Source organism: Panthera onca, chromosome D1 (assembly GCF_046562875.1).
Source record: "Panthera onca isolate mPanOnc1 chromosome D1, mPanOnc1 haplotype 2, whole genome shotgun sequence".
Lineage (NCBI taxonomy): Eukaryota > Metazoa > Chordata > Mammalia > Carnivora > Felidae > Panthera > Panthera onca.
In genome coordinates, this window is record NC_138348.1 from 43,072,091 (window position 1) to 43,216,269 (window position 144,179).

General features: G+C 42.8%; 2 long non-coding RNA genes across 2 annotated transcripts; one reads left to right on the forward strand and one right to left on the reverse strand.

Moving 5' to 3' along the window:
- Positions 1-17,993: 17,993 nt before the first annotated feature.
- On the forward strand, positions 17,994-96,683 carry LOC132661499 (uncharacterized). The gene is made up of 4 exons (XR_013550397.1): positions 17,994-18,064; positions 81,468-81,615; positions 95,742-95,941; positions 96,319-96,683. It is a non-coding gene; the product is annotated as an uncharacterized LOC132661499 (long non-coding RNA).
- LOC144613088 (uncharacterized) lies at positions 63,233-67,538 on the reverse strand. The gene is made up of 2 exons (XR_013550396.1): positions 67,321-67,538; positions 63,233-63,601 (listed from the first exon to the last, which is right to left on the reverse strand). It is a non-coding gene; the product is annotated as an uncharacterized LOC144613088 (long non-coding RNA).
- Positions 96,684-144,179: the final 47,496 nt, after the last annotated feature.

The window sequence follows — 144,179 nt, forward strand, 5'->3', positions numbered from 1 at the left end:
TAGTTTTGGTAAGGGTTTGGGGAAACAGGTACTATTATGCAGTCCTGGTAGAAGAGAATATCAATATAAAACGTGAAGATGTGCATAGCTCTTTACCCAAAAAGGGAACTTATAAGACTCTACTGCAAACAAAACCAAACCAAACCAAACAAAAAAAATACAAGTATGCAAAGCCCTATGTTCAAGAATGCTTGTGGAAATGGTGTCTGTGATAGTGAAAAATGAACCCACAGGCATGCCCATCTGGAGGATGGTTAAGTAAATTATGAGACATCTAATCCATGGGATTCAAGCCAGAGATGACAAGAATGAGGTAGATGAAAGATCTTCAAAACATATTTTTAAGTAAACAAAACAAATTGCAGAATAGTGTAATGCCAGGTAAAAACAAAACAAAAGCACACAATACAGCAAAACCATTATTTTTCTATATGCACACATGTGTGTCTAGATCCCTATTGAGACTATGGAAGGACACAGATCAAAGTGGTTACCTTGGGGGTGGGAGAAGAGTTGGGCAGGAGGAAGGATGGCTAAAGGGGGCTTCTTTTTATCTGTGTAGTCTTAGCTTTTACAATAAGAATGTGTACATGTATTCTTTAATTTAAAAGTAACTGAAAAGCTTGGGTATTTTTGGAACACACAATTATCATGAGTGGAAATAACATAATCAGAGTAATCTTGGGAATTCAAAGTCCATCCTCCAAGAAAAAGAGAACATACGAGGAAAGAAGAAAGTCCAGGGGCTCCTTGGTGGCTCAGTTGGTTAAGCTTCCAACTCTTGGTTTTAGCTCAGGTCATGATCTCACAATCATGGGATCGAGCTCTGCATTGTTGTTGGCTCTGTGCAGACGCATGGAGCCTGCTTGGGATTCTCTGTCTTTCCTCTCTCTACTCCTCTCCCACTTGTGCGCTCTCTCTCTCTCTCTCTCAAAATAAAGAAAGAAGAAAGTCCAATAGACAAACAAAAATAGAGGAAAATCTACTCCCCCACTTCTCTGACATTGTCTCCTTAAAGAAAAATCTGAAACAGTTTGGAAACGTCATAGATCCTAATAGTCTGTGGGCACCATAGCTTGGGATCAGTTAGAGCCTCAGTAAATAATGGTGAGATCAGATGAGTGTTTAAATCCCTTTCTGATCTATAATATCTGCAAGGCTGTCATTTCTGATTAACTGCGGTTAAAATATTAGAATATTTCTGTACTGGTTAGTAAATAGCAACTGTCACATGGACCAGACTCCTCCCCAACCACCCCCTGCACCTGACACTGTGACCTCCCCCTGGACCTGCACCTCCCACGAATCAGCAAGAAAAAAGGAAATGTCTGTCATACCAGGAGCCCAGGACCTTGCTTGACAGGCCAGCATCAGTTCTGATTGGCCAGTGCCAGGCTGTTGTAGTGGTATATGTATATGCGTATAGATATAAAGTTTTAGGTAATTCAGGATGTTTGATGCATGACATGAGGTGATAAGGAAGCCAACCTATGTAGAACATTAAAAGCAGGTACAGCATTAGTGTTAATGATAACACCTCTTTCCCTCTCCCTTAGGTCATGATAGTAATGGGAGGAATAGAATTGGATGGAGATTAGAGGAGTTCTTGAAATATTGGGGCCTATGAAATTTTGAAAAAGTGTCCCCTCTGGTTGACTTGGCTTACACATGTCAAGTTGTAGATTCCATGCTCTTAACAACCCATCTTAAGATTTCTTTTTGTGAATCAGGGGCGCCTGGGTGGCTCAGTCGGTTGGGCATCCGACTTCGGCTCAGGTCATGATCTCGTCCGTGAGTTTGAGTCCCGCATCGGGCTCTGGGCTGACAGCTCAGAGCCTGGAGCCTGTTTCGGATTCTGTGTCTCCCTCTCTCTCTGACCCTCTCCTGCTCATGCTCTGTCTCTCTCTGTCTCAAAAATAAATAAAAACGTTAAAAATTTTTTTTAAAGATTTCTTTTTGTGAATCAGTATAGATAGAATGGCAGTACAGCATAGGAGTGCTGTCTGAATGGGCATTGAGTGCCTTGGGAACAAAGACAACAGTATGGATCAGGGAAGGCTTCCTGGAGGAGGTGATGGCTGTGCCTACCTGGCCTTTGGAAGACAAATAAGAAATAACCAGCTGAAGAGAAGGAAGGGTAGGTATTTCAGGCAATGAGAAAGGTGACCAGAAAAGAAGGAGGAAGAGGAGGAGGAGGAGAAAAACAGAAGGAGGAGAAGGAAAGGAGGAGGAGGAGTGGGAGGGGGAGGAGGGACAGGCGGAGGAGGGGGAGAAGGAGAAGAAGCAGCAGCCTTGAAAGCGAAGTTTAACAAGGCTGGAGAAAAGAGTGTGGACAATGGGCTAGGAGGAAGCTGGCACAGAGGCCAGGACAGATGTAGGAGGAGACCGTGGTGACATAACTAATCCAGGGAGAAATGTGCCTTGCAGGGTCTAAGCAAAAGTGCCACACTTCCCACCTTTTCTATACTGCCTGAAAGTATCTTTCTTTAGTCTTAATTCTTGATTCTCCTTCTCCAAAATCAAACTCTGTGCCTTGCCACCTCTAGCCCCAGGAAACAGATTGACTTTTGCACAAAAGCACTAGCAGAATGGGAATTTTTTTAAGTTTATTTATTTTTGAGAGAGAGAGACAGAGAGAGGGAATGGGGGAAGGGCAGAGAGAGAGGGAGAGAGAATCCCAAGCAGGATTCTGTCAGCCCTGCTGACGGCACAGAACTCGAACCCAGGAACCATGAGACAAGTCAAAACCAAGAGTTGGATGCTTAACCGACTGAGCCACTCAGGCGCCCCAGCAGAATGGGAATCTGCAGCAGCTGTATTTGAGCTTCTCTGGCAAAGATATAAACCATGGCTTCAAGATGACCCACTTTGGATCACAGGCTCTTGGTCCTTGACACCAATGGATAGACAGGAGTCACCTGAGTTAGTCACCACAGGTGAATAACCTGTGGACTGTGGAACTCTAGGTCTGGAAGTGCTGGTCTCAGGGAAGAGAGAGCCCCTGCCCCCACCTCAGGGTCAGAGTCCTGAAGGCCACCCTGTCACCTTCACCTCCTCCGCTCTCTCCTCCCAATGAAGGTACTGGGATGGGCGGGACTCACCAGGTTCTCAGGAGGCCTGTGGGTTGTGGTTCATGTCTTCTAAGCAGAGTTTGGTGGCGAGAAGTCTGATTTCGTGTCTGCTGGCTACTTTAACGGTTTCTGACGTGGGTACCATGGACACGATGTCTGCATCCTCTGAGCCTCAGATTCCTCATCTGCAGTATGAGGAAAACAATAACCATACAGAGTCCTAACCAGTGAAGCCCCCATCACTTCCTGTTACAAAGGAATGGACCAGTGGAAGTCAACATTCTCACCCAAACCGCCAGTCCCCTGGCAGGGAGCTTAGGAGAGGGTGAAGCAAAGAGCAGGTTTCTTCCTAACATCTTGAGGGAGAGAGAGAATGGCTTCCACTACAGGTGTTAAGATTAAAGACCATTCTTGAAGGAGGGAGGACCCGGAGACCTATACTTAGAATGAACGGTAAATTATGACAAGCAGATATGGGAGTAGTAAAGGTGCACACAGAGAGGTCATCCTGGCGCTGTCACCAACTAGCTGTGTGACCTTGGGCACGTTGCTTAGCATCTCTGGGACTCGGTGTTCTCATCTATAAAATGAGGGGGGATGATATTATCAACTTAATTTTTGTTGGGTTGAATCTGCATTATTATAAGGATTAAATAAGTTAATACAGGTAAAGTTACCAGATCACTGTTAACTCGATTGCTTTAATTCTTATGATGCTTCCATGGCCCTGGTGGTTGAATCCTCTGTTTTATCTTTGGGGTAAAAATCATCACTAGTTACCCTGACAGTGAGTGGGAGTGGTCATTGGGAGGAACAGTAGTTCTGGGCACAATCTACTTTTCAGAGAAAATATAATAGATTGTTGCCATAATAGCATTTGGAGAGAAATTCCTGTCCCAAGTGGGGCCAGTGATTTACTCTGTGGTTATGAGTATATAATGTTACTAATGTAGTGTGTGTGACCCTAGCTCTTCTAAACTTTCATTGTCGGTGGATTTCAGCAATCCCCGGCCTCTCCTAAACGTCTGGAGTGGGGTGAGAGTCGGGGGGTGGGGGCTATCTCTCTTTCCCCCCTGCTGCAGCCCCTCCCTGTAGCACTCTAATGAAATGGCAGCCCTTGGGTGGAAATTCTGAGCTCTCAGGGCCCTCACCCATGGGAGGCTGGCTCAGCCTGCCTGCTTCTTTACTGAATGCAAGACGAGGCAAGAGGCCAAGGCGATTTCCTCTCTTTTACTGCATCATAAAAAAGCATCTCATTCTGCATGTGACACCTCTTGAGTGCTCATGCCCAGGCCATGATTAACAGATAATCTCATAAAGGCCTGTGGTCCAGCTGCCAAGACCCACCTGGGGAGAAAGCAAAGGCCTACAACAGAGACCCTTCCTATAGCCTCAAAGACTTGTTTCCTTAAAGTTACTCTTTTCCCATCTGGGGATAATCTAGGCTCTCCTGCCCCTTGCTGGCTTGGCTCCCTGGCTGCCATTTTGCTCTTTCAAAGGGAAGCTTGCTGCCAAACACCCAGACCCTTCCAAAGAGAGGACGTTATTCTCTGACTAAATTAGAGAAGTATTGAGCTGGAGACTTTGGGAATTGTCCAGTAGCGAAACCCTTTCATTGTAGTGATAGGACAAATGAGGCTCAGAGACATCAAGTGATTACCCCAGGGTCAAACCACAAAGGAATGGTAGAAGTGGACTTGGAATCCAGATCTCCTGACACTCATTTGAAATAGCCATTGTCTGCATTCCCACGGACCATAACCCAGTACTGTGTCCTGACTGAGTGTTTATTGTGTCTGAGCCATCCAAGAATGGCCTGCTGAGATGGGGCCTGAGCTCCCAGACTGGACTTGGAGCCATCTCAGGAAATCACCGGTGCTCCTTTTTGCCTGTTCAGCTCAGCAAGGACACCCAGGAGGGGACAAGGGGATTCATGACTGGCTGGTGGCAGAGCCCCCCAGCGGGAGCCTGACTCTCTGTTAGATCCCAGTGACCAGCACAGGCCGCTCCTCTTTCAGCCTACAAGGACCACGGTGCAGAGGAAATAGCATGGGTGTGGGTGTGGAACAGACCTGAGCTCCATTCCTGACACTGCTGCCTTCTAGCTGTGTGACGTTTGGCCATACAATTTGCTCTGAATTACGTTTCAAAAATAAGAGTAAAAATTGCTAGCGCCACAGGCTGTTGTGAGGGTTAAAAGGGATTCTTCGCAGATATGCTGAGTATGGAGCCTGACTGTATGTACTCAGTGTGCAGTTCTTGCCATTATTATTGCCATCCCTCCTACTAGACAACATCAGGCAAGTCACAACCTATGTGAACTTCAAGTTCTTCATTTTCTCTAAAATAATGAGACTATTCCTACCCTACAGACTTAACCAAAAGTTTATGGCAAAGCACCTAGTGGGTTCTCCAGTCAGCTTTAATTTCCTTCCTTCCATCTGGCAAGTCCACAGGGGAGTTCTGGTAGACAGAAAGAAAGGTATGTTAACTCAAGGTTAAGGCTTGAGTTCTGTTATTTCCACCACGGGTGCTAAACATCTATACCTGTATCTCTATCTGATGTGTCTCTATCTGTCTCTGTATTTCTGTGTCTATCTCCATGACATATGTGCTTCTAGTTTTTCTCTTACTTTTTTAAAACAAAGGGAAGTCATTCAATTGTATTTGAAAAAAGAAAAAAGAAAAATATGTTCATGCTCCTTATAAACAATTAATATAATAGAGAAAAGTTTAGGGGGCACCTGGGTGCCTCAGTTGGTCAAGGATCTGACTCTTGGTTTCCAATGAGGTCATGATCTCACAGTTCGTGAGATCGAGCCCCACATTGAGCTTTGTGCTGACAGCGCAGCACCTGCTTGGGATTCTTTCTCTCCCTCTCTCTTTCTGCCCCTCCCCTGCTGTCTTTCTCTCTCTCTCAAAATAAATTAATAAACTTAAAAAAAATTTAAATAGAGAAAAGTTTAGAAATGAAAATAGTAAAATAACCTAAATAATAATACTCTTAACATATTGAGAATAAGCAAACATCATCACTGTTGTCTTTGTATTTGTATACATAGATAGAAAAATAAATATCTAAAAAAACTTTAATAAAAATGAAATCATAACTCTAAATACTATTGTAAAATATGAAGTATTCCCTTTAACTTTCCTGGAATTTAACAGAAGAAAATATACCAAAGAAAACTGTAGATTATTGAATACATGCTTCTTTACCATAGGGTAGTATTTCATGAAAAATCCTTTCAAGGTCGATGGAAGTGATTATAGAAAGCATCAAGAGATGGCAGTCATCATGTCTTCTGAAACCATGTTTCAATGTTAATAGCAATAACGTTTGGGCTGTGGAAGATAAAGACATTAACACCCTCACACGTTCTCAGCTCCCCTCTCCACAAAATTTGGATTTTGTTAGTTATATGATTATTTGTACATTGTTCAGACTTACAGCTCTGTCTGCTCTCTAACTAGAATAGTTCCCGTATTTCATGCAACCGTTCAATTCCAGCTCCCATGACTTACCTTGTAGGTAGGGTAAGTGGGGTAGGGGCAGCTAAACCGCAAAAGAGTAAAACATACGGTGTATTAGGAAATCATACATGCTATAGAACAAAAGCAATAAGTAAAGCAGACAAAGGGAGGTGCAGAATACTGGAGTAGAGTGGAGTGGGCACATATTGCCATAGTAAATAAGGCAGTTAGGGCGAGCTTCATTGAAGATAGTGTTTATTACCACTATAAATATTAACTAGACCTACTGCTTACCACTAGTGCACCTTCATGATGTTTCTGTCCCTAAGTTATTTTTTTCTTTATTTCTTAATTGCCTGAATGTCACTGTCACATAGTTTTGTTCAAGAAGGGGGCCATATTACTGATTTCTCAGCTTCGAGAAAGTCTATTGCTTTTTATATTTAACAACACTCTTGTGCGGTTGTAACACCTGGGGTACATTTTCTCTCTCTTATTGTGAACACTGTCTTTTGGCCTTAAATGTTGCTGTGGAGAAAGCTGAGGCCAGCTTGATTTTAACCCCTTGAAATGATTTGCTTTTGCTGATTAAATGTTTGAAGTGTCATTTTTTTAAAACTTACATACCTCTATTTTGAGTTGTCTGTATTAAATTTTCCTGGAACGTGGTGTATCTTTCAATTTGCTTTTGCAAGTTTTTAATTTATTTAGATAATTTAAAAAATTTTACCTTTGGGTTTGGAAACTTATTCTTTTTATTTACTAGGCTTTAAAAAAATCTATTAGTTTCCCTGTACTTGTTTTTAATACCGTTGTTTTAATCTACATTTACTGTGATTATCTCAAGCTCCTATCCATCTAATTCATTTTTAGTGAAATATACCTGTTACTTGCTCTAATTTTTTTTTACATTTATTTATTTTTGAGAGAGAGAGACAGAGACAAAGCACAAGCGGGGTAGGGGCAGAGAGAGGGAGACACAGAATCCGAAGCAGGCTCCAGGCTCTGAGCTGTCAGCACAGAGCCCGACGTGGGGCTCGAACTCACGAACGGTGAGATCATGACCTGAGCCAAAGTCAGACATCCAACCGACTGAGCCTCCCTGATGCCCCACTTGCTCTCATTTTTATATTAGTTCTGTAGTGATGTGGTTTGTGTCCTCAGTTTGTTTCTCTAGATCCTCCATCTCCTAATTTGTCTTCAACCTCATTATCTTGTCTCTCAGAGCTTCTGTTCCTGAATTTATACTCTTACTAAGATGTTCTATAACCTGAAAGGCTATGAAGATTTCCTGTTGTTCTTTTGTTATGTTTTCTCCTAGGTTGCTTCTTTATCTCTCTCCCCTCCTCTTTCCTCCCTTCCTTCCTGTCTCCCTCCTTCTCTCCTTCCCTTTCTCCTTCCTTTCTTTCCTCCTTCCCTCCTCCCCCTCCTTCTCTCTCTCCCTTCCTCCTAGCCCCCTTCTTCCCTTGTTTCCTCCCTCCGTCCCTTGCTCCTCCCCTTTCTCCCTCCCTCCTTTCTCCCTCCCACCCTCCTCCACCTCACTTTCTTCTTTCACAATGTTTGCATAGCTCTTTCATAAATAAGTGAGAAGTTCTTATGATGCTGTTTCAACTCACCAACATAACATTTGTAGAAGCTCATTATAAAGTGTCTGATTCCACATCCCTGCCTTAGAAAGTACCGCCTGGGGAATACATTTGAATCTATGTTTGTTGCCTAAGACTCTCTGGAAGACACTTAGGGCCTGCACTTCTGACTGTTTCCCCTGCATCCAGTATGGCGGTATGGTGGACTGAGGCAGTGAATTTCGACAGGAGACTCTGAGGGGCATCCTGACTGGCTGGTGGGCTGGGACATGGACCAGTGAGGCTAATGCTACGACTAGAAGCTGTAGGAACCAGAAGAAACTGACTTGAGGGAGCCAGAATCCAACTTTTAGTATCCAAATTGAAAACTTGGAATCAGTATCTACAGTGGCTGAGAGAGCTTATGTTCTGAAGGGAAGCTGGCATTTAGTCCAGGCTCTGTAGCTTCATGGTTTTATAATCTGGCTCCTCTGCCTTCCCATCTGCACAAGGGTGGTAATGATGGTATCTTTCTCATAGAATCGTTGTGAGGATTAGATGAGGCAATGAATCAACACTTCCCTCAGTGTGGGCAGCTTTCATAAATGCTAGCATTTTCTATCATTATAATAGTGAGACACAAAGGACACAGACTTCTGACAGGCATCGATACCACAGAATATCTGATCAGAAGGCAGCACTTAGCAGCGAAAATATGATCGAAAGTGGCACAATGTTTGGTGTCAGGAACAGCACGTAAGGCCTGTGATTAATCGCTCACAATGAGACCCCAGGCTGTGGCTGGGAGGCCTTGGGGCTCACACTCCTTCCTCCAGGATGCTGGCAAGAGGTGAGGGGAAAGGAGGGAAGCATGAGAGCCAGACAGGGTGGCTTGCCACAGTCCAGTGGCTCCCAAAATGTGGAGTAGTCTGGGGAGACTAGTGGCATCAGCATCACCTGGGAATTTGTTAGAAATGTGAATTCACAGGGGCGCCTGGGTGGCTCAGTCGGTTGAGCGTCCGACTTTGGCTCAGATCGTGATCTCGCAGTTGACAAGTTCAAGCTCCATGTCAGGCTGTGTGCTGACAGCTCAGAGCCTGGAGCCTACTTCGGATTCTGTGTCTCCCTCTCTCTCTGCCCCTCCCCCACTCATGCTCTGTTTCTCTCTGTCTCAGAAATAAAATAAACATTAAAAAAAAAGAAGTTGGGGCACCTGGGTAGCTTAGTCGGTTGGGCGTCCGACTTCGGCTCAGGTCATGATCTCACAGTCTGTGAGTTCAAGCCCCACATCAGGCTCTGTGCTGACAGCTCAGAGCCTGGAGCCTGCTTTGGATTCTGTGTCTCCCTCTCTCTCTGCCCCTCCCCCACTCATGCTCTGTCTCAAAAATAAATAAAACATTAAAAAAAGAAAAGAAATGTAAATTCACAGCTCTGGCTCCACACCTAGTGCATCAGAAACTCCGGAATGGAGACCTGGACATTTGTGCTTGAACTAGTCCTCCCAGTGATTCAGAGGTACTCTTAGGTTTGAGAACCATTCTGACTTCTACTATTGTGCTAGTGTTTGGAGAATGAATGGCCAGGATGGGAAGGCAGTGACCCTAGAGTGCCATGGCCAACGTCTTGGAAACTTGAAGTAGGCTGTGACTTTGTGGGCAGAATTAGACTGAGTTGTGCTTGTTAACAACCAATGAGCATTTTAATAGACATATCATCAGCCTGCATACTTATTCCTCTAAGTATATGTCATTTGTGTATCCTCTACATACATGTGGATACTGCTATGCTTAACCTATTCTTTAGTGAACCATAATTTTGATTATAAAATGGTAAAACATAGAGAAACACTTGAGTCTCATAGTTATGGTAAAACTCTGGAGCTTACGTTAAACCAGAGTATCATCTGCCATCTGGTGGCAGCATACCCCACCGACAGGTTCCACAGCAATACCACAAATGAAAGATCTCTGGGAGCTAGGAATTGGGGAAGGGGGAGTACATCTTGGGTCTGAAGAAATTAGAGGAAGATTCCTCCTCATGTCAGCTTATTTATGATGGTTCCCTCTCAGAGAAGTGAGGTGGAATACGGATGTTAGCAGCAGACAGAACTGGGCTAGAGCAACTTTTGGAAAGTTACTTAACATCTTCGAGCCTCAGTTTCCTCATTTTTAAATGGAGGTAAGAGTAAAATAATGCTTCAATTTCAAGATTATCGTGGGGGTCAAATGAGGGAATTGGTTGAAAACAGCTGGACACGTTTGGAAAACTGTTAAGAGCTGCCCAGATGTGAGTTGTTTATTATTTATGTCTGAAATTTGGTCTTTAATTGTGGAATGTAATGTTCTCTGTTGGAAGAATTCTAGATATTAGCAAACAGGTGGAGAAGGTATTTTGGTGTTTGGGTTTGTCTTGAAAAAAAATTTTTGAAGGACTTAGGGCCAAGAGATTCTGCCCTGAGATTACCCCAACTATGATTTAGGAAGGAAAGGGGAATGATCAACTCTACGCCCCAGCAAAGTGGTGGGGCAGGAAGTTGAAGAGCCCCTGGCCATAAGCCATTCAGGTGCCTTTTGTCCTTGTGTCATCTGGACTTGGGAGAAGGAAGGATGGAAAGGAAGACAGAAGGCTGGGTAGAAGTTTGCAGAGACAAAGGTGGGAATGAGGAAAAGACGGAGAAAGATAAAGACAAAAAGAAGACAGGAAGGGAGTCAGCAACCAAGAGAATAAGAGATAGAAGAAAGAGTCCTTGGGGGAAACCAAGTTAAAAGAAGCTTCAACTAGAGGGAAGAGAAAAGGACATGCGCCCTGGTGCTGTTGCCCTAGAGGGTTCCAGGCCTTTCCAACTGGCAGTACTTTTTTATGAGTCCACTTTTGCCACTGAGACACTTGTTTCTTCAGGGACCTTGTGTTTTTGTACACGTGAAGTGTTTGGATCCAGTGTGCTTAGTGAAAGAGAAGAGTCCTACATCGCTGGAAAAAGAGACCAGATGTCTTTGAAATCATCTAAATTGTCTCTATTTAAAAAAAAAAAAAAAAAAAGAAGTTACTCTTTCCATTGCTGCCAGATCTGAAAGTCCAATTTGCCAGGATAATATATCCGGTGTGGATAAAGATTTCCAAAGTTGAAGTGTTTGTTGCTTAGCAACCTGGAGGCATGAAGGGGCCATTTAGGCTCTGCCATTGAACCCTTTGGGAGACCAGGCTTTACTCAGCAGCAGGCATGGGCTGAGAAGGAACCAGGGCTCACTCGGGCCTTGAGCCCACACTGTCCCTCCTCTTGTAGGTTTCTCCCCAGGTACTTGAGGGTAATAAAGTGTAAACAGAGGAGGAAGGGGAAGCAGAAAGAGGCAGAGAGAAAGGGAGCCGCCTAAAGAAAAAGGTCCCAGGCATTGAGTGAGTCTAAAAGAAAATACCAATTGTGCCTATGACTTGATCGTTGGCTTTCGGCACACATCCAAATATCTACTACTCCAGTGCTGTGGAACAAGAATACTTTTGTACTTTGAAAATGCTATTTTTACTACTAACTGTAAAGAGAAACTATGTACATTATTATTGTTATTGTTATTATTATTATTGCTGTTTTCCTGGTCTCAAGTTTCAGTGGAAACCTGCCTACCTACTCATCTGTGCTCTACATGAGGGGTGGGCACTGCAGTAGTTCCTCCAAATCCATTGCCCCTTCTCCTGGTAATTACTCTGGTGTTTGGTCCAGTTTGCACCCTGCCTCTACACAGTTCTAGCAACAGCAAAGAGGTGACTCTATACATAGGGCCTGTGGCCCAGACCGAAGCTGGTGTGCTCAATCTCGTCTTCTGGCCATAGTTATTTCTTCGGGGACAGGACTGTGACCCCATTCTGACTACAGAGCTACAAGAAGAGAAGTTTGCTGGGGGTTCCCAGCAGAGCTCTTCCTCAGGCATCTGGGGAAATTTCTGGGGGTAACCCTGTTTTTTTCTCTCTGGATACTTGCAGCCATTTGGGGGACCATAAGAGGGAGACAACCTTAAGATGAGTCTGATTCTGGGAAGGGCAGGGTGAAGGGAGAGAAAATAATGAACAATGAAAAAATCCTTGATGGTACACGCTACTGAATCAAACTGTTCCTGAAGCCCAACTTGATCTTCAGTCTCCAATTATATAAGCCAATAATTGTCCTTTATTGTTTAAGCCAGTTTGAATTGGGTTTTCTGCTACTTAGAATCCAACATTTTTTATTGATGCAGTAACCTTTATTGAGCACCTATTCTATGCCTGTCACTCCATAAAATGCTCTTATATGTGTTATTGTCGCCTAATCCCCATGGTAACCTGGCAGGAAAGGTATAACATCCCTATTTTTCAGCTGAAGAAAAACCCCAGTTCTAATACTGCAGTGGTTTGTAGTAGAGCTGGGATTTTGATCCAATGTCTGACTTCAGAGCTCTCAGGCTCATCCCCAGGCTCAGATTCTCTGCTGGCAGGCGAGAAGATCTGCTCTCAACAGAATGGGGAGGGAGAGCAGTAAGGGAAGTCAGAAGTGAGTCCGGAGCTGACAGCATTGACAAAGGCCAAGACAAAGGCCCGAAGTAGAATCTGCAGTGGGTTCAGATGATCTGGCTGGTTCAGGGTCCTCGTGTGGTAAGCCACCCTCTGACAGCACGTGGCCCCCTCTCTGGCCAGGCCACAGCTTGCTTTAAATACCAGCACCCTGGACACCACGAGGAATAAAGACTTAATGACAACTACTCATCCCTATAAACATTTGCAAAGGCTTGTGAAATTTTATTTTATGTAACTTGTGTTTCCTAATTTAATGGCTTCCTTTCGGTGTCCCTCTTCCAAGTTAAGACATATCAGCAAACTGCTGGAATGATGAGACCATGGGGACATGATGGCACTAGTTAACTTTCAGAGTATTTACTCCATGCCAGCCACTCTTCTGAGAGCCTTCCACGTGCAGTTTGCAGGTTAATAGTTAGTGCATTGTCACCCCTCTGTTGTGAGTGTGGACATGGAGGCTCAGAGAGGTTAGATCCCTTCCCAAGGTCACACAGCTACATCCTGTGCTCTCAACCACTACCCTATATTGCCTTTTCATGCAGACAGAATGAGGAAAACCTCTCACCAAGGTTCTTGGCAAACAGGATATAATAAGTCTAGTGACAGATCGAGCATGCTTGACTTTAAGCACCAGAATAACCCTATTTGGTATGGAAATGAACCAAGTGTAGCTATAAAGTTGTGAGACTGATCTTTTAAAAACACACACACTTTATCATGCATATGACTGCCACACTTTTAGAAGTTATCCCTTACCCCATACTCTCACTTTTGAAAGAAAGAAAACCAGAAAAAAGATTCATATAAATAGCTTTGAAAAAGAAAAATGATGAGAACAGACCAGCACTGCCAGGCATGCAATATACTACAAGGCAGTATTAATTAAAACAGCATATGGTCCTGCGGATGAAAATAGACAAATAGATGAGTGGGAAAGGACAGAAAACCCCTCCACACTATTATTTGGTATACAGTAGAAGTAGTATTCCCTATGTGGAGGTTGGGCAGAATGTGGCACCCAGAAACATACTGATTTGGATTCTTTCCTCCTATCCTATACCACATTAAATTCTGGCTAGATTAAAAAATAAGATGTAAAAAGTAAGTCCACAAAATATCTAAGAGAAAATTTAAGTTCATGATTAGGAAAGGCTGTCCTAAATATTGCACCAACAACCAAAACCATGAACAAATTTGTAGATTTAACTGTATAAAAATTAAATATTTCTGTATAGCAAATATACCACAAAATATACAAAAGACAAAGGTTCCTAGCCTTGACACACAAAGAACTCTTATAAAATCAGCAAGATAAAATGGAAAACATAGCAATGTCAAAAAAAAAAATCAGGTCGGGGCACCTGGGTGGATCGGCTGGTTGAGTATCTGACTCTTGATCTCAGCTCAGGTCATGATCTCACAGTTCATGAGTTTGAGCCCCGCATTGAGGTCTGCGTTGATAGTGCAGAACCTACTTGGGATTCTCTCTCTCTCCCTCTCTCTCTGACCCTCCCCAGCTCATTCTCTCTCTCTCTCTCTCTCTCTCTCTCTCTCTCTCTCTCACTTTCTCTCTCTCTCCCAAAATAAATTTAACTTTAAAGAAATGTCAAGTTGCTTTAACAAATTGTTAGTGGAAGCATAAACTCACACATGATGAAATACAGTCGTGCAACATACATCAAAGACCTTAAACATTTGACTCAGCAATTCTCCTCCCAGAAATTTATCTTAAGAGAATGACTGACATATACACAGAGACATTTGTGTGAAAGATAGTCATCACAATGTCATTCACGATAATTTTAAAAGGTGAAATTAAGCTAACTGTCTGAAGAGAGAATAGGTTAAATAAATGAGGGGGTCTATCCATTCAAAGAGCATTTAACAGTGATTAATGAAGATGGTATACATGTATATTAACTGGCATCGAAACATGTTTTTGATCTGCTGTTAAGTGGAAAAAGGAACTTATAAGTATGTATCAAAATATTGTACTTGTGTATAGATATAACCCTCTTCCTCTAAGAATCCCTAGTAAACTATCTATCTAATTATATACACACACACACACACATATATACACACACATATACATGTATATATATGTATATATGTGTGTGTATATATATATATATATATATAATATCTATGTTTTCTAATATTTTCTAAAATATACATTTCTAGGTAATAAACTTACATGCATTAGCAAATTGTTTTGTATATATAAAATATCGCATAATAAAAAGCAAATACTGAGGGTGTGCTTATAGTAACACGACTGTTTCTTCCCTTTTTGTGGCCTGAGTGACTTTTGAATTGGCCCAGTAGGTTGCAAGGAAAAGCATGGGCTTTGAGAACCTCAATGACTTGGTTTGAAATTTCAGTTATCCTATACTGGTTGTAAGATTATGGGCACACTTCTTAACCTTCTTGAGACTCAGGATTCTCATCTTCAAAATAAGAATACTATCTACTTTGCATGATTATTATATGCCATACATGCAAATACTTAAGCCCCTAGCTCGGTGACTGGTGCCTAGAAGAGTGTTAGTAAATTGCAACAACTATTATTCTCCTTTAATTAACACTCAGCTCGAATGCCTCTCTGGATATCTTCAACTACCTTAGGCAGCTGGTTCTCTACTCACCATTTTTTCATAGCTCTTTGTGGGCACCTGCTATTGCTTACTCTGCATTGACCCACTAGATGTGAGCTCCTGGAAGCCAAAGATCAAATGGGCCCATCTCTGGATCTAGGGGCACATAAATATTTGTTGAATGGATAAAGGAGTAAATGAATAACAACTAAGATCAATGACAGCAAGGCTGAAATAAGTAAACATTTCCCTAAGAGAACAACTTTTGAGGGCTACACTCAACGGTATATATATTATGGTTCATGTTTTAAAATGTTTTTTATTTATTTAGAGAGAAAGAGCATGCATGTGAGCAGGGGAGAGAAGGAGAGAGAGAGAGAGAGAGAGAGAGAGAGAGACAAAAGAGAGAATCCCACGTAGGCTCTATGTCCTAGAGCCTGACGCGGGGCTGGATCTCACCACCACGAGATCACAACCTGAGCCGATATCAAGAGTTGGCTGCTTAACCGAGTAAGCCACCAAGGTGCCCCCATTTTCTTAAAAACTACCTGAATGTTATTTGGAATCCCACCTCATGGGAAATGGGACTCTAAGATAAAATATATAATACATCAGATATATTATACCAGTAGCAAATGCAAATATTTATTGAGTACTTAACTGTGGGCCTGGCACTATGCTAGGCACTATTTATTTATTTATTTATTTATTTATTTATTTATTCATCTCAAAAGATAAACAGTGAAGAAACTAATGATTAGAGAGTATAAGTCACTTGCATCCAGTATCTAGAGTGGCAGAACAAGGGTTTGAACCCACGTCTTTCTGTCTGGTTTTGATTCTTAACCTATGCTCTTAACCATGACTCTCCCCGGCGTGGCATTTCAAAGGCTTTATTGAGGAGAATGTTGAAAATCTTGTAACCACTGGATCCGTGGGCCTAAAGGGCTCTGGAGAGATGCCCCCACCATGGATGGTGAGGAAGAGGAAGGGTGTTGTGATAAGAGGAGATAACCAAAAAGAATGAGAGAAGGGGAGGATGATGGGGACAAACAAGATGGGGTGCCAGACAGATTGGGGGGAAAAACCCTCTGTTGACCACCATGGCTTGCCATGTTGGGAGGCAGCATTTTTAATACTTGGGCAAAATTTTGAAGTGGGCCATACTAATGGCATAACCGAGGCAGGGATGATGGGTATGCAAGTGAAATTTTGTTTTGTTTTACAGTTTTAAAAGAACAACCATTATTAAAATAAGAATATTGATTTGTGTGTTAAATTAAAGCACATTGACTGTCTAGGAAAACATTGGCAGTAGGAAGAGGTCTTTTACCTCCCTTCCCCACAAGCCTTAACCTTCCCCCCACCCCCCACCCCCAGCCTTTTTGGGTGTTCTATTTCTGCTAATCCTTGCTAAGAAGTAACTGGTGAGCAAGAGGTTAGCTGGTGGGGTCTCAAGGTGCGACCTTTCCCAGGGGCATTTGCATGTTAATAGAGGATACTGGGAACTCAGGAACAGCCTCCAGGTCTCAAATGAAAGAAGTCCTGAAGGTGGATGAGAGGCGTGGGCATGGCCCCCAGGGCCCCCTGCTGTGTAGGCCACGTTGATTCGGCCTGTGTGGATGGCCGCTGCTCTGGGCTTCTCTCCAGCTGCTTTTACAAAGAAGTGGTTTGGAGAAGAACAAAGAGATTGTGTTTATCCCCAGGCAAGTGTTCCCTTGCCAGAGCTATGTGCACAGTGCCCAGCTCAGAGTCTGCACCCAGACTCTGCTTTGCTTAATGGTTATTCGTTGAATGAATGAAGAAAGCTCTTTCCTCTTCCTCCCTCCACCCCCTCACACCTTCAGCCCTGTTGTCCATAAGCCCTTGAAGCCCAAGACTGAGGGCCCAAGACCGGGGCAACTTCTTTCTAGTGATAAGAACATAGCCAAGAAGAAATTCCTACCATTTGCATTTTATTATTTTTTCCTCCTTATAACTGGAAAACCTCAAAACTTGTGCTGAATTGCATGACCTCACTGACCACGTTTCATGTTCCTCGTTGAACTGCGGTTAAAACAATCTCCTTCTTAACTACGGCCAAACTGCAGAAAAGAAAATTCCTACGTGGACGTGTTCTCAGGCACAGGCACATTTCAGGGTCCTAGGGAAGGAAAGGGGCGGGGGACGGGGAGGGAGCCGTGAGGACAAGACTACTTTTCTGTTTGGCTGAATTCATCAAAAATGTCCAAACCCCATACCGAACATTCATCACTAATTAAATCCTAGCACCATAATTCAGAGAAAACAATTACAGCATTTAGAATTTTTAAAGGAACTATTATTGCTGCCTTGGCCCTTTTAAAAATTATGCTCCCCAAAGGACAAAATGTGATCCATTAATATGTATGTATTATTACTTTTTTTGTGAGGGAAGATTGCTGATGCCTGTGAATATGGAAGCATTTATCGGTTGCCGACAGCCGCTCAGTTGACTTGCAGTTTTAAGTGCAGTATTTTCTAGAATCTAAAAGGCTATAACATTAATTACCTTTTTGCCTTTAGCTGGTGGCCTGCTAGTTTCTGTCCCGTGTTCTCGTCTCTTACCTTGTCACACTGGCAACCTGCTTTTGGAGTGAAGGGGTCGTTCAGACCCCAGAGTCAAACGATTGCTGCGAGAGATCGCACAATAATCCATTCAGTTGAGGGTGGTTCCTCCCAGTTACCCTTGGTGCCCAGATGAGTTCTTGGTTTTTTTCATTTTTCAGGTGAGGCCCCTCTGCGTGGAATCCTATGCTCGCCCCTGAGTGAAAGGCATTCTGAATTTCGAAGTCAGGTCTGTGACTCTTCTACAGCGAGTATGCCCCTGCTAAACTGGGATCTGATTTTGTTTCTGTTTCATTTTATCCTTCTTTGTCTTGATAATTTAACAGAGTTATAGAGAACCGAGTTAAGCCGAGTCTGGCACCAAGGATCACGGTTGGCCTCTATGGAGCTGTAGTGCTTACTTGTGCATGTGCACGCGTGTGTGTGTGCGGGCACAGAGTACACATATGTATGTATATATATATATATATATATATATATATATAAAAGCACGACTCAGAAACTTCCATTCGGCTCCCTGATCAGTCTATTGTCACATGCATTTGGCATTCATTATCCATGAGCCTCCGGCGCCTCTGGTCCTGTGCCCTGGCTAACAGTGATTTGGTTTATAGAGATCATATGGCAGGGAAACAGACCTTGAAAGACAGAGCTCTGAGAAGCACACTTGATGAATTTCCTATGATTTGAGTCTGGGTTTATTCTTCCCTGTGGCGGGGCAGACACCCCAGAGCACACGCGGCCAGCCTGGGAGCGCAGCGAGGAGTGGAGGCTATGACAATACGCACACTGTTTTTTTCTTCACACGTCTCGGGTTGCATTTCCTATCTGGGAAAAAAAGAAAAGGGAGCCTTGTAAGGGATCCAGAATCTGGGCAGGAAACCACACAGAGTGAAGGTTGCCATTGTCATTAGCAATTAATGTAACCACCAGGGCTGGAAGGAGAAAGCCCTGCCAAGGCTTTCTTGGGGGAGGGGAGGGGGCGCAGAGGCTGTTGGAGGGGAGGGGGCCCCTTCCCCCGTTCACCGGCTACCGGCTACCAGCTACCGTTGGATCCGTTGGTCCGAGGAAGGAGCAGGACATCTTCCCCAGCATTCACAAGAGATAATACGGTGCTAGAAGTTTTTATTTTAAAACAAGGTGTCTAGGACTTGATAAGTTAGTTATAAAATGCCACTGCCACCCATTTTTAGTTTCTGTGGCTCCAGGTCTGATTCCTTAGTCCCTTTGATAGGCTATTTTTTTCTTCTCTTTCAGTCTGTTGAGACTCATTTTTTTTTTAACAGTATTTACTGAGTGCCTGCTCTGTGCCAAGTACTTGGGGTGCTGAGCATGAAGTTGATGCTAATCTGCAACATGTGTTGAGTATATGTGTACCAGGCATGGTGCTGGGTATTTTCTACTCATGACCTCATCCAGGCATCACTGCAACTCTCTGAGCTAGGTTTTCTTCTTACCCCAATTTACAGATGGCATAGTTGAGGCCCAGAGAAATTAATTTACTCTCTCCAGGTCATAAAACAAATGCATGGCCTAACTGGAATTTGAGCCCAGGCAAATTTGTCCCTTCAAACCTATGCTCCCAATACTTGTTTTATGCCCTCAAAGAGCCCATAGTCAGGGGGAGTTTCCAGCAAGTTAATCAATGATTAAATGACAAGATGAGGTGGGCTGTGACAAGGATAAGTTTAGAGTCTTCAGGTGTCCAGAGAATAGACACCTAATCTACCCTGGGGAGGCACTCAGGGAAGGCTGCCTACAGGAGGTGAGTTTGACATTCCTCCTGCCTTCTCTTGTGCCTCAGTAGTATGTTGGCCAAACTAGTCAGTCTGGAAGTGGACATTAATGTAGTAGTATCTCTGCCCAGCTTCCTATACAGGCGTCAGAATGTTCTGTAGCTCTGTCTAGTCACCAAAGATGTCTGCTTCCTGTGTCCTACGCAATGAAGTCCCAATTGGGACTGCCAGTATTTCTCCTACACTTGAAATGGATACCAATCTCTCTCCTATTCCTCCTCCCCCTTCCCTGTTTTGTCTCTCTGCTTCTTCATCCCTCCCCTTTCTGCCCCCACCCTCTTTCTCTTTCTTTCTGGTAGTTTAAAAAACGCCACTTTTCATTAATGTGACCAAAATGTCATCAAGTAGTTTAATGCTCTTTAATGTCCTTGTATCGTTTACGTTTTGCGAACAGTGTGGAAATGAATCCCATCTGTGGGTTCAAGAACATCAAAAAAGTTGGACAGGCTATTTAGACGTGCTACTTCACATTGCATTAGCGTGTACAATGTCAGGGGGCCGAGCCAAGCACGGTCTGTCCCAGCCTCAGCCCGCCCCTTCCCCAGCCTGGGAGGGACAGATCGCTTACCTCCAAAACTCAGAGGCAGTCTGGGGATGGGTTCTGGAAGGCTGCCCAGAGGCCCCAGGAAAAGTGTGAAGCCTAAATAAAAGATGAGAAATGATTCAGGAAAATCTCAATCTTCCTTTCTGGTGCCAAGATGCCCTAACAATAGCTTTTTCATCTCTCGGGTGAGAGGCTGGTTATAATGCTGTTTGACTTCTTCAAAAGTGATTAACTAGTCTCTCTGTCTCTCTGTCCCTGTCTCTTTCTTTCCCCTCCCCACCCCACTCCGGCTCCCCAGGGAAGGAAGCTCTGGGGCCCACATTAAGCTGACAGTTTGCAAGAAGGTGGCTATAAACCAAAACTGACTGGAGGGTGTCAAGTTCAGGGCCAGCAGAGCTCATAAAAGTGGTGCTCTCTGGATGGCCTCGAGAGGGTCTCAAAACCTCAATCAACAGCGTTGGTGATTCCTGGATGACCCTGTTGCTGTGGCATCACCCCGGCAAAGGGCACTGATGTTGGAGTCACCCCACTTGAATTCTGGCTCCTCTGCTTTCTAAAAATATGCTCTTGAGCAAGGCAACCCCTGTGTCTGTTTCCTTTCCCGAAAACCAAGGATACCAGTTGTTTCAGCCTGCTTAGGTGAGCTAACGGCATGAAGCGCATAGACTCCTGTCTGGCCATAGTAAGTCCTCCAGCAAGGTTAATCATCAGTTGTTCATAGTATTACTTTGTTATCCTGCTCTTGCAACCTCACCCCACCTACACTGTACCCTTCAGGTGTGCTTCCAGGTAGAGTCAGCCCCTTCTTCCCTTCCAGCTGAGTTCTCATCTCACCCTCCTCTGCAAGGATCGCAGTGAGTGGGAGGGGCAGGGGACCTTGACCTTGACTCCAAAATATCCTGGCTTTTTCCCAGCTCTGTGGAAAAACCCCTCATTCGACTGCATTCCCTGGAAAGAAGGATGTGGCTTTTTATTTTCAGAAAAACAAAAACAAAAAGCAAAACAACAGAAAAACAAAAACAAAAAAAATGAACAAAACAAAAACAAAAAGCCACCCAAATGTTCTATTCCTCCCCAGATATGGGTAACAGCCGAGAGTGGATTTTGAACTGTTAATCATTATAGCTGAATGAATGATGACCCACCTCTCTAAAGGCTCTCAATCGGTAGCCAGTATTGTAAACCCCATCCCCCTTATTTTGCATTTGCTTTTATGAATGAATATTCTCTAATTTTAAATGTAAACATAAGCAAATAACCTGATTGTTATTTCACAATCTTCAAGACAAGGTCATTCTGTTTTAACTTCTAAGTTAAATAAACAAAAACATTCCTTTAATGCAATTACCAGAAAAATAATTGGCTTCTAAGTTCCTTATAGGATGTGCTTTATAAGATGTGCGCCCATCAACCTGTTGGTTATTTATGCTAAGGCAATTTGGAGAATGCCAAGGGGTGTTATAAGTGGACTTTCCTGGAGGCTTGTGAACGCAGCTTATAGCAGCCACCGCTCCAGCCTTTGGGCTGAGACTGGTGGGAAGGACACTGGGTTCTAAGAATCAGCAGGCCTGGTTCTAAGATCGGAATCATCTCTTCTTGCTGTGTGAGCTGGGACAAGTCACCCAGGCTCACCCAGCCTGGACTTTTTCGTCAGCGTAGAAGGGTTTCTGCCCGAAGGTGCTCTCAGTGTCTTGTCATTGTGACCATAACATTAGCTCATCCTTCAGGCTTCATGAAGAAGGTCTTTCCAGACCTCCTGACTGGATGACATGCTAGAGCCTTCCTTAACCCGTCTACTTTCCATCTGAACTCACGGCACTATTGTTGGCTGCTGGTATAGCACTATGGCTAACAGCACAGACCTGGGAGCCAAGCTCCGTGGGTTTGATTTCTGGCTCTGGGGCTTGCTGGCTGGTGACCCTGGATAAGTCACCCAACTTCCAAGGCTAAGAATAGTATCTATCTCAAAGGACTATTGTAAGGATTAATTGACTTAATATGCGTCAGGCACATAGCCCAGTGCCTGACACATAGAAAATGTTCTGTATGAGTACATCGACTTTTATTCTCTCCTCAGTTATTTACTGTCTCTCTTTAGTCCTTCACTGAGAGTTCTCTGAGGACAAGCACTGCGTCTGCTTCCACTGCTGTAGCTCACCCACCACTGAGCACCGTGCCGGGCACCTGGAAGATTCTGACGATTATTCTTTGGATTGTGTTGAAGTAAAATAATGTAAAAATGCTTTGTAAACCACTGTGCAAGGAATTTTTTTTTTCTTACTAGTTCCGGAAGGAGTTTATTTGATGAAAGATGTCCAGGGCTCTCTCAGAATTGCTGCTGCTGCTGTTGAATGTGACAACATTTTGATCAGTTGACTAGTCAGTTTATGAATCACACTTGTTACCAGTCTTCCCTACATTTAGTTCTTGTCTTCCTGGTTTGTGCCGAGTGGATTTGCCAGAAAAAACCTTTGGGTTTGCTAATGCATACGACTCCACCACTCCACCGATGTTTACTGAGTGTCCCTTACAGGGCGGCCCCTGGCTGGGAGAGGCTGCAGACAGGAAGCAGAGTGGGACTCATTTTCAAGCTCACAGTCTAGGAAGGGAGGCAGATGTATGAATCCAGGCCTAGCCATGCATATTACAATAAATGAACACCTGATTCAACCTGGGCCAGAGTCCTTCCTTAGGATTTTATATATGGTGACCAAGAGATGCAAGGTCTCTCTTTCCTTTGGGGTCAAAGGTTGGTTAAATAGAAGCCTGGACATGTCTGGAGACCATACTTACTCTTTCCATGTTGTCTGGGGAAAGCCCATGTGACATTGCAAAGGATGAAGACAACCCACAGAGTGAAATGGGGTGGGGAGTGAGGGAGAGCTTTGGAGATTCTTTGTCATCGCAGCAAAGCCAGACTACTCAACTCATATAGATGCCATCTCACTTAAAGGTCTTTCTGATACCACATACCATGGCCTGCAATTCCCACTCTTCGGAAAGCTTGGGAAATGAGTTAAGGGATTCCAAAGCCATGGATGTGCAGGAATCTTAAGCAGGGCTCTATTTGTATCTGTCTTGTTGTTGACATCCTAGTCCCTAATGAGGTCATTTGAACATCTGTAGCGTATCTGCCAAGAGCCAGTTAACTGGAAATGACATTAGTCACTGTTAGCACAGTGTCTCTTCCCCTTTCTCCCTTGGATCTGTGCCTTGGGGACACTCCGACACAGCTCAGAGGTTCTTAGGGGCCAGACATCAAAGGGAGGGATATAGTCACCAGCAGACCCCTGTCAAAACATTCAACATTTTACTTGTTGGTTCCCAACCTTTCTGATACTGAGGACCTCTTTCAGTAATCCTTATGTCTGAGTGTTGAAAGATCAAGTCTTCAAACATAAAGTGCTGATTAAGTCATAGTATACTTACTTGCTCACTTTCTATTAATCTGCCTTTGTATGTAGTACTGATCAGATCACACTGACAAGACAGAATTGATTTAATTTCAGACCAAAGACATTTTAGTTGGGCTAGCCGGCATTAACTATGGTAAGAGGAGTGTTCCTGGTGGGTCTTTTATTTTCTTTTTAATTTACTTTCAAAAATGATCCATTATTGTTAGACCTTTGAAATGAATGAAACAGCTCAGGAATCCCTACTTTTTAGCACCTTAAAAATATGAGATCTAAAACTCCCTTACAGTCTGTCATTAATGCTCACTTTAAGAGGTGCCTGTGGGGCATGGGACCTGAGGTATAACACTGAGTTTGCACGATCACTGCCTACCAGACCCTGGGCCAGGAGCTTTGAAGTCCTAATATCTTTTGCTTATCCCCAGGCCCTGCAGAAGAACCAGAGGAGGGTCCAGCCAGGACCAAGCTCTGGGATTCTTAATGTAGCTCTTAGCTCTTGGAGATGAAGTGCCAGTGGAGGCCAAGAGCCTCCAAATTGACCAGTACAACCAATTCACATCAAGATCCTAGTGCCCACTGCAACGAGATTCAGTACCCAGAAGGAATGAGGACATGGCTGTTCTGAGGGGAGAAGATTGGTCCCCCTCCCAGCTTTGTGTGTGTGTGTGTGTGTGTGTGCGTATGCATGTGCACTCAGGAGTTGGTTTCCTCATAAATACTGCTTTCCTAGAGGTTTTTCACTATTTCCATCAACACAAGTAACCAGGCAACTGTGCTGTGACTTAATGGAAATGTTGGAAGGGGCCATAAATCTTCATTTTGGAGATGAGGAAACTGTAACCAAGAGGGGCTCTGAAGTGCTGGAGGTCACACATCAAGTAGGGGAAAGCCAACATTTCTCCCAGAACTTCTGGTTCCAGAGACTATCTAGCTCAGTATCCTTGGCATGCAGATGGGGAAACTGAAACTCAGAGAAGGTATGCCCTTGCCCAGGGTTATGATCAGTTCATGAAAGAACCAGGGGTAGAACCCAGGCCTCCTAATTCTAATTCCAGTGCACCTAAACACTTCAGATGCCTGTTACAGATGAGTGGGAACTTGGAAATTCACTCATTTATTCATCCACTCATTCATTCCACAAACCGGCTGGCCTTTATTACCCATTAGAAGTGATGACACATTTCCCAGAGGCCCCTTCAGCCATATCTCAGTGGGTGGAATTTCACCCCATGCTGAAGCCTAACCCAAGACTTTATCTCAGTGCCTAGAACTATGTCCAACACAGAACAGGTGTTCAGTAACGTTTGTCGAATGAATAAACGAGTGATTAATGGATAAATAATTAGCTTACACCATGAGGATCCACTGCTTGTGGATGGGGATGGGCAGTTTTTTGTCGTGGAGGATGCGTATGTGAGAAAAATTGGGTTCTACTAGCTCAGGGGGAAGAGTAAATGGATGTCTACTGAGTAGATGACCAGATGTCTACTACATCAAGCTTGTCCAGTTTCTATTATTACAGAGTCACCGAACACTTTTGGATGAGCTCAGCCTGTCCCACTCTATTTTGTTCACGCAAAACAGCCAGCAGGAGGGTGTGTACTGGCTCACTGGGGCTTGGCCAGGGTGGGAACACAGGGTGTCTATTCTTTCGGTCCACAGCAAAGCCAAGAAATGAATTGTAACTTCCTGGGGCAGCAGGAACTCAGGGTTAGGCTCCATTTGTTATCTCCCCTGGTGACAGGCTGGTCCCCAGTGATGTCATCTGAGCATCTGCAGGCACCTCTGCCAGGAGCCCGCTAACTGGAAATGACATCAGCTACCAACAAAGTGACTTGGGCGCCCAGCAGACACGTCCCGCTGATCCCCTGTCTGGAGCTCATCTCCTGCCTACCTGGAAGTTTTCTGGCTGGCACTTTGGCAAACAAAGAGGCATTTGAGAGGGAATTAAGTTGACTTTAAAAGATAGCCTCAAAGTGTTTCCCAACACATTGATGCTTACATTGAATTATAGGTGCTAATAAAGCTGTCAGAGCCTTGGCGCGAGAACCAAACTCAAGCTGAAGGATCCCTGGGAAATGAGAATTCATCTGGGCCTGGAAAGTCAGTCCCTGGTCCAGCTGGAGGCTCACACACACACTACAAAGCTAAAAAAGGGCTGGAATTATCCATTTCCACCACCTTATGGATTGGCCCAACGGGCTTGCCATAGACTTGAAGCAGAAGGCAGATTTGGGGACTCCTTCATGTGCCATTGTACTCCTGGGACTGTCTTAATCCCTTCCTTTATAAAACACTCAGTGTGGCCATCACGACTGAGTGACTATCAGAATTTGCAGTTAGAAGGAGCCATGTTTAGAGTGTTGAGGAAAAGGACCTACCACAGAGCACTTCTGGGACTTGCCTAAGATCAAGGACTTTAGTGTCTGTGATTTTGTACAAACGACACACAGATAAGTCCTAGATCTATCTCACATACAACTCTACTTAACTAAGAATTTATTATATGCCAGTCCCTGTACTAAGCTCTATGCATTCATGATGCTTTGAAAGCATCCAGTAGTCCCTTGAGCAACTATGTGTGCATTCATTTCAACAAATACTTAAAAACTATGAGAATAGAGATCCTCAAACATGAGAACCTATGGCATTCTAGCCCCTGCACTGGACTCTCAGGACACAGTGGGGGGCAAGACAGACACGTACTATACCGTCACTTGGGCTCAGTGGAGTGAGCAACCACCATTAACAATTGTAAATGCAGTGAGTATTAAGGAGAAATCTGGGGTGCTGTGTGAGGATATGTTGGGTGAACCCAAGGCTGAGGTGAGAAGGCAGCCTGCCTTGAGGAGGTAAAATCGGAGCTAGGAGCCAAAGAATGAGTGGGGGTCAAGGAAGGCAAAATGTGTGCCAGAAGAGCCAGGCTGCGCTAACGCCCCTGTGTGAGTTTCCTATGGCTGCCGTAACAAATTATTGCAAACTTGGTGGCTTAAAACAGCACACATGTAGTCTCTGACAAATTCTGAAGGTCAGAAGTCCAAAATCAGTTTCACTGGGCTAACGCCAGGGTGCTGACGGGGCCGGTTCCTTCTGGAGACTCCAGGGAAGAGTCTCTCCTTGCTTCTTTCAGCTTCTGGTAGCAGCCAGCATTCCCTGGCTTATGGCTGCATTACCCCAGCCCCTGTCCCAGCGCTCACAATTGCTTTTTCCCCTTCTCTCATCAGACCTCCCTGGCTTCCCTTTTTTGCAGACATAAACTTATGATTACATCAAATCCCCGCCCCCCCCCCCCCCCCCCATATAATCCGGGACCATCTCCTCCTCATCTTAAGGAATGTAATCACTTCTGCAAAGTCCCTCTTGCCTAATAAGCTAAGATTCACAGGTTCTGGGAATTAGGATGTGAATATAGTTGGGGACCATTATTCCATCTACCACAGTCACAAAATGAGGAAAAGCCTGGGAATGCATTTAGAGAAGTAGCATAGGATAGCGATGGACATGTGCGCTCCGAGTGCTGACTCCTAGGTTTGTAACCTGGCTATAGCAGTTCCTTGCTGTTTGATATTGGCTAACTTATTAAACCTCTCTGCATCTCAATTTTCCCATCTGTGAAGTGTGGCTAACAATAAAACCTACTTTATAGGATTAGAATACCGATAAAATGAGTTATTTCAAGTAAAACATTTAGAGTAGTTCTTCATATGTTTATGTGCTTAGTAAATGTTAGTTTTTATTATTAATTATTATTAACTATCTTTATTTAGATATAATTTAAATATCACAATGTGGTATATAAATTATATATAATTATATTACATTATGTTGTATATAATTGACATATATACACACATAAATTTGATATACTTATATATGGCAAAATAATTGTCATCCTAGGTTAGCTGACACCTCGATCATGTCACATAGTTGCCATTTCTTTTTTTGTGGTGAGAACATTTAAAGTCTACACTCTTAGAAAACTTCAGGTACATAATATGGTATTAGTGACTATATTCACCACACTGTATATTAAATCCTCAGAACTTATGCATCTTGTACCTGGAAGTTGTGCTCTGACCAACATCTCCCCGTATTCCCCACACTCCAGGACCTAGTAGCCACCATTGTAGTCTCTGTTTCTATGAGTTTGAATTTTTTATATTCCATATAAAGTGATATTATACTCTGTCTTTTTCTGTCTGACTTATTTTGCTTAACATAATGCTTTCAGGGTTTTTCCATGCTGTCATAAATCTTTTTAGTGTTTATTTCAGAGAGAGAGAGAGAAAGCACGTGGCAGAGAGAGAGGGGGACAGAATGTCTGAAATAGGCTCTGTACTGACAGCAGGGAACCCGATGTTGGGCTCAAACTCAAGAACTGTGAGATCGTGACCTGAGCCGAAGTTGACGCTTAAACGACTGAGCCACTTAGTTGCCCCAATGTTGTCGTAGATTAATTGACTGTATATTCTTGGGATTATTTCTGGATTCTCTGTTTTGTTCCACTGATCTGTGTGTCTGTTCTTATGCTGCTACCACACTGTTTTGATTACTATAGTTTTGTAATATTGTTTGAAATCAGAAAGTGTGATGACTCCAGCTTTGTTCTTGCTCAAGATTGCTTTGGCTATTCAGGGTCCTTGTGGGCCCATACCAGTTTTAGGAATGTTTTTTCTATTTCTATGAAAAATGCCCTTGGAATTTTGATAGGGATTGCATTGAATCTGTAGATTGTTTTGGGTAGTATGGACATTTTAAGAATATTTGTTCTAATCCATGAGCATGGAATTTCTTTACATTTCTTATGTCTTCTTCAATTTCTTTTATCAATGTCTTATAGTTTCCAGTGTGCAGATCTTTCACCACCTTGGTTAAATTTATTCCTAAGCATTTTTTTCTTTTTAATACTATTATAGATAGGATTCTTTTCTTTTTTCTTTTTTTAATATTTATTCATTTTTTTTAATTTATATCCAAGTTAGTTAGCATATAGTGTAACAATGATTTCAGGAGTAGATTCCTTAATGCCTCTTACCCATTTAGCCCACCCCCCCTCACAAATCCTCCAGTAACCCTCTGTTTGTTCTCCATATTTAAGAGTCTCTTATGTTTTGTCCCCCTCCCTGTTTTTATATTATTTTTGCTTCCCTTCCCTTGTGTTCATCTGTTTTGTGTCTTAAAGTCCTGATATGAAGGAAGTCATATGATATTTGTCTTTTTCTGACTAATTTTGCTTAGCATAATACCCTCTAGCTCCATCGACGTAGTTGTCAATGGCAAGATTTCATTCCTTTTGATTGCCGAGTAATACTCCATTGTGTGTGTGTGTGTGTGTATGTGTATGTAATATATATATGTATGTGTGTGTGTGTGTGTGTGTGTGTGTGTGTGGATATATATATATATATATATATCCATTCTTTATCCATTCATCCATCCATGGACATTTGGGCTCTTTCCATACTTTGGCTATTGTTGATAGTGCTGCTATAAACATTGGGGTGCATGTGTCCCTTCGAAATAGCACACCTGTATCCCTTGGATAAATACCTAGTGGTGCAATGGCTGGGTCATAGGGCAGTTCTATTTTTAGTTTTTTGAAGAACCTCTGTCCTGTTTTCCAGAGTAGCTGCACTGGCTTGCATTCCCACCAGCAGTGCAAGAGATACTCTTTCTTCACAAAAATAGGATTATTTTCCTAACTTCTCTTTCTGATAGTTTGTTTTTAGCATGTAGTAATGGAACTGATTTTTATATATTAATTTGGTACCTTGCAACTTTACTGAAGTTGTTTATTAGTTCTAACAGCATTTTGGTGGAGTCTTTAGGATTTGCTATATACAGTATCGTGCCATCTGCAAATAAAGACAGTTTTACTTCTTCCTTTCTGACTTGGATGCCTTTTGTTTCTTTTTCTTGCCCAAATCTCTGGCTAGGATTTCCAGTACCATGTTGAATAAACGTGGCAAGAGTAGGCATCCTTGTCTTGTTCCTGAACCTAGAACAGAAGCTTTCAGCTTTTCACCCTTGAGTATGATGTTAACTATGGGCTTGCCATATGTGGCCTTTATTATTTTGAGGTGTATGCCCCCTATACCCAGTTTATTGAGGGTTTGTATATTTTTTTATTTAGTTTTGTCAAATGCTTTTTTCTAAATCTATTGAGATGGTCTCATGATCTTTATCCTTCATGTTGTTAACGTGCTATATCACATTTATCATTAACCATTATAATTTTATTATTAACATTTTTTTCCCAAGAAACAGAGAAACAAGGAGGACAGTATCTAGGAGGTCAGGATGGTAAGCAGGATTTAATTGTGGATGATGCAGAGACTTACTTGAAGCCCATTTGATGAATTTGGATCACCATCCTAATGATGATCAGAATCATGGAAAAGCTTTAAGGAGAGTGAGTGGCCCAATCTGATTTGTCCTTAAAAACATCATTTGGCTGCATGGTTGAGGATGCATTGAGACCAATTAGGTTGTTCAAGTGAGAGACGATGCTGGGTGTCACCAGTCACATTTACTGAGGAAGAAGCTGAGGCTCAGAAAGATGAAATTACTCATTAACATGGCCTTAAGCTAGTTTGAGCCTTTACTTGTTAAGGTCACTGAGTCAACAAAAAGGGGCACTGAAAAGCTGGTGGTGGGATTTGAGACCAGGTGTGTCTGATTACAAAGTCTGCACTCTTTGCTGAAGTACATGAACACCATAACCATGGCCATAAGAAAGACCTGCTGCTTCCAGACCCACCAGGGGCAGCTGCCTGAGGACCCGATGGGAGACCCCTGTATAGAAGAAGCTTTTTCGTGTCTGTTCCAGCTCAGCTCCTCTCACATTAGCAGAGAAATTTTTCTTTAACTGTAATAAACTGGCATCTCTATCTAAATACTCTTCCACCCTGCTCCCAGACTCACTATTGCCCTATCCTTCCAGGCTAAGTTGTCTTGATCCTTGATAGCTTGGGTTTTGTTCTGAAAGCTTACCCCTCAATGGTTACAGTGGCAGTCATAGCCATAGAGAGCATCAGTGGGTAAGGGGCATAGAGAGAGGGACAGATAATCCCAGTGTGGGGCTTGATCCCATGAACCTTGAGATCATGACCTGAGCTGAGACCAAGAGTCAGACGCTTAACTGAGCCACCCAGGTGCCCCAAAAGGGAATCTTTTTAAATTCATAAAACTAAAAATTCCAGAAAGGGATGCTTTCAGGTGTGGCTGGATCTAGGTGCTCACATTATATTGAGAATTCACCTTAAGCACTACTTTGATTTCCTTCTGAGAGTGATTCATTTCATGGCAATACATCAGTGACTCCTAGCTAACATTCCTTCCCAGTCTAAGCTTTCTTGTGTAGTAGATCCAACAAAAGTTTCAATATGAGTCTCACTGGATGTACTTGAGTCCACATGCTCATCCTTAAACCAAACACTGTGGCAAGGGGGATGAAATACGCTAATTGGCTGGGTTAGCACCATATAGTTCCTCTGGAGCTCAACGGTGTAGGATCGGTCTTACCCAAACTAGATGCACTGAAGGTTGGGGAGTGAGAATTCCCCAAAGGTAAACTTAGGTGTTATTAGCCAACAAAAGGAAATCAATGATTGGCCCATGAAAACTCAATAAATATCCACTGTTTTTATAAGTCCCAAAAGCTTTCTACCTCAGCCCACCTGATCTCTTCCATCTGAAACATCTTCCTTTGATGCTTTACCAGTGGAAATCTTCGTCTCAGAGCCAGACTCGAGAATGTCCTTCATCCCAGGGTTAGGCTCCCTCTCTCACTCTTCCCCTAGATCTTTCTATACACATTTTTCTTTAGGTTAAAGAAACTGTGCATTGCAGTTATCTGGGCTGGTCCCTTCCCACCTCTCCTGACTGGGCACGGCCCGAGCAGGGACTAAAACGTCGGCATGGAAGTTTCACTCCTGGACCAGGCACAGAAGAGATACTTACATGACATTTGCAAAATTAGTGACTGCCTCACATGCAGTCCTGATAAAAAATATTCTAAAGCTGAGTTTAAATAAGATAATTCAATGCTCCTTACCCCTTCCTCTTGGCTTTCCTGCTCCCCCATCTCCTCTCTGGTGTCCCCCCCTTCATAGAATTAGAGACTCCCCACACTGGGAGAAGCCTCAGGGAACACTCAGTGCAGACACAGGACTGGACTAGACCAGAGTCTCCTGACAACTGGTTCACTAATCTCATTCTGGCTCATTTTTTTTTTTTCTTTTTTGGAGTATTCGTTTGTCCTCCCAAACAATCTTGCAAAGAAGATATTCTTTTTTTTCTGTTTCATGATGTGACTAGTGAGGCTCAGGAAGATTAAACAGCTTGCCTTCCTCCAAGTTTCATTTTATAATCCTACCTTTTGTATTCCTCTCATTCCTCTGATCTTCTTAATATGTATGCAACCTTTATTTTAATATTATTTCCTTCGATTATGTTAAAAGTGTTTAGGCGAGCCACTGGCAACAGTTTTATAGGGAGGGAGTGTATAAGCAACTGTTGATGTAAAGAATAACGCACCCAAGGACCCATAGCCAGAGCTGACTCCCTGCTGCCAGACTGTCCCCACACACGGGGACTGAGAGTGGAGGTCCCCTGGAGGAGGGCAGGAGGATAGGGTTACACTTGGAGCCGAGAAACAATATGATTCACTTCCCATCACCCTCAGATGCGTTTTTCTTTCCCCACTAGACATGAGCTCATGGAATTCTGTTTCACGTTCCTTTCAATAGATTTTCCTTTTCCTGGAGTAAGGTTAAATGGAGCCATCACAGGGACACATTCATCAAGAGCAGCCATTGGACAGTAATAGGATAATTGTGCCGGCCCTGGTACCACAGAGATGATCACTAGCATTGCTTTAAGAATGTGCAGAGGCCGCATTTACGTTTTAGGGCAGCCCCTTTGAAAACTTTGGCAAAGGTCCTCAGCGCTGTTTTCCTTCCCGCAGTGTGATGTGAGAACACTGTTACAGTGCGTGCCTTGTTTAAGCACAAGCCAGGCACTGTGCGGCCTGGGAGGTGGATTATGTCCCAGATGATGGCGGAAAGCCTTGGCAGGGATGGATTCAGTTCCTCCAGGCTCAGTGTATATATATTATGATAATGTGTGTTGCCCACAAACTCTGTGGTTATCATGCCAATGTAAGAAGCAGCTGAATGCGAAGGAATAAAGCAAATGTTTTGATTATTCATATTCTTGATCTTGACACTCAAGGCCCTCTATATTTTGGTCCAGTCTTCTTTTCCGCTATGGACTTATACATACCTTGAATCCAGAGGACAAAGAGGCTCATTTTATGTACCAACTGTGATCGCTTAGGAGTGGTTGTCTGGGACAGTGTTGAGAAGGATTCTGAGGCCATCCTGACTCAGCAGAATGAAGCTTTGTGATTGATTAGTGAGACCTGCCATAGGTGAGGGTGATGAGTTAGCAACACACACATCTGTCACCCCCATCTCTGTCCAGCCCATTCTCTTTATTAGATAAGCTGCAATTATATACCTCCCTGCCTTTTCCCACCCTCTCATTGTTTCCTTGTGAATATCTGTTAACATTCTTCGTGGATCATTGCAAACTTTAGCAGTTTTTTTAGAAGGCTGTTACAAGTGCCCATAAGCAGGCTTGTTTTTCTTTCTTCATCATGCCAGTAGCCTTTGGTAACACTCTTAGCCAAGTTTCATTTTCTTGCTTGCGTTAGAAAGTTACGTATGTATGTACCTTATTTCTCCTGCAGGAGTATAAACTCTTTGATGGTAGAATTCAACCTTCTTTTATCTTTGTAACCCCGTGGCCAGTTACTCAAAGAAAAGCTGGAATCTGAGAATGGGTCTTAGCTCCTTTGGTCTAGTGTCCACGTTTTACAGATGGGAAAACTGAGACTAAGAGAAATTAGGGGAGTTTCCAAAGGTCGCACCGAAAATTAGAAATATTGGTTCTGACACTGAAACTCAGACTCCTGGAATGTTAGAGCTGGAAGGGTTCTCAGAGGTGCCTGGTTTAGCTTTGGCAACCAGGAAGCTCTGAGTGGAAGGACTTCACACTCTTCCTGGCTATTTCCTTATTCTGGGCTTTGATGGTCTATGTTCATTGTGATCACTCTGTGGTAAACATGAATTTATTGTGAGCCACAACAAATCATTTTTGGAAACAAGCTGGGAGCAAATAGTGAACAAATAAATTGGTCCCTTCTATTCATTCATTCCTCTGTGGAAAATTATTGACATTATTTTACATCCTAGGAATATAGTAGGGTACAAATCAGACAAAAAGCTATGCCCTTATGAAGTTTACATTCTAGATGTGTGTGTATGTGTGTGTGTGTTTGGTTCTACTTGTATTAATTCATTAAATACAACTCTTTGTGATAGTTAATATGATCATCATCCCCATTTTGCATATGAGGAAATAAAGTCCCAGAGAGTTAAGTAATTTGCCCAGCATTGCACAGCTAGAAAGTGATGAAGGTAAGATTTGAACTCAAGTGCTCTGGCTATTTACAAATAGAAAATTGAGACTCAGAGAGGGTAGACCACTAAGTCGAGGCTACACAGCTGGCCTAGGGGCACGCACAGTTGGGCTATCTGACTCTCAGATCTGGTCCTTTTCAGGCGACCAGTCTTCCTTTTTTCCCCTAAGCTGTGAGAAAGGACGGGACAGACAGAATCAATGGGTACGATGCCCTTGTAAGATGTGAGAACATACAATTTCTCTTGTAGGATAGACATGGGCCGTTTGTTTCATATACTGGTGAGATGGCAGGAGGGTGGGGAGCAGATTTCCAACACACCAAATATTACCCTAATTGGCTCAAAGGCCATGATTGTATCAAGTTCCAGAAATTATGAGTGAACCAGACAGGCCACCGCAGCTGGTCTGCAAATTATTGGCTCAAGTGTTGTAATTATTAAATGCAGCAAAGAGAGAGAGAGAAAGAGAGAGAGAGGCAGAGAGAGAGAGAAAGAAAGTGAGCACGCAAGAAGCTCAGACACTTAGTCCGGGATAATTGATCCAAAAATTATGGGTTCCAAGAAGGCCAACACTTGCTTAAATTTAGATTTGGACTCAACTCCTGTCACACGCACACAAATGACTACTGTTTCCTGGACACCCACTCAGCACACACAATCGGCCCCTCAGTTCTGCCAGCCCGCAGGAACAAAAGGGATTTTGATTCTGATTATTTTTAAACTTTAATGACAAATCCTTTCCTTCTCCACATTAAAAAATAAAGGCTGTGCGTAGTACCATTAAGGGACTGCTCGCTGCCGCTTGATTCTCGGAGGCACTTACGTTGTTTAAATTTTAATTTCCGGGTTGAAATTTTTATTGAAAACATCACTATCTTTCTAAACAACAAAAAAAAGTTTCTTGTCTTGCCACTGTACCAGTTTGTTCTTTTACCTGCTCTTACTTCTCCTCCACAGGAGGTTTTCCTCCCGGAAGCCTTCCTCTAACCCGGTGATCAAAACTGGCTATTCCTGCCCTGGACAAAAGGTTTTTCGTCTTTTTTTTTTTTTTTTTTCCTTTGGTAAATAAGAGTTTGTTTTAGGGGCTGGCTGAGGACTTGACAACTGGGGCAGTGTCTCTCCAACAATGACAGCAACTATGAGGATGGTGGTGAGGTGGTGATGATGATAGGAGACCCCACTCACTGAGCACCTCCTGTGTGCCTGGCACCGTGCTAGGCACTCCGTGTATATTGCCTCCCATATCCTTCAGCACACGGCAGGAAAGTGATTCTTACCCTGTCTTACAGAGGAGAGACAGAGTCTGAGAAATGGCTGCATGAGGGAAGGGGAGATGGAATCCCTTAGCCTCCTAGAATAATGTTCACAGTGACAACTATCAGTACAAGGTCAGATGGGGAGGACTGAGTGAGATCAAGACAGTCATGTTTTAGTAGGTGCTGGGGTAAACCAGGGAGTCTTCATGGCAAAGAGGGTATTTTGGCTAAACGTGGGAAGTGAGGTTAGGCTTTTGACATGCAGAGAAAAGTCCAGAAAATGTCCTTATTAAAGACAAGAAAACTGCGGGTGTGTTTGGGAATAAGTGGTTTGACCAATTGGGAAAATGAGGAGTGGAATTAAGGGCAAAAGATTTAAGATGTGGTGATCAGTTCTTGGAGGGCCTTGAATATCAGCCTAATGGTAATGGTCTTCTCCCTGTGGTCAGAGGAGTCATCCAAGGGTGTTCAACAAGGGAGCGACCACACTGGAATTGCAATTTTGAAAGATCACTCCAGCAAAGGGTGATTAGGAAATTGGAGGAGGTGAGGCAGGAGGCAAGGAGGCCAGAAGAATGGCTGTTGGAATAGACTTCCTAGCTCTATTCCTTATCTCGCCACGCTCTTCTTGGTGGCCGGCTTTGGGTCCCATCTCTCCACCTTGGACTCTCTGTTGCCCACTGGTCCCAGCCTGCCCTCAGATAGCTCTCTGCTGCCCCCACCTGGTCCAGGCAGCCCCTGACACAGTACACTTGCTGGCCTGGCTGGAGGATCGAACAGAGGGGCCAATATTGCTATCAAGAATGTAACTGCTGCTGTACTAGCCAAGATTCAGAACACGTGCTAATGTGCCAGGCATCGTTCATGTCCTTTACAGGTACTAAGTGTTTACCTGTCATAGTAATTCGCTGAAGTGGCTGCTGTTAATACTTTTATTTCTCAGGAAAGGAGACTGAGACATAGATCTGTCCCATCTTAAGAGTTTGCCTGGAGACTGCCCATAATTCCCGCATTAGAGTCACTTCTGTCTAGATCCTGTGGGAGGAACTGGTCAGAGCCCCACTGAGTAGAGATGCCCATGGGGTGAAATGAAGGTGTGGCTACTTTAGGGACATGACCTGGGCTGGAGAGGGCATGAAGAATTGGTAGAAGGGAGAAAGTAATCCTGTCCAGGGTCCTAGCTCAGAGAGCTGGAACCAAAGGGAGAGACAGAACTTGAGCTTGCAGGGGCAATGGAGGCAGGAGACATGGAAGACAGAAGCAGAGAAAGCCAGAAAGAAGCCTGGGGAACTCCAGAGCAAGGCTTCAGGCCCCTGCTTGTGACTGGAAAGTGGGTTTGGGGCTGGCTTTGTGACTTCATTGGTTTCTTTAAACAGACAAGGTTCTTACTGCTCAAAGTAATCTTTCTGACTTGACAATATTTTGGGGTTCAGGTTCTGACTCTTAGGAGATTCCTGTTAAGGAAAACCCGCTGGCATCTTTCAAGCTGAGGAGGGGCCCCTGAGGAGGCCAGAGACAGACAGGGCAGTTTTTAATGGGAAGATGGAGGGCATGGGCGCAGCTGGTGGTCAGCAGGAGGGAGGAGCCCAGAGAGGTGTGTGGGGAGCCAAATGCTAACTTCTCCCACTTTCCAGTTTTGCCTGGGGCCAGCCCTGGGCCAAATGATAACGCTGCTATAAAACAATCCTCAGGAAGGCCGGTTTGAGAAGGCAGAGCATACCTTTCCACAGTGAAGTACCTTCTGCCAAATTAAAGACCTCTCTGGGATCCACTGAGGTTGTGATTATATTTTGAATGCACACAAACATCAGTCTGCAGGTGGGAGGGAAAGCTGGGCATGTGGGCACATGCACACGTTCTCCGTGCCACACCATCCTTGTGTCCAGGAGGACCTCTCACATCCCCAAACACTGCTTGTCATCTGGCTGCTGGCAAAATGCAGCAGCAGCTGAGCCCTCCCAAGACAGACTAATGGAAGGATGTGAATAAGAGTGAGAAGGAGACCATTCAGGGAGTGCGACTCAGGTTATTGTTGGCAAGAAACAGAGACCATCTTCAGACAAGAGAGGTTTATTGTTAGGACGTGTGTAGACCAGAGCTGGAGCCTGCTAATGCTTCAGACCAAGACAGTCCATAAACCCACCTCTCTCCCCGTCTCTCCCCTGGGTTTCATAACTTCATAGCTTCTATCTGCTCCAGTCAGATCCCAAGGTCAAGTGGGTACATAATTGTGTCTACATGCTGCAGCCTGAGTTTTGGAGGGAGACCACATGATTGACTTACCTAATTACCATTGCTTCCACTGGAGAATGTCCTTCATGACAGCTTCATGGGGTGCTGCCCAGCCAGTGGACAAGCCACCTTGGAGGGGATATCCACCTTTGAGCCAGTTGCTGGTCACCTAACACTAAGAAGAGCTTATGGCTGCATCCCTCAGCAGAAGTGCAGACGGGTTGATTTTAGACAAGAGACCATGTAGAAGCTAGGGGTCAAGTACCACAAGAACATGCAGAAGACAGGAATCCATCTGATTCTGGTCTCTACACAGGTCATCTTAGGAGTAGGAGGAGGAATGGGGGAAAGAAGAAAACAGAAGGACATGCACAGAAACAAAAATGTATTTTCTGGAACCACAAAAGTCAGAGCTGAAACATAGCTTAAAGAGAACCTAGTCAAACATCCCTATGTTACAAATGGGGAAATTGAGCATAGGAGAAGGAAATTAACATCAAGATCATAAATCATTTCTTCTTTATATCTGGTTGGCTTCTCTCCTTCAAGCCACCCATCTAGGAGAAGCGATTTCTCAAAGCAGATGATTTAATGGGTCAGCCATTCTCTTTATGTATGAAGGACAGGTCTGTGCTGTTATTGGGATTCACTGAGAAATGTTTAGGTAAAGACCTTGTCAAGGAAGGACACTTGAAGCACATAGGATTAGGAAATAAGTGTAAAAAGATCAACCAAAAGAATGAAAGAAAAATTAAAGTTAAATTTTGATTAAATATCTGAATTAGGAATGGCTTTATAATCTTAAAACCAATATAAATACCAAAAGGGAAGATTGATATATTTGACTACATAAAAATATTATACTTCTGTATGTGAAAATTAACATAAACAAATAAAAGTGGAAAAACTGGGAAAATTGGCACAAATATCAAAGAATTAATATCTTTACTCTAGCATGGAGATTTCATAAAAACTGGTAAGAAAAACACTAAATTCTCTTTCTAAAAAAAAAGTTTATTTATTTTGAGAGAGAAAGGGTGCAAGTCGTGGAGGGACAAAGAGAGAGGGAGAGAGAGAGAATCCCAACCAGGCTCCGTACTGTCAGTGCAGAGCCCAACACAGGGCTTGAACCCACAAACTGTGAGATCATGATCTGAGCTAACGTCAGATGCTTAAACAACTGAGCCACCCGGGCAACCCCAAAACACTGCGTTCTTAATGAATAATGGAGAGAGGATATGAGCATGTGTAAGAAAGAGGAAATATATGATTGATAAACATTTGAACAAAGTATCTGCTGTACTGTTGGGAGCAATGAAAATTAAAACAGCAACCAGATGACCCCACCCGCTTTCTTCCTACCAGAATTAATAGCTACTACAAACAGTACCTGGTGCAGGTATAAAGACAATGGAACAGCCACCGTCCTGTACTGTGGAGAGTAGATCATAATACTCATTTTGGAGAATAACTTGGGAATAAGGATCTGGGAATTTGTCATTAAGGAAATAATCTAGAATTCAAAAATGTTCATTAAAGTATTATTTATCATAATGGATAATTAGGAAAGCCTGTTGTACCCACCACTGAGGAATGTTTAAGTAACACATGGTCCCTCCATATGCAAGAATACACAGCTGTGAGAATATCTCCAACAACTTGTGGAAATCCTAACGTCGTGGTGTTAAATCAAGCCAGTGTGTATGCTGTGTGAATACAGTCCTGTACAAAAAAAGAAAGAAAGAAAGAAAGAAAGAAAGAAAAAAGAAAGAAAGAAAGAAAAAAGAAACAAAAAAGGCACAGCAGAAAAGCATACATGCCAGAAGGTTTGTTTCCTGTGCTTAATGAACATTCTGGATCATTCTATTTTTATTTTTCTTCTTTTTTCTTCAATCAAAATAAACATGTATTATTCTTATAACATAAACAAAATAAATCAGAAAATAATGGGTATGGGAATGCATTTGAACTTGAGTGCAGCAAATAAAAGGAATTGACAGAGTAAGGAAAGAATCGTGTAGGGCAGTGTGCTGGGTCCCCCATGTGTCAGCCTTGCAACTGGAGGGGGGGGACTGATTCCTCCAACTCTGTGGGTGGGGCCTGATGGGTTTACGTCACTCAGTATAACCCCCCACCACCTTGTTACAGTTCGGTTTTCGTAACCCAGGCCCTAGCCAAAGAGACTGTGATTGTTGTCCTGGGGGTCCTAGCAGAGTGAAGTGAAGCAGCTTGAACTGATGTTTATGGGGTCTCCTCTCTCTGAGGAAGCACGTGAGCCCAGCTGCTACCAGTCACCACCCTGCAAACTTAAGGGAAGCCAACGTGCAAGCAAAGCCAATGCCAAGAGGAGGGTAGGACTTGGAGGGCTGCAGAGGGACAGCGCTGCCGCTCCTCTACCCCAGAGCTCTTCTATCAAGTGGACTTCAGTGCATTGCAGCGGTTTGAATGTTTTGGTTTATGTTTTATAATGTTATTTAGAACTCTAAGACTTTCTGATTCAGGGAGATATCAGAGATTGCTTCCCATGGACAGATTTTACTGGAAATAGAAAGGAATGTAAGAAAAGGTGGGGGCATGTGTCTGACTTCACCACTGGGAGAATGGAGCCTGAGAAAGGGACCTGGAAATCAAGCTAAGTCCTGGAAACATGCACTATAAGAAAGAGATAGAAGTGCCACCCCCACCGCCCTCCCACGGAAGCTCTTTAGAATGAGGATCAGCACAACCCAAACACAGCCTCATCACTTCTCATCTTACCCACCTTATCGTCCTGACGGTCCTGCCAAATCACACTAGAGGCAGAAAGAATGATGTCCCCTGAGAGAGATGTTTTTGTTCTCTCCTGACATGCTGGCCAGATGCTGGATGATCTCTGGAAGTTGGGGTGTGCTTGGCTGGTTATCTGGATGAACCCTGATGCCAGCAAACACATAGTACCTGCCCTCAAGTGCCAGTGTCCGTGCTCTGCTGGTGACTGATCCACCAAAGAGAGCCCGGTTAGGGATGAAGGTGGGGCAAGCTTAGCAAGATCTGTATAGTCCCCGACTCTGTATTTGAAACAGAAAATTCTCAGCTCTGGATTTGAGGGAAGAAATCCTCAGCTCATCTCAGCAATTCTCACTTTGAGATTAAATGCAAGTTGCTGCCCAGGTTTTGTTGAAGAGTTGAAAACACACACACACACACACACACACACACACACACACACACACACACACAAAGATGCACACACACAAGCAAAAACCAAAACGGTGGCTTTTGTATTTGATACTAGGGTTTCCAGGAGGTCTCTGTGTAATCTGTACGTCTTCTCACTGTCCTCAATCACCCAATGAACTCAACCATTCATTTAATCATGTATTCATTTAACAAAGGTTTATTGGGGAACTACTGTGAGCCATACATGATAATAAGGCTGTGGAATATAAGAATAAAATATATTTATTTAACATTTATTATATGCCAACATCATAGCTAGCACTTGCTTGTATTATCTGTTGCATATCACCCACTGAGATAAGTCTATAGCTTAGTACTATTATTTATTCCATTTTGACAGATAAGGAAAGTAAAAACTCAGTAGGTAACTTTCTCAAGACCATACAGCCTCCAAAGAGTGGAGCTAGCATTCAAACCAAGAGCTTAAACACACTTAACCTTTATGCCAAAAGGAAGACAGAAGGCACCCCGAAATAAGTTAAATTCCCATGAGATCATATGTATATGGTGCTGGGGAAGCTGAGAAGGTAGCTCTCAATTTTGTTAGGGAAGACTGGAAGAAAAATTATTATTTGAGCTGGATCTTGGCAAATATGGAGAAGAATAAGTACTGGACAGGAAGTATATTTCAACAGAGAGCAGAGCTGAACAAAGGTGGAAATGAATGAGCATGGTGTGTGGGTGCCTGGGAGCTCTCCAGGTTCAGTGTGACTGGAGAAACTAGTTCAGTGGGGCAGCAGTGAGGTTCGGGGGGTGGGGGACGGGAAGGATGATGAGAAAGACTTTGTTTGCTAAGCTAAGGAATTTGAACTTGACTTTGCACATAAGGGGAGCCAACAGAGGTTTAACTCCAGCTTGGGGATAATAGGATCAGATTTGTGTTTTAGAATATTCTTGCGGGTAACAAGTGTGCTGGAGGAGGGGCATTATAAAAGGAGAGACCAGATGTACAGCAACTTGCTGGGGAGGTCTTTGTAAACTCCAGGCAGCAAAAGAAGATCTAAGCCATTCCACCCCCACTTCACAACCATTAGAAGCTAGTCCTAATTCTCTGTTTTCCTAGAGTTATGGCTACAAATGGAAAGACAATGTAATGTAATAAACACAGCTTTGGTGTCAGACCTTCCTGCTTTCAAATCTTGACTCCGTCTCTTACCTAGTGATGTGTGACCATCAAACCTCACTTTTCTCATGTGTACTTTGGTAATAAGATTTAACTCGCAGGATATTGGATGGAGAGGGTGCAGTAATATATGTAAAGTGCCTAGCATAAAGAAATTGAATAAATTCTACTTCCATCCCCTACCCCTTCATACTAGAAATGACAGCATAGGCACGCATATTGGTTAGAAGACCTGCCACATGCTGATAATTTCCGAGATTGAATAAAACATTTAGCCTAGCCTTCTGATTTTCTTTTTTACTACATTGATTTACTAAATTGATCAATTTTAGTACTTTTGCCTACCACTCTAGTTATATTAGTCAGGATAAACTAGGATATGCTGCAGTAACAAATTAGCTCTGGAATTTCAATGGCTTAATAACATTAGAGTTTATTTTTCACTCACTTGAGATGATTAACACCAATCTATGTAGTCAACTTAGGGACCCAAGCTGACGAAGACCCCACAGTCTTTTAACTGTACAATCTGGAATGCAAGGTCTGTAAGGATCCTGCAGAGGTGGAAGAGAGCGATGGAGGACGTACACACGCTTTTAACTGCCTTACATTGGAAATGACACGTGTCACTTCCATTCATGGCCCCTTGTTCTGAACTAGCTGCATGGCCCAAGCCTAACTGTAGGAGAAGCTGGCAAATGGAAGGAGGACATGGATTTTCAGTGAACTCTAATTGCTCTGTTACACTAGTGATAGTCCTACAAATACTGTTTAAAAAAAAAAAAAAGATGTATTTTCTTCTAGTTAAAGTCTCAACTTCTCCTTGATGAATGAAGTCATTCTTCTTTGTGTTAGTTCTCATGGCAGTCATTGGCTTTAGAGTAACTCATCACAGAAATGTCTCCCATTCTCTGAGTCTTCAAATAACAGAATCAGAGGAATCTCAGAAAGAACTCACAGATCAACCTTTACCTGGAAATTGGTGCTCCCAATTGGTAAGTGACCCACTAAACCATATATTTTTTTTCTTTTGACTCTCACTGCTTTAACAAGACAGTGACAAGAAAACTTCAGTAAATGCTTAGCATGGGGTGGGCTAGAGCATAAACGGTCTGCTCATGGAAGATAGTCCCCCCTTCCCCACATAAATTATGAAGGTAAATAGGCTTTTTGCGTGTGTTTCTAAATCACTGTTTCTCCAATTTGGGGACCCAAAACATGCTGTACCAGAATCATCTATGGGATCCAAGTCCTACCCTAGATGTACTGAATCTATGAAAAAGGGCTCAGGGATCTTGAACAATGCTTAGTCTTTGACATTAAGCCCAGAAAACTTTATCTATTTGTGTATTATGGTCCATTCGTGAGCACAGCATCTCTGGGGCTGGACAGAATGAAGGTGGGATGGCTGTGTGTGATTGCAAAGACTGGCCTTGAAGAACTACCACATGCAACATACACTGAGGAGCAGATCCTTGGGTCAAGGTGGTCTTGTAGGAATGGAATCACGTAGGATCCACCCTTCCTTGAAGAATCACATTGCCCTGTGCCAGAGATGAGACAAGCTGGACATTATTTGCCATGCACCAGCAATGCCAGGGACAAGGAACTGGGCCAGGGCTTTACAGTGGTGCCATGTGGGAGGAAGAAGCTTTGCCAGCATGGCTGGCAGCTAAAGAGCAGACATGGCAGCCCTTGCTCATAATTGGCTTGTCTTATAGACCCTGTGTAGACTGTGTGAACCCTCAAGATTCTTAGAAAATTGAAGGGTAGCGTGCCCAAGGTATGATGCTGAATATCTCTGTATATGGTGGCTAGAAACTAGCCTGTTCAAAATTGAATTTGGAGAAATGAAAGAGATATGAAGGAACCTGGCCCAGAGAGTGTGGAGAAATTCATACTGATTATAACCAGAAGGGAAAGCTGAGGTCCAGACAGGCTTACCTGAGCTAAAACAGTGAAGAGCAACAGAGCCAGCTCCATACCCAAATCTCCTTACTCATAGTTCAGTGCTTTTGCTACGGAACCAAATAGCTCACAGCAAAATTTTTAAAAGTCTACAAAGTCTCAAGGTTCAATTCTAGCCTCATATTTTCTTCTCTAGTATCCCCTTCTGTTTCTTGCCTACCTTTCTCATCTTTCTTTTCTTGCATCTGATTCAAACAGACTACTCTGGACCTGGGAAGGGATAGCCCTGGGCAGGACAAGGGTAAATAATATACCTTGGGAATTTAGGGACATTTGTAGGACAAAATTGGAGTAATGACATCAGAATTGCCAAATTCATACAGATGAACTCATTTGGTATATCTGATGTCATTGCTCAAATCTGGCCCCACAGGATTCCTTAAATCACCAAGATCAAGTCTTGGTCTAATAGCAACTTTGTTTACACAGTTTATACTCCTTCTTATCAGACATAGAAAACCATGTAAATGAAGTTATATATATGAGAATGATGTGAGAAAAATCATTTAAGCACTCTGAGCTTAATTCCATTATCTGTAAAATGGACATACTCATAACTATCTCATGGGATTAATCAAAACAATGTAATATTGCGCCCCTTAGAGGGCCTGACATATGGTAGATACTTAAACAATCTTTGGTTTCCATCTCTTTCTGGCTCACTCCTGTTCATGAGAAATGCTGACACAGGAAGAATCTAGGAAACAGAAACCCCAGGACTCTTGTTGCACTCTTGCCAGCCCACCTGGGTGCTTGGCAAATGTCTCTACACTTGACATGGCTAATTCTGAAAGTCAGATGCTATGATAAAACAGTGTGGGAGGAAAAACTGTTGACCTATTTCCTGGAGAATAGAGAAAATTCTGCCAAAACAAAGATGTTTCCAGAGAGTGGGTTGGTTTTGATAAATAATTAACTTGGTTTGGTTTCATTGTGTCTGGAGGAGTAATTACAAGAGCATGTTCCTGCCCCTGGAGTTTTGTTGTCACATTTTCCACGATAAAATCTCCTTTGAAAAAACATGTTCAGAAACTTGGCTATAAAATGGTGCTCTTGTCTGAAGAATGCCATGAAAACTTTCACAGTTTATGGGCAACATTTTTAATTGGTCAAAAGATGCTCTATTGTTTCCAACTGGCCTCAAATAAACCAAGGAAAATGGAATGGTATTCCCTTGGAGGCATTTCATGGCCACCAAAGTAGAACATCCTGTCTGGTGACCTATTGAGTATATTGCTCCACTCAACAGTCATTGAGTATCCTGTCACCTTGACATATATCTTTCTCTGTGCCAGGTGCTGAGGCTGGTTGGGAGGTGGATGCAGCAGCAGCTTTCATCTGATGTTGCACTCACAGTCTAACTGAAGAGATGGCAGTTCATGGTGTAAAAGAGTGCTGAGCTCAAGATACTGATTCAGATTTAAGCTCCTCCACTAACAAAATCTGTGAAATGAGATCATTGGATTATATGGTGGATAGATTTGAATTTTTAGGCCAACACTGGTGGTAATGCCTGCTGTACTGAGTAGCATTCTGCAGTCATGTCCATGCTTGGTGGGAAAGAACGTTACCAAAGAACAAAAGAATGCTTAAATTATTCTGTATGAGATAATGAGAGGTATGGAGGGAAGGAAAAAGGAAAGAGAGACGTATGAGGGAGGATTAAAAAGATGATATAGCAGAAACCATGCTGCATGTCCCTTCTGGAACCGCTTATGACTGCATTTCCCAGCTTCCTCTACAGTTTGTGTGGGGCCACGTGACTAAGTTCTGTCCAATGAAATGTGAGCAGAAATAATGTGTGCCAGTTCTTGGCTTGGCCTCTGAAACATCCAGTATGGTTCTGCATGCTCAATTCTCCACACTCATTTCCTTGTCTCTTAATTGGATACAGAAGATTCAGAGGAGAACTCTGAGATGGAATCTCTAGAGAAAAGGAGATTCAATTCTTGGGTCACTATGTAAGACTTCCCTCTAAATATGCAACTGACTGTGTGAGTAAGAAAGTTTTTTTTTTTTCTTTAAGCCTCTGAGACACTGAGGTTGTTTGTTATAGCACATAGTTTGCCCTAATACAGACTATGGGAAACCATGTAGGGAGTGGCCAGAGGATACCCCTCATAGTGGAATGGTAAAGGTGATTTTTGGAATGGGCATGCCTAATAGCTAATTTGAAGTGATTAACTCAGCTGTGATGGAAACCCTCCTTCATTTCAGCCCCACCCCCAAATCACAAGTGCTTTGGGAGAATCAGTTTTTAGTGAAATTTCATAAAGAAGATGAATGTCAGGTCTGAGTTGATACAGAAAAGAGACCACATCCACAAGAGTAGAAACCCCAAGGCAAATATGACCAAAGTACCTAAGTCCCTTGGGGATTTGCAAGAGACTCACACAAGATATGAAATGAGATTTTGACTCATTTTTGTCTAGACTGTAAAGAGTCAGGGAGACTCCAGTTGACCTCAGGGTTACCAGGACATCAGTTTCAAAACAAACTATCAATTCAGCCAGCACTGAAGCACAGGTTTCCCTCCAGGCCTTGCCTGACTTCCAACTTGGTTCTCGTTGCCACCTTCTCCTCTGACTTTCTCTGCTTTTTTATGACCACTTAGACCACAAGAATGCCATGCTCTATGGAATCTTGTCAGTCAAGAAATCTAAAGGCCCTGCATCCTTTACTGACAGGGTTAGAGAGTCTGGCTTCATTTTTTGGATAAGTGAAATAAGATGAGATCTTTGTGGAGCACAGCAGCCTGTTTCTCATCCTTGGGGATGGAGCTGCTTATAAAACAGGATTGGGTTCTATAAAATTCTTGGGATAGATATTTGCCTATTTTCTTAAACTATATTTAGATAAGGTTGGATTGGCCGTGATTGACTCCCAATGAATCAGTGCCAAAGGACAGTGGAATGATTTTCGTTGGATCAAGTTTCTCCACAACTCTCAAATAATACATATTTTTAGATGTGAATTTCAGATTCAGAGCCTTCTCCTTTTGCCACTATTTCAGGAGTCTTGCCAGGTGGATGTGTTAACTTTCCAGGCCAGTGGCTGAAATCTGAACCATTGTTTTCATTTGGGATTGTTTGTCAGACTGCTGAAGTGTCAAGATGTATCCCCTGTGCTGTTCACAGTTTGTGTGCTCTCGGATCCAGGATGATTTAGTTATAGGTTAGAATCCAACACCTTCCTGCTCTTCCAACCCCTTCTTGGGCAGTCCAGAAATCAAGGATGATGAGAATTTTGAGAAATCAAGGTTTACTGTTTACCATTTCATCGACTTCTGGCACTGTGAGAGCACCTGATGCAAACTAGTCCGGAGAGGTGAAGTGATATGAAGAAGGTTATATAGTGAGTCTGAGTCATCAACAGAAAGTGAAAAAATGATGGTATGTTTCTGAGTACAATCTAATTTTATTAAAGTACAATGTAAAACAATACAGGTTGAACTGAAGAATAAAAAAAAGAAGAAAAGAAAGGCTTTGGAATTATAATATAAATAACATTGATGAAAGACATCCTAAAACTCCCTTCTTCCAAAATGAACAAGAATGAAAAAAAAAAAAAAATGAAGGAAATATACCCAGAACTAGAGTATTCTAGTATCATACCCTGAGTGTTGTAAAAAGTGATTTTCAGATGGGGCGCCTGGGTGGCGCAGTCGGTTAAGCGTCCGACTTCAGCCAGGTCACGATCTCGCGGTCTGTGAGTTCGAGCCCCGCGTCAGGCTCTGGGCTGATGGCTCGGAGCCTGGAGCCTGTTTCAGATTCTGTGTCTCCCTCTCTCTCTGCCCCTCCCCCGTTCATGCTCTGTCTCTCTCTGTCCCAAAAATAAATAAAAAACGTTGAAAAAAAAAAATTTAAAAAAAAAAAAAGTGATTTTCAGATGCAGAACAATTTGGACAGAATTAAAAAACAATGCCTGGCATGAAGGAAGAAAAACTATTTCAGATTTGAAGAGATTAAGTTTGAAATGCAGGTCCTTGCAGGGAAAAAGTGGGGACTACTGCCTGGGAAGAAGCTTTTTCCCATTGTTGATTTTAAAAAGCACTATGAAGCCTGGGCTGGAATTTCTGCCAGCTTTTCCTTTGACCTCTGGCAGGGCAACTGGTATGAGAGGCATGGAGAAATCATTTCTTAGGATTCCTTGTTTGGGCTGATCCAGCAACAGCAAACATAAGCTCATTAGGGTGTGGAGATCAATGCATGGCAGACTCAAATCGAAAGCAAGTGAGAAACAAGGATAACACTTTCTTATAGCCAGTCACCGTGAGAGAGGAGCAAGCCCAAGCCCAAAGCTTACCTCTCCCGGTTCCTCCACAAGACAGAGGAACTGAGTCACCAATATGGTGGTGCTATCCTCAGTCATTTCCAAAAATTACAGAAAAAAAGAGCAGAGACAAAATTCCCTAATTGTGGTTACACAAAGCCCCAGCTCCTTGTCCACACCCTTTGGGCACTTGTGTGGCTAGAGGGAAAAAAAATAAAACAAATAAATAAAAAACATCCAGTGCTCCAGCTCATATTCCAAAGAAAAGGATCACATAGTGCTCAAGGCAACAGGAAATCCACACTAACTTGGGAAAGGAACAGCTTCAGATACAATGACTCTGTTCAAAGGTGAGTGAAAAGAAATCCCTGCAATAAGAAACCACCATAAGAATTAGCAGAAATAAATCCATGAATAAATGGAACATAACATGAAAAACATAGAGTACACTTTGAAAGAAGGCATACTCAAAAAATAGAGGAACATTTTAATTACATCCACTTCACATTCTCAAGTAAAACATAGACTTTATATAATGTGAGGTATATTGATAATTTTGTAGCTGATTAAAACAGAAAGGAGCTGATACCCATAAAGAAAGGAATTGAAGTGAAAAATAATATACCATAAATTTGAATATAAAGCATTCACTTCCAAGGACCAAAACTAATATCTAAAAATATCAAGTCAGTGGTGTGGAGACAGCACTGAGAAAATAACAGGGTGAAGAACTGATCAGAAAAGGTGAAAGTATATTCACCAAGATGATAACAGAATACAGAGTACAGACCTTGCAGAGCAAAACATGATATTTGAAGAATAGAAGCACTGTAAATGAAATAGAAATGTGATTCTAAGACCTAAGAGAAGAAAACTTCAGATTTGAAGAAATAACTGATTTTCTAATCTGAAGGCCCCTGTTGCAGGAAACTTAACAGAGAACAAAAACCTCTCAAATAGAGTCTAGTGATGCTGTTAGGTTTCAAAGAAAGCTGGAAGTACCTTTTAAACTTTAAGCTACCAAGGGGGAAGAATAAATTAGGTTGCACTCAGGATGCCAGAACAGAATTGTGCAAGAAACAAAAGTCCTATAACTAGTTAAGCTGCCACCAATATAGAAAACCAACAGAAAAGTATTCTCAAATAGAAAATGTTTGGGGAAATATCTTATTCGTGTACTCTTCCTGAAAAGTCTACTTAAAGATATAACTCAGACAGCCAGGGGAAATCTGAGTATTAAAATGTTGAATTGAGCATTAAGTCTGATAAACATATAATTATATGTGAAAAATTGTTGCAATTATAGTTAGAAATGGTTTGTAAATGGTATAATTTTTAAAGAAAAATAATATTAAAATTAAAAACAAAATGATAACAGCATATTAAAAATAACATTATAATCGATTGGGTGGAAAATCCCAGAGTGTCCCAGAGTAATTACATTTCGTTCGTTATTTTGTCATGGGGAGAAGGTAGAATTGAGGACTGTTAATATATTTGGTTGTGAAAAATATAGTTTGATCTTATTTGTAAATATGGATATAAAAATCCAAAACAAGTTAAATATTACCAATTCAGTTACATTAATTTACCAAATATTCATTGAGCTATTATATTCATGTTCTAGGAATATAACAGTGACTATAACAGATAATATTCTTATCTCTCATGGATCTTACATTCTATACCATGGTCAAGAATTGTTTATGCCAAGAGGGCAAGCATGGGTTAATACTATGGCATCCTCTAATGTAATTCAGAATCTTGGAGAGGATTCTGGTTCCATATGTAAGGAGCTTGGAGGTCACCACTCCATCCTAAATAAGGAAAAAACTGAATAGATTGAAAAATCAAGAACTCTTCTAGGATTCCTAGGAGAGGTGAAGACACAGGACAAACCACTGCTCCCAAGATTGGAGAGACAGTCAGGTGAATACAGGGAGTAATGGCTTACCACAGCAGAGACTCACAGGGAAACCTCAGTGGGAAACAGGGCCAGAGAGGAAAACCTGAACTGTAACTGATGAATTAATGGGAGCTCAGCATGGACAGCTCTGAGCTTTAAAAAATCCAGGGGGAACCAATCATAAGAGACTCTGCAATTTTATGAGATTCACCTTCAGGAGCTTGACCAGGTTCCCACAGTAAATATTGGAGAAAAATCCCTTCATGCTTCTGGCAGGGGGGTGGAAAAAGGAACCAGAACATTCTGTTCTTAGCAAGACCTGCCCTCAGTAGAAACAGGTAAACTAAAGCCTAACCTATGAAGTATTATCAGTGCCTAACTGACCAGGGGAAAGGGAAAGACCCAACCCCAACCACCCTAGCAATCCTCTCCTACATAAGGAGGGAGGAAAAACTCAGAAACACTTGTGAAATTCACAGTTCAGGGGCACAGGCTCATGTAAAACTGAGCAGTAATCACAGGATTGTGATTCCCCTCCCCCCACATCTCACACTTATTACACACCTGTACATTACTGCAGGCCCATATTACCACAGTTCTTTTTACCCAGCACATCGAGTCTGGCTATTGAGAAAAAATTACAAGGCATACTAAAAGGCAAAAAAATACAATTTGAAGAGACAGAGCAGGTATCAGAAGCAGATGTGGCAGGGTTGTTGGAGTTATCAGACCAGGTATTTCCAACAACTATGATTAATATGCCAAGGGCCCTGATGGATAAAGTAGAAAGCATGTTATAACAGATGGACGATGTAAGCAGAGAGTAATCATAAGAGAGAAGCAGAAAGAAATGCTAGAGATCAAAAACATGGTAACAGAAATAAAGAATGCCTTTGTTGGGTGCATTAGTAAATTGGACACAGCTGAGGAAAGAATCTCTGTGCTTGAGTCAGAGGAAGAGGTGACTGCAGAAGAAAGTCACTATGAGATGCAGTGTTGCTGACTTTCAAGATAGAGGAAGAGCCGTAAGCCAAGCAGTGTGGGTGGCCTCAGACTACAGCCACCAGAAAGAATGCAGTCCCCCAATGCCTTGGTTTTTGCCTAGTGATACTTGTGTTGGACTTCCAGCCTATAGATCTGTAAGATAGCAAATTTGTGTAGGTTTTAAACTGCTAAATTTGTAGTAGATGGTCATGGCAGCCATAGAAAATTAGTATGTCAACCATCTCCACTATGATTATGGAATACTGTGCATATAAATATTAGAAAGGAAATGGCAATCATTGCTTCAGATCATATGGTTGTATGACTGGAAAACTCAAAGTAGTCAATAAACTATTAGGAAATCTCAAGTGTTCAGTTAAGAGGATCATTGAAAGATTTACATAAAAAGAGACAACAGCTTTCTTATATCTCAGCAATAAACAGCAAATATAATGTGATAAAAATCCCACTTATTGTAGCAGAAGACCATGAAATACATAAATCCAACAAGAAAAATGTGAGGTGTGCTTTAAGAAAATGGATATGCAATACTGAGCAACATAAAAATGTGAATAAAGGAAGGTATGTCCTTGTTGTGACATTAATAGTCTTACTGTTGTAAAGAGTCTGTTAAAAAATTAAATTTAACAAAGTCCAAAACAACTTGCCCACTCTATTGGTACTAGAAACTTGTTAAAATTACTCTAAAAGTTATCCCTGGGAGTTTAAATACACAGATTTAGGAAGAACAATACCATACAAAAAGTTTGTTTGAAAAATATAAAGCTATATTAATTAAAATAATGTGGTATTACATTAGGCTAGAAAGTTCAGTTAGCTATGATTGATTAGCTCAGAAGTAGATTTAAATAAATATGGGAATGTGTTTATATGGTAAAATGGTATTTCAGATCAGTGATAAGAAATATACACTGTTTAACAAATAGTGTTAACAGTGAAAAAAATGATCAGTAAAAACAATAAAGGTAAATTAATACTTTGTTTTATATAAAAATAATTTCAGATGGCTCTTATTTAAATTTAAAAATTAAAGTTATAAATATTAAAAATTGATATTATATTCAAATATTATTTTTTTAGGGATAGAGAGGCCATAGCACAAAACTCATAAACCATAAAGAAATAGATGCACTATGGTAAACATTTCTGTATAGAGAAAGATATATAAAGTCACGATTCAGAAATAAAATTGAAACATTCTCAATTAAGAAAAATACCATATAGGGGCACTTGAGTGGCTCAGTCAGTTAAGCGTCCGACTGTTGGTTTTGGCTCAGGTCATGATCTTGTGGTTTGTGAGTTTGAGCCCTGAGTCGGGCTCTGTGCTAGCAGTGCGTGGCCTGCCTGGGATTCTCTCTCTCCCTCTCTCTCTGCCCTCCTGCCCTCCCCTGCTTGTCCTCTCTCTCTCTCTCTCTCTCTCTCTCTCTCTTTCTGTTTCTCTCAAAAGAAATAAACTTATGGCACAAGAACAGACACATAGACCAATGGAATAGAATAGAAACCCCAGAACTAGACCCACAAACGTATGGCCATCTCATCTTTGACAAAGTAGGAAAGAACATCCAATGGAAAAAAGACAGTCTCTTTAACAAATGGTGCTGGGAGAACTGGATAGCAACATGCAGAAGGTTGAAACTAGAACACTTTCTCACACCATTCACAAAAATAAACTCAAAATGGATAAAGGACCTGAATGTGAGACAGGAAACCATCAAAACCCTAGAGGAGAAAGCAGGAAAAGACCTCTCTGACCTCAGCCATAGCAATGTCTTACTCGACACATCCCCAAAGGCAAGGGAATTAAAAGCAAAAATGAATTACTGGGACCTTATGAAGATAAAAAGCTTCTGCACAGCAAAGGAAACAACCAACAAAACTAAAAGGCAACCAACAGAATGGGAAAAGATATTTGCAAATGACATATCAGACAAAGGGCTAGTATCCAAAATCTATAAAGAGCTCACCAAACTCCACACCCGAAAAGCAAATAACCCAGTGAAGAAATGGGCAGAAAACATGAATAGACATTTCTCTAAAGAAGACATCCGGATAGCCAACAGGCACATGAAAAGATGCTCAACGTCGCTCCTCATCAGGGAAATACAAATCAAAACCACACTCAGATATCACCTCACGCCAGTCAGAGTGGCCAAAATGAACAAATCAGGAGACTGTAGATGCTGGAGAGGATGTGGAGAAACGGGAACCCTCTTGCACTGTTGGTGGGAATGCAAATTGGTGCAGCCACTCTGGAAAACAGTGTGGAGGTTCCTCAGAAAATTAAAAATAGACCTACCCTATGACCCAGGAGTAGCACTGCTAGGAATTTACCCAAGGGATACAGGAGTACTGATGCATAGGGGCACTTGTACCCCAATGTTTATAGCGGCACTCTCAACAATAGCCAAATTATGGAAAGAGCCTAAATGTCCATCAACTGATGAATGGATAAAGAAATTGTGGTTTATATACACAATGGAGTACTACAGGGCAATGAGAAAGAACGAAATATGGCCCTTTGTAGCAACGTGGATGGAACTGGAGAGTGTGATGCTAAGTGAAATAAGCCATACAGAGAAAGACAGATACCATATGTTTTCACTCTTATGTGGATCCTGAGAAACTTGACATAAACCCATGGGGAAGGGGAAGGAAAGAAAAAAAAAAGAGGTTAGAGTGGGAGAGAGCCAAAGCATGAGAGACTGTTAAAAACTGAGAACAAACTGAGGGTTGATGGGGGATGGGAGGGAGGGGAGGGTGGGTGATGGGTATTGGGGAGGGCACCTTTTGGGATGAGCACTGGGTGTTGTATGGAAACCATTTTGACAATAAATTTCATATATTGGGAAAAAAAAGAAATAAACTTAAAAAAAAAGGAAGAATATCATATAATTCAATGGTAAGTTGGGTACAAAACAGGCGGGCATTGAGGAAATAATTTGAATAGCCCATAAACATCAGAAGTATTTCAATTTAACCTCCAATAAAATAAATACATATACAATCAATTACATACTTTCATTGTTCCATATCAGATAGGGGAAGAGGGAAAATGGAGATGATATCCAGGGTTGGCAAGTATGTAGGAAAATGGGGACATTCAAGTATAAGTTGATAGGTGTCAAAGTTTATACAACCCACATGGATGATAGGATATATAACGATTTAAAACCCATATGTCCTATGATCCTTTTAATATCAACTTACTCTATAGGGATAATTTGAAAGAATTCAGCTACATAGGCATGTTTATTGAAGAGTTGAGTATAATGGTGAAATAGTAGAAACAATCCAAATATCCAGAGAAAATGAAGTATGGAAGTAAAAGTTGGTGCATCCATACAATAGCATACAGGTTAAAGCTAATCCTATGGAATTATCATTCTATCGAATGGTTTTTCAGATTCCATTTAAAACCTATGTTACCCTTAAAAACGTATATATGTCTATATAATATTGTTGGGTGAAAAACAAGCATCTGATATTGTGGAGTCTAGAAAAATGTTCGACTTAAGCCTGATGGTGGTTTCTCTGGATCATGACAGATTTTGTTGTGATTCATTTGTTTTTCAGATTTTTGTTGTCTTTTGTATACCTTTATGTAATTTTGGATTTTGCACAGTGAAGATGCACTTGCCATCTTGTAAACAAACAAAAACTCCATCAAATTTAAAAGAATGTTGGTGAACATTTAAAAAAGAAAAAAACTTCAGATACCTCATTGCAAAGCAATGATACTGTTAAAATCATTTTGTGAAGAAAACATTTCATTTACTTGGAACTATCTTAACAGGAAAAATGTTTAATTTTCTCCCAACAGAGTTCCTGTAATGCAAAGATTTTAAAGTAGAAACAATTGCTTCAAGTTATGAGTTGTACAAAGAATTGTGCTTTGAGCTGATAAGATTATTATATAATATAGAGTCATCCTTTCTTTCCCCCCACCCTAAATATTTCTACTGGTATCATGGTGGAGAGGCCATTTTCTGATGGTCCAAATGTAATCACAATGAGGACCACTAGATTTAGTGATATAAGGAGGCAAAATATTACTGAGGTGAAACAAAGCATATTTCTATTAACTTCATTTTATAGTTAGGGAAAATCATACTCAGAAGTAAAGTGACTTGAGCAGAGTCACACAGCAAGTCAATGATAGCCCTGAGACTTATTCTGAAGCCATGATTTGTAAGTTGCTCTCTGATGTGTTTCTCCTAGAGTCTGTGGAGTTGCCTCGGGGGTCTCAGGGGTGGGGAGGGGTCCATGTAGATGGGATTCAACCAGAGCATTTCTGCCTTAGCCTATTTTATATATTGGGCTTCCAGCAAAGTCTGAAAATCAATCCACCAGGTCACACTCTTCCTTCTCAGCAATTTGCCCCTTGAATATGAACCAATCCACCAGTGATCCAGTCCAAGGCACTTTCAGACTGAGGCTCAGTGTTGTCATAAGTCCACAGCCTGATTTCCTCAGAATCCAGCCTAAAGGCTTAAGCTGGTTGGCCAAGGCCAGCCGATTGAATATTCCTTTTTTCTTAGTCTTTTCAAAGTCTTGCTTGGGAGGTCCTGCCTCTGGATATGCCACAGCTCATAGACCTTTAGGGAACATGTCTTATGTGCATACGTGGGTTGCATATGTAGGTGAATGATTCTATCTAAGGTATCTGAGAACAGGATAAATGCAGGCTCTGCCCCTGGTTACTGTTCAGCTGACATTTCAGCTGAAGTCACTGATGAAGTCATAGATAATTATATCCCCCTGCCCCATGCAGTCAGCATTTTTTAAAAGGATCGTGAGAGGTCAATAGATGAAGTGCCTACTGTGTGCCAGATGGTGGGCCACCAGAGTGTTAACCGGGAGGCATGCCTCACAAGTCTTCATTCATTTGTAGCAAAGAAAATGTCAGGCTCAATACCTTTTAGAAAAAGCTTGAAAAGAAGCAAAAGTGGAGAACGAACACACTCTTTGGTTGGAAGTGCTGGAAACTCACGGCCAGCAAACAGAGTCCTTAATGCATGGTACCTCTTAGAGTTGCTTTTTTAAGGTCATGTTCAAAGGTAGAGCATGTCATTTCTCTTTCCATTTATGGCAGGGGTCCGCCAACAGTGGCCTGTGGGCCAAATCCAGCCCCTGGCCTGTTTTTGTAAATAAAATGTTATTGGAAGGAAGCCATAGCCATTCATTTATATACTGTTTATGTCTGCTTTTGTGCTACAATGACTGAGTTTAAGAATTGTGACTGAAATGTATGGCCTGCAAAGCCCAAAATATTTACTATCTATAATATTTACTATCTGCAAGACTTTATAGAAAAAGTGTGCTGACCCCTGGTTTATTGTATTTTTCAGCTCACTTCAGCACTTTTTATTGAAATCTCCCCCTTTCCCAAAGCCCAGGAATGAATATTAATTCTATCGCTGGTTTTTTAAACTTTTGGCAAGTTGGCTATTTGTACACGTAAATATTCTGGCACAGTTTCTAGCACACATGAGCCCCTATGTATATATACCATAGTGATGGAATGATTTCTTGGGTTTCACACCCTTTTTATAAGGTTTGCCTGTGGCTGTGGGGTGGGGGCGGGTGTCAGGCCGTCTCTCAGCAAATTCCAATTCAGGGGAGAAAACAGGAGAGCTGTGTGGTCCAGGGGTCTGCTTCCCTTGCCGTTACCACTCGTGGACTCATTAAGGACTAGTTAGGGCTGGGGAGCAGGTGCCCAGACAAGAATGAATCTTTGACTTTATTGTATAGAAGCTCTGAGGTCTGAAAATATTAGGTTAAAGCAGACGTCTCAGGTGTATTTCCAACGTTGCAAAAACTCTAAAATGAGGCCCCCTTTCAACAGTGAAAACCAAAGAATCGACTTTATTTCCATTTTTGCCCTGTGTTGCAAGATAGTCTTGGTAAAGTAAGGTGCCCTTTCATGGTACTCATGCTGATCCTAAAGATTGCACATTTATAATTTTCTTTCACTTGATCATGATTTTTCGTGTATACACATATTTCCCTAATTTTTCATTTCACTTTATTTTTATTTCACTGTTTGCATTTATGCTATACAGTCATTTCAAACAGTGGCAAGAAATGAGACATGAGTGCATACAAACAAATATTCAGATAAATAAATAAGCCTAGTGAAAAGTGTACACTTGCCCAAAGTAAGGTCAAGCAGCCTACAAATATGTTCAGGTTCTGCACTTTGGGAAAGAATTTCTTTGACTGTGTCCAGTAATTCTGGATATCTCATGTGAATCAGAAATTCTGATTGTCTGTTGCTGCCATTGTCGGGCTTCTTGAGGTCTTTAGGGGAAAACATGAAAAGTAGTTCTTTGCAATAAAAAGCGTGAGCACCACTCTATTAAAACACATCTTTCAGCCCCTGACCGTGGCCACATTGTGAACGTATTTTCCTTGGCACAGTCTGTGAACAGCTACTTTGCAAATGCATGCAGGTGAGTGACGGAATTCCTGGGAGGAGTGAGCCAAGGCTCATGGAGAATATTGGGAAGCTCATGGGTAATATTAAGATTTGGGGAAGAAGAGTGTGGATCTAAAAATTATACATGGAAGTGACTTTGGGAAACAGGTGTGGTATTCACAAAGATTGTGCCTAAGTGCTCCTTGGCCCTTAGCACTTTGCCCACCTTCATCTTCTGGGTTGTTGCTGTCATACCTTAGCCTAAATCGATTCCTTGTACCTTTGACGTGTCCCTCCTCCTGCCCCCTCATGACAACTTATCTACTTCTTAGAATTTTGGTCTTTGGGCCAATCTGATAAGTGATTCTTCACAAGTCATAAAGAAGTGTGTCCCGTTGGCATTAAACCAAGTCCTCTTATAGGGATCCACTCAGATGTACCTCTTGGGACACTTAGTCATTCTGACAACCAAATAAACTTGGGTGGGGTGAAAGTAAGAGTGCAAAACCAGCCATCACAAGACCTGGGTTTTATTCCTATTCAGTCATTGATTATGTGGCTTTGAGCCCATCATTGACATTCTTTAAGTATCAGGTTGCTAATCTGTAAATATTGGCTTAGGAATCCGAGATGGATGGAGTTGCTATAAGCAACAGATGTATGCATACCAAAGTACCTTATAAACCCAGAAAACCTGCATAAAAATTAGATACCAGTATTATTATAAATAATTACATCTTTAATTTTGTACATTGTGATAATCGATACAAGGCCATTGTGAAAAAGTGAAAGACAGTTAAAAATGATGTTTCAAGTGCAAGTCTGAGGGGTGTTCTATATTCTGGGAGACTGAGCAGGACTACCATTCTGCAAGGCTTTTAGCTAAATGTGGGGCTGATTATTGTATGGTTGCATTGGGTCCCAACTATTTGAACACTTTTCCCAAAGTATGAAGTGGAGCCAATGTTAAAATACACCCTCTATATGACATTTTTCAAGGCATTATCTTCAAATTATTTAATTTTCGTAATAATCTCAAAAAGACTAAATGAAAAGTCATGACATGAGGAAACTAAGACTTGCATATGGTAATTAACATTTTCTCTCCAGTATTCTTTCCAGCAAGTTCAGGATCACGTGGGTTAGCTTAGAGGCCAGTCCCTCCACGTAGTGAGTCTCCTGACCCGTCTTAGGCTTGCCAGTTCGGAAGTATCACACTCACAAATGACGCAAAGCTCAGAGTAATCTCTGAGGGTCAGATGGTGGGACCAGGAGTCAGAATAATATTAAAAGGCCAAATTAATAGTCCCAGAGTATAAGGGGTAATGTGAAAAGATGAATGCCATGTCTTTTACTTAGCTTTGAAAGATCAGTTGCTCAATAACAAGATTGAAAAAACTTGTTCACGTATGTGTGTGTTGGGGGATATCCTAAGAATTTAGATGGACAAAATCAATAGAAACTGAAGGTGTGTTGTGATTGCTAAAAAGTTAAAAGGCTGTATTTATAGAAATAGATTGCTTAAATTAAAGGAGGTGATACCACGCTGTTATCTGTATTGAGCAAACTCATATTAGCCGTATTGTATTCAGATCCAAACCACTATTATGTATAGCTGGTGGACTAGAGATCATCATCAAGGAATCAGAAATTCTACAAATTGAGGAGCAGTTCAAGTGGTTACATTTAGAAAAGGCGGAGGCAAGAATGCACTTGGTACTTTAGGGTATATGACTGATTCTCACAAGGAAGGATGTTCATTGATCAAATGGTAGAACAAAAGCCCATGAGGGAAAATGTTACAGATGCAGAATTTGGCTCATACAGAGAAGAATTTTCTTTTCCAACTTTTAAAACAATGAAGTTTACTTTTACTGAAATTGAATAATATTTTCTCATTACAGAATTTTTATAACATATGAAAACAAAACTATAAAAAAGAATTTAAAAATCAGCCATGACCTTAGCATCTAGAGATTATTGCTATTAACACCAGGGTTGACTTTGTAAGAACAGTGCAGGGGCACCTGGGTGGCTCAGTTGGTTAAGCATCCAACTTAGGCTCAAGTCATGATCCCATGGCTCGTGAGTTCTATCCCCATCAGGCTGTCTGCTGTCAGCATAGAGCCTGCTTTGGATGCTCTGTCCCCCTCTCAGTCTGCCCTTCCTCTGCTTATGCACTATCTCTCAAATAAACATTTAAAAAAAAAGAAGAACAATGTAAAGCTGAGGAGTTTTTCTTGGGGGTTATGGTAGTTTGAGCAGATAGACTAGGAAACATCTGAGGGACTATTCTACATGTTGAGATTCCATTCTTTATAATTCTATATAAAACAAGGTCAGGCTAATGCATGCTTCCCAGAAAGCTTATTTGCATCATTTCCACAGGACCGTCTATAGGTTGACCCAGGGTCAAGACAAGTGTTGAGCATTCCAGACCCTAGGTCATGATCAGTATTAGAAGAAGAGGGGAGAAGAGGGCAATTTTGTATCTTTCAAATCACACTTGGTGATAGCTAGTACCTGTCAACCTGATTATGTTATACAAACACCCAAGTTTAGAACCCTATAGCATCTTCTTGGCTTAAGGAAAAATTTCTCCCCTCCATCTTAGCATCAAAAGACTAGGAACTCCATGATGTCCCAGCCTTAGTGGACTGAGTATGGCACAGTTGGGTGTGGGTCCTGAAGTCAGAGCAGGCAAATGTCATGACCATCCAGGAAAGCACGGGAGGCCTCGGGAGAAGCTATAACTGGTGGACAACTTAACGGCCTGAACTATGACTACCAGAGGTAGCATTTAAGTGAGAGCCAGGGTGGAAAGCTAGCAGGAGCTAAAGTGGTAGCAAAAAACAATCACTCGAGGAAGATATCAGGGCAGACCAGTGAGATCCTGCAAAATGTGTTTTGCCAGCATTAGACTGGTTCCCCCTTCTCCCTCCCAATAATAGAGCTTTCTATCAGGATTCCAAATTCTAGTACTAATCTGTAAATAGCAGATATAAAGTGGGGAAATGTGATTTAGAGCAAGGATTGAAGAAAGGAGTCCTTGTGAGTGGAATTGGTTTCATATGGCATTCTAATGACACAGGAAAGTATGTGTGCGCCCTGTTGGCTTGTGTACCAAACAAGAGGCTGGCCTTTGATTAACTGAAGCTAACGCGGGTGCTGGGAGGTGGCGGGTACTGAATAGTCCCCCTGCCCCCAAGACACGCCAGCACCGACATGGAAACAGCAACAAAATCTCACTCCTCCCAATTCACACTTTTCAAACAGTAGATCAGCACACCAAATTCTAAAAGAAAAATAAAAGGGAAGACATTAGAAGAAGGGAAAGATTTAGTCTACATTTAAATTTTTTCTTCCAAGGCTTACGTAGAAATAATGACTCGGAAACGTCTTAGAGTTTCCATGGCATATTCGTGGCTTCGTTGGTCTTATTGTTGCTGTTTACTTATAAGCCACTCGGAGTCAAAGGTCCTAATAGCTGCTTCTCATTTTACTTTCATTTCCCCAGTCACTGGCGGGATTGGGATCAATAGTTAGATGCCCACTTAGAAGGGAAGGTAGTATTTACCGTGGTTCTCTGCGTCATCATGATCCACGGCCTCTTTTGAAGGCTGGGAGTGCACCCCGAGGCCTGTGATGGTGTCGGGGATACACAGAGGCACAGAATCGAAAAGCTTAGAGTCGCTGATTCAGTGGAGCTAGCAGTTTTAGAACTGTGGAGTCCTGGAATCCCAGATAGGGAAGGGCCACTGAAGGTCACGCCTCATCCACCCTGAGCCCCTTGCATGAAAAGGATTATGGTAGAAAGAGAGGGACGGCGAGTCTAGCCAAATTGCAGTAGCTAGCTCTACTGTACCAAGAGAGGTTTAATCCATTTCACTTAAATTTAATTTATGACTACTTTGGATTGGTAACATTGTTGGTAACGAAAGCTTAAAATATGACTTAGTCTTTGATTCCAAATAATATCAGATTTCTTCATCCCGCAGAGTGGTGGGTTTATTTTTTGTTGTTGTTGAGCTTTGTTTTAAGGGCTAAATCAAAACATAGCCAGTCTTTTTTTTCTTTTTTTTTTTTAATACGTATCAGCTGAGGCTTCAGAACACTTCCAGTAGACTGTAATAATGAAGAGAAACGTTTAGCAAGGTAGACTACTTAGCAAGGCATTGGAAGCCACATGCCATTATAAAGAAGCACGTCTGGTTTGGCCGAAATCCTGCCTTTGTCTCCAGAGCTATTTTGCTGTAAATTTAGAACAGAAATACCCTTTCTGGAATAAAAATGTAGCTTTGTTGGCTACAAGTGCATGTTTGCTGCCTCACAATTTTAGAATTAGACGATGGACTTATTTAGTAGACATCGGAGGGCAAAAAGCAAAAGCCCATAATTTAAAACATTCCACTCCACCACAGTCCAAGAAAAACATGGACCGGTGAACAAAACCAGCAGTATTGTAATAAGAAAACAACTAGGTGCATTTTTTCCAAAACCTAAAAACCAGGAATCTAAATGTATGAGTTACTGGCTAAAAATTCCATTTTCATGTCTCAGTTTTGAGCTGGAAAAACAAGCTAGGCCCCGTTTTAAAAAATGCACAAGTTCTGCGGCCCGAGGTGTGGACAGCAGCCTCGCATCCATCTTTATACACTCAGGGGCACTTTTCTGTTGCCTGGAGGAATCCTGTGCTAAAAGGATTTTACTTTGCAAGGATTCATAGGCCTCCAGTCAGGCCTGCAGTGACTTCTAAGGCTCCTTCCCCACAAGTTATTTGGCAGTGCCGTTAAGGTATTTTATTTTACCCCTAAACACTTTGAATATCTGTTCGAGGTCCGTGGAGTTTTCCAGGGCAAATGATGTGGTAACTTTTAGTAATGCAGGTGGGCTCACCCAGGCTGAAAGGCAGGAGGGATTGGCATTTCTTCAGGAAGAGAGCGGAGGCCTCTGTTTGGAGACAATTACAAGCGTGAATCAACCAACCTGTGGCACAAATGGTTGTGTGTGTGTGTGTGAGAGAGAGAGAGACAGAGACAGAGAGACAGAGAGAGCTGGCACAAATGTCTGAAAAAGGCTACAAGTGACTCAGAAGCTCCCAAGAACACATAAAAAAGACAACAGTCAATCTACCAGAGAGCTAAGACTTGATTCTACAACTGGTCCTGGACTGGTAGACAACAGACAAGGCTGCAGCTTGTGAAGACAGAGTTCTGGCCCTAGGACAACACGAGACATGGTAACATAAAATGATGAGAGAGACGCATGTTTTGTGAACCAGGAAGAAGAAGAAAATAACTTTTTGAGAAGAGGAACTTTTCAGAAGGAGAACTTTTCCTCGTTGGTGGTTGGTTACCCACCGGCAAGTGCCCCAGGCAGCAGCTTGCAGGTAACAGGCGTGACGCCTGAGTGAACAGGTCTATCACTGGAGCATATGTGATGTCAGAAGAAATACATGCAGTATCCGAAGGAGTACGTGTAGGGAGTTTGAGCCTACAAATTAAAAAATCAGGATATCGTAACAATCATAATTTATATTGCATCCACCCAAGAAAATCTCCTGCTTAAGAGGTTTGACAGAAGGAATGTGTGGGGACAACGGAAGTGAGGAGACTCATTGATGGGCTCTATTTACACATAGGCTGTCTCTTCTAATTCTTGCCTCCCTGCTCAGGGATCGAGTCAGGGTTATTTTTCTTCCCTTTGAATCTTTTCTTTTACCCTTTTGTGGAAGGTAAAAATGAGCAGGGCTAGTCACTTGCCATTTAAATAAGAGGGGGTTTATTACCTTTAACCAGTTGTTATGGCAAGAATGCCATACATGTCAGTGGTGGCTAAGTTCCCAGGTGTCCTGCTGGCTTTTCTGGCTCCCAGAGAATTCTTCTTCTGTCTGCACTGCCTACGTGTCTGGGGACTGGACCTCTGGAACACAGCCAGAAGAGAACCACACGCTGAGGCGCCGCTGTGGAGACGCAGGCACGTGCTTCCTGCCTCTGGCGACCCCTACCATTTTCTTCATCACTCAGTTATGGCTTCGTCAGAATTGAGTGTTGAGTGCAGAATAATGCCTCTTCCTCTGCTACTCACTGGCTGGTTCTCGCGTGGCTACACTCACTCATTTGCCTGCCTGCATGGCAGTCAAAGGGGAGGAAGACCACTACGGGTGAGAATTTAGGCAACTGATACCGTCTTGGGATACAACCTGATGATATCATAAGCATCAGGGGGACGTATCAGGGAGTTGATACAACATGTTCTCTCAAGACCTCACCAGTACGTCTTTTGTCTGAAGACCAACCGCAGCCATTTCTCTGGTTGAGAGCCAACCTATCAGGGCATAATGTGGGGCACATGCCATCCCAGGCATTAAGAAAGGTGTGTATCCAATGGAATACTACGTGGCAATGAGAAAAAATGAAATATGGCCTTTTGTAGCAACATGGATGGAACTGGAGAGTGTGATGCTAAGTGAAATAAGCCATACAGAGAAAGACAGATACCATATGGTTTCACTCTTATGTGGATCCTGAGAAACATAACAGAAACCCATGGGGGAGGGGAAGGGAAAAAATAAAAAATAAAAAAAAAAATAAAAAAAAGAGGCTAGAGTGGGAGAGAGCCAAAGCATAAGAGACTGTTAAAAACTGAGAACAAACTGAGGGTTGATGGGGGGTGGGAGGGAGGGCAGGGTGGGTGATGGGTATTGAGGAGGGCACCTTTTGGGATGAGCACTGGGTGTTGTATGGAAACCAATTTGACAGTAAATTTCATATATTAAAAAATAAAAAAATAAAAAAATAAAAAAAAGAGTACAAGTAAAAAAAAAAAAAAAAAAAAAAAGAAAGGTGTGTATCAAATATTTGAGGGCTTGAAACTATCCTGCTAAACTATTACAAACAGTGCCTTAATTTCTCTGCAGAGCTGTGAAAAGGCTTGACCACTTCCACACAGCTTTACTAAAGCTGGAGACGAGAAAAGGGAAGTGCATCCAGACCATAAACTGGAAAACAGTCATATATGGCCGACAAGCCATGGTTTGCTCACAGACCCCACCTATACCATCCTACCTCCAGACATGCCTTTTAGTGACAAAAGCCATTTCACCACTCACCTCCTAGCGCCTAGCATGAGACAGTCTATTATTTGTCAAATCTAGGTCCCCTAATGAAAGTGGGGGGGGGGGCCCTCTCCACCTGCAGAAGGGTTCCTATTAACCATATGAGGACCTCGGCCTTTGCAGGATAACTGATGACTGGTAGACCATACTCATTGCCTGAGTTTCTAAGCTTCACTATAATAGCTTTGATCATATTCATGTCAAAGACGTACCCAGAGTAGTGAAGACAGAACAGATCTTTGCTTGAGGCAAATCGCTTCTTTCTGAGTCTGAGTGAATTGGACACAGGGCTGTGGGAGCACTTGTATTCTAGGGAGGCCACAACCTATTCTACAGAGATTATTTATCTGGATGCCTTAAGAAACTAACATTTTTGCATTTCACTTGTATACCTTTACTGTAAAGAATTAAATTGTAGTGTAGGGTCTCTCCATAGAGGTATTTTATATACAAATCCCATTTACTTTTTTTCCCATGAAGAAAATCTGTTAATTATTCCCATAGAAAAGATTATGGAAGTGACGTGTTCCAATTTACATAGCTATTAAGTATCTAAACCTAGGCCTGATGTTAATAGGTATGCATAGTCTACATAAAAAATTGCTGAAAAGGTAGCAAGGGGACTGTTCATTATTACTATGACTATTAAGCCTTGGTTATTATTATATTAATATACTGCCTTTTAGACTGTAAGCTTTATGAGGGCAAAGGTCAAGGTTCACTATATCCTAAGTGCCCAGCACAGTGTCTAATACAAAATAGGCATATGAATATTTATTGAATTGATGAGGGAACAAATATTTTGTCCAGCATACCAACCAATAAATTATATATTTTTGTAGTGTTGTTAATAATTATGGCCATACGTATTTTTATAGCATTTTAACTTTTCAAAGACTTTTCTTTTTCTCATTAAAGTTTGCCTGAGCACACTTAGCACAAAGTGAAAGTTAAGGGCCCAGACACTGGGAATACACATGGGTTTCCTAACCCTGCAATAAGACGATTCATTGTGATGGAGACAAACCTCACAAAATTGCTTCTGCAGCCTCTCTTTCTGGGCCATATGTTCCAGGTTCTCTGGAACATTCCTGGTTGCTATATCTATTCCATTGTCCCCATAAGGATATTCTTACTTGTCAACCATGTGTCCTGATTTTTCATTTAGGAAATATGGTCACCATATGCATGTTATAAAACTTGAGTCCCTAGACTAACTTCACTCTCTGTGCAGGTATTGCCAAAGCTCATATCCTGTTAAATTTTCTGCATGTGTTTCAAGGAAGTGCTGATTCCAGCTCTTTGCATTGATCATGACCAGATTCATTGAGTCTATTTAAATTAATAACTTAGTTTTCCATAGAAAGATGCTTTCAATGATTCATTAGAAAAAATGCATTTTTTCAAAACACATTTAAATGATTTCTCTAATGTAATCAATGTGTGCCTTTTATTCAATCTGAGTATTTTCTGGTTTTCTACAATAAAAGGTGATGATTCTGATAGGAATCCATGAAATAAAATATGCTATGACATTATGCCAGATTTTTATTTTATACATTTTCCCAAATAACGTGGGCCAAGTCAAATGGAAATATTTTGATAAAGTTAATTATCTGATTCCAGGGATATCCTGGGTGAATTTTTGAGACAGAGCAGAGAAATCTCGGTGTGTAAAGTCAGAGCAGGCATTGTTTCCAGATTGGGTACTAATACCAACTTATTCTGTGACTGGGCAAACTCGTCCACTCCTGGGGCTCAGTGTCCTCCCTTGTAAATTAAGTGACTTGGTCTGGGTCAGTGATTTTCTTCCTGAGCCCTGTGAGCCCAAGTCCTTGGAGGTCTAAGGCTCTGCCTGGGAAAACTTCCTCCCTTCCCCTTACTTCATCCAGAGCAATTTGGTACATATCAGTTATTTATACATACCAGTCCCTGTGTAAAATACTATTTGGGAAAAAAAAAACTCTATAAAAAAATTTGATAGTCTTTTGGTGTCTAGATCTATGTTTCCACCTCGTTAAAATATTTCTGCGAGGTATATGGGGTCTACCTGGATGGAGAAGAGGCCTAGACATGTTTATAAGGGTTGGATATGATAAGAAATCTTTTAGTATAACCATCTGGAGAAAAGGAGGCAGTGGTTAAGAATATTGTCAGGCTGGAGTAGAGTAATGAGGTAATCACTGACTGACTTACAGACCTGTGAAGGGAGTACCAATGTGATCAAGGTAAAGTTTCAGCCTATGGTTATATCTCTGGTTCTAAGCATTGGTAAGAGAGAGAAATTGAGTTACTGGTCACATGATGGAAATAGACTTTCAAGTGCACCACAGATAGAGATATTTGTTGAGAGCTGGTCCTCCAGAACATGCACCACACTTTGATACGGTTTTATGCATGCAGGGATTGAATGGGTCTAATAGGGAAAGCTCCAGGAAACTGAGAGCACTCCATCACTGAGATGATCAGTCCTTGACTTCTCAAGCTCTAGGCACTAGTGTTTTTAATCAGGTCTCTCTCACTGAGGAAGTTTTGACCAAGACTGACAGAATATTTGTAGGACCAACCCCTCTATATAGTGGAGCCTGAAATTCACCTTGTTGCGCTCAGCCCCATTATTCAGTGGCCTAGAGGTCATTCAGGGTTCCATATGGCCTCTGAATTGCTGATTTACCACTATTCCTGATACACTGATCCATTCAAACTGGATTTCTTATTGCTATACTGACCTGCTGAGTAGATTTTCTTTGACAGAAACTCCAGCCTAATTCAAACTTGAGCTCACCACACCCATTTGAACATATAAAGGTCCTTTGGCATTTCCTTTAGAGCAGGGTCAGTCCTTTTTTCTTCTCTATCCTTTCAAGTATTACTGCAGAGGGTCCGATATATCTTGAGATAAGTCTGGCCGACTTATAACCATTAATCTCATGCTCGGATGCTCCGAAGGCAGCAAGATTTTGGCTGGAATCTTAAAGTTCTGCTTGTTCTAGAATTCTGTAAGTCTAGAGAAGGGCTCTTTCATGGGGCAGAACCAGGCAGGTGGAAGGGTCACTGAGAGTGCAGCTCAGTGTCAGCTCTGGCAGTTTTTCTAGGACACCAGCTGTAGTGATTCCAGAAGCCTGTCCAGCCCCCCTGGCCCCTGAGGGCCACTGTGGCTACTAGAGCCTGGAGTGAATTAAACTTTCCCTCACTTAATTCCTTTTTAGTTCTTGGCCCCACACATCGTGACTCCATGGTGCTCACTTTCTCTCTATTAGTGTATATCTACTCTTATCCCTATTGTGGCTTTTTTCCAGGAAATTTTGATCTCTCTGAGGACCTCGAAGCCATTTCCAGGAGCTGAAGCCTAATTCAGAGGATAATTGGCCTCAAAAAGGTCCCTATGTCCCCTGGAGAAGGGTAGGCCAGAATTCTAGCATCTTAGCGATAATACCACATTACTTTGCCCTCTTTGCTCCAAGATTCTGTTCCCTGAAATAAAGTTTCACCAGCAGAGCCCATGGCAAGTTAGTTGATTTTCCCCGAATGTGCCATATCAAATCTCTCTCCCCAAGGAGAAGTGGTGTGACAGCCTCATTATGTGTTCTGACCTTCAGAGGTGCACACCGCTCCCAGCCCTGTCCCCCGCCCTGACCTTTACTTCCCTTCCATCTCTGTGGTTCAGACAAGAGCTGAGTGGGACAACACGTGAGGATACAGCATTGTCTCAGTACACAAGTATGTCTTGTTCTCCAATGGCAGATCCTTAAGAATAGGGTTGATATCCCCTTCCCTGTTCTAACCATCACAGTCTGGCTGAGCTCAGCACTGAACACACACACGGTTGACTGAGTGTGTGATAGCACAAACCTGTGTGCTTGTGCTGCTTCAAGAGCACTATTATTTCATTTGACCTTTTGTGATAACCATGGAAATCAGGAAAGGCTGAATTTGACTGGGAAGTTGAGATGGCTGGTCTTTCTGTCTTCATGTATTCTAGGGCCTCTCCCTCTCCAGCTGGCCTCTCCATTTGGTTTCTCCAAGTGTGCTTTCTAGCAGGTGGCAGCTCAGGACTCCTAAAAGTGCAAACACGGTCATCATATACTCTTAAAGGCCGGGCCTAGAAGTGGCACAGCATGGCGCTGCATTGTATTCATTAAAGGGAATCACAGACCAAGCCAGCTTCATTGTGGGAGGAGACCACACCAGGTCATGAATACTGGGAGGAATGGTTCATTGGGGAGGCCATCTTATCTTTGAAGACGAGCCACCATGAACTGTCATCAACTTCTTGGATTCAAGGCTCTTACTGCTGTTTTAGTATCACAATGTCTTGGCTAGTGAGAAGAATGGCCAGGTAATTTTAAATCAACAACATAAGGCTCTCCCTCCTGAGTAATCCTAAAGTTTAGAAGGAGGAACTAATATTTCCCAAGAAGATCCTCTTAAATCAGAGTGATGCTCTATAGCCCTGAAGATAAAGATGACCTTAGGCATGTGTCCAGGTTAGCCTTTATGAAGAAGTAGGCCATATTGCCCCTTACGGATAGCATATTTTAATGCACAGCCAGAGATGAGATAATGGCAAATTAGGATCTGTGTAGGCCTTTACTTATAGCCCTCCTGTTAGCCCCAAAGCAATGACCGTTAGAGGCATATGGTATATAAAAAAAGCAGGAGCATTCCAATGACACAGGCCTTGGTTTGGTTCCTTGTATCACCACTAAATGGCTTTGGGCACTATAGTCCTTGCTTCAGAGTAGCAATTTAATAAACGTTAGATTTTCTTTTGATCAGGTACGTCTGTGCCTTAACATAAACAACAACAAACAATTAGAGAGACTACACAATGAGTCAGGTAATGTTGTGGTTGCCGGGAATATTTTTACTTGATGGCTGGAGGATGTAGGGGGTAAAGGCCAGGGAGAAGTAGAGAATTACTCATGTACCTATTTGTGGCCCTGGGAAGCCAGCTAGATGGTGAAGTCATTCACTGGATTAAGGCATACAGCAGGAGGAGACCGTTTCTCCCCTCTTGTAGGATTTCCTGATTATTATAACACCATCTCTGAAACATTAACTCTGTTCCTTTGAAATCACGTTCTAGCATAGAAGTGGATGCATCAGCATTCACTGGGTGAGGCTCACATTACACAGAAACAAAAGAAACTTCTGTTTGGAAGTCACTGAGATTTTAGGTTGTTACCATGGTCTTACCCAGTGAAAGCTGACTAATGCAGAAACTACTACCAGAAGTGAGGTGTTACCGTAACAAAACAAAATGAAACAAAAACAACCAGATTACGTGGCACTAGCTCATAGTCAAGCAGCAGGCAGGGAGGACACTATTTTTGAAGCTGGCAACAAAGTGACTCATGTTAGGCAGTGGCTCAACATTTGGTAAAACTATTTCCTGGGATAACTTCGAAGACAGATAATTTACCTAATGATGCTGTGGCTTTAGGAGAAGAGTTTGGGAAACAGAATGAGACTTGCGTGGCTTGCTTGCTCTTAGCTGCATGTGACAAGACGCTGTAAGAAAGAAATGAGTCCAGAAGTGCTTGTCCAGTTTTCAAGCAGTAATAAAAGGGAAAAGAGAGAATCAGGAACTTTCAGGACTTGTAGGATATAACTGATTCTCATCTACAACCCATAAAAGTTAAACTGAAAAATATGTTGAGCAAAAAGGCTAATTGTATTTTGGCCTCAAGGCAAAGTTCAAATCAAGGGTGTAAACTCCACACCCTTTGTTAAAACCTTTAAATGAATTAAGGCGGTGGCTCAGCAAATTATTTAAAAAAAATTTTTTTTTTAATGTTTATTTATTTTTGAGAGAGAGAGACAGAGTGCAAGCAGGGGAGGGGCAGAGAGAGGGAGACACAGAATCCGAAGCAGGCTCCAGGCTCTGAGCTGTCAGCACAGAGCCCGATGCAGGGCTCGGGCTCACAAACCGTGAGATCATGGCCTGAGCAGAAGCTGGATGCTCAACCGACTGAGCCACTCAGGTGCCCCTCAGCAAATTATTTAAATTGGACAAAATAGTTAATGGAAAGGAAACTAAGGGTTTGCGCTCTCATGAAAGCATGGCAAGTTTGAAGTACTTCTAATTAATTCTGGAAAGAGAGGCATATCTTGAACAGAATTCTGAGTATGGCTGTTGACATATAAATTTGGTTGGTGAAAATGCCAATAATGTTTTTGAGAGATTATTACTTCCAAAAGAGCTACAAGCATGAATTAAGAGACTATAACTATTATAGATACAAAATAGATTTGGGGCCTCCAAATTTCTGCCACTCAGCTCCGAAGGACAGAGTATTCTCTAGTGTCTTCTACACATGTGCCCAAAGAGGATAATGGAAAAGAAATTATCAAAGTATGGAGCAAAGAGCCATGGAGAGCAATACTGGCACCCAGGGAGCCCTGGTATCTGATCAAAGAATATTTCCTACTCCTGGGTATGGATTTATAGGATTTGTCCAGTCATATTTCAAAATTGCTATGGACCAATGACCACTTAGTACTTCTGTTTTCCCATTCTTCTTTAGAAGTGGGAGAGTTCATTGATGTTATCCTGGCCCCCTTCCACCAATTCCTGTTAGGTTAAGAAAGAAAAGATAGCTGTCTTTTGGTTGTCTCTGTATTAAGAAGAGCCCAGCCACATTTTAATCATCTTTGGTGTAGAGACAATTATGAGAACTCAGACTTTTGACTTATTGTCATTAGCCTTTTGGCCTTTCCTTTAAGGAGTAGGTCTATTTTGTGTGCAGAAGGAAGGAAAGCAAATAGTTTTGAGCAGGGTACTTATTGTGGAATCTTGTTTTATGGTTCCCAACTTCTTCTTCCTCCTTTCCAACAAGATTATATATCTCTACCTCTTGCCATGTGCTTTGCAGAGCATTCCTAGGGGGTGAGTGTAGTTCCTTACCCTTATTCCATTTAGTCATATAATTTCTGATTAATGAAATAGGAGTGAAATTGTCATGTGCCATGTGTGAACAGAAACTTTAAGAATCAATGCATGTGGCCTCTAGCTCTCTTGATCTTTTTTCTTTGTCATGATACCAATATAGAAGGTGTTTTTCCAGTCTGGTTTCTAGGATAAGGAAGCCTTTTTTTTTTTTTTTTTCTCCCCAGAATGCAGACAATCTACAGTCCACATGTAGTATGAATAAGAAATAAATATCTTTTGAGGGGTGCCTGGGTGGCTCAGTTGGTTAAGTGTCTGACTTCGGCTCAGGTCATGATCTCACAGTTCGTGAGTTTGAGCCCCATGCCGAGCTCTGTGCTGACAGCTCAGGGCCTGGAGTCTGCTTCATATCTGTGTCTCCTCCTCTCTCTGTCTTTCCCATGCTTATGCTCTGTCTCTCAATAATAAATAAACGTTAAAGAAAAAAAGAAATATCTTTTGGAAGAAGCCTCTGAAATTTGGGGATTTTTGTTATTGTAAGCTTGCTGCCATCACATAGCTGACTGATACATCTTGATATTGGACTAGTGGCCCTGTGGGGCCCAGGGTGGTCCTCTCTCAGATCTCTGGGTTACAACTCTAGAATTTCACTAGTTTTTGATAGTTTTATTAATCACAGTTTACCTCCTGCCTTTCAAAATTCAAGCAAATGAGGGATACTTTTTTTTTCTGAGGATATCATCATAATTTGACTATAAGCAATGTATTACAGTATGAGAGTACACAAAATACAAAAGGAGTAGTGTTAATGGAGTGACATAAAAACTTTATTTCACATATGTGAAATAGATATGAATAGATATGAAATAGATATGAGTCTATCTGCTAATTATATAACATTTTAGAAGTGCAAGAAAGTATAAAGAAAATATTATCCACTGTGCAATATTACTCTATTTAAATTTTTTTCTTTTTAAATAAGTCAAACTTTAAAAAAATTGCAACTATAATATAAATAATTCTACATACCCTTATCTCAGATGCCCTAAATGTTTACATCTTATCACATATATGTCATCATTCTTGGCATGTATCTTTGCCTGTCATTACCTTTTTTTTCGGAGTGAATTTAGAATGAGTTGGAGACGTGATGTCTTTTTATTCCTGAATACTTAAGGATGTATTTCCTTTAAAAAAGGATAATATCTTCCATAACAAAGGTTAATTTAGCAAAATTAGGAAATTAAACTTGGTACAATGCTATTGTCTAATCTATAGACCTCAACCAAATATCTCTAATGATCTCAACAATGTCTTTTATGACAAAAGAAAGAAACCCTGCTGTTGGATCTAATCTATGATCATGAATTACATCTACTCCTCATGCCTCTTTGGTCTCCTTGAAATTGGAAGAGTTAGTTCCTCAGTCTTTTTATTTTCTTTCTTTTATTATCTTGACACTTCTGAAGACTCCTGGTCAGTTTTGTACACCATCTCTCAAATTGGTGTGACTTTTTTCCCCCTGTGATGGAATTCAAATTATGTAGTTCTGGCATGAACATCAGAGAAGTAAAATAGTGACCTTCTCATCACATTATATCAGCCACGGGATGTAGATTTGTCCCCTTACTAAAAATGTTAAGTTAGATAACTTGACTAAGGTGGTATCTACAGGCTTCATTTTGTAAAGTTACTCTTTCCCACTTTGAAATTAATAAGGGTTTGGAGAGAAGATACTTTGAGACAAGGTAGATGTTTTGTTCCTCACTAAAATTTTACCTGATTAAGTTTTAGCATATATTAATAATTCTTACTTGACTCACTTATTATTATGGTTGTCAGATAGTGACTTTATAATTTTATGATCATTCATTTGTTGAAATTCTATAAAAATAACTTTTCTATTTTCTTCAGTTTTTTAATTAAATTGATTAATACATTTCCCCCCATACATTTTTTTAAACTTGAAATTATACTATGCTGAACTTAATTAATTTCAGTATAAGCTCATGGATTCTTTATTTTATTCTGTGGGTTATAAACCATTACTATTATTTTTTCAGATATTCAAACTGTCCTAGATTTGGCCAGTGGGATTCACATGAAACTGGTTTCTGTGCCCTTTTGACACACCCCTGTCATTTTTTTGAGCACTTACATACTGTTGGGGACAAGATGATATCTCAAGCACATCTTACATTTTCCCAGTTTCATCCCTGGAATCAGCCATTTATCTAAGGATTCCTGGTTCCTTCCAGTGGGGTATGGTATTTGGAAACCAAGATCTGGATGCTAGGTATTCCTGTTGCTACCAAGGAAGATATTATTTCAACATTTAATATTTAATTTAACATTTTGGTATTTCTTTTTGCAATTTTTTCTTGTGTGTTATTTTTAAACACTTGAAATTGAACCATGCTGAAATTTTTATTCCTGATTTTTCATTTTAACGGTATAACATGAGTATTTTATGGTTCTTCCAAACAACTTTTTAGATGATTAAATAATTTTGTAAGCAGACACTGCCAAAAATTACTTTTGCACTTGGCATCATTGGGAAATTAAGTTATTTTCAATTTACTTTTGTAATTCACAATGAGTAATAATGATTACATTTGTTTTTAAGATGCTTTCACAAGCAGTCTCTATTTTAATTATCAAAACAATCCCACAAGCTAGGCATTATGATGCCCTTTTATAGTGGAAGATTTTGAGACTATGTGGCTCAGAGATACTCCATGATCCCATGCTCATTGGAGTCAGAATGAAGCCCAGTTCCCTCTGGTTGACTTATATCGCCAATCACCAGCTTATGTGTATGCATTTGTCTTACTAACTTAAATCTAAAGCTACCTGATGGCAAAGGCTGTGTTTTAATGTCATCGTGTCCCCAAAATTTTAGTACACCACAGATACTCAATAGAAATTTATCACTTAGTTCAGAAAAGTCTGAAAAGTCTTTGGCCCAAGCAAATTTTTGGGAAGCTTTTTCACTGGAAATTACTTATTAAAGCGCATCTCCCTCCTTTTCGGACATTGGTGACCAGACATCTTATTTATGGCAATTCTTTGCAGGGGTTGTCATCAGCAAGGGAGGGAGAGAAGAGCAATCTGTTTGGATAAGGAGGGGTAAACCCAATAAATTTGCCAGCTGCATTTGCTATCTTAGCAGCAAAACAAGTCCTCCCACAACTGCCTTTAACTGTAACAGAAGATAGAGGACATGATAATAAACTATCCCATGGTAGGGATCCTTATCTGCCACAGATTATGAGCCCAGATATCACATGGGGACAAATGTGTAATTAATGATATTGTTCCAATTAGGGCCTGGCTTAGCTGAAAATTAAAAGCACAAAATCAAAATCCCTCCATCCTTAGCCACTTCCTTGCAGACTTCCGGACCAAGAGGCTTTTTGATGTTGATTGTCTCCTTGCAGCTTTCAGTTGAGGACAAGCCAAATTGCACCACTTGTGCTAATTATCCCTCTCCTGAGATTGCAGATTCCTAGTTAATGGGGAATCAGTCCAAACTCCTTACTGATTTTCCAAGGTGGTCGCTCTGTGCTGGGGACCTGGGCCAGCATAGACCTCAGCTTCCACTGGCTTGAATATTTCCTCCTGGGTCCATTTACCAGGAAAGTGAAGGACTTTAGGACTTTGAAGAAAGAGTGGGAATAATAGGTGCTCCTACAGGGAAAGATAACCCATCTCCTCCTCTGGATCACCTAACTCAGCCCATGGCTTTGCCATCTTCCTGGCTTCCTCCACCATACCCTTACATACAGGCCCCCAACATCTAAGTACATATCAATCCCTGTTGTTTGTGCTGTTTAAATGTTTCCCATGTCTTACTTCACCTGTCCTCACTGCCATTGCATTTACTTCATTGAGGCTCCAATCATTCAGGTGACAGGACGTAGAGCTGGTATTTGAACTCAGAATTCAGGTGCCAAGTCTCATACGTTTTGCAATCTGGTGTGTGTTTTATTTAGTTCACTAGTTTAATTGCAGCAAGCTAGAGCAGGATTTAAAATGGAAAATACTGAGCTGAAATATTTTTATAAGTCATGTTCTTGGTGGGAAGGCATAAGGAACAACTACCCTCCTGATTATGGTTACGGTCATATTGTTGCCATTGGTAAATTTTCTATAGGACCTCATAGCAAAGTGAGAAAGAGATTGTGCTGGTTCTTTCCACTGGCTCCACTGTAACCTCTACCAGTCCGTGCCCAGGAGGCTAACTTGTTTGCATTGCTTTGCTCAGATTCTCTTGCTCCCCAGCTGTGGTTGGGTTTGGCCTATGGAAAGCACCAGCAGGAGAATGCTACATGGGACCTGGCTCCATTTCTACCAGAGAACTTTGTATGGTTATATCCCTTTATGAAGGGTAGAGCTCCTATCAAGTGACCCTCTTTGACAGCTGTAGCTCTCTCTTTTCACTCCCCTAAACACTACCTAACTTGTTCTTTCAGACCAAGGAGTGGCCGTGGCTCCCACCGTTGCTAGCCCTGGGGTGCTGCACACTCCTTGTTAGTTTCCTTTGATCCTTCCCACACCTCTATAAATAGTTCCTTCATTAAATTCTCCTTTATTACCTGTTTGAGTGTGCCATTTCTTTGCTGCATGACCATGATTTAGGGCTTTGAGTAACTCAGACCCAGTCACAAGGAGTAGAAGTACACGGACAAAGATATGGCGTGCTTGATTCTAATCAAATTCTGAGCCCTTAATATGGAAATCAAGAGCTTCTACTAGGTAAAATTACCCTATTAACTGATGATAATAAGAGTATCAAGCTTTTACTATACTTTTATCATGCGCCCGACACTGTTCTAACCATTTAATATGTATTAACTTGTTCTATCCTCACATCTTGTAAGATAGGTACTATTTTTGTCACTATCTTCTAGATGAGGAAACTGAGATACAGAATGGTTGAAGATCTTGCTTAAGGCCTTGCACTTTAGTGTGTCAGTCAAAACTAGACAGTCTGGTTCCAAGTCCTTGATTTCTACACTAGACGTGTCCAGATGGACAGAAAGTCAGTGCCAATGGATACATAATGAGAATGCATTTAATTGCCCAAATTATACAATCATCTGAATGTAACTTTTGAAGGTAAAATCCATAATGCTTGAAAACTATTTTTAACTTTGGTATTTCTAACATAAATGCTAACACCCAGTAGTGCCAGTTTTAGAAACCTATAATTTATTTAGGCAGATGGAAATGGATATTGTGTATTGATTTGAATGTTAAACACTATTTAGACAGTGCAGTGCTATGAAAAGGACCCAGATGTGGGGTCTCCCCATTTGTTAGCTGGACCACCTTGGGTAAGTCACTTAATTCTCTTGGAAATTTGCTTCCTTGTCTCAGGTTTACTAGGTCTCTAGCCCAGCCCTCATCTGATGGACATGGTCATCCTCAACATGACTGCCATGAACACAACATCAACAACTAACATTTGCTTACTGGTGTGATTTATAATGCCCAGACATATGTGTTTATTTATCATATTTCAAAAAAGAAGACATTCTGCCTTGGGTTGAATACTTACTGGGATTAGGATCTTGTTACCTTCTCAGGAGGCCAGTCTTGAAGGGTGGCCTGACTACTTACAGGGCAGTTAAAACACCTGCAGGAAGTCCAGGTAAATAGGGTGTTATAGTTGAGAAGGAGAACAAAGAGGCTTTAACTGTTGGTGAAGTTTTAGGAGGTGAGATGTGACAGGTTGAAGGACACAAAGGATGCTTTAGGATAAAGTCTCCAGGAGACCCCCTTGAACTGAAGACCTGTTACCTGCAAGGGATTTTGTGATTGCCTGGGTCACTGTTCCCTGACTTTCTCCTCTACCCCTTCGTACTTTTGTTCAAGCCATGCAATTTGTCTAAAACGACCTCAGCCTGTCCAGTGAAACCCTTAAGGACAGATAAAACCTCTGAAGCCCCAGAAATTCAACCAGAGACTTCTCTCTCCCTCCAGAACTCTGTGTGTTCTGTTTGGACATCGTTCATGGCATTTGTGTATGTGTGCCGTTATTATTTGTGTACATACTGAATCTCCCCCACTAGGGGTGAACTCTGTGCATATGAGTGATTAGACTGGCTCTTATAATCTTTGTCAGATAGATGGCGTGGAGGTCTCCAAAGCCAGTTTCTAATGCTTAGCACACATGCATATGTGCACAAGCAGATGAACCAACTGCAAATTCATGCACACAAGTCTGGCATGAAAATACCTGCAATGGCATGTTCGTAAGTGGACCTTTGTAATCCACAAATTAGTCTTTGTTCTCAGACCTAAGACACTGGAAGCTATTTTGGCAGACAATAAAGAGCTCGGATGCCGTTTTACGCATAACACTGTATATGATTCCTTAATATTAGATCCATATTAGCTTTCAGGCCCACAGATAATGCCAGCCAATGTAAAAGGTAGTAGCCAGTTCCAAAATTATACTGTTGCCTAAAATCCTGTTAATTGCTGTTTTCACACACCCATCCTTGCTTGCCAGCCACTGCTAAGGGTGCCTGCCTCCGTGGTTAGAAACTCACCAGCATATAAATGGCCAGACACATTTTTTGATGGCAACTCCTTCCACTCTGTAGAAATACTGAAATTATTGTCAGCAAAGAAAACTCTGGAATTGTTGGGAATCTGGAAATGGGGGGCGACATTTTACCTCATCAGCAGATACCAGCCTCTGAGTTCTGTTTTTTTGGCTGCATGCTGGGGAACAGAAGCCAGCACTTGACAATCTTATATAATTGGGGGGGGGGGGGGGGGGGGAGGTGCATTGATTGTGTGTGTGACTCTTGATGGCACACCCAGCCGATACCTGGAAATTATCTGTACTTGATAAGCACCGAATTTTTGGTTAAAAGTGATCAGTCTCCTCTCATTTAAGCAATTGAATTAAAAGTTACTTTTTGTCTTCTGGAAAAGACAAAGAGGAAAAATCCATTTGTACATCTTGGAGGCGAGACGAGTTCAGAGACTAGGGCTGCTGGGACTGAACCTTTGCAGAGTTACAAGGGGAGGCCCCTCTTGCCCGGGATGGGTGGATAGACACACAGTGGAAGGAGCCCTGTGTCTGGTTGGGTAAAATCAGAAGCCCCAGGGGAGAGCAATGGGGACCCTGGGGTGGCTGGAGCAAGTTGTTCTGACTTGGTAATTGTGCACTTGTCTGTGCAGATATTGGGTTAGACTCAGATTCCCTACCAGACCATCAGCACTGGGAGGGCGGGACACTCTCATGTGACTTATCTTTATATCTTAGAACCTAGCACATGCCTGGGGTGTAGTAGGCCCACCCTGACTACTCCTGTGCTAAATGAACCTGCCTGCTAATCAAGTCCCTGGCTCAGCCTTTGCTCAGCCCTCAACATATCCCTATGGCCTCCCTTCCTCAGCCTGATCCTGGCCTCTTCTCCCCACCGATCCACAGGGGTTGGAATGCACAGGGACCCAACTTGACCTTGTCCAGCCTGGTGTTGGGAGTGGGGAGGAGCACTGCTCATTGACTTGCTAATTGCAGGCCAGGAATCAGTGTCCTCTCTGGGAGGTAACTTAGCAAGTGGCCCTTCCTCTTGAAACTTCATCTGCACCAGGAGATTTTTTTTCCTGGAGCCCTCAAATGTTCGAGGAGGGGCAGGTGTGGTGCAGGACTGCGCTTGCCAAGCCAGCTCCTCGCGTCCTGTGAAAGGAGCACAGAGGGCCTCTCCCTTCCCTCCGGCCCTCAGGTGCAGGATCAGAGGACCTGACAATCTTCTGTTTATCAGGCGGCTTTGTGCCTTTTAAGGGGGAGCTGGGTGGCATGTAAGCCGACCTCTGAAAGGCAGAAAGCTGCCAGCTGTGCACAGCTCCAGCCAAGCTGTCCCCCAGCACTGTCCTCCAGGGAGCTGTGAGCTGGTGGCTCTCCTCCAGCCCTCACAAGGACCACTGACTTGAAATGAGAAGTCCCAACCCTGAAGACTCAGCTGACATAAGGTGGCTCTTCTGCAGCTTTATGCACAGTTTCAGCCTTCCCACCTGAGCCTTTGTGATCAGCAGAAGAGAATTCTGGCCATTTGTGACTTCAAATTGAAATAATAATAGTGATTATACTACCATTTATTGAGAGCTCACACTCTGTGCCAAGCATTGAGTTAATGATTATTAACTCGTTCCTTTCAACCCGGGAGGAACACTATTATTAAGCTCGTTTTTAGGTAAGGAAAACAGGCTCAGATCACAACTTGCCCACAGCCACGACATGGCTACTAATTAGTAGAACCAGGACTTGAACCCCAGGAGTTGGATCCAGGCTACTCTACTCTAGCTCTGGTTAAGCTACTCCATTCTGCCCCTTGCATGGATCTTTTTGGCCTGGACTTTGTCTCTCCTCCTACCTACAGAAGTCAGATTTTGGCGTGTGTTATGTCTCTTGTGTGGCTCATCCCTCTTTGCAGTCTCAACATAAATGTGACATCTTCAGATTTATTTACTGTAACAAGAGTGTTCTCTCACAGTTCTGGAGATGGCACTCCCTGTGGATGTTCCAGGGGAGAGAGAGTATGTTCTCTGCTTCTCTCCTAACTCCTGGTGGCCGTGGCAACCCTTGTGTTCCTTGCCTTTTAGACAATCAGTCTGATCTTCACATGACTGTCTCCTCTGTGTGTCTGTGTGTCCTCTTCTGTCTGATCAACTCTCCTTCTGCCTTTCTGTTAGAGGGACATACATCATTAGATTTAAGGCTCCCCTGGATCATCCAGAATGATCTCATATCAAGATCCTTAATTTATCACATCTACAAAGACCCTTTACCCAAATAAAGCCATATTCACAGATTCTGGGTATTAGGACATAGATACATCTCTTTGGAGCCACCATTCAGACTACATTAGCCAATGCAAAGTGGATCCTACTGTGCCCTCCATCACATTACCCTGTTTTCTTCCCTGTGTAGCATTTTTCACTGTCTAAAGTCTCCTTATTTCTTTGTGTGTTTTCATCCATTGTGTTCTCAACCAGAGTGCTGTTGGCTTTTGAGCAGGGCAAATCTTCAACTTTGCAGAAATGAATCCTTGATTTCAGGACACTTAGCATTTTACAATCCTGGTACAACCTGAATGCCAGAGCAGGGATGAGGTGTGGAGAGAAAGTCTTCTCGACAATCACCCTGCCCCCCAGTCCACCATATCTCCCACAAACACGTGATGTCCCCACGTGGAAGGCAGTACCAGCCCGGGGTCATAACCACCAGTCTATGTGTTTATCAGACATGTCTTTTCACAGGAACAGAAGTTCCATGGGGCCAAGGACCTTATTGGGCTTGCGTACTATTGTATTCCCTGAGTCCCCAACAATGCCTGGCCTTGAGTAGGAACTCAAAATATATTCTCAGGGCACCTGGGTGGCTCAGTCCGTTTAGCGTTGGACTTCAGCTCAGGTCACGATCTCACAGTTCGTGAGTTTGAGCCCTGTGTTGGGCTCCAAGCTGACAGTGTGGAGCCTGCTTGGGATTCTCTCTCTCTCCCTCTCTCTCTGCCCCTCCCCCAATCATGTTTCTCTCTCTCTCTCTCTCTCTCTCTCTCTCTCTCTCAAAATGAACAAATTAAATTCAAAAAATATATATATATATATGTGTATATATATATATATATATATATATATATATATATACACACATATTCTGAATGCATGTAGAAGATAGGGATGCTCTTTCTGGAAATGTGTGACAGATTTTTCTCTTTAAGTTGCTCCAGCTTAAGAAGGAAGGGTCACATGATAGGTCTCAATAATAATGAAAAATAACCAGGGAAGTCTATATCCTCACTCCAGCTTCCCTCACTCCCCATCCCCCTGCCCCACTCCCCCTTCTCCTTTGCAGGCTTGTGGGGGGACTCAGACCCATTCTTTCCCACTTCTCCTGCTGTCTGCCATGTGGTTCTTCGCCGTCCCCCTGAGGTCACCTTGGGTCTCCTGTCATCCCCACAGGCTTCCTCCCCGGTCACTGCCAAAGAATTGGGGGATGAGGTCCAGACCAGTGTCTCGTGATCCTGCCATCTGGCTAAGTGGCTACCCTTCCACCCTTGCTGGTCTCCAAAGCAAGTTGCCATTTTATTTACCACCTATGTGAACACAGGTAAGTCACTTTACTTCTGTGATCCTCAGAAACCTCATCTGTAAGCCAGGAATGACTTGGTGGGATTATTAGCAACTATAGCCCCTAACAGATATAGTTATATAAAAATTCTTATTTTATTTTCCTTGTCTTTAATAAAGAAAAGAGAGACTGGAAGGGGTATAAAGAAGCTCCCATCTTTACCGGGATTACAAAGACATCCCCAGTTTGCTTTGAAGGGAGTGGCAGCCTGTGGGGTGGACGGATCTAGGCAAGGCCTACAGGTACACACTCCTGTCTGGAATCAGATTGGATTAATGCAGAAACGAGGAAGGCAGTATTGCCCAGTGGTCAGACAGAAGGGCTCCAGGGTCAGTAATCCCAAATGTGACCTTGGGCAAGGTTTATGTAAGGACAGAGAAAATAAATAACTCACCCAAGGTCATATGGCTGGACATGACAGAGCTGGGAATCAGCCTTTGCGATAGCAGAAGTCAGTGCTTTTCCTAGCACACCATCCTGCCTGCCTTCGAGAATGGCCCAGGAAAGATTGCTGTTGCAGGCCCTGGGGCTGAAAAGCAGCCAAGAATGGTTTTGCTCTGCCCAGTGGGTGACTATTTGAAGGACTGCTTCAGGTTTCCAGATACAGTGGGAAGCAGAGGCATAGATGAGAGAAATCGGTGTGCACTCCCCAGGCTACATGGGAGGCTGGTGGTGATAACCACACGTATACACACGCGTGCACATGCACCACCATGACTACCACCGTGCAGGCACCACTCCAGCCTGGGCCACCTTGAGAAGCCAGCACGGGGCTGGGCAGCCACTCACAAATCAGCAAGGCTGAGGCAGAAAGTTATGTGCAGGCAATCGAGAGGCGGTTGTACAAGGGTCATCGCCTCCATTTAGGTGTCAATTGTGTCATTTCCAGCTGTTCCTCCGCTCAACAGCTGGAGCTCAATATGCTCAGGGCTTATCTGGAGGCCCCCAGCCAGGGAACTCAATATTAAGCTGGCTTCCAGGATCTAGGAAAAGCAGCTACCCTTGCAGCAAACCACAGAGGAAAGGGCCCCTTTTTTCCATCCATTTAAGCAATGGTGGCTCTTTGGGAACAATATTGGTGCTGCCTAGAAGTGGCTGGCCTAAAGCAAACTGCAGCTGGGGAGGGGCAGATAGCTTCATACAAAGGTACAAAGTGTGCTAATCCCTTTACAGGGGCTGTTCCATTTTGTCCAGTCCTAGGATGTGGTGGCATTATTATTATTTCCATTTTACACAAAGGAGGTAAATAGTTTGCCCTACATCAGACAAAGCATAATCTGCAAAACCGATGGCTGATGGCAGATCTGTTTGGCCTAAGAACCTAGGCTAGGTATCACCTACAATCAAAACCAGTCTCCACAAAGGGCTCTGGTGCAGTTTGGAAATACACTGCCAGGTTGATCAGATTCCTCCACTTAGGAGGTGGGCCCGCAGTGGACCTGCTCCAGGAGAGGAGGGAGGAGCCCCCCTAAGCAGAGATCACAGGGGCCTGGGGGGGAGCGCTTAGCTAGGCCTCAAATGGAAACCAAGTGTGAATAGGAGGGAAACACTACTTAGGAAGGCAAGAACGTGTCTTCTCTCATGGTGTCAGCAACATCAGAGTAATTTGGAATGGAAATAGTGACTTTATCTTTTAATCCCACCTTTGGTTCTGCTTTCCCACCCTTTCCCCTTCCACAAAACCAAAATGCACCCTTTTCTTCCTCTCTCTCCTGCTACCTAATTATCTTGTTTGGGCAATAGCAAGTACCTGGGCCACACTATGGGGCCCTGAACCCATGCCAAGCCTTACTAATTAATTATAACATTCCCTTCCAGAAAGCCCAGAGACTGCCTGAGATTTCTTCTTAAAGCAGAACTCTAGGAATTTACTTGTAATAGTTGTTAGCTCATACGCTGAAACCTAATGGAATACGTGGTTACTCATTCATTCACTTGTTCCTGCATTAAATATTTGTGAAGGACCTGTGTATATTCTAATGATGTGGACCAATCGCCTCAAGTTAAAGATGGTGAAAATGGTCAGAGAGCAAAGGGACTTGACCTTTGATTGCTGATGGGGCAAATGTTGCGGGACATAGGAAGGTGGGCATTGCTGTGAGCGATGGAAGTCATGGGATTAGCCCTCTGGCATGTCATTCCTGACCACGAGACCCTCTGGGTTCATGGCTCTGGAAAGGTGAATCTGTCTGGTGACCAGAACCAGATATAAGGACATCTGAGCTGGGGAGTCTGGGTTCCACGGAGGACTCTGTCACTGATTTGGTGTGCCCCACGAGTTCTCTGGGCCTCAGCTCACTCTGGTTCATTGAACTGTCACTACACTTCCACTATGCGCCAAGCACGGGGCTGGTGAAACAGATACTTTTCAGTCTCCTGTTTCTCTTCTTTTAAAGACCAGTGGATCAGCTGGTCCCCAAGGCCACTTTAACCTCTGATATTTTCTAGCACTTGGGGAGGCCATCTTAGGAACAGGACTCCTGGTTCTGGCCAGGGAACCAAGTCATTCTGTATCCTGGCCTTTGATTGATGCTGTTGATGGGAAGGCCTGTGGGTCACAGATTGCCGGCCCGAGGGTGAATCCCATCCCCGTGTTGTTCCGTGTTCTCTTATGCTCAGGCTCGCAAGCACTGCAACATTTGCTCAGTTTTGGCTCAGGCCTTGAGTCATTATTTCTTCTTCGACCATCCAGAAGCCCCTGACTTCTAACTTCTTATTAGATCAGAAAAAGCAGAGACTGTGTACCTTCCCTGTCCTCTCCCTGACTCCAGGTCATCTAAGAGTTAGCTGCGGGGCACACCATTCCTTCCAAAGGAATTCCAGAAAGAGCAACTCAAGTATAAGGAATTTTCAGTGGTGGTAGGCTGGCAAATAAGTGTATACACCCAGACTTTAAGCAATCCTTTAATGAAATGAAGGATGATCGTGAAATGCCGTGCAATAAAAATAATAAAAAAAGCCACGTGCTATGCCTATGACCAAGCTGGAAGGAAAAAAATAAGAAAGACACTGTGCGTACACATATGTATTTGGAAGGTGTATTTAGGAAGTGTGTCCAAAGTACAATGCAGTAGGTAAGTACCATAAATGCATGAGTTTGGAACAGAACAGAAAAAAAGAACAAAATAGAGAGGCTATATATTAAGCTATCCTTAGATGGTGGAGAAAAGACATTGAATATTTTCTCCTGAGCGAGTTCAATAGGTTGGATTTGCAAGATTCTCTCGAAACTAAGTTATATGACTATGCAACATGCCTGCAACTTGGTGAGCAGTGTGCATATGCTAAGCTAGCAGGAGATCCCCGAGTAAGAAAGGCTCCGTCTAGACCCATGGGCTAATCCATTATTTTGTGCTAAAATATATCTCTGTGTTAAAATGATAGCTGTCTAGAAATATTTGTGAGTGTGTGTGTATGTATATGTGTATGTGTGTGTGTATATATCGTATTCACGCAGAATCCATATCTTTACCAGCCCTGCCCCCCTTAACAGCCCAGCACGCCTTGTGGCACTTAGTTGGGGCTCACTGCTCATTAAATGTTTCTTGAATAAACTGATTGGAATGCAATTGGATCCTTTTTCTGTCATGTAATGATTCCTCCTGTCCTCAGGGTGCCGCCTACTCAAAGGTCGTACAAATGATGCATTTAGAAGTTTCTGTTCTGGCTCCGTATGTTTTTAGTTCATCTGTGATTCCCTTACCCAAATCCCTTTTAATGTGCACGGAATGCCAGGGTCCACTGCAGTTCTTGTGTGACCTAATGAAAACAAGAGCTGACAGCTGCAAAAATCGGAAATTGTTCCCACCTGTGGCTTCGGAGTGTGAAAATTGTTGTCTTTATAATAGGATTTATTGTACAACAGTAACAATAACAATGATGTTATTAGTAATCATATAATGCCTGCTATATCTTTAGAGGCTACTGTGAGGGAGGGAGGAACTATGCTGGACATTTTTCATATATGAAAATGAAAATGAAATTACTCTTATTGCTAAAAGTAATATTAATATTATGGCATGAAGCATGGTGCTCAATTCATTATGCATGTTATCGAATCTGTGCATCTCTGTGAAATAACTGTCATTATTTCCTCGTGCAGATGGTGAAATTGAGGCTCCAGGAGGGCTGAGTTACTCTCCTTGAGTTACCCAGACAGTGAGGGGTGGAGCCAGAATTCACACTGAAGGAAAACTGTCTCAGAGGCCCGTGCACTTTCTGGTACGGACACACAGTCAGGGCAGTGGTAGAAAGCGTGGAGGGACACAAGTCGCAGCCTCTGGCGGCGAAATCACCACAGTGGCCACCACCCGGGGGCGCAGCGTGGAGTGGAGGAGGTCAGGTGAGCCAGGCATCCAGACGGGTGCAGGGAACAGTAGGGACTCAGGCAACAATGGCTTCTGCCTCTCCCTGCGAGGCAGCGACTGTGACTAATGTAATAGTGTGAAATGTCTCGATTTTCTTTCTTTTTGAGTGACCTGCAGATATTTCTAAACCAGTTTTGATGGGGATTCATTTCTAGTGGCTATAGAAACACTCATAGAAATACTCCCATTAGACTTATGTGCCTGTTAATCTCACATGTGGATCCTCACGGCAGAGGTTACTATGATAGACCAACACATAATAAAGCTGATAATAGTCAAGTGGCAAAAGCCCCAAACTTTTTAATACTGTAAGCTTTCTGTCTGAAAGATGTCATTTCTTTCAACGGCTTCAAGTTTCTTCAAGGCAGAAAACCATTGAAGCTGCAGCGTAGCTGAACATCTGTCTTATCATGTGGGCAGATATTGGGATTAAATTAACTAGAAATGAATAGAATGATGTATGACAGGGTGCAGATGTCCCAGGCACAGTGTGATAATTTCATTGCAAAACTATGTAATGAATTCCATACATTATGGAAGTACAAATGTACCACTTTAGGTAATTGTGATGAAAAGGTATAATGTGCAATGCATAAACAGAGCGTGAGCCCAGGGGCATTTCTCCTCTGCTATTTCTCTTTAGTCATTTCAGAATGACTTTATTTGGTTTAATGCAAGCCTATTATTATTATTATTAGAGCCTTATTTTTTTTGGTCAGCCCCTTCAGCATTTCTTGCCTGGTTGGTATAAGAAATATTTGGAGTACAGGAATAGAATTTGGGCGGGTCAGAGCTTTGGCCACCTGGAGAGTAATGGCCGGAGACAGGATTTACAAAAATATTTTGTTGTCAGAATTTCAGAGCAGAAGCTTACTCTCTTCTCTCTTCTGTCTCTCTCTGTTTCCCGCTCTCCCTTTTCTTTCTGGTAGGCGGGGGAAATTGTTTTGCCCTCTCCTGCTATTCCGTGCATAGGGATTCAGGGTAATATAATGGAAAGAAATCCGGTTTTAAAGCCAGAAGATTGAGTTTCTGCTTCTGACTATGCTCTTAACTGCTGTGTGAACTTGGGCAAGGCACTCCACCTCTCTGAGCTTCTATCTCTCTCCTCAATTTTAAAATGCTGCTAATAATACTATATCCCCGTTTTGCCAGGTACGAATGAGGGAACTAGAACATGAGCTCTGAGAAGAGGGAGACTGTGTCTATCTTGCTCACTGCTTTATCTCCAGTGCTTAACAAAGTGATCACACAGAACAGATAACCCAATAATTTTTTTTTTTTTTTAGTTTATTTGTTTTGAAAGAGAGATTGCAAGGGGCAGGGAGAGAGAATGAATCCCAAGCAGGTTCTGCACTGTCAGCACAGAGCCCAATGCAGGGCTCGGTCTCATGAACTGTGAGCCGAAATCCAGAGTTGGACACTGAACCGATTGAGCCCCCCAGGTGCCCTGATAAAATGTTTTTTTAAATAAGCATATCGATGATTTATATGAAAGTACCTAGCCCAATGCCTGGCATGTAGGAGACACTGAATTAATATTTCTTGAATTTCGGCTGGTTTGAAGAAGTTCATCTGCAGGGACCTTCAAACTGGGTTTTGGTAACACGTTCACTGAACGGCCCATTACACGACCAAAGTCCCTGGCCAGGTACCTGTTACAAGCCAAGCCCCAGAGAAGGGCTGAGGGTGCCTCCCGGCACAGAGGGCAGTGGAGCAAGACCAGAACCCCCTTCCTGATCAGCCCCATGCTTGCCTGCTATGCAACGCTGCCTGCCTGCCTGGGACAATGGGAGCCAAAGTCAGGGCTGGCCTGAAGCAGAAATCCCTGTGCTCCTGAAGAGAGGCGTAACTTCACTAGCATGGTTTTGATCAAGAAACAAGAGGAAGGTTTCATGCTGCAACAAATGCCTGGCCTGTGGTCCTGCTTCACAGTGAGGAGGCCACACCTCGGGTCACAGCAGGGGCCAGTCCGGGCCCTGCTTCTCTCTCCATCCCACTGCTCTGTTCACACAGCAGCCCCCTGCACCCCGCTTCCACTTAAGTCTGCTCTCTACCGATTATTTGCCTGGGGTGACATCAGTGGAAAATGTGAGGAGATGGGAGCAGAGCCGAAACCCTAGCCTTCCCTGGGAGGCCAGAAAAGCCTGTTTTCAATGCTCCGATTGGTCCCCTATTTCCCCAGCTTGTTTGTGCCATGTAATGCTTTCTGCGCATTGAAGCAGGGTGCCCGGGGTGATTTGAGGCCACCAGAGCCCAGGTCTCCCTGCCCACCAGACAGATGCTTTGCTGTCTGGCCTCTCTGCTTAGCCCAGACACCCCGAAACCAGGCCCAAGGAGGGCTGCTAGGGCAGACAATCCACGTGGTAGGCCTTCCTTCTCCCCTGGAGCCCTAAAAGCTGTGGATTGGGGGCTTGTCACTGCATCTCTTCCTTCCCCAGCTCAGATCTTCCCACCCCTCTCTTCTCCCCACGAGCTTCAGGCCTGTCTGCAGGCTCTGAATTTTCTGCCAAATTTGGATGCCTTGAAAGGAACATTGTTCCAAACAGAGACTTCGAGGAAGGTGCTAATCTTCCGCTGCTTATCAAATTTGAGCAAAAAATGTCGACATCCCACTTTTCCAAGTGCTAGCTCAGCTCTTCTGTGTTCAACTGCGAGAGGGACCAGCTGTGTGTCTAGCTGGGGATAAAGACCCTACTGGACTCCACAGCCCTCCTTGCGGGCCCCACAGGACCCAGAGGCCAGCAGGGGCTGTGGGCAGGTGGGTGGTCTCTCCATCCCCAGCAGCACAGACCCGCTCGATTCCAGGAGAGGCGTCCCATTTGTGGCTTCTGTCACTGCTACTGCTGAAACTCTCAAGGAAAAAAAAAAAAAAAAAATGCAGCCGCGAAGTTCCTGCTCTAAATATGGAGAGAGCTCTTCATTTTCTCACGATGAAAGACATATTTGGGATCATCTGGTTTTCCAAGCAGATGCCCAGTTTATCTCACTTTAAATCAACTCTTTCTGACTGGACCCTTTCCTGGATGAATTAATTGAGCGTGGCTAAAACCAAAATGCTCTCGCGATTAAGGAGCTAGGCATAGGGGCGCTGTGTCAAGGATGTCAGCTTGCGAGGAGGGTGTCGAGTTGTTTACTTCTATTCTCATAACAGAAGGAACAGGCAGGCTCAGCCCACTGGAAATAATTTTGAATAATCTCACTCTATTACTCGAAGCGAAATTGAGTCTGCTCAAGCTACCCTAGTGATCCGACATCTCAGTGAAACTGGGAAACTAATATCCAATTCACGCGGCATAAAATAAGTGACATAAGGAAAAGCAGGATGAAATCTGGAAGTTTTTAGTTTTTGATTTGTACGGCTTGTCTTCTATTAGTGGATCAGCTCACTAATGCGGCTCACACAGGGGAAGGGGTTTCATTAAGCTGCTGGTCATTAGTGGCGGTGGGCGTGTGTGTGTGTGTGTGTGTGTGTGTGTGTGTGTGTGTGTGTGGCAGCTGTTGATGCCTGACACTGATATCTGATATACATTGCCCTGCATAAATCAAATCTAAACAGAGAATTTGTCTAAGAAATGGAAGTGGAGCCCCGACTTACCAACGAAAGCTCTTCTGGCGTAGGGGGTGGATGGCCTGGAATTTAGATTTGACCCTTTAGAAAATGCTCCCAGTGTGAGGGGATCGGCTCATTAGCTTCAGTCACCCACCAGCCCTGACACGGTCTGCGCTCCCTCGTGCGTGCTCTCTGCTAAGGGAGCTGTCATCCTCCGAGCCCAGAGGAAAACCTTAACATCTCTCTTAACTCTCTCCCTCTCGGCCCTCACACCTTACCAGTAGCTAAGTAATTGGTTCTGGCTTCAAATTATGTATTGCTTCCACTCTCCCCTCTCCATGCCTGGCTAAGACTCTGACCCCATTTCTTTAGTAATCCTAATTGTTCTTTACCCTGCCGATACCCCTCCTGCTTTAAACCCTACTCTTTATGACTGTGAAGTCATCCTAGGCACAGCCCTAACATATCACCCCCTGCTCAAAAGCATCCCATGGCTCCCTGTTGTCTAGCAACTCAATCCAAGCACGCAGGCCTGTCTTTCAAAACTCTCTGCAGTGTGGCTCCAGGCACTCCTGGTCACTCATCCTGAACTGAAGCCAAGTGAAAGTCATCTGGTTCTTTATTGCACATGCCATAGTGCCCTGCCCCTGTTTCTGCGCATACAGTTTCCTCTGCATGGAGTGCCCTGCCCTGCCCTGCCTGTCTCTGATTGTTCAGATCCTACCCATCCTTCCAGATATAGCTCAGGTGCCACCTCCTCCAGGAAGACTTCCTTGATCCCCTGCTTGAAAGGCTACCCTCCTCCTCAGACCCCTCATTATTCTTTCTTCTTCCACCATGGCCCTTAGATGCCTCATTGTCTTCTTTCCCTGTGGCCCATTCTAGCCTGGATGCACTATATTGGGTCATCATTAAGTGCTAGGGCAATCAGTCAAACGCCTGAAGGAAAATCCTAGTTGTGGGGCCTTGTGCCTGCCACTTACATTCCCTGTGCCTCCGTTTCTTTTTTGTGAAACCAGCCTAGTGATAGTGTTTACCCCTCCAAGAATTCTAGGGAATGAAGGTGGGGGGTAAGTGCAGTGTGCTCGGCATGGTACTGCTTACATGGCAAAAGGTCAACAAACTTTTTTTCTTAGTCACTTTCTCCCCAGCAATAGTGCAAGCTTTGTAAGAATTGTTCAGACCCATCGTTTAACTCAGCATTTACTGAGAACCTACTGGAACCATATTTTTTGTTAGGATTTAAAAATGAATAGAGAACACTAAGATATGTTATGTGCCTTCAAGGAGCTCATGGTCAAGAGCAGAGGAGATGAACTAGTAACCAGAGCATGGCAGTGCATTTGGTGAAGGGCTCTGAGAGAAGTGAGCACAGGCTAGGCAGTGTGGTGAGGTGGCTTAGCTCTCAGTGCTGGAGTCAGGCTCCCCGGGCTCAAATCCCAGCTTGGTCACTTCCTACTGTGTGACCTTGGGCTGAGTAGTGTGTGTTAGGCTTTCTGTGCTTTGGTTTCCTCACCTATAAAATGGAGAGAGTAAAGGATACCTACCTCAGAGGGTGTAGTAAGAATACCACAGCTTGAGAGTCAAATCACACTTAGAACAGGGCCTGGCTTGTTTTAAGAGCTCAGTAATGGCTAGTTATCATCTTGGAGCTCTTTGAGACCTAATTGATGCTATGTCTTTGGGCGATTTCTTTCTTTGCCAGAATGGTGAGCTTTTATGAGGATAGAGACATCACCGTAGAAGCCACCATCAGAGGGAGCATAAGACTTTTGGGAGTGCACTTTGAAGTGGGTTTGGCCTTCCCCTCCCCATCCCCAAAGACCCTTCCCTCCTTTTGGAACAGACACACTGCAGCCTGCCTGCGTCTTGGGCACAAAGACCCCCCCTCTCTCACTGAGTGTGGTTTAGCGCATGTCTTTGGCCAGTCTTTCGCTTAATCTCTTAAAGTTTCCGAGTGCTGAGGAGTCTGCTCCTACCATCCTGGGCTTCTGTCCAGAAAGTTTCCATTCAAGGAACCCACCCCCACCCCTTCATTATGCATGGACATAGAGATCTTAGAAGATGGGAAAGGGGTGGGACTTCATCAGGCCTTTTTAACTGGGCTCAACTCTAGTACCCACTTTTGTGGCTTTGGTCATCGGTCCTTATGAAAAATAGCAACTCCTCCATGTTTCCCAAATCGTCATCTCCTTATGCCCTAGGGGGAGTTCTACTTGGTTGAGGACGGCTGGGTTTTCAGCCCTGGAACCCTTACTCTGGGTTGCGTTGGGTCCTTTCTGGTCTGAGATGACAGCTGAGGACATTCCCAGATACCACTGTCCTGGGAGACCTACCTTTTGACCAGAGCAGGGCACATCCACCTGCGACATGAGTCTGTATTCTGCCAGTCACTGAGACAACACCAGAAACAGCAAGAGCCCATAAAGCCTGGAAGAAAAGGTGAGGTAAGTGTTGGGGATGGAGTGGAGAACCCAGGTGATAACATGGAGCATTATACAAATCAATCTTTTAAATAGCAACTCCAACAAGTGGAAGGAAGTGAAGGACTTAGACGTGAAGGACCGTTTTTATTTCAGAAAAGGCAGCCGGCACAAGAGCAAGACTGGGTCCAGGGCCTGTGTGTGTGTGTGTGTATGTGTGTGCGCGCGTACGTGTGACTTGTGGGCAGAGAAAGCAAAGTTACTCTGAAGTCCGTGCACAATTGCACATCCCTTGTTTCTCTGGCTCACCTGCACTCAGGAAAATCCAAGTGTGCGTGGGTATGGATACAGAAACCACCCCGACTCCCCCACTGGTCCCCTCACAGCTCTGAGTGAAGACCCACGTGACTTGCTGGCATCCCTTGCTGGCATCCCTTGCTGGCCCATCCCTTGGGCCTTTAGGTTCTGTGGCTCCTGCCTTGGATGCTGATCCCTTCTTTGGGTTCCTCTTGCCCTCACAAAGCGGGGCCAACCCATCATATCAGTTGGAGTTAGACTGTCATCCAGATGTTGCCCCAGCTGTGATGGGAAAGGATTTCCTTCCCCAACTCATTTTTTTAGGCTTTGGGATGGAAGACTTTGCCCTTCTCATGCATACTTTTCTGACTTGAGGGTCTTGGGGCTGAGTGATCAGAAGCCCCTTGAGGGTTATCAACCAGTGTCTCATTTGAAAGCCCACTGGCCCCTGGATTCGGTCTATATCACAAAGCAATGCCTGTCTATCTGGGAAACTCTGGAGAGGCCAACATGGATTTCAACTTCCACTGGCTGCATGGGATCACTGCGGTGACCGACAGCAGCCCACCGGTCCCTGGCAGCCCCATCCAGCCCTGTGGACAGAGCACTCACCTACCTCACCGAGAAGGACCCCCACCCCCTGTGAGGCAGCGCGAGAGCCTTGGATGCATCAGGCAACCCAGCGTCAAACCCCACCTTTGACCTTCCCTAAGCAAGAGACTTTGGCCAATTATTCGAATCTTTTCAAGTCCTATTTCTATTAAATACAAAATAGAAGGGGCGCTTGGGTGGCTCAGTCGGTTAAGTAACCGACTTCGGCTTGGGTCATGATCTCACGGTTCGTGGGTTCGAGCCCTGCGTCGCACTCTGTGCTGACAGCTCAGAGCCTGGAGCCTGCTTCAGATTCTGTGTCTCCCTCTCTCTGCACCAACCCTGCTCATGCTCTGTCTCTCTCTGACTCTCAAAAAATAAATAAATGTTAATTTAAAAAAATAATAAATAAATAAATAAATAAATAAATAAATAAATAAATAATAGAAATAATATAATATCTCCCTTGCAGGATTGCTGTGGGAATTAGAGCTGACCCATGCAAAGTGAGTGGCCTGGGGTCTGGCAGGTCGTAATGGTGATGATTGTAGCTTCCATTTATTTAGTCGCTTACTAAGTGCCAGATGCTGTAATATGTTCTTTACATATTTTAGTAGAGATAATTTTTATAGGCCACACACTGATCAAATAAACATCATCCTCTGTATTTCTCTATAACTTTATTTTTATTAATTACTTACTCATTTATAAAAGTTTTTTTTCAAGCCCCCATTCTGAGTGATGGCAGACACCCACTTCTACTCATTACTGGGGCTCAAGGTGACTTTAGTATTTTCCAAGTTGCATTGAGTTCAGTGAATTCAGAATGTTTCCCTTTTTCCTCCTTTCCCTCCGTGTGGCATCTACATCCTGGAGTTGAGTAGTGTCTCAGCATGAGTGTGGGTGGAGAAAAGGCTGAGGCTTCTGGCCCAAGGTCATTCTTTTTCCAAGGATGGTGGCTGCCCAGATGTATCTCCTGGTGTTTGGTCGCTGGTATCCTTGCCTCAGGCGTGCAGACACCACTCTGTCCCAGCTGGTCCCTGGCTGCCTGGTCTCTGCCATTCTCTGGCATCTTTCTCTCCTAATTCTGAAACCATTTTATGGGGTATAGGAAAGCCCAGCTGTTTTCCAGCACCATGCTAGGGCCACTGGAGACTCATGGGCACCCAGGGCCTCTGTCTCTGGAAGAGTATTCTGATCCCTCTTTCTTTCTGGAAGCTGCCCCCCAGGGCCAGGGAGGCTGGTGTAGAGTGTAAGAGCAGCTCCTCTGAGAGTCCCACTGCTTTCTCTCAGATGCTCTCTCCCTCCTTCCACTTTTGGAGATTTTATGGGGGTGGGTGGTGGAGAGACAGGAAAAACTGGTTCCAGTTGATCACATATTCTAAGTATTTCCTGTCTTGCTTCTAAACAGAGAGCATTGACCTCAATGGCCAAGAATGTAATGTCTCTCTTCTCAGGTCCTACCATGACACCTTTCCTAAAGTGGTAGGGGCTTCAGTCTAACTGACCTGGTGAGTGAGGGTGGACATGAAAGCAAGGAATGCAAGGTGGCCTGGTACAGGGACACTCACCCTCTCCTGGCACAAATACAAATCTTACCTAATTTTTCACACAGTCTTATTATGTAGTTTCTATTATCAGCCCCATTTTACAGATGATGAGCTGAGGCTTAAACGACTTGGGTGTTGAACCTAATTCAGTCACGAGATATTTATAGAATGTCCACTAAGTGCCAAACAGTCCTCTCGGTTTGGGGGGTATACGGCAGTAATCAATACAGACAAAACCCCAGCTCTCATGGAGCTTACATCCAAGTGGGATAGTGGGGAGTAGGGAAGAAGCAGCAAGGGAAAAGATCAACAGGTAAACCATATAGTTAATCTCACCATGATAAGCTCCAGGGAGAGACATAAATCATGGAAGGGGGTTATGAAATGCCAAGGAGGATATGGCTTTGAACAGCTTGCCTTTTTGAGATGATAAGATGGGTGAAGATGATGGAGTAGACAGACAGGAGCTGGAGGCAGGGACCATGATAAATAGGTGACACATTGGAAGCCTGAGGGCACAACATCCTGACTTTGTGGCTTCCAAGACCCCTGTGGCTAACAAACCAAGAGCTGCAGGTTCAGAACCTGTGCTCGCCTCTTCCACCTCTGCCCCAGGGTAACGATTAGATTCATTATAATTCATTTGCATAGAGGTTAGCACCCCCCCCACTGTGGGGGAAAGCTGCCATGATGGCTCCCCACACACACACACAAACCTTGTAAGGTCAAAAATTCCACTTCCCAACCTGTGGGAGGAGTCCCCCAAATGACTGGAAGGAGCCTCTATTAGAAGCCACCTCATCTATTACACAAGACCCCACTCACATAAAATGAAGACCCCTGTAGCCTCAGGGCTGTTGCCACCTCTGGGCCTGCTGGTTCTCCCACCTGGAGAGTGTATGTCCTTAATTAACTGCTTTGTGCTTGGTACTTTCCTTCTGGCTATTTTGATTCAAGCCAGTTTCCTCAGGTAAATCTTTCTTGGGGGATCCGAGAACCAAGACCTCCATTCACACAATGCAGACTCCCCCACCAGTAACAAAGAATCCCATGTTGGAGGGAAGCGAATCCCAGGGAGAGGGACAAGCAGGAACAAAGGCCTTTAAGTAAGAATCTGCTTGGCTGAATTGCTAAGAAAAGGAAGGGCCAAGGGTTCTAACCCAGTTAGGCTGAATGCACCTTATGGGGCCCAAATTATGACTGCCATCATTGCTATCACTATGTCTTTGCCATCAGCCTGACATCACCAACTCTGTCTTCCATGTTAGGAATCTTGGTGGGTAGTTGGAAATACCAGATACTCACTCTTCGCTCTCCCTGTAACTAGGGATGGTTATAAGCCCCACGTGCAGAAACACCACCTGGGTTTCAAATCAGGAGTCAGCGATGCAAGGAGAGATGAAGAGGAAGAGTCTTTCGTGGCCGGCGGCCGAGGATGAGAGCATCATTCGTGGCTGAGTGGGAGCAGTGGTGGACACTGTCCAGGGCTGGTTGTGTCGTCAGCGTGAGATGCAAGGTCAGGGCGAGGTGAGCAGGACCGGTGTCTGCACTTGACCAGTTCTATGCCGTGACCTTGGGTGTTGCTTCTGGCTGCGTAGCCCTGAGCCAGGTTCCCGAGACTTGACAGCCATTCGTTGAATTAGCTATTATCCATCTGTTTTCTCCTTCAAAAGTAACATAGATTTTATTTTTAGTTCAATAAAAAAAAAAAAGGACTGATGGCAGAAACATTTTCATCCTGCCACCCTATCTCTCCAAATTTGGGGTTTGCAAGTTTTATAAGGTTTGCATGATGATAAATAAGAAATAGAAATGTTATTAAAATTGAAGTGAATTTCCTTTCGGGATGTGGAAAATAATGAAAAAGCTATTTCATCTGTTTTCTTTCCTATTTCAAAATATAGAATGGAAGATGAGGCCGCTTGCTGTTTCGACATTGTCAGGCGTGTCTCAAATGCCCTCGTGTTCTCACGTTACCCCCGCAAGGTCTCCGAGCAACCAAAAGAAATGGCTCCTGTTTCTCTCCTCTGCTTTTGTCTTCCCAGGGCAGTGAAAAGACCAACATGTCCTTGGAACATTTCACGTCACCTGAAAAACAGCCTTTTTTTTTCCTCCCTAAAAATATATTGACTAAAATAAATTAAGTACAAAAAAAAAAAAAAAAAATGAACACACTTTCTTGGTACACATTGCCCCCCAAGATTATACTTTAGATAGAGTCAAAACCCACATCTCAGGCCTTTATCTATACTATTTTTCCCCCCTTAAAATTCTTTTTTTCTTTTTAATTTTTTAATGAAAGTTAATTATGGACAACATTTGGGAGAATTAGCTTTATAAAGTCAATTATACCAAACTGAAGCACTCTGTCGTCATCTTCATTACCCCCTTCTCAGAGGCAACCGCTTGTCCCCAGGAAGCTGAGAATTTTGTTATTTACTCCCTTACTCATAGTGCTACTTTTTGAGTGTTCGTTATAGACACCATCTAAGGACTTTCCATCATGGAAGACGGAATTTATCTGTCTTTGCTCTCCCGAACCCACTTCACAGTCTTCCCATTCCCCACATCCTCATTATAATACAGCAATAGTATGGTTTTGAGAGATAAAAATCCAGTGTTTATATTATTATTCCATGTGATGATCTTCACAGGTGATGCATTTAGCCACCTGATCGTTTTTCCTTTCCTTCACAACATTTGGTTTTTCCTAGAACTAATATTTGTCATATTTTTCATGGCCTGGGATGGCATGTACGAATCAGTAATTAAATTCCAAACTCTTCGCCAAATGTCTACCTCTCCCCTCAAGACTTCACATTTATGTAAAGTTTGTCATCATTTTCTCCTCAGGAGCCTCCTGACCTTGTTCGGTCGCCTTGTGCACAGCAGTCCTCCTGGCATCTGCCTCCCCAGCATCTGTGGGGCTGTCCTCACCTCTGGCCTGGTCTGGCCTTCTTGTGAACTGTGCCCTACCTACATCATCGTCTTATTCTGATTATTCCCTCATTTTGTTGGAGTGCCTCCTCTAGTGGCTTCCGGAGAGAGTAGAATGGAAGGCAATTTGTGTGTGTGTGTGTGTGTGTGTGTGTGTGTGTGTGTGTGTGTTGATCTAAAAATGTTTTTATTTTACCTTCACACTTTATTTATTGGATCTATTTATAGTTTGGGAATAAAATTCGAGATTGGAAATTAATTTCCTTCAGAGTTTTAAAGGCATGGCTCCATTGTCTCCCATCTCCCAGATTGACATTGGTCTATAGCTTCTCTGATTCCTGAAACTGTGTGACCTGTTTTGTTTCTGCCCCCACCGCACCCCTGGAAACTTAATGGAATTTTGTCGTGGTCCTTATTCTTTGGAAATTTCACAATGTTGTGCCTTGGTATAGGTTGTTTTTTAATTTTTTTTTAATCCATTGTTCTGATGAATAATTTTAATCAGAAACTCATGCTTTTAGTCCTGGGACATTTTCTTGAAATATATTTTTGATGGTTGTATTTACCTCATTGCCTCAGCTTTCCTAGAAATTTCCTGTTATTTGGTTATAAGATCTTTAGGAATTATATTTTTATGTTATATTTTACTTTTTGGTCTTTCCTCTCTTAGCTTTGTCCACTTTCTTGGAGATCTTTTAAATTTTTCTGTTGTGTTTTTCATCTTTGTTAACATGTTTTTTATTTCCAGGATCTCTTGGGGCACCTGGGTGGCTCAGTCGGTTAAGCATCTGACTTTGGCTCAGGTCATGATCTTGCGGGTCATGAGTTCAAGCCCCATGTCGGACTCTGTGCTGACAGCTCAGAGCCTGAAGCCTGCTTCAGTCTGTGTCTCCCTCTCTCTCTGCCCCTCACCCGCTCACACTGTCTCTCTCTCTCTCTCTCTCTCTCTCTCTCAAAAATAAATAAATATTAATTTTTTTAATTTCCAAGATCTCCTTTTTGCTCCTTGAATATTTTGTTTCCATCTTCCTATGCATGGCCACAACAATAATTTTCAAAAGCTGTAAATGATAGGTATTCTTAAAAGTTTGCCTTTTCCTAGTCTCTATTTTCTCCATGTTTCCCCATTTTTTTCTTTTATCATCTGATGTTGGAACATTTCATTAAATACCTGGATTTCTGATCGTCCTCAGTTGTCTGATTGTATTTCAGGATGGGAGACTTCAAAGCTGAGTAGAGACTTGTCAACAGTGAAATTCAAGGTAGATGATGTGGGTGGGCTTTAGCTTACAGAACTCTTCATATCAGCATCTCACAGTCTGTGCTTTTTGTGTTTGTCAGATGCCCCAGAGATGATGCTGGTCTCTTTCCTGGAGTCTATATGTGCTTTATCTGCCAGCATTCAGGACTCAAGGAGGAAATAATGCTGAGGGTCAGCATTTATTAAGTGAATTTTTCTAACTCCCCTTATTTCTAGTGTGCACATTCATCTCAATTATGCTTAATGCCCTGCAGTTCAAAAACCCTTTGTTTTAGAGCAGTGGTTCTCAGACCTTACCTGGAGAGATTGTTAGAAAAACAAAAACAAAAACAAAACAGATTTAAAGTTTGTGCTGTAGGAAGTCTGGGGCCCAATAATTTGCATGTGTAAAATATCTCGGGTGATGCTGAAGCTGCTGGTGCTGGGACTCTAGGGTGAGGACCACTGCTTTAGAGAACAGAACTCCAATCATCAGCTGGGTGGGCAGGAATAGTTGCCTGGCTGGGAAGGATGGTGGGGTCTAGTTGATTGTTTACTAGACTTTCATCCAACTCCACTGGTTGTAACCCCATCTTCCTCCAGTGTTCAGAAGTTCTTAGCGGCAGTGAGTCTCTGAGCCTTTGGAGAATTCTGGGATATGAATTGGGTTGTCTCTTCACTTTTCTCACCGCTGTTTAGGATTCAGCTTTCTCAAGTTTATGGAGTCAGCTTTCGATTTGTAGCTTCCACAGTTGTGTTGTTATTGCCTTCTCTCTTGTTCTTTTTTTCTTTGTTAACTGTATGGCTTTTAAAATCCCTTTACTGTCATTTTACTGAGGGATTTCGGTAGGGATAAAAGCTCAATGAATACATCTAGTCCTATATTGTCAGCCAAAAGTCCTCACATCTGTCTTCAATCCTTTTAGTTTATCAAGTGCTACTTATCTTTCATTTATTCTATTATCAAAAACTCCAATTAGATGTATGTTGGAGCCTCTCAATCCATCCTCTGGGTCTGTTAATAGTCCTTTTTATAAATTAAAAAAACAAAACAAAACAATTTTTTTACCCTTCCTGCTGAGGTGTGATTGAATTCTTTGTTCTTAACTTCTGCTTTGTTAATTTTCATTTCAGCTGTGTCTGATTCAGTTTATTTTATTTAGTATTTTATTTCAATGACTACATTGTTCACTTCTAAGAATGTGAGTTGGTTCCTTTTCATACATACTTCACATTCATTTCCTGATTTTTTTTGCGGGGGGGTTCACTATTTCTTGCTCTTATTTCATGGAATTTATTTCTTAGTTGTTCTCTTTGAGAATTTTAAATACTCCTACTTTAATATCTTTGGCAGACTGATTTAATAAAATCAATTTTATGTGGAGAGAATACATGTTCTGATTTTTAATGTTGTTAGCTTCTTTATTAGCTTTGGATTTTTAAAATGTGTTTTATACTTCTGGTCAATAGGATCATTTTCAGGGGAGGTTTTATTTTAGGCTGTTTTTCCTTCTCTTTCTTAATGCTTCCTTCTCCCTGCAGACCGGTTCTCATGGTCACTTTTACTGGGCACCAAATCCCCAGCTAAGAATCAGGTGTGCTGTCATGTGGCAATACCTATCCCAGGGGGGACAGTGGGTTTATTGAGTGAATCACTAAGCCAGCAGCCTCCTTATTTGGGAAGCTCTGACTGTCCTCTAACGTGTCTGCCTTTGGTAGGAAGTGGGAAGCGTTTCCAGTTTTCAAAGTTTCGCAGCCTCACCCCAGCAAAGGACTCATCTTGTATTGAGCACTTTCAGCCTGGAACTGGTCACAGCCGAACAGGCCCTTGGGGCCTATCCACTAGGGGTTCACCTTTCTGCTCTGTTTCTGGTGCACAGCTGTGGTTACTTGTTTTATAGCCTGGCTCTGCTGCTTTGGATTCTTGAGTTTTATCTTTTGTGTAGTAAGACTCTTGGGTGAGAATTTAGTCTCTCCAGGCTTCGTGCTGCCCTGTGGCTGAAGATCCACTCGAGGAGAATGCCTGCCCTTTGGTGTGGGTTCGGCTTCTAGCTTTGCCCAGCAGAGCCGAGGACGGCAGAAAGGAATACTCAAGATTTCAGGTAGTACAAAAACTCCCTTTTTTTTTTCTGTTGTGCAAGATCTTAGAATAATCCCCACTGTGGGTAAGGGGCCATATACAGACATGATCTTGTTCCTTTAAAATTAATTCTGGGGCGCCTGGGTGGCTCAGTCGGTTAAGCGTCCGACTTCGGCTCAGGTCACGATCTCGCGGTCCGTGAGTTCGAGCCCCGCGTCAGGTTCTGGGCTGATGGCTCAGAGCCTGGAGCCTGTTTCCGATTCTGTGTCTCCCTCTCTCTCTGCCCCTCCCCCGTTCATGCTCTGTCTCTCTCTGTCTCAAAATAAATAAACGTTAAAAAAAAAAATTAAAAAAAAAATTAATTCTGAGGCAGGGTGTAAGTTCAATCCTGCACTTCCTGTGGTGGCTTCTTGCAAGTCTGTAACCCGTCCTTGACCTGATTTAAGAAAACCTGAGGAATAGGGTTCTGTATGGTTTTGTTCCACTTGGGATTGGGGGCGTGGGAGCTGACGCCCCTTTCCTCATTTCCCAAAAGGGGTTGTCCTTCCTTATCAAATTTAGATTGGCATTGATTTGCCCAATGTTTTCCTTTTCAACAGTCCTTATTGGGTAACTTATTGGTTTGTCCCCTTGTTTGTTGGTGACAGTCCTTATGCATGTGCCCTGGTTTTCCCAGTTAAAGCAGGCATGAGAGGCTGGAGACGGCTTCATAATAGCCACAAGAACATGTGCACTAATGTGTTTCAGTCCCCACATTTCGGCATGCCCTAATGAATTCAGCAATACCTCTGGCTTGAGTACATATGCCAGAGAAGGTCGCCTGACAGTCCACGTTACCGTTTCGTAGGCCAGTTGCTGCGGTAAAACTTGAGCAGCTTCTTCATTATCTATTTACCTGGAGAAAACTCTGTTGCAACCTATTCATGAAACCAACATAAGGCTCAGTGGCTCCCTGCTGTATAGTGGCTATGGAACCTGGTTTTGTCTTTGTGTCCGGGACTCGGGGCGAGGCAGCAGATGCAATAGGAGAACATTGTTGGAATAACCCACGATCGGCCTGGGCTTGGGCTTGAGCTGGGGTATAATGGCCAACCGTAATGACTATAACACCCTGTAGCATTTCTGTTCCTATCGGAATACCCAAATCTCAATTACGAATTGCTTGTGTGGTACAACCCTCTTGATATTCTAAAGTCCACACAGCATGCTGAGTGGGGGGAAGTATGGTTTTTGTTAATGCCTTCCAATCCCAAAGTGTCATTTCATATCCACTTCCTATTGCTTCAGTTATCCCCTTAGTAAAGCAGCTTTGGATACCATTCTCAGGAATACTTCCTTTCAATTCCTTAAAGACAGTAAACGGGAGGGATTGATGCCTAGGTTGGTGTCCAGCAGTGGTAATGACAGGGAATGCATGAAACTCCCCAGCAGCGTATCCCTCTTGTAAACATTGCTGCGTAAACGAAGGTTTATGTCCCTCTGATACAGGTATTGGCTTTAAGGGATTGGGAGGAATAGGTACAGGAAGAGGCTGTGGAAGGGAGTCATCCTCCATTATAGGAGGTGCCATAGGAGAGGTGGGTGTTAGGCTTTCTTTCTTAATTTGTTCCTTCTCTGGAGATACATGTAATGGGCATAATGCCGTAGGAACTAAATTCCAGGTCACTAAGATGGGAGCAGGAACCTTCTCTCCTTTTTCATGTTTTCTTTTAAAAAAGTTTCCCACTTGTTCCCATAGATTTAAATCAACTGCACCATGGTTGGGGAACCAGGGGCAGGCATCTCTATTGCTCATAACAACTTAAGCGATCTTTTGTGACAGTACAATGAGCCACCTTTAAAAGCTGCTGTTAAGTTTTTAAATATAATAGCTGTTCCTTTGTCATTTTTTGGCCCATGATAAAGAAAGAGAAAAGAAATACTCTCACTGAAAACTACATACGTTGGCAGCTATCCCAAGAGCACTGCTGTCCCTTACTGGGATCTGAAGTCTGGACAATTTCACTTTCTTCTCCTGAACATGTGGATTCTGCCACCTGAAAATCTTCCTCTCAAGGCTATCACTGTCACGTCAGGGTCACCAAGTGTGGCTTTAGCTTTCCCAAGAAGCAGTGTTCTGCTTTGCAATGCATTCCCTATAATCTGCTAACCCAGGAAGGATATAGCTATTTGATTTCCCACACTTTTGTCCCACCCCCTATTCCCAAGACTGGTGACTTTGGAGCCTGAAGCTGAGCATGACTAGCTCAGTCCCATCCACCCTCTCTTTTGTATCTATCTCTTGCAGACAGTTCTCTCTGTCCTCATGTCATAACTTTTACAAGAGGTGACCCCGTCCCTTAGGGGTAAGGCTTGAGGCTGTCTAATACTATCCATCACTGGATGGGCAAATCAGTCTAACTTCTGGGATTCTGCACGAGCAAGGCTGTGTTGTCGCCCACCTAAGAATACAGTGGAGCTGTTATTGGTAATAAATGTGATACTTTGATTTCCATATATCTGATTGCTAATGCCTGGCTCTCAATTGGTCCTAAACTTGGATGGGAGAGGGGAGAGAAAATTACGTATTTGCCCTCTGAAAGCCCTAATATTGCCAACATGTTTAGAGAAGAAGGATCTTATCAAACTAACTTTATTAGAACCAGTTTAATTTCCCAGTAAACTTTTATCTTAAATCCAACCTAACACTCTCTATCTTTTAGGTTACAGATTTAGTATGCTTATATTTGGTGTGTGTGTGTGTGTGTGTGTGTGTGTATTTAAATAGAATTATACATATATATAATTCTATTTCTGTTCTATTTCTATTTTCTCATTTTACTCTTTTTATTTCCTCTGATTTTCTGCTTGTTTTCCAATCCCTGTCTTTTAATGGATTGACCATGTTTTCTTTATCCTCTTGCCCCATCATGGGTTTGGAAACTTTTCATTCTGTATCTTTTCTTGTAGTCATTACCCTTAAATTTTTTTAACATGCTTGCCTTAGCACCAATCGTACTTTTCCCATTTCATATGCTTTTTGTCCTGTATTTTAGTTCTACTTTCTTCTACCTTCAAGTTAGTCATATTATTAATTCATAATAATTTGATGTTTATTTAGATTTATTCACATGGTTTCCAAGTTCATTGCTCATCATTCAGTTTTGCAACTTGGTCACCATCCACTCTTTCAATGTTCTTCAAATATAGCGTTGAGTAATTTTTTGAATGAAAATCTATTAGTGGTAATTCTCATAGTTTTCGTGTCTCCAGAAATGTCTTTGTCCTCAATATTATGATTGAAAAATGATATTTAGCCTGACATAGAATTCTAGCTTGACCGTTATTTTCCCTCAGCACTTTGAAGATATTATTCCACTATAGTGTGTTGTCTTTTGTTTCTGTTGAGAAGTCTTCTGTTAGTTAATCTATTCGTTTCTCTCATTGCTTTTGAGATCTTTCCTTTGGAGTTCCAAAGTTTCATTGTAATGTATTTCTTTGTGGTTATCTATCTACTATCTATCTACCCACCTATCTACCATCTATGTATCTAATCTCTTTCTTATGAGTAATTGTGAATCTCAAATCTTACAATTTGTGGCCTTTATTAAGTATAGAATGTTCTCTGCCATTAGCTTTTCAAATACTGCATCTCCCCCATTCTCTATATTGTCTCTTTTTGGGACTCCTAATAGACATGTGTTGGATAGTTTCATTTTTATCTTCACATCTTTCATCTTTCTTTCTTTCTTTCTTTCTTTCTTTCTTTCTTTCTTCTTTCTGCTACATTCTGAGTAATTTTCTCAGATGTACCTTTGAGGTCACCAATTCTGTCTTCCTTTCCAGGTAATGCATTCTTTAACTCATTCATTGCTGCGGGCGGGTGGGGGGGGGGGTTGTTTGTTTGTTTCAATGACTTCATTTTTTAAATTTCTATTACTATTATTTGTTCTTTGAGGCAATTAATTTGTAATCATTTTTCAACATTTATATTATCTACTTTTTGTTTTGTTTTGTTTTTGGTTTTTTGGCATCAGCCCTGCTTTTTATTTTACCCACTAACCTAACTCTTGGTAGATTTCCCCCTCATTTCATTAGTTAGGATTTGCTTTTACTGTGAGTTACAGAAATAAATAAAATAGAAGTTTCTTTTCTTCTCATATAAATGTCCTGATGTGATGTAAGCAGTCTGTGTTGCTAAGGTGACTCCACAGTTTTCCTCATGGTTCCAGGTGGAACAATAGCTGTCACATCCATGACCCAAACAGCAGGGTGGGCAAAAAAAGAAGCAGCAAAGGGCACTCATCAGCTGCCCTTTGAGGAAATTTACTGAAAGCTCCCATACACCACTTCTGCTTATAAGATATTGTCCAGAATTTAGTCATATGGCTACCCCAGCTGCCAGGGAATTTGGTAACTTTTAAGAGCTAAGCAAGAGAGTGTGGAAATTCTTGATATAACTAACAAGGCAACTCTCTACACTCAAATACTCCATAATATCGAATTATGTGCACATCTTTAGTGGGGTTAGTATGACTGTATGACTCCTATACCACTTGGATTGAAGGTTCAGTCCTCCCAAGTTTTCCAGCCTTGCTGCTGCCAGGTTCCCCAAAGTATCCCTTGTTTGGAATTTCTTTTTTTTTTTTTTTTTTTTTTTTTTGTTAACTTCTCGTGTTGGGAGGGCAGGGTCACCAAACAATATGGATAATAGAAATTTGAACTCCAAACCTGTGTGAAGCATGTCCTTATGGTTACATATTCTTAGAGAAGATTTTATTTTTTCTCAACCAAGATAGACAAGCAAACCTGTACACAGAGAATGGGTTGAGTGGATTTTTAAGTCTGTTCTTTTACCCAGAGAGTCCTGGCTTTATGCTTTCACTCAAGCATCAACTTGTGCAGGCCTTAGGCTTGGCCTTTTGTTCTCATGTAGACATAAAAATCCAAGTCTTTAGGTCACCCACCTACTTATCAAGTTGCAGGGTCAGCTCACAGGGGTGTAATTTCTCCTTTATTTTAACCCCCTTGGATTTCTCTTACTTAAAGCTCTAAGCTCATATGCATTTTATCATTTCTTTCTAGCATTTCTAGGTATTTTTTAGCAGGAGGATTTCAAATCTGAAATCTACCAGTCTAGCCTTTTACACTTCGAATTTGATTATAATAGCCAGAATGTATTTCCATTGCTTTCCATCAAGACTAACTGACAGATATAATTTGTGTGTTAGAATCTGCCCCTTTGGGCCTGGGCCTGATTCTTGTTGTTCCCTGAGGTTTAATGTTTTGCTGGCGAGTTCCAGCTAGAGGATGACAGACGGGCACTCACAGGCTCCCTACATGATTCCCCACTAGAGCAGTTCAGAAAGAGTATCTTATTCCAAGCCGACTTAGGCAGACCCCATGAACTCAGCACTCCCGTGTACAAGCTTCGTGGAGCTCCAGCTCCAGCACTCTCCTGTCTGAGGTAGCAGCTTGGGGATTCAGAAAACCCTAGCAAGAAGCACATTTGTTACTTAGGAGGGACTGACATCCAGCCTATTGATGCCAATTGCACTGAGGAATCAGAATTTGACAGCAAGGCTTTGGAGTATAGGGATGAAAGCATATTCATTCCATCAGGGTGGAACAGGACCCTCAGTGCCTACAGCTGGGATAGAACTGGACCAGGTGCTTCCCTGGCAGACCCTGCGTAGCTGTGGGGTGGTAAGAGGCACTGGGGTGGGAGGAGTACCCAGGGTGCATGGACAGAGGAGTTTGATTCATCTGCCCTTTGGTGTCTGGTCTGCTACTTACCTCTAAGTCACTTTGGGCTCACTCTGCCCTCTCTCTTAGCTCCAGGTGTTTTGTTTGCTTGTTTTTGTTTTTGTTTTTGTTTTTGTTTTTGTTTTTTTGCTAAGGAAATGAAGATAAGCTGGTCAGCCATGCCTAGTTGGCCATGTTGCAAGGGCCAGATCCCTCACAGCTGTTATATATGTGTGGGAGAGAGGTCACGTTACCATCTTCACATTACAAATGAAGAAACTGAGGCCCAGACAGATGAAGTGAGTTCTCTAAGGTCAGAGAGTCCCTGAATAGCAGAGCTGGGGCTCAGATCTGAGTCTTCCGACCCCAGAACTCACTCCTTTCCACAATGGCACCACTGTAGAAATATAAAGTAAAAGCAGGGAGAAGGGGATTCACAGTCTGTGAGCACCTCCTCTCTGCCAGCTGCTGAATGGGCAGATTCAGCGTCCATACAACAGTCTAAGGTGATAGGTTAGTTTTCTTACGCCTGTTTTATGGATGAGAAAACTAGGTATCAGAGACTTCCCATGATTTACCCAGGGTAACATAGTGATTTCAAGAGTTAGGATTTGAATCTGACATTGTCTGATTGCAAAGTCTGTGCTCTGTCTCTCTCTTCCAGTTTCTTTTTACAATACTCTCCAGATATTGGCATGCTCCCCTAAAATCCATATGCATTTAGACAAGGTTCAAATCAATTAGTTCACACTTTGCTGCTGAGGCTCCTTTGTGCCAAAGGTGATCAAGGTGCTTCCAGTTTTATGCATTCAAACCCAAAGAGGCCTCTTTCCCTACTTCTTGCATGACAGCCCAGAATTGAGAACCACGGTGCATATGGTGTTTGCAAAATGCCAGTTGTGTATGGGTGTTTAAACTTTAGTTTTGCTGCTTTTAATTTATTTATGCAAGCAAGCCGCCTTTCATGAATTTTAATCTGCGCTGCCTTAAAGAAGTGCTTTCCAAATGGGACAGCATTTGTGATCACCACTAAGCCATTCTAACTGCTTGCAGGCCTGGGGAGAGAGGCAGCGGAGAATATTAGCAAGCTCTGAGCAGTCCCTGTGTCATCCCGGGCATTGTGGCGTAAAATGCGCTTCGTGTCTAGAAGAAAAAAACCCGTGACTCGAGTCTTTGGTTATTTTTAATGCTGAGCGGCAGAACCACGGGGAATATTATGAGTTCCTAGATTTCTGACGGGAGGGATTCGCAGCGAAGTGCTTTCTTCAGGAGAGAGAGAGACACTGCTACAAGTCTTTATTCATTTATTTATCATGCTTCAGTTCCCTAAAAAAGAAAACACTTCTCCTGTGCAGGGGAAATTGCTTCAATGGATAGATTGCATTTAAATAATTTAAGTATAAAATTACTCGAACAGGCCGACTGATATTTCGAAAACGAAACAGTCACGATCACTTAAGAGCACTGGCGAAGTTCGTGATTCGGTGTATAGATGAGGTCTGAGAAGAGGCTTTTGTCTGACTTGGGGTAGAGGCTCTGTCCTGCCCCAGTGGCTGCCCTGGGGACAGGCAGTTTCTGGTCAGGTCCTGCATGGAGAGGACCAGCAAGGAGAGGCTGGGTCTTATAGATGTCACACATGTGAAAGACAGGTGAACTGCTTGCAACTTTTGGCCCACCTGTTTGGGTTTTAGCTTCCATCTAAGCAGCGAGGAGGATAGGGGAAGGCACCGGGTTGATGTCCAAGAGACTCTTATCTTGCCTGCGTAAGCCCACTGCTCAAGCTCCTGGTCCTTGATTCCCCGTCTACATGACAAGAAGATAATGCCAACCTCACAGTGCTGTCCAGGATGAAATCAGCTTCCAGAGAGGACCTGGCACGGTGCCTGGAATGGAATGGTCCATTGCATCATGTCTACAGCACATTCTGGGACGCCATTCCCACCAAGATGCCATCTGGGCCTAGAGAGAGCCTTCGCATTCTCAGGAAGACTTCATCTAGGCCAGTGATAGGCACTCTGTGTTCTGCCTATCTATGCCCAAGCAAAATATTGTTAGACTGAGGAGTTCTCCCTTTGCGTTTGCACAGAACATTTCTTTAGGTGGGTTTTATGACCCACTAAGACCCTGCAGAGCCCAGCAAAGAAACAGCTCTGTGGTCGAATGCATTTGCAAAATGCTATGCACCACGTGCCCCTCTTGGAGATTCACCATGCACCCTGGCTCTGAGAAGTCCTGTTGACAAGAAGCCTTTTTACTTTTTGCTTTTTAACTCTGCATCTATTGGTCTTATTTGGCAATGAGAACCTTCCCACCCCACCGTCCACACCAAATGCCCTATTCATATCTTTTGAAATAGGACTTAGTGAAATATACTTAAGGAACCTGCCCTTAGGTGGTTCTTCCTCCTCCCACCCAGCTCTACTGCTTTCTGTCTTATTTTTCTTTGAACCACATTTGGGGGTGTCCTCTTCTGTTTACTACTAACTAATTAATTAAGCAAATGCACTAAGTGCTGGGCTTAAGATCAAGAAAGCATCATCGGTATCGAATCATGCAGAAGCAAGATGGAACAGACACATAATAGGGAAGAGTTAATCCCTGGGCAGACTGTTACTAGTATGTGTGAGGTAAGTGCCAGTCTTAGGGGCATTGGAGGTGGAGATAAAGAGAGACACTTCATGACTGGCTGGAAGCAGCAGGTGGACACCCGGAGGAGACATCACAGCCCATTGTCTGTTGTCTGTTGTGGGCAGTGCTTGGGGGGAATTTGCCTAGGAGGTATTCTAAATTCTATGGAAGCAACACGTATGGGTATGGGTGGCGGCTTCTCAGCAGCACCAATGTTTACTTTGAAGAGAAAATGTCTGCTTTGTAGGCAAATGTTTTCAGCATGGAAATGATCATTGCAATTGCTGTGGTTGTCACAAATGTTTCATCAGAGCCGATAAAGCAGCTGAGTGTTGGCAAAATCGATGAAAACATCTTGAGAAGTGTTCGCTGCCTACTTAGCCGTCTGTGGCTCATCTGGTGTGAGGGAGGAGGGGGGCAGGCGGTGAGCTGAGGCCACACATGAGACTGGAGAGGCAGTGTGGCATGCTGGACTGGCAAGCAGGCTTTGCAGTCAGACTGCCTTCTTTGCTCCTGTAAGCTCTGTGACCTTGGGCATATTACCTAACTTCTCTGTGCCTTCATTTTCTCACTTGGAAACTGTGGATAATAATATTACTAACTTCATTGTTATTACATTGTTATAAACGTTTAAATGAATCACTATATACTTATCATTTGGTAAATATTAGCTAATATAATAATTCTTTGAGGTTCAACATCCTCACACCCATTGTCTCATCTGATAGACTTTACACAGCACGATTTAATCAACAAGTATTTATTGAGCATCTTTGATATTCCAGACCCTGCCCTTGGGGCTGGGGACCCACTGGTGACTGAGACAGGACAGGTTACTGTTTTCTCAGAGCTCTCTCTGTACTAGGGTAGATGGAATAATCAAACACATAAATAAGATACCTTCAGAGAATGACAAGTGTTATAAAGAACATAAATCAGAGTAATGGAAAGGAGATGTAGTGGAGTCACAAATTGCCCACTGTACTCAGATGGATACAGAGAAAATGTATTTTATTTAAGTTTCTAAACTTCCCTGACACTCATCATGTGCTTCCTGATGGTTAGAATGGAAAATGACTGGCTTTCTTAGCATAATCTGCAATTTTGATCTGATGCAAGAAGCTGAGGAGCCTCTAAGATTTGGCTTCTCCACCACTGACTGCACATCAAGAAGACATCTGGGTTTATGGAGAAGGGGATGTCTTATCTGGCACCTTGTGCTATTCTTGGATCAGGGGCCCCAGGTCTGTGAGGCATTCTTATACTGTCCTCCAGCTTCTCTGGTCTCTGGAGTAATGATTCTTCTGTCTGGTGGCACTCATCCCATTTGTGTCTGAGTCTGTGAAAAGTGTTTAGCCTTGTTTTCTGTTTCTCAGCTTGATCTGGACCTGGTAGCTTTCCCTGCCAAAATATCCTCATCTCAGCTCTCTTTGGCACTGGAGACCCATCTGAGGCTCTGCATCTGCCAAAACACAACCAGCCCTGGCCTTCATTCTGCATCCTCTACTGGGACTCACCACTGCCATTTTTACAATGGGCTCCATGACAGGTGCATTTACTCCCAAATCAACTGCCTTTTGAGTCCCCTTTCAGGAACTTCTGAGTCTTTTACACACCCCATGGGAACCAAGAGAAGCCTAGGAGAGCTGTAAACCAGAACCTCCTTCTACTAACTTTTCTGCAATGTCAGAATGGTGGGGGTAGGGGACCAGCTGCCAGGATATGCTCTTTCCCCAGAGTCCTGTATCTGAAATGGCAGAAAATTCCCTGTCCCCACCATGGGCTCCCCTCATGCCAATCTGGATACCTCTAAGCCACTCCCCTTTAAGGTTCAGTTCGGAGATGTTGGAGGAGGAGAAATGAAAGCCTTGGGATCAGACCTTCTCTTCCTCCCCCTCTGTCTCTATTCTTTCTCTCAAAATCCTCAGGCAGAAAAGAATAGAATTATCCATCATCCATGTCATAAACTTCTACTCTGAGGTTAAAAATGTCATGGCTGGACTCTGACATGGGAAAGAGCTATCTCTGACAGGCAAAGAGCTTACAGGCCATCACTTCCACATTTACAACAAGAAAAGCTGAGAAAAGGAAACATGAAGGACTTTTCTTAGGCCTATCAGGGAACTGAGGTAACAGAGTAAACAAACATCCCAATATCTGGAGAGACTGGTGAATCCAAAAAGATACAGGTGAGATCTACTTACCTGGAGCTGAAGTTGCTGGAACCACAAATTCATAGGAACACTGAAACAGTAAGTAATGTTGATGGATGGTCTGAGTCTGAGTATGGGTCAATATGAACATGGAAGACTGCTAGGGGCTACAGACTTAGGGGAACCACCACACATTCATGAGCTCTCTCTAGGAAAGGTTAAAGATTCAACAAGAATTCCCTGGTGGCCCTGGCAGGGAAAAGGGAAGAATAATCATTGTGAAATATGCCCAGAACGTTCTCCACAAACAAGGCTTACTTTCCAGGAGGGAAAAGATTACCAGAGCCTTATCCTGCCTTGGAGAAGGGCAAGTTGCCAATTTCAGCTCCTTCTAATTTGTTTGTCCCACCTAAAGGGGCGGGGAGCTATGCCAATGTAGGAATACTTGTGAAGACCACAACCGAGAGAGACAAGCCTACTATAGGACTCAGATTTAATCATAAGATTAGACAATCCTACCCCTTACCCATCTTAGCACCACACCAACAGGCCTCCAGCAGAATAGTAGATTTTAGCTGAAAGATTTGTTAAGACTGTCTTGAGGAAGAGTGCTTGGGGAAGCTCAAAGACAACAGAGGAGACTATTACGAGGACATGGTGCTTCATGAGGACATGAAGCCTCTCATACCTACAGCAAACATTAAACATAGCCCAAATTCTAGCTAGATTAACCCAAATCCTCATACTAAAGACCTATTTATTTCAGTTCCTACTACCCAATACAACATGTCTGGCTTTCAACAAAAAAACTACAAGCCATGCTAAAAGTCAAGAAAATACATGTTTCAAAGAGATATAGCAAACATGAAAATCAGACTGAGATATCACCCACATGTTGGAATTATCTGACAGGACATTGAAAGTAACTATGATTAATATGTTAAAAGCCTAGTAGAAAAAGCAGACAGCATGCAAAAATAGATATGAAAATGCTAAGAAAGAATCAAAAGGAAATGCTAGAAATCATGACTGTAACGAAAATAAAGATTTCCCTGGATGAGTTTATTAGTAGACCAGACACACTGACAAAATAATAATTTTGCAAATAGGTCAATAGAAATTTCTGAAAATGAAATGAAAAGAGAAAAATGAGTGAATAATAATAATCCAAGAGGTGTGACAGTTTCAAAAGGTATAACATATGTATATTGGAATACCAGAAGAAGAAAGAAGAGAGTGGAACAGGAAAAATACTTCAAGTAATAATAGCGAGAATTTTCCAAAATCAACAACAAACTGTCACAAATCCAGAAAGCTCAGAGAGTATCAATAAATATCAAAAACCTACACCTAGGCATATCATAGTCAAGCCACAACACACACACACACACATCTCCCTATCAAGGAACAAGATAAGAATGCAGCAGATTTCTCATCAGAAATCATTTAGGTAAAAAGAGAATGGAATGAAAATTAAATTAAATTTAAAAAATCTACCTTATTTCCCTTAAAATCATAAGGGAAAAGAGGGAAGAATTGGGAATATTCTGTTCAAGTATACAAATGAAACCATATAAAGTTATTTGAAGGTGCAATTAGGTTAGTTTAAAATGTATATTGGAAACTTCAGGGAAACTACTAAAATTATTTTTTAAAGAAGTATAATTGATATGCTAAGTGAAGAGATAAAGCCATATAAAATGCTATTCCAATTATATGACATTCTTAAAAACTTAAAACTACAGAGACAATAAAAAGGTCAGCGGTTTCCAGGGGTGGGGAGAGAGGGAGGATTGAATAGGTGAAGCATAGAGAATTTTTTAGGGCAGTGAATCTATTCTGTGCGATGCTATAATTGTGAGTTACAATTTGTCAAAACCCATAGAACTTTATGGTAAAAGGGTACATTTTAATTGTGCAGATTAAAAAAAATCATTTAGGAGGTCATGGGATCCCAGGATGGAATGTAGAATGTGACAAAACAATCTAACTTTTTAATATATGTGTGAAACAACTTCCTTTAAGGGGCTGGAGCCCAAAGGTGCTAGCATCAATAACCATGGAAATGAGTGGAGTCTAGAAGAACCAGAGTTAAAGGAAACTGAACATAAGCATTGTATTCTAGTTGATGAAGTTGTTTCCCATGCTGGTATGTGTTAACAGTTTTGATATTACTATGTATGTATCTGGAATTAAACAGCTGAATGGATAATGGATGGTGGGAACCAGATTTCTCACTGTTGCAGTGTGAAGTTGGAGATAAAGGCAAGAGACAAGAATGATCCATGTGGTGATTGATTAAAGTTGGAAACATCAGTAATAATTTATGTTTATGCTTCATATAGATACAGATGGTTATGTATGGAAATATTTTTATATATGTGTATATACTTAGGTTATTATACACACATGTAATACGTTGCTATATCAGCTGAAGGTGCCTAGAAACAATGACACTCCAGCAGCAACGAGCACTCCTGGTATCCAGATCTTGGTTTCTAATACCATTCTCCAGTAAAAGAAGAAATGGCTGATTCTAGAAGTTGGACAAGAAGTACAAGCATGGAACATCTTGTATTGTCATCAGTTAAGGAATTGCTAAAGAAAAAACAAACCCATAAATATACACTTGTGCGCATACACAAACATACACACACACACACACACATACACCACAGTGATAGGGATTATGTCAAAGGGACACAGGAGCCAACTGAAAGATCTCCCAATGGTCAAAACTAGAGTAGTGTGGGCAACAAGTAAATAAAGTAGTATTGGATTATAACCCAAAGTATAAAAAAGTATTTGTGATTTCATACCAATATAAATAAATGATTCAATAAACTATGTGAGCTGAGAGAATGGGTAGCCAAACCTTTAGAAGGGTGAGAGTAAAAACAGGTATAAGTGGTTCCTCAGAAAGAGGGAGCATCATGAGAAAAAGTATAGGAAAACATGAAATATATGGATGATTTTGTTTGATTGAAGAGAGAGTAAAAAGGAGAGAGGAAGGAAGTGAAAGTATATGAGCAAGAGATGGCCTTGAATGTTATTTTAGGAAGACTGAGATAAATCCTCTGGTGATGATGCACTGAAGGTTTCAGAACAGGGAGATCACATAGTTGGATTTCTTCTTGTCAATCATCATGTTGAGATTCTGAATACAAAATGGAGGGCAAGGCTGTTGTGTCAAAGGAATCAACTTTCAGGGCCCACAAATAAAGCCTGTGTTAGCCACGGTTTTCTTTCTTTCTTTTTATTTATTTATTTTTTTCCTTTCTTCCATACTTGCTTTTTGGCTGGAGTTCCTGACATTGTGGAATTCTTGGAAAGTCACCTTGCCTGACAACAGTTTACCCATGATACCTGAAATGATATTTGTTTTGCTTTATTTTATGTGTCAAAATTTACAGAGATTCATATTCAGTAACTAAGAGACAGTCATTGAGTGAGGTCTTATAGGACATTCAAAATAAGGTAAAAAAAATAAAGAAAGAAAGAATTTAATGAGATTGTTGTCCTAATCGCAAGCAAGACTAATTCTTCAACTTGGGGGGAGGAAGGGGAAAGAAACATTTTTTTTATGAGAAGGAAGAGTAACTTTTAAGCATGAGGAATGAATGGCAAAATATTCTGAAAGTTTCCTCTTTGACGAAGTTCCCTCGTCTAAAAACAATAATATCAACTAACTGCCTAAGGTTAGTGTAAGGATTAAATAAAATAATCAATACAAAGAGCTTTATTATTGTCGTTGCTGTTCTTATTGTTATTATTACTGCATCTTTCTGTGTAACTTAACCCCGTCTTCCTGTTATAATTGTATCTCTATTTTCCTTCTACCTGATATCCCCCTTTCATTGTATTGCAGTATTTCTAAAAGTTGCTTAAAATCATAATTGGAGCAGTGTTCTTTATAAGTAGATGATATAAATGTAAATAAAACAAGAATACTATTTGCCAGCCCTGTGTTAAACCCCACTGTGGAAGCCTGGAACAGATAAATCTTATATACAGGTACCATCTGGCTTAAGTGGTAACTGAGTGCAAGTGGTAATTCTGTTGAGTGTGGCTGGAGATATGCCTCTCTCACACTTTACTATAGCTCATCTCAGGGCAAGAACTCAGCTCAGGACTGGGAGCAGAAATGGCATATAGTGCAAGGCCCCTGCCTAATGCCCTCATTCAGGGCAGAGGGGAAAAGAATACCCAGCCAAGGGCCCTGCTTTCAAGCAGCGCCAGGCCAATGGCTGCTGCTGGAGAGAATTTGGGAAGAAATAAGAAGAAAAGAGAAGTCAAGTTGAAAGAGTGGAGTGTAAAAAATCTTCATAACAACAATAGCCATAAAAAGTGAATGCCATACTTCATAACTCCTTTGTGTAGGCAAGACACCTAACTCTTTGTGCACATGTTTAATCTGTGAAATGATGACTATGGTAAGGGAAGACCTGGATTACATCTTTCAGGGATTCTTTTATGTTTTTCTTTGTTGCCATGGACCCCTTTGGTAATCTGTTGACTCATTTGTTGAACCTATCTTTGTTTGCGTTCTTCAGAAGCAGATCCCAAATGCAAGTCATTTATTCGGTAGGTGTAGGAAATGCCCATGGGGAAATGGGAAAGGAAAGGCAGCCAATAAAGTAGACAACTGGAGGGGTGCCTGGGTGGCTCAGTTGGTTGAGCGACCGACTTTGGTTCAGGTCATGATCTTGCGGTCTATGAGTTCGAGCCCTGCATCGGGCTCTGTGCTGACAGCTGGGAGCCTGGAGCCTGCTTCGGATTCTGTGTCCCCTCTCTCTCTCTGCCCCTCCCCTGCTCATGCTCTGTCTCTCTCTCTGTCAAGAATAAACATTAAAAAAATTTTTTTTAAAGTAGACAACTAGAGCTTAGCCCTACAGGCTATTCTGGGACAAAGAATGTAAGACCACTTTTCATCATTTTCCCACCTGAAGGGGGAGGGAGCTGAGGTAAACTATACACTTGCTCCCGGGGCCTTAATGCCCTGGTACTTGCAGCCTTCCACACATGGGCACCAGGCAATACTGCTTTGCATGGTTGGTGGAATGGACAGATCTCAGGCCTCCAGAGGATGCGGATACTGGCAGTTGGAAGCCAGCTCGAGCACACAGAAAGAAAGGTCCAGGGGATATGCAGAGGGGCACCTTCCAACATCTGCTACAGACCGCCTTCTCAGAATAATGTTTTGAAATGCATAAAATAAAATTCATAGGATTACAAAGAAAACCAATTATATTGAAATTCAGTTCTATCCACAGATCCCTTGGGGGACCCCAGGTTAAGAAACCCTGCTAAGGTTTCTTTTCAATGTGAAATTATATGGTTTTATGACCTAAGAGCATGGATTGTGTTACTCTGCCAGGAGGTGGTTGAGTAAAGCTCTGCACAGTCTATGTAGAAACTATTTCAGAAGAAAAATGCGCTCACCCAACCTGACAATCCCCCACAGCTCAGGGACTGTGAATGATGTTGCTGGCCTCTCTTACTCCCTTTTTATATTTTACAGTGTTTGTTTTGCATTGTTTATGCTTTTGCGTTTTTAATGTGTCCTTTGTTAGCCCTGAAAGCACTCTGGGGCAGCAATTTGCCCACATCACCCTGGCAGCCAGTCTACCCTCCTCGGCTGTCCCCAGGGAGCTCCATCTTTAAAGTCATGCCTCTGAAGGGTGCCCCAGAGCCCTTCTGCCATGTAGCCACAGTGGGCCAGGGTCCACCCTGTGGCACGATGGTGCCAACAGGTGGCTGTGTGCGGGGTGCCGGAGCAGCCACCCCCCTGGGAGCTGCACACCACTGAGACACCATCCACCTCCTAATGTGCCTCCATGGCTCTGTTACTCACAGCTAAATTACAGTATTATGACTTCATTGTTGAGTCCCAATTCTCCTAATTATAGCCTAGAGATCTATTATTTGATTTGGTAACACCAAGTGCTTCTTTTCTAAATCATGTAATCTCTTGTAGCTTATTAATGTCAGGTTTGCGCACACGCAGGGACTTGGTTGTTTGCCAGGCAGAATCAAATTTTCAAATTTTCGCTGTGTTATGTTACAGGGCTTTGCTTGTTACAATCTAATTATATTGGCACTGAAATACCGAAAACCAATTTATATTAGAAAGCACTTTAACTCTTTCTTTGGAGTGAATTTACATGCGTAAGAGTCTGCCACACCATTGGTCTTTTTGTTTTTCCACTGGGAAATCCCTTCTGGAAAGGAGGTAAAAGTAACGGTCCCTTTCTATTAAAAAGTCTGCCGTTTGTGGACAAAAAGCATGAATGTGGCCATTCCCTTGTTTGAAGCATGGAGAAGGAAGGAAGCATGCCTCTTCCATTTTCCTGTGTTCTATTCCAGGCCTCCCTGCTGGGAGTGCCACTTGTCCAGGCACCCAGAAACTCTTGCTGGTAGATGTTACCTGGTGGCAGTACCATCCCCAGCTTTGGACCATTTCACCTTTCTGTGCTCTTCTTTCTTTTAGATGTATTTTCCCATGCTCTGTTTTCTACTAGGTTGCACGATGGGTCTCTTGTCCTGAAGACATTGCCCTTTGAAGACCAGGAAGGTCTTGCTGCCTAAGGAAGTTGCTTCAGCAGAGGGACCTCCTTTATTATCCTGCTTTGCCTTCTCAGAGGATCTTGTGGCTGTTGCATCTGATTGTCAGGGTATTTGTCTTGCCACTCTATCCATTTCCCCAATAATGGCCATGGCTTTCTGATCCCAGGATCACTGCTCCTTGTCAGACTGTTATCACCAGGGAATACTATCTACATTTAAATCATCCAGTATCCCACCTTTGAGAAGGAGCCCTAACTTCCTCCTAGCTTTTTTTAAGGAACTTAATTTTAGAGTAGTTTTAGGTTCACAGAAAAATTAAGAGGAAGGTACAATCTCACCCCTACACATGCATAGCTTCCCCCATCTCAATGTCACCTTCCCCACGGAGTGCTACATATGTGACCTAGCTCCAGCTTCACTTCTGTGTCATTCAGGTCTACACTCTTGCTCACTCATTAACTTCAACAATGCTGTTTTGTTTTGTTTTGTTTCTTCCTCAAATTCTCCTTTCCACTCTATCGCATTTGTACACATTCTTTCCTCTGTCTGCAAATGTTCTCGGCATTTATGCCGTCCACTCATTCTTCACATATCAGAAAAAATGTCACTTCCTTAGAGAATATTTTCTTTCCTTCTATTTAACCAGGTACCCCCCCAACAAACACCTTATTTCATTTATTCTGCCTTGTATTTATTTGTTTTCTTCATTATTATCCCTCCCCACTCTTGAGAAAGACTAAGATCCATGAGGGCAGAGATTTTGTTTTGGTCACCATTGAATTTCCACTGCCAAGTCCAGTGCCTGGCACATAGATGAAGATCAATATAGACTAAGGAATATGCTGCAGAGTGAAGGAATATGGATCCCAAGAAATTTATATTGTCTTATAATGGAGAAGAATCAATGTGTTTCAACTTTTTGGACTTAACTGGCTCTCTTTCTTCTTTCCTTGATCCAATCATGTGGACCCCCTTCATTCTCCTTGAGACTACAGGGTATGGCCAGTCCTCTGCTCCTGAACAAGAAACCAAGGAGCCATCACAGGTTGGCACAGCTGTGACTTGGTGTCTCCATCCCAACTTCTGCTCGAACCTGGTCTAATGATTCAGATCTTGTCTGAAACAAATACCTTGTCTTTTACGGTGCCTTCCCTGGACTTCCCTGGAGGTGGTTCTTACATGGTGCCCGCATGTTTCACTTGACCAGTGGCTAGTGGCAGCACAGGCCTCATCATGGCCATGTCAAGGGTCACTCTTATTTAAGAGAAGGATGAAGCGGTACAAGGTCAGGAACCCCCTTTCATGGCAATCAATCACTGAGTCACAGAAGGGTTCAGACAGATGGGAAACCAACAAGACCACCCCCTGAAGCAGGAAGAGAGGTTGGTCAGACACACACTGCCCCATGGAAGAGACCCACAGGAAACACTGATGGACTGAATTATGTACCCATTATGGCTCTGAATGAGACAGCTGTGGAGCGAATCTGTGGATTAATGTGCCTACTTAATTGCAGTTGTAACAAATCATTGATCAAATTTGTGGAACTAGCTGATCCCTTTTTGCTCCTTCTTCTAGTATGCTCTCCACAAGAGTGACAAGGTAAGGGGCTCCTGATCCACATATGAATACAAGGGAAGCCCCACCCCCTGGAATGAAGAAAACTGAGGGCCTCTTTCTCCTATTCTGTGGGTCTTCTAGAATATCCAAGATGCATTAAGGATTGGAAAGGTGCCCTCTTTTTAGAAACTTCAGCCAAAGAGCACAGAGCAAAGCAGATGTCTATGCCCGCTTTCTTGGAAGGAAAGCCTTGAAACACACTTCACAAGATTCTTCCATCATCTCTCATTTAGAGAGCCTGTGTCCCCAATGCTGTATCTTTTCCCCCTCTACCTGGAATGCTCTCCTGTTGCCACCACATTTCTGCTTGTAGGCATTTAACCCATCCTTCACAGCCTGATAAAAAAGGCATCTGCTCAAAGGAGTAGTCTCAGATCTACATGGTCAGAATCACACTCTGTCCCCACCGGCCCCGTAATCAGGTGCTTATGCTGTTCATAGATGGGTTGTTCATACATCTCAGTTTCCTTGGGACCGTCCTGCTTTATGCCTGTCATGCCAGGATTCATTAATAGCATCTTTTCACCTTCAAAACTGTCTCAATTGAACGGTAGACGGTATGGTGTGGTGGACACACCCTCTGGTGACCCCCATTGGGTCATATCTTTTTCTGACCCCTTCCCTTGAATGCAGGAAGAACTGGTGACTTGCTTCTGGCCAATAGAATGTGGCCAAGGTGACAAGATAGCCATCCTTTGGTTGTGTCACTTTTTATAAGACTGTCTTCGTGACTAAAGAGAGTGGGTCCCCTGCAGGCCTTGAAGAAACGGGCTGCTATGATGTGAACTGCCTGAGGGAAGGCCCTTAGGAACTGTGGGCAGGAACCATGGGCAGCCTCTACCTGCTGAAGGCCTTGGTCTTCTGGATGTAAGGAACTGAATTCTGCCAGCAGTCACATGGCCAGAGGAGGACCCCAAGCTCCAGCGAGGAAAATTGTGACTCCTCAATGATGGTCTCTGAGCCCTGAGCAGAGGACCCACATGAGCTGTGCCTGGACTCCTGACCCACAGATACTGTGAGGTAAGGAACAGGTGTTGGTCGAAGCCGTTAAGTTTGTGGTCATTTGTTAGCAACAGTCAAAATTGATCCATATGGCAGCCTTGTATTACTAACCAAGGGTTCAAATTGTCTTCTCTCTCTGACAGACTGGTATTTTCTTAAAGTTGGGGTGTATACCGTATTCGTACCTCTGGTTTCCTATGGGCAGAGCAGTTACTTCCTACTCTGCAGGTACCACAGCACCTAGTGTAGCAGAGTAAGCAAGGGTTCTGGCATCCTAGTGCCTGATTTGAACCCGGGGCCTACCACTAACTAGCTATGTGATTTTAAACAAGATGTTTTAACCTTCCAGGGCCTCAATATTCCCATCAAAAAAATGGAATTATAATATAGGGCTTTTCTCTGCAAGGTAAGATTTTTTTTTTTTTTTAAGTGGGCTCCATTGTGGAACTTGAAATTATGACTCTGGGATCAAGACCTGATCTGAGACCAAGAGTCAGGTGCTTAACCAACGGAGCCACCCGGTGCCCCTGTGAGGTAAGATTATAGTGAGGATAAATTGATTTAATGTCAGAAAGTGTTTTACGACCCCATGGCTCATGGTGCTGTGTAAATTTACTATCACTTGCATTCTTTGTTCTATTTCATCCTCATGTCATATCTGTTGTTATCATCCCCATTTATAGATGAAGAAACTGAGCCATTAAGTAATTTTCTCAAAATTACACAGCTCATAAGTGGCAAAGAGATTCAAACCAAATCCGTACGTGTTTTCCCCACTCTCTCCACACCTGCATCTCTCTTGTGGGTGCACATTTTTGAAAAAGAAAAACAAACGAAAACAAAGAGAACTTTTTTCAGAATTCCAGTGTATTTCCCAAGAAGCAGTACACAAACACACAGATGTCAAGTTTGGCTAAGCCCCATGTTCTGGAGTCACCTCTTTAGGCGTGGGTGGGTTTCTGGAAGCACAGGCAGACAATTTAGACAGTTTAGTGGAAGATGGTGACCCGTAAAGGAGCTCTGGGCCCATTAAGCTGACACACTACCTGACAAATGATGGGGGCTTTTAGACAATTCCAGGCTACTAAAACCTGGATATTTACATAAGTGCAGATTATCGGGATCCATAGATAATTTGCTACCTGCTCATTTTTAATGTGTTTGTGAACACTCATGAGAAGCTCATTAATTGTAAGTGTCTGTAAGCTTATTGGGTTGTAAACCAAGGTTGACAGCACAATAGGCACCGATAAAGGGAAGTGGCCCCTCTACCAGCCAGAAGGAGCAGGCATGCAAATCAGCCCTGGGGATAATTGACAAGATTGCTGGGATGCACATAAGCCCCTTATCTGAGCGAGTTTTCTGTTCCTGTCCTTAGGTAACCAGCAGAGATACAAGCCACAGTCATGAGAGTCTAACTGCATTTAACCATGGTAGGGCGACAGGGTCAGGCACCCAGGCCCAGTAATTGGGGAAATGCGTGAAGTCCATGGCCTGACAAGGCTGAAATCCATTTGTTATTCTCTGCTTGGAATGCCCTTGCTCCTTCTCTAGACTGGCAGGCTCCGACTCATCATCTTTCAAGACAGTTCCTTCTCAAAGCTTTCTTTGACTTCTCCAGGGAGAATATTTCCCTTCTGGAGCTCCGAGAGCCCCTTGTACATCTTCCGAAATAGCTCTAACCCTACAGGTATCTGCCTGCCCTTTCCTCCATGCCCAAAAGAGTGCAGAACTCAGAAGTTCTTCATGGATGCCTTCCAGATATGCTACTTGAAACCACTGGTGAGCTAAGCTAATTTTGTAAATACTATGGGGGCCATGGAGAAGGAATCACATCAGGACATACCTTGGCTTTCACCATTTAGCTTGCTTCTTCCCCCTTCAGGACCCATGGGAGGGAACTCACAGGACTCACAGGGAAGGGCTGTAGAACTGAAAGCCCTGGGAGGCCACCTCACCCTACCAGGCTTTTCAAACATATAGTTTTTTAACAAAAGTGAGTTTCTGGGGTATATTGCCTTATTAGAGACTAAAATAATATACTTTTATTGATCTTATTGTTGTTTTTTAAAGTTTATTTATTCATTTATTCATTTATTTATTTATTTATTTATTTATTTATTTAGAGAAAGGGTGCATGCAAGTAGGGGAGGGGCAGAGAAGGAGAATGCCAAGCAGACTCTGACCTTCTTGGAGCCAGATGCGGGCTCAAACTCAAACTGTGAGACCTAAGCTGAAATCAAGAGTCGGATGCTTAACTAACTGAGCCACCCAGGTGCCCCTCTATTGACCTTGTTGTATATATTCATATGTATATTATAGCAGACTTGTGATTCCAGAGAAGTAGAACATCCCTTGCACTTACTAGATACATGGTTGAATCCCTTGGCAGGATTCAATAGATAGAATACGCCACACAGATAGAAGCAGACAATGTATGATGGCTCAAATGCAATGTAATGCTACTTCTTGCTTACATGGTAATCCCATGTGGTCGACCAGGGAATAGTCAGCTCTCTTCCATGCAGCAGTTCAGGGATCCATCCTTCTTTCATATCGGGACTCATTATCTTGTAGGGCATTGTCTTTGTCTGCACCAAAATGGCAGGACCAGAAAGAGCATGGAGTGAGACATGTGGCAGATTTTATTCCTCAACCCTCAAAGTGGCCACCGTGTTACTTCCACTTAAATTCCACTGGCTAGAACTTACATAGTTATGCCCAACTACAAGGGAAGCTGGGAACCACCATTTTGCCATGTGTCCAGGAAGAAAAGGAAATGGATTTTAGCAAAGAGAAAGCAATCTGTATCACTTCCATCCAAGTTAGTTCTCTCCAGTTTCTCGCTCTTCGTACTCTGCATGGGGAACATAGATCATAACTGCACTGGGTTGCACACAGCCTCTACCACAGGCATCCCTCATATCTGAAGCATTCCTGAAGAATTCCATGTTTCTAGGTATTATTTATATTCAACTAGGTCCCACTTATTTCTATAATAATTTTGGAGCTGGGTCACCAAACAGAATACAAGTCCCATTTATGGATTTTTATATTTACACCAATCAGGTACCCCAATTTTGCCAATAGTTGATTCCTTTCACCTAAACCCTGCCATATGGTAGCCAAATATACAATTGGTTTCTCTGACCTTGTGGAAAGATTTCAACAAATTGATGTGTTAAACATAATACACAGCAAATGGCCATTTGGCTAACTCTGTGGGGCTTGACTTACCCATCTGCCACAACTACTTGGCCTTTGTTCTAGCACATAGCAAGAATCTCTACCTGCAAGAGCCTCTTGAAGGTGTTATTCCAGAGGATGCCTCTGACAAGTGACAAGCTTACTCTTTCTAAATGAAGTTTCTGGACAATGGGCCTTTTGATATGACTGTTTGGCCAAAAATTTGCCAATTTCAGTGAACAAAACTTCTGAAATGTAGGAAATGACTCATATGACCTACTCAAACTTGGAGTTCCTGGAACATGCTGGTGTCTGCTCTTAGTGACACCACAATTATGCCCAATGCAAGACTAACTCATTTAAGGCCCATTATCTGTCTTTCAACTATTGTCAACCCTGCTGGGAAATGTTAATAAACAACAGGGATGAGCTGAAGGGAAAAATTTGCTCTTTGTTTTATGTTTACTTAAGGATACTTTCAGCTGAATATTATAGACTGCCCATCTAAAAAGTGGCTTTCAAACATCCACTTACCTCACATAACAAGAAGTTAGGAGACAAGGCTTTGTGGTCAACATGTCTGCAATTTCTTGATTTTCTCCTCATGGTCACAAAGTGGCTGCTGCAATGCACTGTATCATATCTTCACGCAAAATCTAAAACAGGAAGTAAAGAACAGGTCTTTCTCTTGGAGTGTTCTGTGTCTTTATATCAGAAAGATCCTCTGCACACTCACATCAGCACACTGTTCCTTAAGTCTTATTATTTGTAGACCAATTATTTCTATATCAGTCATTCCCTTATGTAATACAAGGAGCATATTTGATTTAGAATTAGAATGATTCATGTTCTAGAAATTAATATATTGCCCCAAATTTTGTCTGTTACCTGGAAAAAAAATTGGGTGCTGCTAGAAAAAAGTAGGGATCATTTGTAGGTAAGCATTCAGTTTCTCCAGGAGTTTCTAGCTTTTTTGTTGTACTAAGCCTGATTAAGAGAGAACATTATTCCTGTTTTGACTGTTATGACTCACTGTGGACCAACTCACACTGTCCAAACACTGTGTCCACTCACAGAAAAGCTTTCATGAAACCATGCTTTAATGTAGTAATCTCACTTTCCACTAAAACATTCCTTTTTATTATTAAAACAACAACTACAACTATTGAGTGCATACTATGTGCTGAGCACTATAGCTAGGGATTTACACACATAATCTGATTATGGTCACCAAATGAGCAAGATGAGGTTGATACTGTGAAATCTTCATTTTGCAGATAAGGAACCTGAATCTTAACATGGTTCAATGCTTTTCCTTTAGTTCACACAGATAGTAAGGGGTGGAAACTAAATTTGAACCTAAGACCTTTGGCTTCAGAATCTAATTTGTTTTAACCGTTATACTCTATTGACTTTGTTTCCTATATTATGAAGTGCCCTTCATACATATACTCCTATGACTAATTCACAGATTTCAAGACTTGAAAAACTTGTCCCTACAGGGCTTTCTACAAGAATACAAAAAAATTAAAGCAATATACCTAATATGGTTTTTGGTTTCTAGGAAGCTTGGAGGCATTTTTTTTTTTTTATTCCCTTGCTATTGTTTTCTTCAGTCAGAGATTCTTTTTTTGTTTTTAATTTTTTTTAACATTTATTTATTTTTGAGAGAGAGACACACAAAGCGTGAGCAGAGGAGGGTCAGAGAAAGAGAGAGACAGAATCTGAAGCAGGCTCCAGGCTCTGAGATGTCAGCACAGAGCCTGACACGGGGCTCGAACCCACGAACTGTGAGATCATGACCTGATCCCAAGTCAGATGCCTAACCAACTGAGCCACTCAGGTGCCCCAGTCAGAGATTCTTAATAAAGTTTTCTCTCCTCTCATCCTGCTTTTATTTTTTAATACTTAATTTTGTCTTTTGCAAATCTTTTGGTTCTAATACATCCATTCTTTGATTGGAAGCCACATATTTTAGTTTAATTTTAGGTTTTTATTTTTTAAGTGATTTATTTTAAGAGAAAGTGTGCTAGCAGGGGAGGGGTGGGGAGAGAAGGAGAGAGAGAATTCCAGGCTCCACACTTTCAGCATAGAGCCTGACATGGGGCTAGAACTCATGAGCCATGAGATTGTGACCTGAGCTGAAATCAAGTCAGATGCTTAAGTGACTGAGCCACCCAGGTGCCCTTTAGAAGCCGTTTTGAGGGGTAAGCAAATCTAATGGTTGTATGATTGCATGCATGCTGGAAGTTAAGGAATGAAAAGTACAGATGTCCAGGACTTATTTTGAAATGCATCAAAAAATAGGTTAAATTCATGCATGGATGGAAGGACCGATAAATGAATAGGAAAATATGTTATAAGCAAAGGTGAAATGCTAATTGTAGAAGCTAAGTTGTGGACATATGGGTTTCACCATATAATTCTTTCCACTCTTCTGTGTTGAACATTCTCATCATAAAATGTTGGAAATACGTCAATAAGATTTTAGGTACATTTTTATAAAAGAATCTCACAGAGGCGCCTGGGTGGCCCGGTCGGTTAAGTGTCCAACATCAGCTCAGGTCATGATCTCATGAGTTCGAGCCCTGCGTCAGGCTCTGTGCTGACAGCTCAGAGCCTGGAGCCTGCTTCGGATTCTGTGTCTCCCTCTCTCTCTGCCCCTCCCCTGCTCACGCTCTGTCTCTTTGTCTCTCTGTCTCTCTGTCTCTCTCTCTCTCTCTCAAAAATAAACAAACTTTATAAAAAAATTAAAAGAATCTCACAAAAAAGCAATTCTTTCTAAGTAACAAGAGGTAAATAGAGGTCAAATAATGGGGAGTCTTATATACCAACCTGAGAAACTGGAACTTAATCCTCAAGATAATCAAGGGATGCTGGAAGATTTAAGCAGAAGACTAAAATGTAAGACAGAGCTTGTGACATGCAGGAGGAATGGGTGGGAGCAAGGTGGAGACAGAGAGACCAGTCAGAGGTTGCTGTGATAGCCCAGACTGGAGTGAATGATGGTATCTGAGCAAAGGTGGCCACAGGGATAGAAATGAATTCAAGGAAAAAACTCAAGAGAAAAATAAGGAGACTTAATACCTGAAGACTTGTGGGGATACAGGACTATCTAGTATGACTCAAGTTTCTGGCCTGGAGCGCGGGGAGTGGGGAGGCCGTTCTTCATAGGGGAGAGCCGGAAGCACAGGGAAGCCCCCATAACCTTGGAACAGGTCCATTTCTCTCTCTGGGGAGCCCACCAGCCCCACCACGGCCTGGGATCTGCTGAAACTCTGGATTTCTCCCCTGTGGATATTTTCCTTTTCTGCTTCCAAGTGGAGTGAATTCATGCTCCACTCTCCTCTACGGTCAGCGCCTGCTGAGAAAGAGCACTACAGATGGCTTCTGAAATGCTTTCCAAGCCATCTGGAGCACAGGTTGTGGGGAAGCTCCCCGCCACGGACCCAGCTCTGCCTCCCCGGTCCTTGCCTTCACACCCCTGTCTGCTGTCTCTCAGAAGCAAACCCACACTTCATTACAAAATTACAATTGTTTCCAAGGACCTCAAAGGGGGAAAATGAAATTGTTTTCTGCTTTGAGTATAGTCACAATAAAATGACTATGGGGGTGGGGGGCAATGTGCTCTTCTTGGATAAATGAGGAGCAAAAATACTCTTTTACAATTTGTCATAAAGATCGCAATAGAATTTTTCACAAGACAAATACAACCAATGATTGAGGGAAGATGAGGGCATCCATATTTGTTCTTCCTTGGACATCACACACAGTGAGTGTCATCTTTGGTCTCTCCCAAGCTGGGGAGGTGGCAAGACAGGCTTCTGGTTTGTTCTCCCAGTTACACCAGCTCCCTCCAGAGCTCGGAACCCTGGCAGCTGGCCTCTGAGGGCCCTGCAGGCTGGATGATGGGTCTTCCTCTCATGTAGTATGTTCCATGCCACTTGTGTGTACCTCTCCACCAGCTTCCTTGCTGAAATCAGTGTCTGGAGCCTGAGCCAGATTCAGCTTATTTAGATGGAGCACTGGCCACATACACTAAGCATGCACATTTTACTCTGTAAAGTAAGGAGTGACCTTCTTGTTTTCCAGATGGGAAGACCGAGACTCGAGAGGCAAAAGTGCTTGCCCCAGGTCTCCCAGCTGGTAAGTACAGATCCCCAAAGTTTTTCACCCTATTCCAAACTACCTCTTCTCCCCTTGGGATCCAGCCCTTTGCAAGACACCAGTGACTGGTAAAGTCTAGCGGAAATCATGCAGGATTCAGTGACCAAGCCCTTGAACCTTGGGAAAGTCACTCAGAGATTTTTTGCATGTTGGCATCCAAATTGGCAAAAAGGAAAGAAATCGATTTGACCTTAGAGGTTTGGATTTTGTAAGGCGTAACTGTGAGAACAATTACTTAATTGTAATAGTTAACAATGGTAATTGTTGAGGAGTATAGGCTCAAAACAAATTAGTTCCTTAATGAGGCATTTGTTAGCTTGTTCTGAGATGACATAATGCCTTAACTCTAATGAAGATGCAGAAAAAAGGATTTTAAAAACGGTGCTTAATGTATAACTCGGTGTTCTACCTCTTCTTCCGTGTGACGTGTGGGTATACTCTCTCTGTCCCCATCCTGAGCTCCAGCCTGTGCCCGAAGGCAGAAACCAGAAGTGTGTCCTTGTCTCCCATCCTGAAAACAGGATAGTTTGGTACATTTGGAAGTGCGTTGTGTGCTAGGAGAGCACTTCCAAAAGCAAGTCTCTAATGCAGAGTGGAGTTTACCTCCCAAACGATTCCGGTGAGTAAGCCTTGTTGATGCTTGACTACTGGTTGTAAAGAAAGGTTGGGGTTTCAGCACCCTGAGTTCTCAAGATGTCATTCGTGACCAGGAGTCTCCAATTTGCTGCCTTCTAGGAGCTGTGTGAAGACCCACACCAGCCTCCCAACCGGGGGTCTAGGAGGAAAGGAGGCAGCAGCTTGTACACAGCTCTGTCCCCACTTGGTCACCCTTCAGATGTTGACAAACAGCTCGCGTTGCCCTCTGACACCCTTTCTCTCCTCTCCCTACCCAGTTGAATGACGCAGCTTTGCAGCATGCTGGGGACTGCAGGAAACATGCTGCTTCCTAATGCCCAGCACTGCCCTTCCCAGGCCGGGTTTTGCACCTATAAGCTTGAGTTGATGCCAAATGACATGCCTCTTCCTTTAACGCTCTTTTAAGCCTACACATTTAAAGGCCTGGCTTGGACGCTTCATTGGCACAAAGTGTTTGGGATCTTTGACTTTCCAGTAATAAATAAATCAGAGATTAGAGTAAGAGCTGCTAAATCTCAGAAATCTGCCTCCAGTTTATCGCAAATCTCCTTATGTATTCAGATACTTTGGATATACATTAAAGTCTCTGGCCCATATTTATGATTCTGAATATTGCGTTAACTTTTTTACAAATACATCAATAATTGGCATAGGAATAGGGAGGGACCTACTTCAGCCGATGCCCCAACCATTACCCTCTCTTGGCAATAATTGCTGATACTTGTGAGGAATTAAAAGCGTCGTGGAAAATTCCACAGATTTTTCCCCTGTCTCCTGGGAACTCAGAAGCACCTGGAGAAGTAAAATGATCCTTGGCACCATCATCAGGAGACAAGGGAGGTAATAAGAGTCCTCCCCTACGAGACGGGGTTGAAGAGGTATGAGGTGCTTTGTGGATGAAGGGCAAGTTGCTCATGTGGGGTTTTATTGGGGATGTCTGGGGGCCCACTCTCCTATCAGTATCTTCTCTTGCATTTGGATTGAATTCAACAGTATGGCCTTTCCTACTTACTCAGGGCCATCAGTGAGGAGGTGAGGTAGGGGCATATGAAGGCACAAAGAGTTTGGGGTTGTGAGAGAAGAGAAGACAGAGAGCTGTGAAGAGCTTCATCACCTCCCTAGCTGGACTTCTTTTTGGAACAGTGACACCATACAAGCATCACTCACGAGGCAGGGTGCATGCAGATCAGGGAGACCAGAAGATAGAGGGAAAAAGAAACCATGCTGTAAGGAAGAGCTGAAGAGCCCAGGGCTTAAGCTCTGTTGTCATGGTCAGAGAAACCAGAACCAGAAGACACAAAAGAAGATATTCCCACGACATTTTAAAGGTGCCCCCAGTGAAGGGAGGGACAATGGAACACTGCCATTTTCTGGGCACTTACAATGAACCAGGGTCTGTATGAGGCATTTTGTGTATTTTTGATCATGAAGTTCTCACCTTGTCTCTGAAACTTTCTGTGCTGAGAGGACTGGAAGTCAGAGAAGTCACAGGACTCACCTCAGATCCCAGAGCTAGTGAAGAGCAAGAGAAGAGCTTCGATTTGAATTTCCACTTCACGCTGACCCTATTCCGGTAAGTGATCAAGCAGAGGCTGTGTGACCTCATGGTGAGGGATTGAAGAGGGACCTACATGGACCTAGGCTCACACTAGCTGCTCTCCAAGGTCCCTTCCAGCTCTGAAGCTCTGTGCACAGCCGTGGTGGCCTGGTGAAGTGTGACTGAGGGCTGAGGAGAAGGCAGAAGGGAAGCTTTGTGGGCAAGGCGTCTGTTTAGCAGAATGAAGTGAATGACAAATGGGCCTCCCCCGGGACTGATTCCCTCTCACTGTACCCAACAATAAAATGCTTCACAAAGAAACCTGACAATTTAGTTGTTAATTCAAAACATCCTTCTCCAAGCTGCCTGTAACTATAACCTAATTGCTGCAAGATGGTGGTTTACAAAAAAAAAAAGAAGAAAAAAAAGAAAGAAAGAAAGAAAGAAAAGAAAGTAAAATCACATTAAATACAAATGTGCATTTCTTCTGTAATAAACTCACTCTATTCTTGTGTTCATTTTACCCTGTTGTCTTTTATGTTACCATTAGAGTTTTAATCTGCACACTAAACATTTATTTCTATAAAAACTCTAATATAATTTCAAGAATTTAGAGGTTTCCCACTCTCTCTGTCTGTTATGAGACGCAACTCAGTGATGGATACAGCCTGGACCGTGGAGCACAGTACCTGAATTTAGTCTGGCTATTTAACTTCTCTGAACTTTGACTTTTTCATCTTGAAAATCAGATTATAATATCCACATTATAACTTTGTTGAGAGGGTCAGTAGAAGTCTAGGAGAAAGTTTTTTAAGCTCTGATAAATAATACTGATGTTTTGTTACTCTTTTCTAGTCAAAGGGCTTGGCTCATGAGGCATTGTTATGCTCCTGGGATGGGTGACAGATTTATTAATTTGTTATTCATCTGTCACCCATCCAAGCATCCATCCACCCACCCACCCACCTATCCGCCCACCTGTCCATCTGCCTAACTAGCTTTCTGTCTGTTTAACAAATGTTGATTGAGTTTCTGCCATGTACCAGATACACAATCAGGATCTAGGAATATAGGCATGAATTAGATATAGTATGATTCCTGACTCCAAAGTCTTTCTCTCCAGAGAGAGGGGAAGGCACATTTATACATAATTACATAATAAAGTAGTCATGGAATAAGACTGTACCTCTTAAACCATGGGGGAAATGTAACCATCTCAGGTTATTTTGTTTTTCTAATTGTCTATTAGAAGCAATGGAGAATATTGTGAGAATTTCAATTTTTAGTCAGTCCTGGAGTGGGAAATTGAACAAGCCTTGGATACAAAAGAGGGAGAGACTTTCTCTGGACCTGCGGGCTGGCTGAGGAATGATTCTGGTGGTGAGTGCCTCTGACTCATGGAGCAGGCCAGGTGAGCAGTACCCTTGACTTCCAGTTGTTTTCCTCTTCTTGGGCCATCAACAGGAGTGCCAGGGACAGCAACTCTGGTGGGTGCTTTGTTTCCAAACTGCTCATCTTGACAAGCAACAATTCAGAAAACTGAGAATAATCTGAGGACTCACGGTGAGCAGGTACCACTCCACAGTCATAGGGGAGGAGTAGTTCTTAGTACAGTGTTACCCTCGACCCCCACCACCCTGACACAGTGGATGCATCTTTGGGAAAACACTTGCATGTGAAAGATGAGCATAGCTGGTTGCATGGGTAAGACAACCGGAAAGGGATGGTAGGACCCAGTTCCTCCTCTGCCCCTAGATGAAAACTTGAGCTATCCCCTGAACTTCCTGGACTCTCTCTGTAATTAAAAAAAAAAGTTACCAGTTATTTAAGGTCTCAAAATATAGTCTCAATTTACAAATTAAATTGTCCAATCTCACATCACAGTGGAATTTTCTATCTAGATTTACAGTCATGACTTTTCTCCTCCTTCTACCTTGGGTTTGCTGCAGAGAGGAAGGCTGAAGTGAGAGAAGAGGGTCCAAAGGGCCACTCTTCCCTTTTCCATTCAGTGCTTTTACTCTTCTCTCCCCGCTCCTGCTTTGTATACCTCCGGGGCTGGAGCACAATGATTCAGAAGAAGGAAAAGGAGCACAAGAGTTCTGCCATGAGTGGTCCTGTTGAGTGAGGGCACACATCTGGGTTTTCCAGAATCCTCATTGCTGGAGGTCTTCATCTTCAGCACTTGCGATGATGATGCCTCCTCCCAGCTAGTTGCTTATTCCTTTTGCAGCCTCCTTGCATGTGGTGGTGCCCCAACTTTGTTTCTGCCAAGTTCTTCTCATCTATTCAGGTCCTCTTAGGTAAGACCTCAGATGGCCCCATGCAGGCTCTCTCTCACACGACCCCAAGCGTGGGCCAGCTTTCCTTTCCTCTCCAAATCTGAAGAGGTATCCCAAATGTAGCTCTCTGTCATTTGTTCCTCCATGCGAGCAGCTGCCTGGCCGTAAAGTCTGCCCCTATAGACTTATTAAACATGGCTACACCACTAAAGTCCCCCGATCCTCCACCCAGAAGATTTATATTAAGGTTTGCTAGTCATGTCTTTGAAGTTCTTCTCTTTTAACTTGAGGTAAAGCTAGAAGTACCTTCCAGTTCTCTCCCTTCAGGACGTGAGGTTCAAAATGCATAGCTTTCTCTACAAAATCTCCTTCTAAACTCCAACTCAACTAATTTCCGCTTTTGTTGTGGGTGGAAGTTAAGAGTGAAATAACCTGGCTTTTACATACCTTTTGAAAATCCTGCTCCGTGGCTTCTCACCTCACTTTGAAGTGTTGTGTATATTGTCTTTAGCTAAATTAAGAAAGAAGAACCAGGGGCACCTGGCTGGCTCAGTCAATAGAGCATGAGACTCTTGATCTCTGGGTCATGAGTTCAAGCCCCACATTCAGGGTAGAGTTTACTTAAAAAAAAGAAGAAGAAAGAAAGGAAGAAGAGCCAATTTTACCATTATTTAAGTTGCACATTCTAGAGGCTGATGACTCATATGGAACAAGTGTTCTCTTGAAGGCTTGGGTTCCTGATTTTTTGTTATCACTCTTTAAGACAGTAAAGAAGGTATGAAATGGCACCTTCTCTCCACTACAAATCCCAACCTGGAGAATCACATGATAATGTTCCTTCCCTCCATCCCTGCCAAAGTGATGCTTCAAGATATAACAAGAAATAAGATGATGACGTTGACAAAACAGCCTGATATAAATGAGTAAAGTAAATGTTAAACAGCACAGAAATGGTCATCAAAGAAAATATATTCCAGGAATAAGAGGATGTTCTTTACTCCATGACTGATTCATCTTTATACCTTCCTAAGCCCCCAACACAGGGTCTGGCACATAAGGGTTTATAAATGTAGCTAATTTTGTTCCAAATACAATGTCAGGCATTGACTTCTGAGTGATGGACAAGGTCAGTTAGCTCCACAGTCTACTCATGTGCCTGGTGGCTATTTGTTGAATGAGGCCAAATTATCTAAAAGCATCCACTCTAAGGCTCATGTCCCCCACCTATAGTTGTCACATACTGTCTTCCAGGCCCTTCCCCTCTCCTACTGAAGATTTAGAGAGTTGATCACAATCTTTCCATTCCACAATACCAGGACATTTTAATATCTACATAAGTCATCTATTAAACAGTATAGCTTCATACTTTCTGAGCCTCCTCGATTCCTTTTCAGGGCCACATCTTATCACATGGGACTGTTCCCTCAGAAAAGTCCCTCTCCTGCTTCCGAATTTGACCATAACTACCAATTCCTTCCAGCAATCTTATCCCCTGCTTCTCACTACACCTGCACAGACTGTCACTTGGTCCTGCCATTCTCTCCCCCACTTCCCAATCCATCAGGGATCCCACGGCTGATCATTGCAATTACTTTCTCAAAGGCATCCTCAGTTTCCTTGCCCTTTTGTTTTTCTGCCATATCTGCCTGAACAAACCTCAGCTCTAATTTCCTTCATATTCTACTTATTCATCTTCTATATGTGTATAGAGCTGATTGATTCTGGAGAAGAAGCAAATAACGATAAACTTTGGTACTCTACAAATTCATGGTCTTAACCTCACCTTTGGTTGATTTCATCTAGCATCTTCTTTAAAAGTCCCAATCTTCCTCAATCTGTAAGTCTCCAAGTCAGCTTCTCCCCTACCTCCACTCCCACTCTCAGCCAGTAGCATTTTCTTGTACTTTGTCAAGACTCCTCATGTGCTTGGGGCATGGACATTGGTATGTTGTAAAAGCTCCCCTGGTGACTCTGACATGCAGCCACTGTTGAGAACAAGTGATCTAAGGAAACCTGGTGAATATCTGAAACGCTGCTTAGAGAATCTGTTTCAGGCCTCTGGCTCCACATCACCTCCACTTGTTATAATCACCACCAACTCAGTATCCCATGGTCCCAGCAGCTGGGCCCATCTTGGCTCCTTTTATCTCATTTTGTTCCATTAGTATTTCATGACCTAACTGTTGACCTGGATACTGCAGTGATGGCCCCATACGATACTTGTGATAATCTCAGCTGTGCACACATAATGGCTGGCATGGGACACCATGCTTCTGTGTCCCTGTCTATCTAGGAAGGGGTATCAGACTGGAGGGACTGAACTGTAAATGCCTTTTTTTTTAAGTTTTATTTATTTATTTTTGAGAGAGAGCGAGAGAGCGAGAGCGGGTGGGGCAGAGAGAAAGGGAGACACAGACTCCAAAGCAGGCTCCAGGCTACAAACTGTCAGCTCAGAGCCCGATCTGGGGCTTGAACTCATGGACCATGAGATCATGACCTGAGCCGAAATCAGATGCTCAACCTACTGAGCCACCCAGGTGCCCCTATAAATGCCTTTTAAATGCAGAACATGACTGTGTCAGATTGGCGGTTGTCTTCTTCATAGTGCTGCCACCACGCACTTCTGAGGATGAATCTGCTTCCCTGTAGAATTTTGGGTTAGTCTGCCCATGAGAAGATGCATGGGATTTGGAAGGTGAAAATGAAGCAGTCGTTCTTCACAGGAGGTTGTGGTGGTCAGACATGGCAGGCATCCAGACCTCTTCCTAACTCTCCATGTTTGCAGTGGTTGGAGAACTCATCTGTTTCAGTTCATCAGGCTTCATTCTGGTAAGTGTTTATCTGATCCTCGGATGGTAGCCTTCTCACTTCTCCAAACTCTTCCTACATTTGTGTGGGTCCCATGTTAATCTTAATCTTTTTATTCTCATAATGTCATAGAAGCTCAATCTTTTTTTTTTTTTTTTTTTTTTTTTTTTTTTTTTTACTGAACGTTGGCTGATACCAGGGCTTAATATCCTGGACAAAGGATAGTTTCTGACAGTTCTAGGGTAGAAGGTCACACCATAAAAGGAATGCTTAAGGCAAATTGTATATTTGGAAGCCAGAAACCTATCCAACAGTGGTGTTGGTAACTACCTCATTTTTTATGTGATCCTGCTTTGAGTGCCACCTGGGGTAGGTTTGACAAGTCTGTTGTCACGCCCTTCTCCCCTTGTGCCTTTGTGTGGACTGGGGGTGCCTGAGGAGAAGGTGGTATAGCTCTCTTTGTTTATACTGGTTCTGTTCTGTCACGAGCCCAGGGAAGACAGCTGACGTGAGATCCAGAACACCTGGGTCCGCTCTTGTCCACCGCGTGTGCCTGAGCCTACCCCTTCCTCTGCCCATTCTGCAGTTTCCTCATCTGTTCGTTGGTCAAGAAAATCAGTTATCACAGAGGTGCCTCTCAGCCCTAACATTCTCCAAGTCCACGAATCCATTGGACAACAGTTGGAGTTCCTCAGCTCAGAATGTCTCACCATGCTGGGCCTGCGACAAGACCTGCCAGGGCAAGGCCAGGCCTAGAAGCTGTGAGCTTTCTCCTGGGCCTGCGGGGGCTGATTTATGGACATGACTTTGTTCTGGGACAGGATCTGACGGCAGTCAGGGAGGTGACAATACACAGGCACTAGGCAAGCAAACAACTCTGCCTGCAGGGTTAGGGCCCAGGGCGGGCTTGGCCACAGCAGCTGCTGGCAGACAGACAAATGGACAGACATGCCTCACTCCAACCTCTTGTCCCTACCCTCGCAGGGGCTCCTGCTGCCTCTCACTGTGTGATGAGTAGGTTAAGAATAAGGCTCAGCGTGCAGTTATGCTGTCTTTAGGCCTCCTGGGTTTCCTTAGGGCAGATTCTCTCACCAAGCCTCCCTTTCCCTTGTCCTGAGGCTCCAAGCCTCAATCAGACACAAATCTTGTTTGCATAAGTTCCCTGTTCCTTCAGCAGCTCTGGTTTTCCCTCTTAAGACATACCCTTTTCTACATTTTATTGTTCCCCCGCTGCCTCATTTTCTCACAGGTTCCTTTCTGGGGAGCTGGGACTCAGCCAGCCTCTTCCTGTGGCAAATAGACCAAGCATCCACAAGAAAGCCCTCTTTCCTCTTCAGTGTGTCTCTTCTTGTCATTAAAAAGAGAAAAAAAGACAATAAAATTCTCTTCCTCCTGCTTCTCTTTATAGGTTTTCTGCTTAAGAGAATTAAGAGCAATCCAAGCCAACTCCATAGTTACTTCTCTTCACACAAATCATCTTGAAAGTCTTTGTTCCTCAAGTCAAAAATGAGGATTGCTGGCTGCCAATACTGAGCTCCCAGGGTCAGCTTCTCCTTGTCACCTTCTCCACAGTGCAACCAGGGGAGAGAGAAGTTAGTGGCATTTGAGGCTGCACGTTTCTACCCAACAACCATTTTCTCCCAGGGTGAAAGGGAGCTCCATGCTTGGTTTCTGACTAAGCTTCTGTAATGGGTCTGTAGGATTGCTCTTTCTGGAAACCATCCAGACCCATAATGGATTGAGGTAGTGAGCTACCCATTTCTGGAAATGTTTGCATGGGAGACATATGATCCTCTATTGGAGAGGAAGGACACTGGATGGCTGCTGAAGTCTCCTTTTACTTGGTAGTCTCCTAAATCCCACGCCCATGTGCCACCAGTCGTATCGCAATAGCAGGTCCAACAAGGAAGGATCTGATGGGATGTAGGGCCTAGCTGCAGCCTCAGGAAGAGGTCCCCATGGCAGGCAACGGGAAACTCCAGGTCAGGATATCTATAAAATTCTCTACAGCCAAACCAGAACTTCTCAGGGCAATGGTGGGCATTGTATCAAAAGACCCACACTGTGTAATGGGTATCTTGTAGGTTCCAGTACACAAAGAAAAGTAGGATATGGTGACATTAGCTTAATGACTGCAAGACATTAAATTACATTGGAGCGTGCAATGATCTGAGAGTCAGAAGAACTTGCTTACTGTTCTCTTTCTCTGTGTGCTTTTGGGAAATTATTGTCCCTTTCTAGGTCTTGGTTTCTTCATTTGTAAAAATCCAGGATTGGTCTCTATCTCCTTTTCCCAAAGAAGTTTCCAGGGAAACTTAATCCTACTAAATAATTCACATAAAATGATTTCATGGCAAAATATGCTTGGAAACCCCATGTGAGGTCCCCCTTAGAGAATGACAATGCTGATGTGCCCATGAATGGCTCCAAAAATCCTGCAACAAAAATACCTGTATCTCTTTGTGTAAACAGTGTTTCCAGAATGTCTTTGAACATAAAAGTCTTTTTTCCCCAGTATAGGCCTTTATCACCCAAAGTGCTAATACTGCTCAGCACACACTCAGGGAAATAGTGATCTAGATCATCTCTGTGGCTCCTTAGTCTGAGGATATTCTGTGCTTTTCTAATCAGCAGGAGGATCAACAACAAAAAGCTATTTCCTTATGTGCATGAGCAAGACCCATGCTGCCTGCCTCTCTAGGTTAGCATCTCTGATTAGTGTCTGTTACAGGCTTCTGCAGACACTCTTTCTTCTGCCTGAAACACTGTCCATAATTTGTGATTGGCTAACAGCCTTCTCGTCTCCGCCTCACTTGTACTTCCACTGGGCTGCCTTCTCTGTGCCTTGGGTCTGCCTTAGGTACCCAATTGATATGTCTTTCATTTTCCAGATCATGTCTACACTGTAATAAAAGTTCCATGAAGCCCAGAGCCTTGCATGTTGTGTTCTCTATTATATCTCCAGTGTCTGTTAAAGGGTTTGACATATTGGAGCCCTGATAAATATTTACGGAACAATTAGATACAAATTAATTGACTTCTGGGATTGCTCCTTTAATTGGGACAAGGAACAAGTGATTACCACCTATGGAAGGGGGAGGAGTCTTATTTTCTTATTACACTGGGGAGGTTACAGAAAGAAAGACATCAGAGTTGTTCTACTTGGGACTGGCTGCCTCTCTTAAGAGAGAGCTTCCCATGACTGAACTTGTTTATATGAACATAAAGGAGACCATCACCAGTTAGAATTTTGAATGAAATGACTCTGACATTCCCTTTGAATGCTACGAGTCTGGGACCGAGTTCTTCCTTAATCAGTAGTCTGTGTAATTTACACATTCCTACAAATTGTGGGCTTTTATTTATTTATTTATTTTTTGGTCATATATCTTTGGTTTTGAAGAACAATGACTAAATTTAAACAATAATTAGTTTACTAGCAATCTATTATATTAATAATAGCAATCTAAAGCATTAATAAAAATGTAGTTTAAATGCTGAAGTCAAGGAACAATTAAGCTATATTATGCAGCTCTCAGTGATAATAGAGACTAATTTTTTTAAGTTTATGATCTAATGTTAATTGGAAATATATAGACTTAAACAAGCATTATATGAACACTGATTGCAACCTGGTTGCAATACAGAAGAGAGAAAAGAAAAAAATGGAAAAGAAACATATAGAAATGCCAGGCATGTAGGTAAAGAAGAGGGAAAAGGTGACTAGAGATGAAATTTGTTCGTTTTATAATTTGCTTCTGCAAAATTTTTCTCCAATTCTTTTCAACGTGCTTGTCTTCTTTGTAAAATTTTTTGAAGGTAAAAATAAGATTGGAAAGAACAGAAAATATGTTTGTTGGCTCTGCAAATGTGATTTCGACTTTTTTTTTTCCAGCTGAGGTGTTGGGGCCTTGTTCAAAGATGACTGGACTGTAAGGGTAATTCTGGCCTCACTCTCCTTTCCCAGCCATCTTGCAATGCCCTCCAGAGCAAGACGGAATGGCAGCAGTCACCCCTGACTCAGACACTTCCTCGAGTCACTGACAACTGCCAAAGACGAGGGGCTGGAAGCTAGGCTAAGATGGAAAGATGAGAGGTTTGGACTTCACCTCCCCTCATTGCCATTTGTGACTTGTGAATTATGTTGCTTTTTTTGGAGGGGGCGGTGGGCAGTTGTCCCAGGTCAGTAACCTTTTTCCTTTGTCCCAAGATAAATCCCCAAAGCAATTACCAAGAAAAAGAAAAAAACAAAGTTTCTGTTTGGCTTTTTACTGCTCTGGCCCATAAACAGCAGTCTGGGATCAAGGGCGTTGTGGGTGCGCAGGATTTAATCTCCGCCAGGTTTTTGTCCCATAAACATCCTTTCAGCTGTCCTGGCCCCAGACATCATTCCCTTTGTGCTGCTGATGCATGGTCTGCGATGGAGTGGCCTGCTACATTGCTCTCTGTGGACCCAACTACCACCAATTCTGACCCTTCAAGCCTGGAAAATCCCAGCTCATTCATGCTTGAGATATTTGGACCCAAGACAGTCCCTGACTTGACAGTTAAATATAATTCAATGGAACAGAGAGGCCTGGCATAGTGGAAAGAGCACGGCTTTGGGGAGTCAGGACAATTTAAGTCTGAATCCCAGTGTCATGCCTACAAACAATGTGACTTTGGTCAGACCAGTTACTTAACTTCTGGAAGCCCTCATCTTTCCTCTGATTCCTACTATCAGGGCTGTTTTGTGGACTGAATAAAGTATCAGATGTAAAGTGATTGGTAAAGTAAAACCGAGTTCTTATTCCCTTTGGTCGCTGGTGTCACAGACTGGAGTGCTGAAACCACACTTTCAGAAGGTTTCTGGTGAAACTAAACCCAGTCCTGAAGAAAGTAACGAAGATGATGAGGGGTCCAGATCCCAGGCCCTATGAGGAGCAGGTGAAGGAACTGAGCATTTGGTGTGGAGAAGACGAGGATCTTCACTAACTGCCTTCACATCTGGGAGTCACCCAAATCTGAAAGCAAGAGCAGATTTGGTCTTCCCCCCACCCCCCGCCCCTGTTACCAAAGTTACTGGATGTCTTCCATGTGCCAGACTCTGTGCTTATCACTGAGGATAGACTGGGGAACAAGAGGCCTCCAGACCTCCTGGAGCTTTTAATCTACTTGGAAAGACAAACATTGGATGAGTACTTTTAAGTGTGATTGGTCATCAAAAGGGGAGAGTAGTCAGTGGCACCTTGGGGTTTTATGAGTGGTCAGAATTAGGACCAGTGCGCGGGAACTACAGCGTGATTGGGTTCAGCCTAGAAGTCAGAAGAGAGGCCTGTGACTGCGGTAGTGGGCCGGTTTGTGTACTGCACAAGGTTCTAACCGAGGTGATGAGTGAGGATTGAGACCTGCGTCTTACTTTATTGTCTCTGCCTCGAAGAAGTGCTTTTTCTGATTTGCACAGAGCCATCACGTAGTCTGGTTGTGGCCCTGAACTGAGGTCACCAAAAGGTGGCCCATGACAGTATCTGGGCTACAGATACTCTTTATAGGCCAGCAAATTCTTTTTGTTTATTTGCTTGTGTGTGTGTGTTTAGTCTGAAGGAGCTGTCAGATTTTAAAGTTTGGGAGATTTTACATTAGCATCTAGATTTCTGGGATCTGTGGGAAAATTGGGAAATCTGGTAACACTGGCCCCTATGTTCCAACAAGGAGGAAATTACCTGGTGGTGAGTGATGACTGCTCCCTTTAGAGAATTAAACTGTTCCCCACCCCAATCCTATCACTCAACTACTTTCCCACCCTGGACCCTGGGCAAAAGAGTTTGCTACCTCTGCTCTTTACACATCCAGAACTGAAAGGAATGGGCTGTCCGCTGATGGAATGACGAACTCTATCCTTGCTGGTGTCCAAGCAACAACTGTAGACTCTGGGTCAGAGATGATGCAGGAGCCTTTCCTGCCTGGTAAGTTTGGGCCAAGCTTTAGGCTTTGCAGGTGCCTGAACCCCTATGGATGAAAGCCATTCCTTGGTCCCATGACACAGTCATCATGTACATGGCACCAAAGTGTATGGACCATAATGAGAGCTTCCCGTTCTGTGGTTTTTACATGACGAAGCCAAACACCTCAATGTATTCATATGGTGAATTCCTGGCATGGACCCAACATTACACTATGTGATATGGGAAGGATTACACATGAGTTTATTTTAGCTCTATTCAGTCTACTACATGGCAGAAGGACCAGCTAACTAGCTAACTAACGAACGAAATGAAACTAACTAGCTAAGTAACTACCTAACTAACATGGGCTGAATTGTGTCCTCCCCTGCTGAAAAACAATTCAGGTGTGACAGATTCCATCCCTGGTCCTGGACACAGAATATGGATTATTACCCCCCTACCTGGACCTCAGAATGTGATTATATTTGAAGGTAAGGCCTTTAAAGAGGTAATTAAGTTACAATGCAGTTGTTAGGATAGGCCCTAATCCAGTATGACTGGTACCCTTAGAAAAGAGAGCTGAGCAAACAGTGAGAGGATGACCATCCACAAGCTAATGGGAGAAACCTGAGAAGAAATGAAACCTACTGACACCTTGATCTTGAACTTCTAGTCTCCAGTGTTGTGAGAAAATAAATTTCTGTTGTTGAAGCCCCCACACTGTGGGATTTTATTATGGCAGCTGCTATAAACTGAATGTTTATGCTCACCAAAATTCATACGTTGAAACCTAATCCTCACTATGATGGTATTAGGAAGCGGGGCCTTTGGGAAACGGGTAGGTTGTAAGGATGGAGCCATCATGAGTGCAATTCGCACCATTACAAAAGAGACCCCAGAGAGTTCCCTCCCCACTTCCACCATGTGAGGACACAGCAAGAAGACAGCCCTATCTACGCACCAGGAAGCAGGCTTTCACCAGACAGTGAATCAGCTGGAGCCTCGATCATGGACCTCTGGCCTCCAGAACTGTGAGAAATAAATTTCCATTTTTTACAAGCCACCCAGTGGGTTATTTTGGTATAGGAGTCCAAAAGGAGTAAGACAGCAGCCTTAGCAAACTAATACACTAGCTAACTAACTAAATAATCACACACCCAATTTCCTTCACCCAAAGGGCTGATATTACAGGAAGAAAGGTTGAATTGTAAACATTTCCACCAATAGCCAGAGTGATGTTCTTATAGTGAGAACTGGATCACATCATTCCTCTGTTCTAAACCCCCCCTGATGGCTTCTCCCTGTACTTGGATCAAAACCAAGCACTGGCCTAAAGGTCTTAGTGTGACCTAGTCCTTGAATGTTTATACTGGTCAGTATATACTGACCAGTCAGTTTATACTGGTCAGCTTGTGCCACTCTCCTTCTTGCTTATGACACGCTGCATCCTGCCACAAGCTGCCACCAATCTCTTTCCTATCTAAGGTCTTGGTATGCTTTGCTGTTTCTACCTGTAACCCTCTTCCTCCTTTCTCATTTGACCTCACTCCTGTCACCTCTCCCAGCCAGGGCTGGTGGAGGGGAATTCAAGGAAGAAAAATGGGCATTTTTCTGAGCAACAATTGAGCACTGCAGCAAAGCAGTGGACTCAGTGCTCTGCATTCATTATCTGAGTATATACAAAGCTTTATGACATAAGTAAGATTATCCTTATGAGCAAGTGAGAAAACTGAGGTGCAGAGAAGTCCCAAATCCTGACTAAGAAGAGGCAGTGTCTGTTAAGGGCTTGGTGACATGAAAGGCAACCCAATGCATAATCCGTACATATAGAAATTAAGCTGGGGTCAGTGCCCAAGGAGATCCCAGCTGGTGAACAGACCTGTACTTTCTAAGCAGTAAATTATGGCCAAACTCCAACAGGTATAAGCATTCAGGTCTAAAGTGATCATCCCCCTGAGAGCATGACACCAGCCAAGGAGGCTGGACACAACTGATTCTCTCCTATTTCCCAAGGAGAGGGGTCAGGAAGAACTGGGCAGTTGTTGGGCCATAGCCAAGTAAGCTAAGGTTGGAGGTGGGTTTGGGTAGATAATACCCTGAAGGGAAAAGTGAAGCTGAAGACCATTTGGGTAGAGAGTATGCGGTGTGGATGCTGTAACATGCCTCCTAAGTCACCCTTCAGAGAAGAACTTGTTGCCTCAGCCCAGAGGCCCCTGTGCCCACAGTAACACCCTTCACCAAGGCCACATTCAGTGACTGATCAGTGCAGGGGTGTAAAGGCCTGGTCATCTCGGCCCACCCAAGAAAACTCTGAAGGGCCATTCTATATCCACATCTTCCAAGGGGATGGCCAAGCCTGTGGTTGGGCCTGCATCACAGCTAGACCTCTCCCTCCATCCTCTCCTACTTTTTCTCCTTTTCTTCCCCAAGTGTTGAACCCAAGGGCACTCCTTAGTAAACATCCTGTGTGCTTGACTCTGTCTCAGAGTCGACTCCCATGGGAACTCATTCTACAACATATGCCCCGTAAGGTTTAAATAAATGGATAGCGTTGTGGGAAAGTAGATTCCAGGGTTCCTCTTAGGAAGATAGAATACCAGGTCTCTGATGGCATGACTCATTACAAGTACTGTAAGCTGGTCCCTTCTGTCATCGTTAGGGTTGGCTCAGGGATTGGGCAATGCGAGGTATATGGATAGAATTGTCAATAAGTGCATATGAGCAGAGATCAGAAGATTGGCAGAGGGGCAGATGCACACGGGTTCATCATCTCACATGGCTCAGAGTTTCATGCATAGAAGCCCCACACGCAGGCTCAGTGTGTTAGTTAGCAGGCTTTGATGCTGTTAGTTATCAAAGGCTGGGTCTTCCGGGCCCAGACTGTGTGTTGCTAATGTTCCTCCTGGACCGCTAGGATGCAGGTGGACAGGGCCTTGAGTTGATAGAACCAAGATACTTCCAGATGCCATTCTGGCTTCTTCTGTCTGATCAAAACTAACAGCAACAGACCTTATAATGAACCAGACACTGTGCTAAGCACATGCCATAGATGATCTCATTTAATCCTTGCAACAACTCTATGGGGTAGATATCTCTTGTCTCCATCGTACAGTTAAAACACATGAAGTTTAAGGAAGGAAAAGAACAGATTTGCACTCCAAGTATTCTTTTGTTTGTGTAGGTTTTGTCCCAAGAGACCCTTCAAATTCAATTTCAATTTCACAAGCTGGTAAATTCGTGGGAGGTTTCCCCCTAACCTGTGCCTTGAAAGGAGCTA